The sequence below is a fragment of the Myotis myotis genome, unplaced genomic scaffold, assembly GCF_014108235.1.
Source record: "Myotis myotis isolate mMyoMyo1 unplaced genomic scaffold, mMyoMyo1.p scaffold_m19_p_20, whole genome shotgun sequence".
Classification (NCBI taxonomy): Eukaryota; Metazoa; Chordata; class Mammalia; order Chiroptera; family Vespertilionidae; genus Myotis; species Myotis myotis.
In genome coordinates, this window is record NW_023416325.1 from 12,358,588 (window position 1) to 12,496,272 (window position 137,685).

Consider the following 137,685-nt stretch of genomic DNA (forward strand, 5'->3'; position numbering starts at 1 on the left):
AGCTTGGAGCCCCAGCCTCCTCTACAGCCTGACGCAGGCCTGAGCCCCTCGCCTACCACTCTCCACTGGGTGCAGAGCTGCTGCAGTGAGAGTGACCCAGGTCCCTACAAGAGGCTGACCCTGAGTCGGTCAGACAGGGTCTGTGCCATCTTGAGAGACCCATGGCTTCCAGGCCACATCACTGAGCCCCCTGGACTCTGTTCAGGCTCCAGATGCTCGGGCCACCCTGGTGAGGGGGCGCCTTGCATGGCCTCAGTGCCCTGTACTCACATCACTCACTGGAAGCGCACACATTGGCGTCTGCCTCTTAAAGTACATCAGGGTCCAGGCCAGGGCACTCGGGTGGCCACCAGGAGCCACTCCTGCCTCCCCGAGTTATTCACAACTGACTGGGAGCCATTTCCCCTCCATTCCCATCCCAGGGGTCCCCACTAGGCAGGCAGGGCTGAGTGACTTTAGGAGTGATGCCCCAGGGAAGGGACAGGGTGGACGAGGGTTAGGGCCTATCTTACAGATGCTGCTTCCTGTTCCACATGCAGTTGATCACGGGATGGCAGGGCCCAACCTTCAGACCTGGAAGTAACGTCTGTGGGAGGACAGTCCAGGGCACTTCCCAGCAGAACTGCTCTGAGCAGGCCTGACCTGCTGCCTGCTCTGCCCTGTGCCCACTCCTCCCCCATCTGCCACCCCAGCTTCCAGTAGTCTCTTGGATTTCTTGTACTGCCACTGTGGACCCCAGGAGCCCTGCACATGCTGGTCCTTGGCCAAGCACCTGTGCCTGCAAGGCCAGCAAAGAGGCCACTGCGTGGGCCCCATGGGGCCCAGCAAAGCATCTTAGAGCTGAGCTCACCTAATCCCAGCCCCAACATGCTATGGTGCTCGGGTTTCCCTAATCCCGAAACCCAAACCAGGGCCTGCAGCCTTCCCAGGGCCGTCTGAGTGGGCAGCAAGAAGACCCCCTCCCATGTGCCTGTTCTGTTTAGAGCTGACTCCCACCAGGACAGGACAGGGAGTTGGGCACCCACAGGGTGGAGATCCAACCTGATGAGCCCCGGTGAGCTCAGGAAACAGCTGAGCCCTCGGCTCCCAGCTGGTCCAGGCAGGAAATTCAAGGCCGGTGGCGACAGCAGAAATGCCGGGCAAGGCAGGCCCACCTCAAGCCTGCGAGGTCCTGGCCTCTAGGGTTTCATGGGACAGTGATCTGGCCATGAAATTAAGTTTTTTTCCCCTAATAAAACTGGGATCTTTTTGGCTTATAACCGATGATCAAATAACACCCAGTGCTTGGGAATAAAGTGGAACCATAACCAAGAGACCATGTGACCTTGTTACGTACCAGCTGGGGGTCAGGAGCCAGCTGGGCCCAGCTCCCTGTTCTGACCACTGACCACTGACCCAGCCAAGGCTCCCAGGGGACTGGGCACAAGGCACATGTATGTGAACACGCCAGCATGGGGCACTCACAGGCTCCCTTTTTATAGTCCCATTAGAGAGACACGCAGGCATGTTATGTGAGAACAGTTAATGGCACCTAGTGGTCTTAAGCATCTTTGAAGAATTTTCATACCCACAATTTCCCCAGAGCAGATGCAATTAGCTCCTGAACTACCAGGGTCGAGATAGGAGACAGAATGTGAGATCAAAGCAACATATGAATGTGGTGTGTGTGTTTTGTTTTGGGTTTTTTGGGGGGTTGGGGGACTCCCACTTGATGAGTGAGAAACCGATGCCCAGACTCCCCAGAAGTCCCCATGGGGCACAGTGTGCAGCCACGCCGCCTCCTTGCCCACCAAGGCCTCAGTGCCTGGCCTCTGCCTGTGGGAGAGGGTGATGGGAGACAAGACCTCCAAAGGGCTTTAGTGACTCCTTGTTCAGCCCATGGTGGCTGGAATTGGGCGGGTGATTATAATAATAAAGTCCTAACAATGAGCAGAGGTTGGGTTTCCATGGCTGGGGGACTGTTTGATTTTCAAAGTCTTTGGGAGAAGGTGTCTAAATGGAGTATGTGGTGCACATCAGCCCACTCCTTGCAAGTCAAGAGTCCCATCCAGTACCTTACATCTCTCAAAAGGTGTGTTACCCGTCAGCTCCCTGGTAGGCAGAAGTCAGCTAACACGGCTGCCAGGGCAGCAGGAGGGGCCCTTCTAGGCAAGGCCCCTTGAGCCGGATCGGTCTCTGCCTCGGGGCAAATGAGGAACCTGAAATGGCCTTGTTGCTTTTTGTGATGATGGACATGATGCTGCCTGAGTGGGAGCCCTCGTGCACACGGGGCACCTCTCTGGGGTGAGGGTCAGGATTGCCCATCACTGAGCACATCAGGCGGGAGGCTGCACCAGGAGGCCCAGGCACAGCGTGAATGAGTATTGCCTTCGCCAGCTCAGACAAGCTCTGACCCCCACCCACCCACCAAGGGCTGCTGTGAGGACCTGCTGCCTGAAGAACTTCCTCTAGCAGTTCTTACAGTGAGAGTCCTTCGATGAGGAATCACCACAGCTGTCATTTATCTGAAAATGTCTTCATTTCTCCCTCATTTAAAAACATTTTTACTGTACATAGATTTCTTAGTTGGCTTTTCTTTTAAAAAAAATTTGTAGTGATTTCAGAGAGGGAAGGAGAGGGAGAGAGAGAGAAACATCAGTGATGAGAGAGAATCATTGATTGAAACCATTGATTGGATGCCCCGCGCTGGGGATGGAGCCTGCAACCCCAGCATGTGCCCTGACCGGGAATCACTGTGACCTCCTGGCTCATAGTTGATGCTCAACCACTGAGCAATGCTGGCTAGGCACTTTTCTTTTCTGCACCTAAATTTTGTTTCATTGCTTCTTATCTGTTTTTTTTTTCTAATGTGAAGTCAGACATATGCAGTGTGTCCTTATTTCTCTGACTGCTTTCAAGGTTTTCTCTTTACCTTTGGTTTTCAAGAGTTTGACTGTGACCTGCCTATGTGTGTTCTCTTCATGCTTAATACTGCTTGGGATTTGCTGAGATTCTTGGATCTGTAAGTTGATCCCAAATTCAAGAACTTTTAGGTCATTATTCAAATATTTTTTATTCTGCCCCATTCTCTCTCTTTTCTTCGCAGGCACCATTATATTAGACTTTCTAATATCGTTTCTCAGGTTCACGTCACCTGTAGCTTTACTCTCATATTCTTTTGATTGGATAATTCTTTTTAAATGCGTCTTCGAGTTAATAGACTCTTTCTTCTGCCATCTCCAATTTGCTCTTAAGATCAGTTAAAGTCCACCCAAGTTACCTTTACATTTGTTGTTGTATTTTTTGGCTCTAGAATTTTCATTTGGTTGTCTTTTACAGTTTCCATTTCTCTGCTTAAATTCCCTCTGTTTATTCATTATGACCACTTTTTCCTTTGAGTACTTAAACATATTTATAGCTGTTACAGAGCCTACAAGCATTAAAAAGATAATACAGTGTGGCCTTGACTTAGGAGTTTAATTCGTTCCGTGACGGAGCTCATAACTCAAATTACTCGTATATCAAATCACTGTGACGTTTGCTACGCCAACTAGCGGTGGGGGTATCTGAAGCTGGCTAGTAACCCGAATTTTTTGAGCTTGCAACTCAAAGCAAAAAATCGGCTGAGAGACAGCTCGTATCTCAAAAAATCTCGTAGTCGGGACACTCATAAGTCAAGGCCCCACTGTAAAGCAATATTATGAACAAATTTAATTCAATACATTTGGCAGATTCCTTTACTTTTACAAGAAGAAGTAGAAAATATGAACAGCTTTACATCTCTTAAAGGAATTAAGTTCTTTATTAAAAGTATCCCATAAAGAAGACTCCAAGCCTAGTTGTTTTCACTGATGAATTTTAGCAAACACTTAAGGAATAAATAATGTCATCCCTACACCAGTTATATCAGACAGTAGAGGAAAAAAACACTTCCAAATCAGTTTATCAGGCCAGTATTACCTTGATATCAAAACAAGACAAAGATATTACAGGAAAAGAAAATAACAAACCAATATCCCTTAAGTAGGTAGACCAAGGTCCTTAACAAAATGTGAGTGCTCGAACCTAGCCATACATGCAAAGAATTCATTATGGCCAAGTGGGGTTTATCCCAGGAATGCAAGTGATTTTACGTTCAACATTCAATCCTTGTAATTTGTCACATTAACAGAATGAACAAAAATATTGTGATCATGGCAGAGATGGAGTAAAAGCATTTGACCAAATTCAACACCCATTTATAAAAAAACAAAACTGTGCAAACTAGGACTCAAAGGAAACTCCCTTAACCGAATAAAAGGCATCTATGAAAACCATTGACAGCTAACACCAAACTTCATAGTGAAAGATCAAACACTCCCCTTCTAACATTTGGAATAGGTCAAGGATGCCTACTCCTACCACTTTTCTGAAAGTTTTGGCCACTGCAACAGGCCAAAAAAAAGAGACATACTAGTTATGTGTGTGTGTGTATATATATTTATAATAATAAAAGCATGCTAATTAGACCAGACGTCCTTCTGGACAAAGCTAGGGCTGTGAGGGAAGCCCAGGTCCCAGGTGCCAGAAGGAAGCCGGTGTTGGCAGCCGAGGGAAGGAAGGCCTACTCTTGCACGAATTTTGTGCATTGGGCCTCTAGTATATACATATATATGTATGTATACATATTCTATATAGATATACAAATGTTATATATATAAAAGGAAGGACAATTGTCTTTATTTGTAGATGGTTGTATATATAGAAAAGCTTAAGGAATCTATAAAACAACTACTAGAAATATTAAGTGAACTTAGCAAGAGCATAAGATAAAATGTCAATTCTATTTTTATATACAAGCAAAGAACAACTGGAAAGTAAACATATTTTAAATACTATTTACAATAGTATCTAAACCAGCCGTGGGCAAACTACGGCCCGCGGGCCGGATCCAGCCCGTTTGAAATGAATAAAACTAAAAAAAAAAAAAAAAAAAAAGACCATACCCTTTTATGTAATGATGTTTACTTCGAATTTATATTAGTTCACACAAACACTCCATCCATGCTTTTGTTCCGGCCCTCCGGTCCAGTTTAAGAACCCATTGTGGCCCTCGAGTCAAAAAGTTTGCCCACCCCTGGTCTAAACCCTTAAAATGTTTAGAGATAAATTTAACAAAGTTAATTTTTAAAAATCTTAATAAAAAAAGCAGAAGAGAACAAATGATTGTGAGGGTTTGGAGAAATTAGAAACTGCATTGCTGGTGGGGTGCAGCTGCTATGGAAAGTTTGGTAGTTCCTCAAAAAGTTAAATGTAGGGTTACCCTATGATTCAGCAGTTCCACTTCTGCGTATATACCTAAGAAAAGTGAAAGCAGGTACTCAGATATTTGTACATCCATGTTCATAACATCATTAGTCACAGTAGCCAAAAGATGGAAGCAAGTCCTCGATGGAACCAAGTGTCCATTAACAGATAAGTGGATAAACAAAATGTATCTATATATATAAAAGCCCAAGCGACCAATTGACTGGTCAGCCGGTCACTATGACACGCACTGAGCACAGGGGGCAGACACTCAATGCAAGAGCTGCCCCCTGGTAGTCAGCACGCTCCCATAGCCAACCTCCTATGGCTGGCCAACCTCCCATGGTCCCTCCCTCAGCTGGCCGTCCACCCCCCCCCCCCCGTCCCCATCAGCCCCGATCTGAAGCCTGGCTGAGGGACCTCACCTGTGCATGAATTTGTGCACCGAGCCTCTAGTGTACACATAATGGAATATTATTCAGCCTTAAAAAGACACAAAATTCTGATAGATGCTACAACATGGATGAACCTTTAAAACTATTCTAGCCCTGGCCAGAGTGGTTCAGTTGGTTGAAGCATCGTCCCATACACTGAAAGATCGTGGGTTCAATTCCCCATCAGAGCACATACCTAGGTTGCAGGTTCAATCCCTGGTTGGGGAGTGTACCAGTATGTGAGGCAACCAATCTCTCTCGCAAGTCAATAAACAAATTCTCTCGGGTGAGGATTAAAAGCAACACTATTCTAAGTGAAATAATAATGTGTGATTCCACATATTCAAGGTACCTAGAATAGGCAAGTTAATATAGACAAGTAGAATAGCGGTTACTAGGGGCTGTGGAAAGAGGTGATGTTATGTTGAGTTATGTGTTTAATGGGGGCAGATTTTCTGTTTGGGGTGTTGAAGTTCTAGAGCTGGATAGTGGTGAAGGGCTGCACAACAATGTGAATGTAATTCGTGCCACTGAGCCTACAAATGGTTACAATGTTAAATACCATGTGTTATATATTTTGCCACAATTAAAAAATATATATATTTAGATGGCGTAAGTGAAGAAAAACGCAATTTGGACCTAAACAGTTGTTTTCTGATGGCCTGGCCCGGCTGAATTAGTCTTTTACACAAGCCTGCGGATGGGCCGAGTTGGCCTTAGCTGCCTGGTGTCAGAGGTAAGCCACATTGTCGGAACCTCCCCCTCTCCTTGGAGGCAGGAAGTTTAAATTATCAGGTCAATTAGGAAAGATACAACCGAAAAATACAAGTTTCATTCACGCTTCAAGGAGGCGTTTCCTGGCCGGGTGCCACTTTTATTATTTTTGGCGGAGGCTGCTGAAAGCCCCACAGACCGGGTGAAGGTACAATGTGATCTTTGATTTGCGTTTCAAAGATCAAAGAGAGTGAGTTTGGGTGTCGATGCAGATAACGTTTCAGAGATCCTTTCATGAAAGGAGTCACTAGACCAGGGCAGAAAGGGAGCTGATGTGTTGCGTGTGTTCGCCTTGAGAAAAATCATTTTCCAGTGCATTCGGCGGCCCGTGGCCCCAGGAACCCCTGGCCTGCATCCAGGTCCTTGGCCCACGGGACCTTAGGTCCTTGCGCTGGGGGCGGGCACCTTCTCCCACCTCTGGTCTAGGCACCCTGGGGGGGGGGGGCGAGGCATGGGCTGCGCCCGCGAGGAGCCCCCAAGCCCGTCCTCCACCGGCTTTTCCCATGTCCCTGGGTGCTGACGGGCACGCCACTCCGGGGCTGCCTTGGCAGCCTGCCCTCATTGTCCTCTGTGGGGCCGGCCTCGGCTGGGGAAGAGCAGCATAAACCCACTAACCACGAGAAACCCACAGGCCCCGCCTGCCAGCCCGCAGGTGGAGGGTCCTTGGGGCCGAGCTGCCCGCCCTCTCGCTCTGCGGCCGGAGGTTTGCAGGACCAGGCCCTTTAAACTCGGGGCACTGGATGGCGAGAGGGGCTTTGCAGAGGAGCGCTGCGGCCCCTCTTCGCCCAAATCCGCCCAGATGCCCGCAGCCCCCAGCTGACTCGAGGCGGTAAACCCGGGCTCCGGCGGCACCTACAACGGCGTCTCTGCGGGAGCCAGGGGGGCGCCGCGGCCCCACCCGCTGGCTACTCCGTCCTCATCGCCGGTGTTCCCCGCCCGCCTGGGCGGCACCACCCGCGTAGCCCCGCCCACTCCGGCCACTCCGCGCCTGCGCACGCGGCCCCGTGTGCTCTCGTGGCACTTGGCGCGGCGCAGGGCTGAGCGCGATCCCATCAGCCCTCGCGCCGCGCTGCCGCGCTGCTGCGCTGGCGGGTCCTGGGAGCGTCCGCGCGGCCGCGACCCCAGGGCGCACGGCGCAGGCGCGGCCCGGTGGGGCGGCCGGCGTAGGGTGGGCCGAGCGCCGGTGCGGCGACGTACGGGAGGCCGTGCGCACGCAGGGGGTGTGGCTGCACCGCGCGGTGGGGCCCTGAGGCGCTCACTGCTCCGAGTTGGAGTCGCTATCTTCGGCTCTAGGGTCAGTGGGGCGGCGAGAACCCTGGCGCCCGGCAGTGGGATTGCGCCCTCCGTCCCTCCCCCAGTCCCCGTCCTCGGAGACGCGCTCGGAGTCCCCGCACTGGGTGCCGGCGAGCCTCAGTTTGTCAATCCGCGCCGGGGCCGAGGGGGCGTCTGCAATGGTTTTCGGGTGGTTCCCGCCGTCTGCGTCCCTAGAGGTAGTCCCGCGCCTCGCCTCACGGCGGCCGATCTTGTTCTCCACTTTCTAGGTGACACTGGGACTCTCGCCCTCGGAGGGAGACGCGTTCGCAAGGTCCCTGGCTGCAGATTCGTGGACCCTTTCCGTGGGCGCCTGGCGTAGCCGTAGGTGGGTCGGATTCCTATTGTGGGGGAGCTTGTGAGCTCAGGTCCCCGCGCTTTCCGGCATGGCGGTTGCAGGAGGGGTGGGGCAGTGGTCTGCCCTAAAGCAGAGGCACTTGCTATGGGGCTTTGGGCATGTTATTCTACTCTTGGGGGCCCGGGGTCTCCCGGGGGTAGAGAACGTTCCAGCGTCCCAGGTGCTGGCTCTGACTTTGTGGGAGGCGAGTGCACGTGAGCCGCGGCACCTGCTCCTGGACAGATCGCTGTCTGGCCCAGGAGAAGGGCCCAGATGCCTCAGTGCCAGGCACGGTGAGGACAGAAACGAGAGAGACCAACCGATTGGTAGGTGTGGGAGAGCCAGGGTTCCTGCACCAGTCAGGCCCAGGCGTAGGAAGGCTCAGGCCCATGCAGGGCTGGCTGCTTGGCGCAGAGGTGCTTTCCTCCTGAGGTTGCAGAGGGCACACAGGAATAATGATGAGTTGGGAGGGGTGACAGCTAGGGCTCCAAGTGGGGATGGGAGGTCCGAACTGGGAGAAAGAGAGCGCATTGGCTCCTGGGCATGGGATGTGGTCTCCGTGGGCTACCTGGCACCTGACCTCAGGTGGGTGATAGGAGCTGCGATGTGGTTATTGCGTTTCAGAGCTCGGTGAGGGCCCGGACTCGATGAGTGTGCTGCTCCTTGGGCCACTGCAGACCCTCGAATATTCTTTCCTTGTTTTAGGATGGGAAGGACTTTTAGGTGGAAGACCACCACCAGGGGGTAGGGAATATACCTAAGAGGTTCTGTAATGCTTGGCTGGCAGAGGTAGGTGCTGGTCGCCCTGGCAGCTTCGAGGGCTGCAGGCCACCCTGGAGGTTCTGGGCAGAAAGACCAATAGAGCTGTGCCTTCCTGGAGGAACTCGCTCTGACGGGGGCCAGGTAAACACACAGGAAACTGCACACGAAGGGGTGTGCAGGCCGCGGTGCCCTGGGTGCGGAGCACTGGGTTGTGAGTGGAGGGGTTGTTGGGAAAACCGCACAAGGAGGGGTGAAGCAGAGAGTGCTGCAGAGGCCATGAGCGGACCTCCCTTTGCAGAGACTGGGGAGGTGACTATCTTAGGCGAGGCAGTGTGAGAGCCTGCGGGAGGGCTCCTTGCCCTGGAAAAGAACTGTGCTTGCGGATGGTTACAGCCTCCTTCCCCTGAATACTCAGGGTCGATGCTCACTGCTCTCCAGGCCCTTCGCAGGAGTCACTTTAGGGAGGTGAGAGAAGGTGCAGCAAGTGGGATTCAACTTGAACATCAGATGCTGGGTTTTCTACAGGGAAAGGAGTGCAGGGAGGTGGCCTTCAGGGTCAGGGTGGCATTGCCCGTCGGCTGTACTCTGAGTGGTGAAGTGAGTCTGGAAAGCCTAGGGCCTAGAGACAGAATAGCAAGGCCCGCGGCTTCTGTCACACACGCAGGTACCATGCTCCTGATGCTGTGACGTAAGACCACCGTATGGCCGTCTGTGCCACAAGTTAGTGTCAGTGCTTGGGGCAGCCAGAAGACTCCTAAGCAGATTGTAAAGTGTAGTTCGTAATTGGTGTGGTGAAGTTGATGTTAAGTGTTCAGCTGCCTCTGCCACTTACTGCTTGGTGTGTGGTTGCAGACAAGTGACTTCACTCACTACTCTGCCTCGGGGACCGTAATAGCACCAAGCTTACGAGAGGGTCAGGGTGTGGGGTGGTGGATGGAGCACTTAGTAAAAGGTTGCTACTGTCATTCTCCGGAAATTCCCTGATAGCCAGACTGTACAAGGAAGCCCAGGGGGTTCTGATCTGGCCCCTTTTCCTTCTGGTACTGACAGCATCTGCCATCACATCTTGCCCTTGAAATGTCACAGGTGGCCTTGGCCAGCCTTCTTGGACATCCCAGGCCCTCCTTCCATTCCAAACTCCTGGTGAGTTGCCTAGGGTTGGCCTGCTTGTTGCCTCCTCCTGCAGCCCCTTGGTGATGGTTGGGCCTAGTTTTTGCTCTTCCCCGCCTTGTTTTTGGACAGAATGCCTTGGATGGTGACCTGTGTTTGACAGTCCTATGAGCTCTTCTCAGCTTCCCTGACCCTCAGCACTTGCCCAGAACACCTGGGTTTACCACACCCTTCTCTAGCCCATCTCTGTCCTGTTGTATCCTGTGTGTCTCTTCTGACCACAACCCCCCCCCCCCCTTCCTGTGCCATCTCTTCCTCTCCTTTCCCCTTCTTTCTAGTAGTTGGTGCAGCAGCCTCCCTCCACTCACAGCATTCCTTGTGGCTGGCGCTGGTGGCAGGGTCCTTGCAGTCACATCTGAGCTACAGCCAATTATCCAACGTATACCCCTTGGCAAGAGATTGACTGGGCCTCTCCTGGGGGCTGCGTATGCTCCCCTAGTGGATCCCTGGATTGAGCAGCCCTGCTGTGGGCACCCTGTGTGTGTGTGCACGGCCATGGAGCAGAAGAGCACAGTGAGTTGTGAAGCCACAGAAAAGGGTTCCCTCATTGTGCACATGCCCAACCCACAGCCCCTCAGGGTGGACTTCCATTGGGTGCCAGGCTCAGACCCAGGCACCTTTGATGGCTCCCCATGGCTCCTGCACCGCTTTTTGGCTCAGCTGGGCGATTGCATGTCTTTCCACTTTGAGCACTGCCAGGACAACCTCAGCCGAGTCTGCGAGGTCCTCGGGGCGCCTGACAGACCCAGCTTGGGCGTGGGCAGCCCCTACCTTGACGGGTATCCCTGCCTGATGATGATGAGCTCTTTTGCCAGGATCCTGAAGAGATTATTCAAAACCTGAACAGCTTTGCTGAGGACCATGCTGCAGTGCCCTGCCCCTTGTCCCCACCTCAAACCAGCCACCAGTGGCCCCACAGCTGCCTGTGGTGAGGCCGTACTTAGCTAGGTTCTCGGAGGCCCTGGCACTCAACATGGGTGCTACCCTCAGGCCTGTCCCAAACAGTCTAGTTCTGCTACTTCTAGTTCTGCCTCTGAATTAAAAATGCTCTGCCTGAGCAGCAGCTGCCCCAGGAGAGCAGCCCTGGGCCCACTGAGCCGCCTGCCTTGCCCACTTCTGCGTGCAGCACCAGTCCTGGTCTGGTGGGGCCAACAGAGATGGCCCCCAAACCTGTCCTTGTGTTTACAGAATCTGCCTAAGCCCCCTGCCCAGCAACCAGATCCAGCTCACCCAGGGGGGCCGGAACCCCAGAAGACAGGGGATGTAGGTGGCCCACAAGGGGCGGTGGAGACCCCAGCAAGAGCCACCTTTTTCTCCTGCTCTCCATCCTGCAGCCCTGGATTCAGAGCAGGTCCCAGGCAGGTGCAGCAGTGCTCCTTGTGATGAAGTGGCCTATGTAGCCAGGAATCCCGCAGCCCCCCCCGCCTCTTTCCCCCAGGACCAAGTGGCATTGCCAGATGACTCTAGATGTAGTGCTGCCAGGTGTGGCGCTGTCCACTTGCCCCATTGCTGGGCAGGAGGGGTACTTGTTTGGACTCTGCCTTCATCCTCCCCATCCCCCACCACAGCAGACCGCTGGCCTCTGCCCTTGCTCCTCATTCTCTGACTTCCCTGATGGCACAGAGGCTGCTTCCTGCATCCCCATACCTGCCCTTGGCGTGCCATCTCACCTGGGTTTGTTCTCACTAGTTGGACAGAGCTCTATAGATCAGTCCTCATCATATGTTTGCACTGTCTTTGTAACCCGCCCCCCCCCCCCCCCCCCACAGAACCCCTTCATTGCTGGCCGCAACTGGGTTTGCCATGCCAGCCTTTTCGGGATTTGGCCCCTGTATGGTCTTTGCTTTGCCCCCCCACCCCATCTCTGTTTCCCGTGACCTGTCCTCTGGGCTGGAATTTAAGGAGGAGGCGGCCACTTTCATTGTTGAGTGTGAGTCAGATGGTGTCTTGGTAGAGAAAGATGCTTTTCTGTGTGTTTAGCAGCAGCCTCCCTGCTCAGCTGGGAAGGCTCCAATACAGGAAGGTAGAATGCAAGCTGCCTTTCAGTCTCAACTCTGTTCCAGGCATTTCCTTCTGTGTTAACGTTCTAGTCACCTGTTTTCTTCCATCTTCCTATCTCAGTGCCTTTGCCCTGATGCCCTTCCACTTTCTGCTCTTCCGCAGTCATTGCCTTTTGCCCGCTCTTGCACATGGCCGATGCAGCACCGAGCCCAGCACTGGTGACGTGTGTCTGCGCAGACTGAGCCTCTAGGCAGGAGCTCCATCTTAGCTCGTGCCCCTGACACACAGCCAGTGCTCGTTAAATGTGCAACGGATCCATGGCTGGGCCTGGGGCGTGGTGGCTGCCCACAAGCAGAGTCTGTTCCGTTGGCAGGAGCACTGTGCCCATTCTGTCAGAACAGAGAGGCCAGGCCCCAGCCCCAAGCACCCACCCCAGGTCAGTGTTGCATGTATGGTTGGGAGCTCTGAGGATTGGAAGGGTCTGGTTGAGGAGTTAGAAGGGCTGAATGGGTGGGAGTGGGAGGCCTGACAGGTGAAGTGTGGCCTTGAAAAGGGACTTTTCTGCGAGTAGAGGTGAAGTGAGGAGCAGGCAGCAGACCTGAGTTGGGAGGCCCCAGGGGGCCAGAGGATTGGAATGAAGAAAGACCTGTTCTGCACAAGGATGGGTTTTCTAATAATGAGCTGAGCTGGGAAGCTCCCTCAAGCTAAATTGAACATAGGATTGGTACAGTGCACCAATCAGAGCAGTGGTTAGGCAAGAATTTCAAGCCCCTTTCAGTTTTACAATTGTGTAAACAAAAGAACACCTTCCTGGAAAGAAGAAATAAGTAGAAAGAAGAAATAAGTGGAAATGGGAACTGCAACTAAAACTAGTTATTTTAGGAAAAATTGTAATAAGCAAAACATCTGATAAAAATTTTTAAGCACATTGTTGGGATTATTTTATTTAATAACTTCAAAAGGCTCTGGGTTCAGATGGTTTTATGTGTGAGTTATTTTAAGGCACAGAGAACGTGCAGGTAAAACAGTTGCAAATTTTGGAAATAGGTGGGAAGCTAATATAACCCTAAAAGCAAAGCAAGCAAGCTGACAAAAGAAATCATACGCAGCCTTTCTGATCGGATGTGGGAAGTCCCAGAATGTTCTAGGCAGCCCCAGTCTCTCTGTGTGGGATAACACTACTGCCCCTCCCTGCTGTTGCTCAGGTCCGGGCCCTCCTTCTGCAGGCACAGTCTGACTGCTCCCACCCACTCCAGCCAGCCTGTCCCTTACACCTCCACAAGCCCGCCAGACCATGCAGCTTTCAGGAGCACCTACTTTGGGGTGGCCCGCCTGTGTGTGGAGAGCTGGGAGTGGTGAATGCTCAAAGGGCCCTCCTCCCACCATGCATGATAAGCCTCCTCTCCTGACGCTGTGTTCCTGTTCCCCACAGAGCGGGAAAGCAGCTAGGTCCCTGCATCTGCCCAAAAGCAGGGACAGCGCCAGAGGAAGCCATCACTTTGCAGCACTGTACACGGCCTGTGTGGCAGGCCAGGCCAGAGCCCTCCCATCCTTTCCTGATGCCACCCAGGAACAGGCACCTTGCCATCACCAATGAGATCCTTCCTCTACTTTCTCCAAATTAAACAGGTCATCTGGCCTCTCCCCCAATCCTCTGGAGCCTGCCTTGGCAGAGCTGGCCCTCAGGAGAGGGATGTGAGATGGTAACCCAAGCCCTGGACAGGAGCTGCCTGGAGCCTGAGGGAGTAAAAAACCCAGGGGGTCGGAAGGGGAAATGCCAATCTCGAGCTGAAGGAATTCACTCCAGGTCCTCTACATGGAGACAGGAAAGGCAGCTGGCGCAGAGGCCAGCAACATAGTAGGGCGTCAACTGGGCCATCCCCCCAGAAAGCAGCTTTGATTCTATTGCCGGAGCTGTCTTGCCAGCTCAAATGGGGGCCCTTCTAGATCATCACACCTGTCCCTCACGTCCTTGGAAATACCTGCAGACTTAATTTCTTAAAGATAGGACACAGCGGGCACTATGGTTTTTTAACGTATCTATCTACAAGAAAATTCTAACACCGGAAGTATTGAGGGAAAGGTCTTATGAGATAGTGAACATTTTATAAAGCTGCAATAATGAAGGTGCTTGGAAATTGGTGTGGACAGATGAACAGAGGAGAATAGAGAACTTTGGAGTAAAGCCAGATGGGAATTTAGTTCATACTAGAGGTGTTTCAAATTAATGGGAGTAAAATGTATTATTCAGTAAAAGGAGTTGGAACAGCTGATTAGCCATCTGGAAAATAGTAAAACTGCATACTTTCCTCTTCCTACTAGCCTATACTCCAGATGAATTAAAGATTTCAACATTTTAAAAATCATTAAAGTAGTATTAATCCAGTCTGTGATTCTAGAACTTATTTTAAAAGTCTTAGATACCCAGAATTGCTGAAGGCATGAAGAAACAGACTTTTTTAATGCTATTGGTTGAAGTGTCAAATACTATGATTTGCCCACGTGACATTACTAGGTGCGTAGACGCTGACCACTCGCCTGCGTATATTTGGTCATTGCTCATTCCTTGGTGTGGGGCTTCAAGCATGGACTTGAGCTTGGTCATACCTTTCCGATTACACTTGGAAGCTGACAGTCCTTGGTGTCATCTTGACCTCTGTGAACTGTAGTTTATCCACACAGAGTGGGGAAGGGTAGAATGAAATAAACCCCCGTGCAGTGGCCTGAGCCCTAGTGACTGCCAAATGAGCCTCACTGCAGCAAAACGAAACAGCCCAAAGGCCCAGCAGTAAGGAGGGAGGTAGAGCTGTTATCCATTGTACCAGTCAGGATGTGCCAGATTGTGCTGCAGTAACAAACTTTGCATCTCAGTCACAGATCAACTGGGACAGCTTCTGCCCTTTATAGTGCCCTAGGGACCCATGCCAACAGGAGCCCCACTGGATATGTTTTTCTGTGAACACAGAAAGAGTGGAAAGACCCCTGTGAACCACAAGTGATACATGTCTCTCCCCTTCTGTTACCGATTCCCTGGCCAGAGAAGCCACACCTGAGTTTGCATGGATGAGAGCATCTAATCCTCCTGTGGGGTAGGGTGGGCACTCAGCCTTGAGAAGAACAAGCATCCACTCAGTGCAACTCAAGAGTGCAGCCGTCGAGGCCGTGATTGGCGAGCTGCATCGTTACCCTGGAAAGATGCCTGCGTGCGTTTGCTAGGACTGCATGGCTTAAACCAAAAATGTGTGTGTGTGTGTGTGTGTGTGTGTGTGTGTGTGTGTGTGTGTGTGTTTTCCACAGTTCTGGAGGCTAGAAGTCTAATATCGAGGTCTCTACAGGGGTGGTTCCTCCTGAGGCCCCTTTCCCTAGCTTGTGATGGCTGTCTTCCTGTTACATGGTGGTCCCTCTGTGCCTGTGTCCTGATCTCTTAGAGGACACCAGTCATATTATTAGGGCCCACCCATATGACTTAATTTAATCTTAATTACCTCTTTAAAGGTCATGTCTCCAAATAATCACATTCTGAGGTGCTGGGGGTTAGAACTCTGAACTTGGGGGGGACACATTTATACTGCCCAAGATGGATTTCTTTTTTAAATTAATTTATTTGCAATTTTGGGCAGTACTGTCATGAGAACCCTTCTGAGTGTCCCTGAGTGCCCTGTGTAGAGCCCCTCTAGGCCCCTGGAGCAGGAAGTAAGTGCCCAGTTGTTTTGTATGCAGAACTCTCACTTCCTTTTTTTAATTAATATTTTTAATATAAATGTTTTTATTGATTTCAGAGAGAGGAAGGGAGAGGGAGAGAGAGAAGCATCAATGATGAGAATCATCAATCTGCTGCCTCCTGCATGCCCCCCACTGGGGATTGAGCCCACAACCCAGGCATGTGCCCTGACTGGGAATCAAACCGTGATCTGGTTCATGGTTTGATGCTCAACCACTGAGCCACACAGGCTAGGCCTTCTTTGTTTTTTCTTAACTCCTCACCTGAGTATATGTTTTTATTGATTTTAGAGAGAGAGGAAGGGAGAGAAAAACATCCATGTGAGAGATAAACAACAATCGGTTGCCTCCTGTACATGCCCTGATCAAGGATCGAACCTGCAACCTTTTTTTGGTGCATGGGGCAGCACTGCAGCCAACTGAGCCACCCAGCTGGGGCAGGACTCTTCTTAAGAAATATCTCCCTACCCGAGGGTCAAGGACATTACACTGTATTCCCAAGTTTTAATGCTTTGCCTTTTGCATTGACTGTGGACTCTGTAATGGTGTGGTGTGCGGAGGCGTCTGCTGCCAGCATCAGAGGGCCTGAGGAGAGTGGTTTCTCCACCCACCGGCGCGGAGCATGTAATAGGCATGAAAATAAACATTGAATGTGTGAAGCTACTGAGTCTGGGGACTTGTGTTTTCCACAGCATGACCTATTCTATCCTAACCGATAGAGGACCCCGTTCCACCTTTCCCACAGGGAGGTGACTGTCAGCCTCCCGTGCTGGATGCCATGCTGCCCACACCTGTCCATGATGCCATCTCATACACTCCTGTTCTATCCCTCACTAATGATCTAGCTTTATGGGACGTCTTCTTTATCTGGTAGAGAAACATACTCCCCTCCCTTGTTCTCAGATTGTCGTGGCTAGTTTTTAAAACACATTTCATCACAACACAGAAGTGGAGAGGATGGCACAGTGGACCGCATTGTGCCCATCTGGCTCCAGCAGTGATCAGTCCTCACCCTGGGGTTCTGTGTTGGGGGACTGCTGGGCTGGGCGTGCTCTCTGGGCAGCAGGAGTCCTGAGCTCACTTTATGTGTCTTTGGGCAGTGGTGTCCTCATTTGCAGATGGGTGACATGACCTCTGTTAGGGGTGTCGATGGGCCTGGGAGGAGCCCCTGGACTGCAGGATGCCCTTGGCAGCCTGCTCCTTCTCTCCTGGCCTCAGGAGTACATAGCCAGGGCGGGGACCTGTGGGTCATGAGTGTTCATCCACTTGCCGGGTGCTTCTGTCTCCCCACTGGCAAGACCATCAGACGGTAGAGGGCTGTCCCTGGGCTGCTTTCCACCTGTGGTCAGCATAGGGACACCTGCTGGCTGCTGGGAATGCCGCATCTTGTGCTCCCCATAGTTCAAGTGCATAGCGTTGTCATTCACCTTGACTTCCACCATAGCCAGGCTTTCTAAAGACTGTAGGTGGGCCTGGGAGGGCCTGCAGGATGGAGGATCCAGGAGGCGTTTGGTCAGGCACCTGATCCAATGCACTGTCCCCTGGGGCACCACAGCCTCCCACCACTGAGACCCTGTGTTCCTGAAAATCGGTACAAATTGGAGCCTTGGGGTGATGGCAGCCAGGAGGTGATCCAGGGCCGGTGCAGTTCTGTCCCTGTCCACCTGTCCACTCCAGGTGCACACTTCATAATGCCCACTGCAGCCTCCTGGCCCTTGTTATTGTCCCCACTCCCAGCAAGTTGTTGAACTCCTTGACCTGTAAATTAGAACTTCTGCCTCCCGTGTGGCTGGAAAGTAGCAGGCCCCTCAGGGCTGCAATCACTGTCCCTGACCCTTCCCCCCCTGAGACGTCCACCAAGCACTGCTGGCAGCCATTCATGTGAGTGCCCACGTGTGGGTGTGTGCCCCTAGACCTGCAGCCCATGGTGAACATGCAGTGCATTTGTACACGTGTTATTTGTGGGTCTGGTAGGCAGATCGCTGGAGGGAGCCCCCCATTCGCTGCCATAGGAGCAACCACATGGATCCCTGTCAGGAAGTGCATCACCATGGTTAGGGTCCCTCTTCAGGTGGGATTGGGTTTCTAGGAGCTTCCCGGGCACGAGCCCGCGGGGATCAGCCCCCTTTCCATGCCGTAGGTGAGTGTTGTCTGGGCGCCACCATCAGCACTGGGCAGCTGGCTCCTGTGGACCTCCTGGCAGAAGTGCGCCCCAGAGGCTGGCACTGGCACAAGGGGATGGTCACACTTGTAAAACAAGCTTTTCCATGTGTTCACCGGTGACAAAAGGACTGGTGGCCTGCCGCTGGCCCGGTTCCCACCCCTGCCCGTAAGTGCTTGGGGGCAGGTTGGCTGAAAACGCCCCTCAGTCGGGCTTCCTTCCTGCCATCTCAGGACTCCTTGGACCCGCTCCTGGGGGTAACGGATGTCCTCAGCTGCAGCTTGAGACGCCTGTTCACGGAGAGGCCCTGCCCACCCATCCTGCCTGCCCCTGCAGCCCAGCCGCCCCTCACCCTGGCATTTCCTTTCTTTCAGCCCAGTCCCGAGGAGAAGTCTGTGAGACTCTCGGCCTCAGCACCCACAGCTGTGGGAGGCCCTTGCTGCCTGTGAGCAGACTGGTCATTCACACCACATACCTCCAGCCTCCAGGCTGTAAGACATCACATCACATGCCTTTATCTCCCGAAGGCTCCCTCCTGCTGCCCCTGCCCAGCCTGGCTGTGCCAGTGCACTGGCTGTGATGTGGCAGGGGAGAACAGGCCGAGGTGGGCTGGGGGGCTCACCGCTGCCTGGGCACCGACCACACCAGGCGGGCCTTGACTCCAGCAGAGGATCCGGTCCTGGGAGGCTCGGCTATGACTGGTGCGTCCTGTTACCCTCTTCCCCAAGCACAGTGGGGCTCATCTGGAAAGGGGTGCTTTTAGACCTGTTGGGGTGAGTGTCCAGGCACTGAGGCAAAGCCTAAGTCACTGCAGGCCAGGAGCCCCCGTAGGCCTTCACAGGAATCAAGGGGCCTGGGATATGCCCCCAGGGAGGTGAGGTCAGTGTCTGCTCCTGCCGGAGGCTGCTGAGCTTTGCCAGAGCAGAAGGTCTAAGTTATGGAGCACGGGACTCTTCTTGGATGGAAGGAGAGGCTTCAAGCCAAAGACGGAGGTGGGGGGCTTTTCTAACCAGGTCCCTCAGGAGCGTGACACTTGGCTCCACCACAAAAACCTGTGTCTGCGGCTGTCCCCTGAGTTCTGCTTTGGGGACTCACTGGCTCATGGGGAGGTGCCCTACCTGCAAGGGTGCCCAGGCTGTACAGGAAGCTCAGAGGGGGCTCCTGGCAGCAGGGCTTGGCTGTTTTCCCTGTGCACGCACAGGACAGGGCCTTGCCCAGTCTTAGGTCCAGCTCATCAGTCAAGGCCAAGGCCACTGCCTGCTGCTCCTGGGAGACAGATGTGCCAGAGGCAGGCAGGCCTGGGACCAGTTTCAGATCCTCTAGGGAAAGGGCTGTTGGGGGTGTGCCTGTCACCTACCTACACACACACACACACACACACACACACACACACTCCCACTCAGTTATATCAGTCCCCTGGGGAGTTGGGAATGGCTGTGGTTGGATAGTGTGAACTTGCTGCCGTGAGGGAGGCGGATGCAGGGGTGGTGCTGGACTCCCACCTCCCCACTGGGCTGTGAGGCCCGAGGTGTGCAGGGCTGGGCTGCTTGTGGCACCAACCTCCCTCCTCCCTCCTCTCCCCCTCCCTCCCTGGCTCCCTCCCTCCCTCTGGGGCAGGGTTGGCCAGGCTGCATCCCGGAACCCTCCCCAGGATCTGCATCTTTGAAGCCATGGATACTGACAGAGGATTCAATGAATCCAAGGTCGCCAGCCGGGTGTTGACAGATGCCCGGCCATGATACTATTTCTGATTTAATAACCGAATGGGAGGCTGGCCCTTGGTAATAATTAGGGCTAATTACTGAGGAGGTGTTGACAGAAGGGCTGAGAGGAAACAAACTACCTTTATCCCGGGGCTTAGAGTCAGATTACCGGGCCCGTACTATCTGCCCCTCAGAAAGTAGACGCTTCAATCACTCACCACGGCTTCAAAGGGGCAAGGGCCCTGACAATGCACGGGGTTTGGAAAGGAGCTATGAAGTGCGCCTTTGACTTCAACTCACCAGCGGAGCCCCATTCCAGAAATGGTTTCTTTGTGAAGTCTGAGTTACCCTGGGCCAACCTGCCTCCCAGCTCAGGCGGGCTGGGGCCGTGGCTGGCCCGCCCACCTGCCCAGGTCCTTCTGTGTGGTGTTTCCTTGGTTTGGGAGTGGGTCCAGTTCTTTGTATGGCTGTGAGCTGCAGGTAAGGGGGTCGGATCTCATTATCCCAGCAGGCTGTTCCTTTCCCTTGCCTTTAGCTGGACACAGATTTCCGTAGCCTTCAAGGGCAGGTCTGGCCTCATTGCAAGAGGGCCTGCTTTATGGTAGGACCACCCCTTGGGGCCCAGGTGTCACTCATGGGGCTGCCCCACCCCCATCTTGAGCAAGGAGCCAATGTTGTGGACAGGACACTGACCCCCAGGGGTCTCAATGACTGAGAGGTAAAGGGCTGTCCTAAGTCACAGACGTATTGTATGTGAACCTGTTAACTGCCATGGATCCCCCTGGATCTCAAAGACGGTGTGGGGGCTGTGGTCAGACCTCCACTTCCTGCTGGGAAGCAGCAGCCCTGGGAAGTTTCCCACTATCTTGGCCTGGACCGCAGGCCATTGCATCTGTGGTGCAGCTTTGAGGGGCCAGCGGGGAGGGTGAGGTGGCCATTGTGGCTGAATGCAGGGGTCCATTCTGGGATTCTGGGCTTTGCTATGGTCTGTCCTGATCAGGAAGGTGGGAGGGCGGCGAGGCCTCACTCGGGACCAGCCTGTACAGAGAATGTTTTTTAGGTTCCACTTGTGGCCTGGGAGGTGCAGAGGGAGTGGGCCGCTGTTCTGCCGGCCTAGGGACCAGCCAATTCAGAATTTTCCCACTAGGCTCGTTGTGCTACTTCAAAGAGAGAAGGAGTAGGTCGCGCTGGTGGAGAGCCCTATGGTTAGAGGAGTTCTTCCTTTCCCGGGCGTGCTGCTCTGTTTCTAGAAGTAACGATGATGACGACGACGGTAAAGGTCACCCACTAATTTGCTTAACTGAATACTGACTACCTTGTATTGGGGACATTATTGATGAATTTAAATCTATTGATATTAGGGCAGAAAACAGAATGGTATTTTAAATGGGAGAAGCACTTAAAAACTGGCATGAAATCTGCTTAAAGTCACCTTGAGTAGAATTAGAAATTGGCTCTAAATCTGAAAGAATCTAAACAGGAAACTGGGTTTTTATAATATGTTAGTGGTAAACTAAATGCCATTACTTACTAGTATAGCATGAGAAAAAGTTGCACAAAAATATTGTACAATGTATTTTATTTGAAAAAAAGCCCGCCCCCCCAGAAAATGACCAAGGGTGTGTTACCTTGGACACAGAAGCGTGCCTGAGCCCTGTTCCCTTTTATTAACATCTTCTGTTAGCATGGTACCGTTGTCATGGTGATGAAACAACACAGATGCATTGCTATTGACTCGCGTCTATACTTTATTCAGATCTCCTGAGTTTTTACCTAATGTCCTCTTCCTATTCCAGGATCCCATCCAGGATCCCAGGTTGTATTTAGTCGTCCTGTTTCCTTGGTTTCTTCTGGACTGTCCTTGTTTTCGTGGCCTTCACAGTTTTGAGGAGTACTGGTCAGGTGTTTTGTAGACTGCCTCTCAGCTGGGTTTTGCTGTGTGTTTTTCTCATGATCAGACAGGAGTTGTGGGTTTTTCAGGAGCCAGACCTCGAAGATAAGTGCCACCTCATTACATCATGTCACTGGCACATGCTGTCACCGTGACCTCACTATGGATGTTGACCTTGGTCCCCCGTAGCGGTTGTCAGACTTCTCCACTGTAAAGTTGCTGTTTTCCCCCATTTCCAGACTGTGCCCTGAGGAAGGATGTCACTTTGCCAAGCCACTCATCAGGGGTGGGTGTTCTGCTCATCTCCCTCAGGGCGGAGCAGCTGCATACATTACTCGGAATTCTGTGTGGGAAATTTGTCTACTTTCCTGTCTTTGCATAAGTATGAACTCATGAATATCTCTTATTAATGCTATGATTATTGTGAAATGTACTTACAGTGAGTCTTAACACCTGCCCACACCAGCATCCCACAATCCGGATACAGAAACTGTCTCATTAACTCAGAACCCTCCCCCTGCTGCCCCTGCCCCTCCCCCTGACCCCTGACAATGGGCCATTTGTGCTGTCTGCCTAGTTTTGCCTTTTCCAAAATGCCATATAATTAGGCTCACATAGTCTATAGCCTTTAACTTGTCATAATTCTCTGGAGATTCATCAACGATGTTGCATTTATTAGTAATTTGTTCCTTTTTATTGCTCAAGACTGTGCCATTCACCCATGGATATCATTTGGGTTATCTCCCATTTTGGACAATATTAATACAGTAGAACTGCTATTGATACAGTAGACTTTTGTCTGCTCATAAGTTTTCACTTCTCCAGAATAAATATATAGGGTAGGATTGTTGAGCAATATGATACACGTATAGTTCATTTAATAAGAAACTACCCCACTGTTTTCCAGAATGCTTGTACCATTTTGCATTCTCACCAACAATGTACGAGAAGTCTAGTTGCTCCACATTCCAGCCAGCATTTGGTTTTGTCAGTTCCTTTTCCCTTTTTCTTTTAGCCATTCTAATAGTCTGTGGTCTTCAATTCCATTTCATCTAAGTTGTTGAGTGTGTGTGCATTGAATTGTTTATAGTATTTCCTTATCATCCTTTTAGTGTTTGTGGTGTCTCGTGATAACCCTTCTTTCATTATTATACTTTGTTTCTTCTCTCTTTCTTTGGTTGTCAGTCTAGCTACATTTATCCATTTTATTGATCTTTTAAAAGAACCAATCTCTGGTTTTGTTGATTTTCTCTATTGTATTGCCGTTCTCTCTTTCATTTCTACTCTAACCTTATTTCCTTTCTTTGGCTTGTGTTGGGCTTATTTTGCTCTTCTTCTTCTAGTTTCTTAAGGTGGAAACTAGGTCATAGTTTTCTTCTAATGTAGGCACTAATGATATAAATTTTTCTCTAAATCCTACAAGTTTTGGCTTTTTATTTTTTATTCAAGTAACATATTTTCTAATTTCTCTTAGGACTTCTTGGACTCATTGGTTATTTGAAGTGTGTCACTTATTTTCCAAATATTTGGATATTTTCCAGTTATCTTTCTGTTATTAATTTCCAGGTTAATTCCGTAACCTAGAGAACATATTTTGTATGCTTCTTTGGGTTCTTCTTCATTTTTAAAGGTTTGTCTTATGGCCCAGAATATGGCCTATCTTGATGAATGTTCCACGTGCATTGAGAAGAATGTTTTTCTTTTGGGTGGAGTGTTTTCTTAATGTCACCTAGGTCAAGTGCGTAGATAGTATTAGTCAAGGCTCCTGTGTGACTTTCTGGCCACTTGCTCAATGGATTACTAAGGAGTGGTTTAAGTGTCCAGCTATAATTATGTATTTGTTTATTTCTGCTTTCAGTTCCACCACCTTTTCCTTCATGCATTTTAGAGTTTTGTTGTTAAATGAATACATATTTAAGACTTGTATGTTTTCTTGATGAATTGATGCCTTATGTTTTTATATCTCCTTCTTACCCCTGATGATACTCCTTGCTCTGAGATCTGTTTTTTCTGATTTTAATATATCCACTCCAACTTTCTTTTATTGTTTGTATATCTCTTTCATCTTTTTACTTTTATCTATGTTTTTAAACTAAAATGGGTTTCTCGTAGATAAGTTATAGTTGTTTTTTTACAATAGCTTATAATTGTGGGGTCTTATAATTTACATGTTGAGAGCATTTACATTTTTGATAATCATTGATATAGTCCTATTCTGGTTTACCATTTTGTTTTCTCTATTTCCTCTGATTTTTTGTTCTTCTCTCCCCTCTTTTCTTTTTTCAATCCTTACCCGAGGAGTGAGGATTTTTTTTCCATTGATTTTTTTTTTTTTTTTTTTATTGCTTAAAGTATTACAAAGGGTATTACATATGTGTCCATTTTATCCCCCCGCCCTAGACAGTCCCCTAGCCTCCCCTATCCCCCAATGTCTTATGTCCACTGGTTATGCTTCTATGCATGCATACAAGTCCTTTAGTTGATCTCTTACCCCCCTCCATTGATTTTTGTTTGTTTGTTTGTTTGAGGATATTTTTCACTTGAGGAGAATGTAAGAGAGAGGGAAAGACAAAGAGAAATATCGATGTGAGAGAAATACATCGATTGGTTGCTTCCTGCACACTCCCTGACAAGACCCGGGCCAGGGAGGAGCCTGCAACCATGTGCCCTTGACCGGAATCAAACCGGGGACCCTTTGGTCTGCAGGTTGATGCTCTATCCACTGAGCCAAACTGGCTAGGGCTTTTTTTTTTTTTTTAAGAATATGAACAAGAGACAGCTGTTCAAAGATTTGGCTTTCTTTCTTTCTTTCTTTCTTTCTTTCTTTCTTTCTTTCTTTCTTTCTTTCTTTCTTTCTTTCTTTCTTCCAAGGGGAGAATGATGATTTTTTTATTTTTATTTTTTAAACATATATTTTATTGATTTTTTACAGAGAGGAAGGGAGAGGAGTAGAGTTAGAAACATCAATCAGCTGCCTCCTGCACACTCCCCACTGGGGATGTGCCCGCAACCAAGGCACATGCCCTTGACTGGAATTGAACCTGGGACCCTTGAATCCGCAGGCTGACGCTCTATCCACTGAGCCAAACCGGTTAGGGCTGGCTAGGGCTTTTTTGATTGATTTTTAGAGAGAGTAGAAGGGAGGGGGAAGGGAAAGAGAGAAATATCGATGTGAGAGAGAGACACATCGATTGATTGTCTCTCACATGCACCCTGACTGGGGCCCGGGGTATAACCTGCAAACCAGGTATGTGACCTTGACTGGGAATAGAACCTGAGACCCTTTGGTGCTCAGGCGGACACTCTAACGGTTACCACTGAGCCATGCCAACCAGCGCTATCCCCTCTTCTGCCTTTTGGATTACTTGGATATTTTCAAATAGTCTGTTTAAATTTTTCTATTGGTCTTGTGGATATGCCTTTTGCTGTTACATAATATGTTTTTAATGTTTGCTGTAGGGATTACAGTGTACATACTTAACCATTGACAGTCTTCCTAGGGTTAATTTTTTTATTTATTTCAAGTAAAATATAGTAGCCTTACAACCATATGCGTCCCTTACTCTTCCATCTTCATGTTATAGCTGTTATATTGAAAAACCCACCAGTGTTATAATTTTAACAATATACATGTTCACTTAAGAGGTGAAAACTTGTATTTTATGTTTGCCCAGATATTTACCATTTCTTTTACTCTACTGTTTTGAAATTCCACATTTCTTTCTGATTATCATTTCTTTTGAGCTGTAGAACTTCCTTTAGTATATCTTTTGGAGCACATCTGGCAAATTCTAGTCGGTTTTTCTCATCTGAGAATATTTTTATTTTGCCTTCATTCACAAAGGACCATATGCTGGATATAAAGTTCTTTTCTTTCATTACTTTAAAGGTGTTCTGCTGTCTTCTGGCTTCCACATTTTCTGATGAGAAATCCACACTCATTTAAATTATTATTTCCTTATGTATAATTTGTTGTTACTGTCAAGATATTTTTTTATCATTTGTGTTTGAGTGTGGCTTTATCTTGCTTCTTATTCATTTGAGTTCTTGAATCTGTACATTTTTCTTTTCCCAATTTTGTGAAATTTCAGGCACTATTAAAGTAATTTTTGTACTTCAATCTCTTTCTCTTCTTTTCACACTCCAATAACAGGAACGTCAGACCTTTTACTATTATTTCCACAAATCCTGGATGCTATATTTATTGTAATCTTTTTGACCTTATATTAGATAATTTCTATTGATCAGTCTTCATGTTCATTGACTTTTTCCTTTGTCATCTCCCATTCAATTATTAATTTTTTTGGTTTCAGATATTTTATTATTCAGTTCTGAAATTTCCTTTAAAAAATAATTCTTATATCTCTGCTAAAAACTTTTCTTCCATTAAGTTCAAGTGTATTTACTTTGCTTCGTAGAGCATGATTATGAAAGCTGTTTTAAAATCCTTATCTGATATTTCCAGCATCTGAATCATCAAGGCTGGCATCTGTAAGTTGTTTTTTTTCCCTTGAGAATTGGCGTCATTTTCTGGTTCTTGGAATGTTGAATAATTTTGTATTGTATCCTAGACATATCCTGGATTGAGTATTATGTTGGGCCCTTCGGAGAATGTTGGGTTTTGGGTTAGCAGGTAGTCAACCCAGTTAGCTTTGTATCACAAGTTCTGTCTTGCCCTCCATGGACTATGGTGTTCATCTCATTTCCATTTTCAAAGCTTTTGAGATGCTGCTTTGGGTCTGTCCCACACATCAGCCACCTGGGGGTCTGCCTGAGATTTGGGTGGTGGTTTAAATCTTAGTCCACATCTTAAAGCTGGTCCTGCTTTGGGCCTGTTCCAGGCATGTGCAACTCAGGAATGAGCCTGGGACTTTTGTGGCTTCCTTCACAAAATTAAGGGACCTTTTCTTTATCTCTGCCCTCTCTTCAGTTCCCCTCCCCCTGCACCCCCCCCAACCCCCGACACACACACCTTCCACCCACAGTTCATCCTGGGTCCCCTTGATTACTCAGGCCAGAAAGACAGGAGTTTCTCACAGAGTCACCTCCTCCATGCAGCTCCCTGTCTAGGGCCCATCGCTGCAACAACACCAAGAGGGAGGAGAAAAACAAACCATCAGGGATTTCCTCTCACATCCTTTAGGCTTTTTCTTTGTACAGAAATTAGGTGTTTTGCATTGTTTTTAAAATTTGTGGTATAATTTTTCCCCTTTCACCTAAAATTCATTTAATAAATATGGTTTGAAATTTTTAGTTGCAAGGATCTTTTGGGTTTTATTTTGTTAATCTCTGGTTTAATTGCACTATAGTTATAGGATATTGTTTATTATAGTTCATATTTATGGAGCTTACCAATGTTTCTTTTTGTTTTTTAATCCTCACCCGAGGATGTTTTTCCATTGATTTTAGAGAGAGTGGAAGAGAGAGAGAAAGACAGAAGTATCGATGTGAGAGAAACACATCGTTTGGTTGCCTCCTGCATGGACCCCTGACCAGGGCCTGGGCCGGGGAGGAGCCTGCAACCAAGGTACATGCCCTTGACCGGAATCAAACCTGGAACCCTTCAACCCACAGGCCGACACTTTATTTACTGAGCCAATGTTTGCTTTGTGACACCCAATATACAATCAGTGGTTTTTAAAAAATATGTATTTTTATTGATTTCAGAGAGGAAGAAAGAGGGCGAGAGATAGAAACATCATTGATGAGAGAGACAAATTGATTGGTTGCCTCCTGCTTGCACCCCGACCAGGGCCAGAGATCGAGCTTGCCACCTAGGTGTGTGCCCTTGACCGGAATTGAACCTGGGACCCTTCAGTCTGCAGGCCGATGCTCTATTTGAGCCAAATCGGCTAGGGATACAGTCAGTTTTTACACATGTCCATGTGCATTTGAGAAGAAGCTTTAGTCGCTCATCTGTGTAAAGTTCCATATAGATCCACAATATCTTTCCTGTTGAGTCTTCTCTCTCCTTACTATTATCTACTGGACCTGGCTTGTCCTAAGAGACATTAGTGAGTTTTTCTGACTCCTTGCACCTCCTGTAGTTTTGCTTTATATAGGTGGTACCTCTGTTTAGTGCATAGACATTTATAAGTGTCATACATCCATTGTGAATTTCAGCTTCTAGTATTGGAAAGTGTCTGGCTTTGTCAAATTTAATGCTTTTTGGCTAGAATGCAACTTTGTTGATATCAGTATTTCAATCTCTGCTTTCTTACTGTTTTCATTTGCCTGATATAACTGTCTATCTACTAGTAATTTTAGCCTTTTGGAATAACTTTAACATTTTGTTTCTTATTGGCTTTTACTTTCTGAGTATGAGTTCTTTATCAAATATATTTTTGTGAATATTTTCTCCCTGCCTGAAGCCTGATTTTTGTTATTGGCATTTTGTAGCCTAGTGTTTACTTCTTTACTGTCTCTTGATGAGAATTGTGATATTGAGCTTCATCTGTGTGATATTGGAGTTTATCCATTTTCAGTTTTGTGGCGTATTCTATTGTATGAATGTACCACACTTATCGCATTCTGCAGATGATGGCCATTTGGATTGTTTCTAGGTTTTTTTTTTGGTTTTTTTTACTATACACAATACTGCTATAAACACTCTTGTACAAATCTCTTTGTGTACATGTGTGAGAATTTCTTTAGGATGTTTATCTAAGAGTGGGGTTGCTGAGTCATATAGTATGCAAAATAGTCCCAGATTGTTTTTGAAACAGATTGTATCAGTTTATGCTCCCTCTAGCTTGGTAGGGGGTTCCAGTTGTCCCACATCTTGGTCAACATTTGACAGACTGTTTAATTTTTTACTAATTTGCTGGAAGTGTTGTTATGTCACATGGCAGTTTTGACAGGCATTTCTGAGATTATTAATTAGGTTAAACATCTTTTCATATGTGTATCAGCCACTTATGTTTCTTGTGAAATATCTGTTCAAGTTGTTTGATCATTTTTCTTTTTGGTGTTTTCTTTTTTCATGGTATTTAAAAGTTTTTATTTTTCCCCTATTGGTTTTTTTAGAGAGTGGAAGGGAAGAAGGGTGGGACGTAGGCGGGGAGAAAGAGACATAGAAGAGGGGGGCGGGAGAGAAACATTGAAGTGAGAGAGACACATTGATTGGTTGCCTCCTGCATGAGCCCCAACCAGGGCCAGGGATTGAATCTGCAACCCAGGTATGTGCCCTTGATTGGGAATCGAGCCCATGACCCTGTGGTGTGCAGGCTGGTGCTCTAACTACTGGGAAACACTACCCAGGGTTTTTTTTATGGTATTGATGTGTGTGATGTTTATCCCTCCCCCTCCACTCGTGTGCTTTTATATTGTTAAACCTGCAGAAATGTTACAAGTATAGTATATAATGAATACCTATGTATCCTTCACCTGTGATCACCAATTGTTAGCATTTTCCCATATTTGCTTTACCGCTCTGCCCATGTACTTATATGTACATAGAAATAAAGAAATTTTTTTCTGAAACATTTGCAACCGATTGCAGACATCATGACATCTCACCTCAAAAATACTGTAGCATAGGAATAAGGACATTCTTCTACATAAAACACCATTATCCTTCCCAAGAAAATTAACAAAATTCCATATTATCTGCAGTCCATAGTCAGATTTCCTCAATTGTCCCAAGCAGTTTCTCTGTGGGTTCCCCCCCTATTTAATTTTTTTTTTTTTGAGAGAGAGAGAGGAAGGGAGTGGGTTAGAGAGATAGAAACCTCCGTGAGAGAGGAACACCATCAATTGTCTGCCTGCTACACGCCCCCTACTGGGGATCGAGCCTGCAACCTGGGCATGTGCCCTGACCGGGAATCGAACCGGCGTATAGTCCCCCCTTTTTGATCCAGGATCTAATCATGATGCCCATGCTGCCTCTGATTCTGATGGCTCCGAAGTCTCTTAACTTAGAAGAGTTGCGCGGCTTTTTGCTATTGTTGTTTCTCTTGACCGTGACCTTTTGATAAGTCCAAGCTAGTTGTCTAGTCCCATAATCTGGATGTGTCTGCTTGTTTCCTGCATGTTGTTGGCATGGACGTGCAAGGATGGCGCCATGTCTTCTTGCATCACCTCAGGCGATCAGTGATGTCAGTTTGTTTACTGTTGGCGGTGCCAGTTTTGATCAGATGGTGAAGGTGGTGAGAGCCAGATGTCTCCATTGTAAAGGAATCTTTTCCTTTTGTGATTAGTTAATAACCAGAAGAGTAATACCTTGGCACTATGCAAATCACCTGTTCCCCAACTACCTTTTTACCCAGTTGGGTCCTTCTTCAAATCTGATTAGTGGTTCTTATAGTCTCTTGCTCTCTACTTGTAGCTTTAGCTCCTTCTTTTTCTTTTAAACCATTAAGCAGTCTTATTTTATTTTTTATTTTTTTAAAATATATTTTATTGATTTTTTACAGAGAGGAAGGGAGAGGGAGAGTTAGAAACATCGATGAGAGAGAAACATCGATCAGGCTGCCTCCTGCACATCTCCCACTGGGGATGTGCCCGCAACCCAGGTACATGCCCTTGACCGGAATCGAACCTGGGACCCTTCAGTCTGCAGGCCGACGCTCTATCCACTGAGCCAAACCGGTTTCGGCAGCAGTCTTATTTTAAATATACCTGAATGCTTTGCTCTGGGGGGTCTGGTTCTGCTTCCTGTTGTTTCTGTTGGCTCTCACTCATGGTGCCATGTTTCCTTATTTATTTTTTATTAGTTTTTTTTTTTAAATATACATTTATTAATTTCAGAGAGGAAGGGACAGGGAGAGAGAGATTAGAAACATCAGTGATGAGAGAGAATCATTGATTGGCTGCCTCCTGCACGCCCCCTACTGGGGATCAAGCCACAACCCGGGCATGTGTTCTTGACTGGAATCGAACCCGGGACAATTCAGTCCCCATTGCTGATGCTCTATCCACTGAGCCAAACGGGCTAGGGCTATTTTTATGAGTTTTGACTATAAGCCTCCATTTTGTAGGGCTGTGTGTATGAGTTCATTGAGGTCTGAGTTGAAGGTGGGCTCCTTCTGAAAAACTTTGCAGACTGAAGTTTTGAGGACCTCCCAAGGTGGTGTGAATTAGGGTTGAACCCTAAGGGCTGGCTTTGTCCTGGCACCTCTGGGTGCAGCTTTAGTTCTGTTTCAGTCTAACACTGAGAATATTGCCCTGTGGGGTCTCATCTTTATGCGGATACTCCTTTGACATTACTAACCTTGGGAGTTTTGTCTTTCGTGGGCCCGGAGGCCTTGAGAGCTCAAACTCTAGGTCACTGGTACAGCAAATGCCCTCAGGGCAGGAGCCAGCTGCAGGCTCCACAGACCTCATTAGATTTGACTTTAACTTAGTGTTTGGCCTCTGAAGGTTCCAGACTTTTTGGAAAACAACTTAGTGATGTATTGACGATTTTGTTTTTTAATGTTATCAGCATTTTAATTTGCTTTATTGCAGAGAGGGCCAGTCGGGACCTTCATACTGCTAGAAAGCGGTGCCTCCCTAGTCCGAGCTGGCTATGGAACGCTCAGGGTCTTAGGGCCTGCTAAAGGTTCTGTGCCCTTGTCTGCCACTCATGCGGGCGTGGGGTTCCTGTTTGAGCTACTTCCAGATCCCATTCTGCCTGCCCTTGCCCTCGCCCTCTCACGCACACACAGGCAGTGAGGCAGGACCCAGTGGGCTGGGGCAGTGCCCAGCACCTCTGGGTGGTGGCTCCTCCACGTTGGCTCACTTCTGCTGTTCTTTCTTGATTTCCAGGCTTCTTCACGGAACAGTGGTTCTATTGCAATAAAAGGAAAGGGCCCCATGACTGAGTGTGGGGCAGGTGCCCAAGGAAGTCCTGCAGTCTGTTGGTGGGTCAGACCACGGGGCACACAGAGTTATGAACCTCCAGTAGCCCAAGAACGTCAGGTGGGACCTGTGGTCTCTGGGCACCAGCCCCTCCTCTAGCCCCTCTTCCTCTTCCTCTTGAGTTGCATGGGTCCTGCCTGCTGATGCAGCCCCCGGGGCTGGGGCAGCTTTTCAGCAGCACCCAGTTGGTGGGGTACATGCTCCTGCCTCCACCATGAGGGGCGTCCGTGAACCCCTGTGGCTGCTGGGCCTGCCCAAGGCATGTGACCTCAGTGGGAGGGTGAGTGCTGGGTTCCGCTCAACCACCCACTGCTCCCCACGCCTGGGGACAGGCTCCCTTCCCCTCTCCTGGAGATAAGCCTGCCAGGCTGTTGCCACTGAGGGGACACAAGGGGACGCTGTCATTGTTCGTCTGTGGGCTGAGGGCCTGCAGGGCTTTGGGGCGCATTTGTAGCATCAGTTGGAAAGGCTGTCAGAGTTGTGCAAATTGTGTCAGATTGTCTTTCTTTTTAATTTTTAAAAGAATGTGTGTCTCGCTTTGACATCTTGAAGAGCAGGCAGAATCCGACGTTGTGCTCGGTGGATTAAGTTTCATGTTCCTTTGCCCTCCGGGAGGGAGAGACAACTGATAGAACAGGGCACGGAGGCAGCGGCGGTGGCCATATCGCACATCAACCTTGCGCAAGGGCTGCGGCCTCCGCTCCAGGCCGCTGGTGCCAGGGGAGATAGGATAATGCGATTATTCTCAATTAGATTAATAAAGAATAATTAGATGTCATAAATCAAGTAATCATAGGATATTGTCATGGGAAAAATATGTAGCTAGAATTAATTAGTTTTCAAATAAAGCATTTATTTTAATTGCTTGAAATGATGGAGCCCTTAATTGCCGATGCATCATTTTGGCCTGAGCATTTGGTTGTTGTAACAACGTGACGGGTTTGTTCCCTGAACTTCTGGGGAAACAATAGAGGAGAACTTGATTTCATCACCTCAGAGCGAGCCTTGTGCTGGTGAGGTTCTGGAAACTCCTTTCTGGCCCCAGGCAGGTGGCAAGTGTGGGCTGGGCTTCAGCTGGCACAGCATGTGTATGCGTGTGTGCATGCATGTAAGCACATGCCTGTGTGTGTCCATAAGCATGTGCATGTATATGTGTAGGTGTGCGTGTGTGAGCACCTGTGCGTGTATATGTGAGCATGAACAAGGTGGGAGTGTACATGTCAGGACTGCACAGTGGGAGCCTGCAAAGGTGGGACTCTGTGGCTTGGACTAAGTGGTGGGGTGCCTCCCCAACCTGAACTGGGGCTTTTCTGCTGGGTTGAGGTGCTTGAGCAGGCTCTGCGTTCTTGGGTTTCTCCAAACCTGGGGCCCAGCAACCCTGTGCCGGCGGCTGACCAGCTGTTCTTACGGGGTAGGCACAGCCCGGACAAGCAGTGCTTTCTGAGGGCCCAACAGCTTTCCTCGGAACCTGTCCACCCAGTCAGCCAGCCCAGATCGCCCTGCAGGGTTGGCAGCCCTGGCCTGGCAGCTTCTCTAGGTGGCTTACCTGTCCCGTCCAGAGCAGAGGCCATGGGTTGTGAGCAGATGGGGCTGTGGGATTGGGTCTCTTTGCTCCCGGCTGGAGGCTGTTCTTGTGTTTGGGAAGAGTCGGTTGGCCTTTAGCCAAAGGGGGGGGAAATTTAGAGGGAGAGAAACAGATACACACTTGGCCATTTGTAAAGCATGTTCCCAGGGAACCCCTCCCTCTCTTTGAAACCCCGTGATCTAGTGGTAGAGTGGCCAGTCAGGGTGACTATCTGCCCTGGGGCCAGAGGCTGGGGCCACCCCTTCCTGGGCCTGGCTCTGTAGTATCGCTCTGGTCTTTAAGGATCTAGGACCCAACCCTACTTGCACTTGCTTCATGGTAGCCAGACCTCAGGGGGCCTGGGCGCCGGCAGTGGCCCACCACCGGTCTCTGTGTCCTGGTGCTCCCCGCTCTCCTGCACAGTCCCTGTGGTCTCCAGGCTCTGGTTGCTGCTCACCCTCTGCTCTCGGGTGACCTAGAGTCCCCTGGGGTCCCCAGCTGCTTCAACAGTGGCATTTCCTAGGTGTTTTCGAGTCACACTGCTCCTGCTCTCTTCTGAAGCTAGACCAGAAGGAGAGGGCCTGGGATGCTTTTAAGGAGAGGAGGTGCAGGGCTTGGTGGTTGAGGGCACGGCTGAAGTGGCCCACGCCTCTCCTGCCTCTGCTGCCCATGCATGTGCCCAGCTTCAGCCTGCAGCCCCTCCTAGGCCTCTGTCCAGGCCTGGAACCCCTCCAAGCCCTGGCATCAACCTCCTGGCCAAGGCTTCTTCCCGGAGGGAGCCTTCCAGTTCGGTTCCTCGGGTGACCGTGGCTGCCATAGTGGTTGGGCACGTGGCCGCTTCCTGCCCTGTGTGCAGGCTGGAGGTGGGTGGGCTGGGAACTGTCCCAGAGCCTCGCATCCTCAGCCCAGCCAGGCCTGTGGGCAGACAGATGTGTCCCCTGACGGTTGGAGCACGTCACTTCTGGTTCTGTTCCCCCCACGCACACACCTACTGAGAGCAGCCACCCCTGCACTGTTGAGTCGCTTGCTGCCTGTGGGACTGAGCTGGCGTGAGAGGACACAGGCTCCCAGGGCCTCTGCAGGACTGAGTGACTGGGGGGGGCTCAGTGGGGACACTGGGCGGATTCTCCTTGGGGTGAGTGGGCCCCACAGACCTTAAACTCAGGACCAGTGACATGAGGAAGGGCCTCTCATCTGTGATAGCAGCCTCCTGGGTAGGGGCTAGGCAGTTCACACACCGCCCGCCCGCACGCTGCTGCGCCGGCCCCTCTGCGCCTTCTGGCTGGGGCAGGCCTGGGCCTCCGGCTCCCAGGGCCGCTCACGAAGCTGATCCTCCCCCGGCAGTAAAGGGTGCTGCCTGCTTGAAGGATGGCGGCGGCAATGAGCAGCTGTGGGTGTTCAGGCCCGGGACCCAGCGGGCAGCATTTGCAGCGCAGACACAGAGGGGGACGTGGTTCCTCCCCATCTTCTGGTCCTGCTCGCTGTTTGGCACCCAGGGCCCTCGCGCTCGCTGAATTCTCTGGGAGGGCCGGTTGCGGGGGGCTCCCTGAGGGAGAAACTGGAGTGAGGCCTGGTCAGAAGCAGGACTCAGCCAGGCCTGGAGTCCGGGCGGCCCCTGCGCAGCCTGGGCGAGGAGGACCTGCCTGGGCGAGGAGGACCTGCCTGGCCCGAGTGGGACGGCGCTAAAGTGGCCAGTGGGGGCCAGGCAGCCAGGTGTAGCTGGTGTGGACTGGAGTTCCTGGAGACCAACGGAGGGCCCTGTGCCAGGCAAGTGTGGCTGAAGGAGGCTGTGGCCACTGCTGTGCCCATGTTGGGACTAGGGTGGTTCCACTTGGGTGCAGAGGCCATAGCAGATGGAAGACGGATGGGCAGCATCCAGGGAGGCCTCCCACTGCCTTTCTGAGGGGGGACAGGTGGGCCACTCACTTGCCCCCCCTTGGTCCCCAGGTGGCTGCAGCCCCGCCCAGCATGGTGGCCCCACCAGACCCCCAGTTTGTCCTCCGGGGCACCCAGTCGGCGGTGCATGCGCTGCATTTCTGGGGAGGAGCCCAGGAGCAGGGGCACCAGCTTCTCCTCTCAGGGTGAGTTGCTGCTACTGGGCCGCCCCCGGGGGCGAGCCCAGGGTGAAGTTTGCGGGGCCAGCAATGAGCCTGGCGCTTGTTTGGGGGTCCTGCTGAGCCGCTCAGGCTGCCTGTCACCCGGGCACTTTTAGAGGCACTCTACATACTGTCCCCTTGGGCCTCACCCCCTTGGGGGAGGCAGGGCCACACGCCCATCCTGTTACAGGTGCCATCCAGTTTGCACTGTCAACGGCAGCCCTCCCTCCCTCTGCTGAGAGGCAGGCTCTGCCTAAGGGGCCCTCGAGGCCCCCTTGGAAGAAGAGCATGTGCCCCTTTTACCCTTAGTTCCTGTTCAGAGCGGTCACCTAAACTGAAGGCTCAGGCAGCTGGAACCCTGGCCCACCAGACGGGCCCTGGGGAGCGTGCTGGGCATGGCCACCTCCTCCGCCACCTCCTCCCGACCCTGCCCTGCACTCGTCTGAACAGGTCCCTGAGTGGGCTGGTGCACATCTGGAGCCTGCAGACACGGAGGGCGATCGCCACCCTGGACGGGCACGGGGGTCAGTGTGTGATCTGGCTGCAGACACTGCCCCAGGGACAGCAGCTCCTCAGGTATGTATGTCTCAGTGGCAGTCCCAAAGGAGCCAGGTGTGCAGCCTCCCCTAGCCATTCAGGCTGCCCCACCCCCAACAGCAGAATAGGGTGTGACCCCTGCTCTCAGCCCATACTGAGGCAGTGCGTCTGGGGTGTGCTGGGTGCTGTCCCGGCTGGTGCTCACTAAGAAGGGCCTCATGACCGTATAGAACGGTTCTGTCCATAGCCCCAGCCGCCAGTGGCTGAGCAGAGCCTGCCGGGCCTGCTGCAGCTCCCCAGTGGTGGGAGCTGGGGTCCCGAGGCTGAGCTCGAGGCCCCTCATTGGAGGAGCTTCGCTTCCCTCCTGTAGGCCCTGGGTGGCCGTATCCCTGGCCATGCAGCCACCTTCCCGCAAGGTGGCGAAGACGGGTCGCCAGGGCAGCCCTCAGAGCCTGAGCCTAAGCTCACCAGGCTGGGAGCACCACACACGTGCCCATGTCCGGGCACTCAGGGCTGGCTAGTGAGAGCTCAGCAGGAAGTGGCAGGAGTGAGGGCAGCCTGGCGCTCCCAATGGAGGAGAGTGGGTTTGCTGAGGCTGTGGCAGGCCCAGCTGGGAGTGTCACGGGGGCCATGAGGGGCTGGAGGCTGGGCAGCGGAGTGGGGAGTGGTTCTGTTCTGGCACTGCCACCGTGGCCATGTGGAGGTGACAGACTGGGGACTGCAGGTGAGGGCTGGGCCAGGAGGCAACAGGAAGGGGCAGGTGGGTGAGACAGCAAGTTGAAAGGGGCTTCTCTGCTTCCCATGGGGAGCGGGAGGGGCAGGGCACAGACCAGGAGATGTGCAGGGAGCTGGGTACCTACTTGGCTGCCAGAGCTGGCCACTGTCTTGGGCTGCACTGACATCTGCCCCTGCTCAGGTGTTGCTGCCCCAGCCCAGGAATTTACCAAATCAAAGTGCCAGCCTCCTGGACGCTCTGCCCCTATGCTCCAGGACTGGTCTGTTCTCCTGCTCTGGGCTTCAGCCTGGACATCTCTCTGTGCGCTGTGGAGCCGGTCCCCAGAGGATGAGGCCTGCTGGCCTCCACTGGTCTGCAGAGCACTGTTATGCCAGACTCCTGTGGCTCCCACCACCCTGAAGGTGACCCAGAGGTGTCCTGGAGGCTGTGGCCCTGGACGTGTGTGCTTGTAGAGCCCTCACAGGGCCTTGTCTCCCTGGCCAGGCTGGCCCAGATGCCACCGCCCCCACTTGGTACACAGGGCCCTCAGTCTCCGTCTTTCCCTGACAATAGAGTAGGTGTCATGTCTGAATACCCCACTAAGTCACTTGTACCAGGAGCTGCCATTTACAAATGTTTCTGCAGAATTTCCAGCCGCGGTGTAGGCCCTCTGGGCCTCCTGCTCTCTAGGGCCCAGGCACCTCTAGGGCTGTCTTCTGGGAACCCCTGGCCGTGAGTGCTCGGGCACCTGACATCTTGCTCTGAGGCTTCAGGCCACGGAGATCTGGGCCAACGCGGTGCGGGGTGGACAGCTGCTGGTGTAACCTGTAAGGATGGCACCTCTTCTTCCGGTTGTGATGGCCCTGCGGCAGCCCCGCTCCAGGCAGGGGCCTGCGGGTGAGGAGGTCTACAGCGCAGGCCGTGCAGGTGCTCGGAATGCGCAGGTGCGTTTATGTTGCACTACAGGCTGTGCACCCAGCTGTGTTTGGAAGTCAAGTCTCTCCAAAGTGGCTCTTGAGGGAGGAAAGTGAGCTTTCATGTCGAGGAGAGTCTGGAGGACAGAAAGTGAGGAACCAGAGGCCCCGGCCCTCGCCAGGCTGTGCAAGGGGCTCCGGAGAGCCCAGGGGCAGTTCCACAGACACCCCCAGCCCCATCTACAGGCTCGAGGACACACCTGTGCGGGTATGTTTCCTGCCTCTTTCATTGTGAGCTGTAGCGTACTCACAGATGAGTGCAGAGAGCGAGTTTGCAGACTGTTGTGCTATCACAGAGTGGACACCTGTGTAAGTGCCCCAGCAGGACGTGGAGCTCTGCAGCCCTGCTCCCTGCCTGTCCCCGGGAGGCAGCCCTCATGCCTCACTTGCGTTTACCACCGGGAAGTGCATCTCCAAAAGGCGAAGACTCATTTTGTTTTTTTGTTTTTTTAAATATATTTTATTGATTTTTTTTTTTTTTTTTTTTTTTTTTTACAGAGAGGAAGGGAGAGGGATAGAGAGTTAGAAACATCGATGAGAGAGAAACATCGATCAGCCGCCTCCTGCATGCCCCCTCCTAGGGATGTGCCCGCAACCAAGGTACATGCCCTTGACCGGAATCGAACCCGGGACCCTTCAGTCCGCAGGCCGGCGCTCTATCCACTGAGCCAAACCGGTTAGGGCCATTTTGTCTGTTTTTGTTGTTGTTCTTAACTTTAAAAAGTGGAGTCACCCAGAGCAGCTTCCTGTGCATCTGACCTTTTTCACTGAGCTCTGTCTTTGTGGGATCCCCCAAGGTGCGCGTGGCTGCAGTGCACTGGGCAGCTTCTCCGGTGGTGCTGCCTGGATGTGTGCTCCCAGGTGACTTCTGTCCTACTGTGGATGGAGGTCTGAGTTGTCCACCGGGGCCTGCCGCAGATAAAATGGACGAAGGCTCTCGGCCAGGCCTCCTGGGGATCCCGCACCTACAGATGGAACGTTCGAGCACATTGGGCTGCTTGGGAGCACAGGCTGCACTCGTCCCAGTGCAGCGAGTGCCCCACCCCCACTGCCACCTGGGCCAAGGAGCTCGGGGTGTGGCTGTCCCTGTGTGAGGATTATCTGGGGTGATGGGCGTCAGGCCAGGACAGAATGTGTGCAGCGTTAGCAATTAGGTGGCGGGTGAAGGAGGTGTGGGAGGTCTTCCTGCTGTTCACACAACTGATCTGTGAGTTCGAAACAAATTCAGAATAAAAAGCTACTTAAAAACAGGCCGGTCCTTGCTTACGGCATGGCTGCCATCTTGACCGTGAGTCAGATGCCCTCCGTGTGTGAGCATGTCTGTCTTGCATTAGGCTCTGGCTCGTCCTTGTGTTAAGGACACTGCCACGTCTGTCTCCCTCAGTGTCAGCCCGTCCTTAAGAGTGCCGCGTGATTCTTAGTCCTCCAGATGCCCAGGCGTTTGAATATCAGTCTGGACACAGACTCCTGTGAACGCCAGGGCTCCCCAGCCGATGATCTGGCGGTAGCCAAGGTCCCCTCTGGCAAGGCCCCTGCCTTCCTTCGGCCTCAGGGTGGCCACAGCACGCCGGCATTTGTCCAGGTGGGATGTGCAGACCGCTCACCTGGGAGGCTCACGGCCTGTCTCTCCTTGGTTTTGGCAGTCAGGGCCGAGACCTGAAGCTGCGCCTGTGGGACCTGGCGGAGGGCAGAAACGCCGTCGTGGACTCCGTGGGCCTGGAGAGCGTGGGCTTCTGCAGGGGCTCCATCCTGGCCCGGGGTCAGCAGCGCTGGATGCTGGCTGTGCCCGGGGGAGGCAGCGACGAGGTGAGCACCAGCCTGCCCAGCCCCTTGTCCACGAGTCACTGGAGACTCAGTTTCCCTACGCGGGCATGGGCATGGGCATCCTTAGCATTGGGTTGCAGGAACACTGCTCTCCACAGGACCTGGGGAGCTGTGGGAAGTCTGGATCTGTCTGTGAGTGCAGCTCCAGGGGCCTCGGGATGGGCCTTCGTCTGGTCACCTGTGAGATGTTCCTGGTGGTGAAAGTCAGGAAGGAGGCCCACAGGGGTGACTGGTGTCTCTGGGAGGACCAGGCACCCAGCACGCTGCAGATGGACGAGTGGCAACGCCTGAGGCCATCAGGAGTTCTGGGGAGACACCCAGACAGGTCCTCAGCGGACTTAGGAGCAGGCACGTGTGCAGGGAAGTCCCCAGCAGACCAGCAGGAGGTGGTGGAAGGCAGACCAAGGCCCTGGTGAAGTTGCAGTGGGCCTGGGAGCCAGGGCAGCAGGGGAGGGGCAGCCTTTTGGGGAGCAGAACCAGGCCCTGGCGTGAGAGGCCTCGGGTGGGGTTGGGTCTGGGGGTAAGGGCTGGCACTGGGTGGTGATTGCAGTGGGGAGGGGCACAGGTGATTAGGGGAGCGTCAGAGGCTGGGGCTGGAGGGTGGGGTGGGTGTGACAGAGCCTCAGAGGTCACTGTCAGATGGTGCTCATGCCAGAGCGGCCAGCAGTGGTTGGTGGTGGCAAGGACTGCTCTGGCTGCACAGTGGTGTCAACAGCCCGGGGACAGAAGAGGCAGAATCCCCCTCGGGAAGCAGTGCCTGGGAGAGGAGGAGGGTGTGGCTGTGAGGGAGCTGAAGGGAAATGGGGAAGAAACCACGAGTGGTGATTGGATGGGGGAGAGGTGGGGTCCCGCCTGGGGTGGAGGAGGTGGTGGGGAGGGAGTGGGAGCCTCTGCCTGCCGCCCACTCCCGTGTTCTCCCAGGGAGTCTGCTCAGCTGGCAGCGCTGGGCCGGGACCTGCGGCCTGTGCACACGGGAGGCTTGGCCCCCGCCCAAGAAGAGCCGTTTGTCTTCAAGCAGGTTCAGTTCATAAATAATGAGATAGGAACAGGCATTTATTTGTTCATGATGGCATTTAAATCACCAATTAGAGCTACATACACTTTTCTTGCCAATTTGCCAAAAACCTGTTAAAAGTTTTATTAATGTGAAAAGAGAGAGGTGTGTTTCCTTCGGGAGGGCAGGAGCCCAGGCAGCCAGCCTTCCCCCTGCACGCAGAGACGGCGCAGGGCCGAGCCAGCTCCCGCCGGAGCCAGGGTGCTGTGTGCCGGCTTCCACCTCGGACACCCCGGGACTTCTGGCTGCTCTCGTCCCTCCTCCTGCCCTCACCCTCCACCCCCACCCTCCTCTCTTGGGCCTGATCCTTAAGACCACTCGTGCCTTCTGCTTGAGGCTGTTTGAACCCACCTCCTGGCTCCCAGCTCTGGCAGCATCTGTGTTTTTCAGGAGCAGCCCGTCCAGGGACCTGGCACATCCTGGGAAAATAGTTATTTTCCATGTTCCCACCTGGAATCTGCCTGGACGAGGCCCTGGAAAAGCATCGCTGGCCTGTGCCCAGACAATGCCGGGGGAGGCCGTGCTCCTGCCCCACTTGGCCGTCTGGGTGGCCACACTTGCTCAAACCAACATTTTTCCTTCTGGAAATAAAAGGTGCGGTTGAGTGCCAGATGGAAAGCACTCCAGTGTCTGCAGGAGGCTCTGGGCACAGGCTACGGGGCTGCCCTGGTCCTTGAGCCATGGCTCCTTGCTCTCCCTTCCCCGCGCTCCCTCCCACGGTGCCCAGCTCAGGCCTCGGGGCTGCCATGTTTCCCCCTGAGCCCCTCCCCTCCTGACCAGAGCAGACTTGCTGGGTGACTCCCGAGCCCAAAGACCAGGATGGGCCATCCCTCACTGAGCGTGGACCTGTGCAGACCATGTCCAGCGACATCTGCTCCCTCTGACATCCCTCTCCCTGTGGCTGCTCCTCCCCCTCCAGCCACTCAGCATCTTGAAACCAGCCTGTCCTCCTGATATGGTAACAAGAGGAACAAATCTCATTTTAATAAATCTGAATAATTCAGGAAATAGAACAGTGCACAGAGTAGGAAATCACGCGCCCTGCCCCCAGCAGCGTGGTCAGTGTTTCTCCAGGCCACGCCTCACCGCGCAGTGTGGGCCGGCTCACCGGGATGCTGAAGCAGCCAAGGGGGCCCTGCCATTCGGCCACGGCCTGCGGCTTTGCACTGTGCGGTGTTGGGTGCGCAAGGCGTGGGGACGGAGCAGAGCATCTCTCGCCGCCCTGGGTGAGCCATCCTGGCCGGGTGCTCTGTTGCCGGGGATGAGCCTGTCCCTGAGTTGGTATCACTGCAAGAGCCCTCTCTCCTTTCTCCGGGTTTTCTTTTTCCTTCGGGCTCACACACTGGGTCTTGGTTGTCACACATCATCTTTCTTATATTTCTTTTCATTTTGCTAGAGCTCCTCCTCGGGCATCTTGGCTGCACCAGGGTCCTCTTTCTGGCCACCCTTTATTTCATGACCGTAACACAGTTCATGTCACTTCTGTTCTTTTCTGTCTCCTTCGTGGGCAGTGAGGGCCGATCCACCTGGTGTAGAGCCTGTGTGTCTGCGTGTGTGAGTGTGTGTGTGTGTATGTGTGTGTGCACGCGCACGCGTGCTCACACCCGGCAGGGGCCCCAGGACTCACCCTTCCTACCAGTGCTGGGGCGAGGACGCTTTGCAGGCTTCCGTTGAGAGCCCTGCCCAGAGCACACCCACAGCCCCAGCTTGTGGACGTGCCGCCCGAGCATAGAGGCAGGCATGGGGCGCATTGCAGGGCCTCGAAGCTGAGAGGACCAGGCCACGACCCCCTCGGGCATGGCACCAGCACACATGTGGCAGAACTGGAACTCAGACTCGGGACTTAACTCTGGGGCCTGGGCCCTTCTCCTGTGCGTGTTAGCGAGAGCTCAGCCATGCTTGCACAACTCGAGTTCACCCTGGTTCTCCCCGCTAGCGGTTCTGTGTTCTGGGCATCAGACAGTAGGCCAGCTGTCCCCTCAGCGTCCTCAACTCCTCGGAACTCACACTCCTGTCTGCAAACCAGAGCATGCCTCCATGTGGGCGAGGCGTGATGTGCGGCTCCACATGGCTGCCCATTGTTGCTGTGGTGTTGGTGAAGCTGCTCTCACCAGTGCATGGGGAGCTAAGGGCTGGCTGAACCCCCCAAACATGGAGCAGTGGACCTGCAGGAGTGGCACCCTAATCCCTGCTTGGCAGATGAGGGAGCTGAGGCATGAGGGGTGCAGATGTCTGGGAGCCCAGTTCCAGTCTACGGGGCTCCAGCTCCTGAGCCTGCTCCTTTGGCTTTGGCTGTCCCCTGCCGACAATGCGGGACAGAGCCTGGCCCAACTCAGTGGACAAGCCCGAGCCTGAGCTGTCTAGGTGACACAAAATACAGCCACGACACCCAGGGTCAAGACACGGGCACTGAGCCAGGCTCTACACAGAGCTTCCCCTGGTGCACATCGTGGCTCTTTCCTAGGCTGGGCGGCGGGTCCCCAAGTGGTCCCTGCGTAAGTCTGTACCATTTGATATGCTGAGAGTGCAGAGTCATTCCCGTAAAACCCACAGCAGGAAAGGGAAGCAGGCAGAGGCCAGGAGAGTGGCCGCCCCGAGCGGTGCTTGGTGAGCCAGGCATCCTGCTCGGCAAGGAGGTAAAACTGGGGAGAGGCCGGAGGCTGCCCTGGGTAGAATGCTACTCGAGGGATGTGCCCACGGTTGCTCAGGAATGATGCCACGCACGTTGTTTCACCAGGCTCGTACATAGCACTCAAGCCCACGGGCCTGTGCGGCCTAATTAGGCCGGGCTCCCAGGTTCCTAGTGGGAGCAGACAGAAACTCGCAGCAGTCTTAGCTAATCGCCTTAAAAGTCTCTTGTTTGTATAGAACAGACTCGACTTGGCGCCGGCCCAAATCAACTTGTTTTCTTACTGTCAGATTCAGATTCTGGAGATGCCATCCAAGACGTCAGTGTGCACCCTGAAGCCAGAGGCAGATGCCAAGCCAGGCATGCCCATGTGCCTGGAGCTGTGGCAGGTAAGGCCCAGTGCACGCCAGCCACGCCCTGTCAGCCACGCCCGCCGGGCCGTGAATCATGCCCCATTCAGGATTCGGTTTGTCGTCAAACCAACAGGGCAATTAGCCCCTCGGGAAAACCTGTGCACGCGGCTTCCACCACAGCCTCCGTCCCCGACAGCCCCTGTCGCCCTCCTGCTGCTTCGAGGGATGCCCCTGCAAACTGCCACAGGGCTCTGCTCTCCTCTGCAGGCTGGGCTGCGGGTAGGGGCACCCCCTGCCAGTGTAGTGAGGGGGGACAGGTGGGTCAGCTGAGCTGGCTCCCTCCCAGGTGGGTCTCCTTTTCTCTCCCCACCCTCTCCTCCCCTCCCCTCCCCGGGGCCTGCCCACCTTCACCAGAGGCCCTGGCTTTCCTTGAGGCCCAGTCCCCCAAAGGTCAGAGGTCAACACTGGCTCCTAGTAGGCATACTCATGCCTTGGGTCACCCGTGTTTGGCCCAGCAAAGCAAATGGTTGGTGTGTTCGCTTAGGAGGAATCCCGGGCAGCATCTTGGTCGTTGCAGAGACTGTGGGAAGCAGGTCACTGAGCAGGTCCATCTCAGGGGTGCTGCTCAGGCCATTTTCTCAGCTGTTTTCAGTTCACCAGCACCTCCTGAGGGCCACCCGTGCGCCTCAGTGCCTGTTTGGACTCTTCCTGAGGGTTAGACCGATGGGCTCAGGCAGCTTGGAGATGATTGCGTGGCCAATAGGATTCATGGGACAAGCATCCCCAGAGACCTTGCCCCACGCCGTTTGCCCCTCTCAGGACCAGAAAGATTCCCTGGCCTTTCTAGCAGTTGGTTTCCTCCTGTAGTTTCTTAACCAATGACTTTCCAGTTGGAATTCCGGATCCCGGCTGAGGAGGTGAGGCTCCAAGGCCCGCTCGTCTGGGTGACAAAGCTCCTGGCGCCAGCAGGTTCGAGGCAGACGCTTGGTGGGAAATACCCCGAGGCCATGATGCTGCGGGGCGTGGTGTGGCGCTCGCAGGCCCCGGGCAGGGCGTCAGGGACTACATCCGCTCACACTCCACTCCCTGGAAATGCTGTCATTGCGTAATCATGTAAAAATTCCAGCAGAAAAATGTGTAGAAATGGGATGTACAAACTTGTTAAGGTAATTAATATAGTTGACAGAAGGACAAATCACGTTTTTGTTAGTTGATATGGATCCAACACAAAAGAAAACTCTATGTTCATCCTAAACGTCCCTTTTTCTCTCCAAGCCTGAAGGCCCAGGCTCCGGTTTATTGTCTGAGTGTGGCAGATGGCCTGAAGTGGCATTTTTCTCGGAAGTTTTCAGACGTAGTCTCGATTTGTTCCTCAAGGAGGCTGACCTGCGTTGCTATGGTGATTATCACGTAAAATGTCAGAATCAGAATCAAGCCTCATGCAGAGTTATTCACACCAGCCCTCAGAGCAATGGGCCCCTCCCGAGCTGGGGGCTCCCCACAGGACCTCGAGGTGCCGTGGACAGGGCCTGCCTGCTGGGGTCCCTCCGGGCCAGGGGTCACGGAGCAGATCCTCACAGTAACTTCAGGTCCTCAGCCCGGGGAGGCCAGCTTGGCACTGTGGGTGTGTCCTCCCGGCAGCCGGTCACTGGGGGGCCCACAGGAGCCCTGCATGCTGGGAAAGAAGCTGGCGAGGCCTGCAGGGCAGGTGGGGAGTAGAGGCTGGAGCTCAGCATTTGGCCCCCTTGGCAACTGCTGGGTGCACCCCTGCAGGCCAGTCTGCCTGCTCTGGCTGCCCTGTCAGTGGTCTGTAGCCCCTCAACTAGTTGAGGTGCTCAGAACCCAGAGGCACAGGTGACCCAGGAGGCAGCGTCGCTGACCAGCCTGCTTTCTCACCGTTGACCATCAGGGCTGAAGGCCAGGCCGGGTCAGAGCTGGAGGGGATGTGCTCAGTGACTTCTCACACTCAAGTGGGGCCAAGCCCAGGCCATTCGGGGGGGGGGGGGGGGCCCTGAGACGAGTGAAGAGACAAGGCATCGGCCAGAGTGTCCTCTGTCCCGGAAGCCACCTGGGCACCTGTCCTGGAGGCGTTTCCTGTTGGTAGTGTCTGGGGACTGGGCACTAAGCCTGGTGTGCCACTCGCGGTGCCAGGGTGACTTGGAGTTCTGCAGTGCTCTCTGGAGCCGATGCAGAGGCGAGATAAACGAGGCGTCTGCCCAGGGCGCGGGCCCTCTGACCTGTGCCCTCATTTATCACAATAGCTCAGCGCCGCCGCGGCTCACCCAGCCTCGGGACTGGGGGGGCTTCCGCAGCGACGTTGACAAAGCACAGAAAGTTCATTTTTCATTGACAAAGAGCTCACAATTTTCTTTGGTTGGTGGTTGTAGACAGGTGACTGGCTCCGCCAAGGGGCTGTTGGGAGTCTCAGGCCTGCGGAAAGGACCCTGTGATCCTAGCAGGACCTGGCTGGCAAACAGCGGCACGACAGTGTTAGGTGGGGGCGTGCCAAGCTCTGTGCCCTCCAGTCCTGGTGCCTGGGGTGCCCCAACACCAGCCTGCACAGGTCCTGTACCGGTGGTATCAGCCATCAGGGTGTGTGGAACCTCCACACTGTCACTGCGTGTGAAGACCACGGAAACAGCTCCTGGCTGGGCCACCCCCAGGCCAGCGGGAGAGACAGCCCATTTCTAGAGTCCCTTGTCCCCAAAGACGCACCAGGACCCCTCAGGAGCTGACTGCTGTTCTGTTCCCCGCAGACTGACTCCAGCCCCCGCCCGTGCCTCCTGGCTGGCTATGAGGATGGATCGGTGGCCCTGTGGGATGTCTCCGAGCGGAAGGTGTGCAGCCGAATCGCCTGCCACACAGAGCCCGTCATGGGCCTTGACTTTGACTCCCAGAAGGCCAGGGGCGTCTCGGGCTCCGCGGAGAAGGCGCTGGCTGTCTGGAGCCTGGATGAGCAGCAGGCCCTGCAGGTCAGTGCGCCAGACCCGAGGTGTCATTTATCCTGCTCTGCACTAACAGTCTGATAGGCTGAAACAATATTTAGGCATGAAGAGGAGTTGTTGCAGATCGCTGGCTAATTAATCACTCCGAGGCGGGGTGCAGGCGGGCCTGTCTGTGGGGCCAGCGCAGGAAGAAGGGGGCGTGGGCGTTTGTGAACCGTTCACATGGTTTGGGTTTCTCTCAGACCCTGGGTTAATAGCAGTCACGTCTTGTCCATCTAGAGAAAAGGCATGTAGAGTCCAGGAGTAAGTACGCCAGCCCATTTGCAAAAACTCAGAGGAATTTGGTCAGTAAGGAACTGATTAATCAAAAAACAAAAATAGCCCAATGTGGATAAATCCACGGACTCACGCCCGGTGGCGGCCTGCAAGCCGGCCCCAGGGAGGCCGTTCCTCACGGGCAGCGGGAGGGGATGTGAGGCCTCAGGGTGGAGTGGGGCGTTGCTGAAAGCCTCCCCCTAACAACCCAGTGACCCTCACAACGTCCCAGTGGACTTTTCCATCCAGCCGGCCTCGCGGAGCACCTGGGGGCCCCGTCTGGGCTGTGCCTGGTGCTCCGCATGGGTTGGCCTAGCCCACTTCTCAGCCCTGTTTGGGATGGGAGGGATGGAGTTTGGGGGTGGGAGTCCTCCTACCCAGGCCTCACTCTGGTGCAGGTCCCGGGAGCTACAGGCCATGGGGGAGGAGATGCTGCTGGGTGTGTCCTATACCTCCTGGCCCCCAGAGGGTCACCTAGGTGCACACTGGCTTCTGGGGGTGGGCGAGGAGCCCCCATTAGCCAGGGAGTCTGAATCCAGGTCTCGGGGGAGCAGGACTCCAGGTGGTGCCAGTAGCAGCAGCAGCCCAGCTCCTGACCTCACTGGCTTTCATCATGGTTGCTGCAGGGCAGGTCCTGGGCTGTCTCGGCAAGGCTGTGGTCCAGCTTCCCACCAGAGATGGGAGGGCAGAGTAGAGGTGTCTCTCGGAGCTCCTCTCCAGGTGGGGAGCCTTGCCCAGCAGCCTACCAAGCCTGCCTTATAGTTGCCCAGACTGGACCCCACAGCAAGGGGAAGAGGCACCCTTGGGCCCCTCAGACACATGGGTGGGGTGGGGGAGGGATGGGCCCCAGGTGAAAATCAGAACACACTGTGGTACCCAGCAGGCATCACCACGCTCTAACTGTAACCTGGGGGTGTGACATTGTCACCAGGCCACCCCAAGAGGACAGAGCGAGGACAGCCAGGACAGGAGGGGGTGTCCAAGAGAGCAGTGATGCAAAAGTCTGAGGATAGACACTGAGGTCAGGTAGAGAGACTGGGAGGTGCCCTCCCATGCTACAGCTGAAGGGGCCACTGGCATCCCAGAAAGAATAGTCCTGCTGGAGAACCAAGGTTAGAACCAGAACAGGTGGTGGGTGGCGGCAGGAGTAGGACCATGCCAACTTCCCAGGTGTGAGGCTGCCCCGTGACTCTGCAGGTGGGGTCTGAGGGTCTGTCTCGAGCCCTGTGAGTCATGAGGAGCAGCGGTCGGAGCCCAGCAAGACAGGAGAAGGAGGGGTCACATGTCCTGTTTGGGGACAGGGCACACATTCACACTTCCTTGGCATCACCCTTCCCAATGTCCAACCATGCCTCCATCCTTCTGTCATCCCAGGGAGCCACAGGCCCTGAAGGAAGGGGGTCAGACAGGCCTGCCAGTGGGGCCAGGCCAGGCAGTGGGGGCTGAGCTTCGAGTGCCTTCATCCTGGAGACGGGCCCCTGTGGACCTGCCGGGGTGGGAGTGACGGTCATAACAATGGCGGCCGTCTTCGGAAGGAAGCAGAACCACTCTGGGGCTCCATCTCCACGTGCTGGGTCCTCAGCAGTTGAGTCAGCCTTGCTGAGGACTGAGCCCTCCCCCCTCCATGGGCAGCAGGGTTCTCCCTCACACCCTCCCCTCCGGCTCCTCAAGCCTGTAGAGACCCCCTCACTGTGGAGTCCAGTGTTCGCCCCACTGCGCCTTGAACTTCACCAGCCTGACTTCTCCCAGAGCTGACCACTCAGGCAGCTTCCCTGAGGACCCTGCCCAGGCTGCAGCGCTCCCGGGTCCCGGGTCCCGGGTCCGGGAATGGGCCCTCCTGGCTCAGATCTGCCTGGTCTCTCCTGGCTCCCTCGAGAAACAGCTGCTGGAACTTAAGACTTAAATTTATGGGGCACGTTGCAGTCCAGAGATGAACTTTTACTGTACTGATGAATTGAAAAGTTAAAGCAGAGGGCATTATTAATGAATTGGAAAGTTCTAGCAGACGGTGAGCAGGCTCTGCAGGATGGCTGTCGTTGGCGTGATGGCGGTGCCTGGGCCGGGGCCTCGCCCAGCCGGAGAGGGCTCCTCCCGCTGAGCATGCCACCTCACCCAAGGACAGCTGGGCATCACCTTCAAAGTTGGTTCGGCCCAGAGGCCCTGGAGAATTTGGGGCTGGGCAGCGCAGGCCTCTGAGGAGGAAGCATCTGGCGGCCCCCAGGCCCTCGTCATCCACAGGCGTCCTTGCCCCAGGGCCCTTGGTGCGCTGTGCCCGGCCCTGCCACGTGGGCACAGATGCGCCTCACCTTTCGGCCTGCTGCTGAAGTCTCTAATGAGCCCAAATCAATCTCTCCCAGGCGGGCGCTGGGCGCGGAGACGCAGATGAGGTTTCCCGCAGCAGAGCGTGGGTAATGGGAACCAGATGGCGGCCGCGCCGCGTGCACATTCCTGGCACCTGAGGTCATGCGCTGCGAGAGCCACTGGTGGCCAGGGATCCTCCCCGGAGGGGCCTGGTCCAGGACAGGTTTGGCCAGGGCTGGGGTAGTGGCCAGGAGTCCTCAGTCACCTGCATCAGGATGCTGCAGCCTTGAGGACGCGCTGTGACGCCAGGCTGCTCACCTGCCTTCCCAAGGTGGCTTTCCAGGGCGCCACCAGGAGCTCGGGCCTCTGTCGTCAGACACAGGTGGTGCACAGACCTGCTCCTTCTTCCCACACTTGGGGCAGGGCCCACGGCCTTGAAGCAGGGGCTGATTTACGGCCAGCAATATTTTTAGGCCTTTAAATAATAATGAGGCCCCCCCACCCCAGCCAGCCAGGACTGGGAAGCAGACTAAGCGCGCTCCCCCTCACTGTGCCTGAGGCTGGCCAGGTGTCCCTGCTGCGTGGCCACTGCCCTCCCTCTCCGCGGCCCTGCGGGGGCTTCCCTCCAAAGGGTTGGCAGCAGGGCATGTGGGGCAGGTTCGGGGCGCCCACAGGACCCTGACGGAGCACGTTCCTCCTGACTTTATAACGGAGAAAAGAGCCGTGGCACCACCGGCCGGTTGTACGCGTCTCAGGAGCACGGTGGGAGGGGGCTCTGGCCATGTTCACCGTGAACGCCCGACAGGACTCCTCTTCCTGAGAACACACGCAGCCCGGGGACAGCCTCTCCCCGTGTAGGTCCCCATGAAACTTCATTGCCTCTTCTCACGCCACGGAGAGCTGTGAGCCGCCAGCCTTGGCCTCGCTGCTGCTGCTGCTGCTGCTGCTGCTGCACTTGCTGGAGGAGCTGCGAGGGCGGCAGGTGGGGAGTCTCATAGCTGACCCCTGGGCAGCACTGGGTACCTCAGCCCCTGCCAGGTGGCGATGCTGCCGTGGGGGTGTGAGAGCGCTGGTGGCTCCGGGGCAAAGTTCACAGGAGAAGGGTGGGGGACAGTGGCGGTCAGCCCCTCGAGCCTGTTCCAGCTGCCAGCTCTCTGTCCAGGCGACTCAGGAGGGGCTCGGGCAGATACGCCTCCACACGCGGGCGCACACGTGGAATTGTCTTCTCACCCGCGCAGTGGCACCCACCTCCATGGCCCTGCTCCAGCGCGTGCCCATCTTGGCAGCCTGTGTGTGGAGCCGGGAGTGCAGGACATGCTGAGTGGAAGCAGGAACCACCGAAGGCGTCCTGGCCGAGCCGCTGGTGGGACGGGAGAGCCGCATTGGCTGCGTGGGTTGCAACTTTTCATTATCGGGTTAGGTCCTCTTCCACTCCTGCTGGGGAGGGGATCTGACCATGAAGCCTTGTTGGGCCATCAGACTCATGGCTTTTCTTCTCAAATCTGATGATTTAGTGAATTCTGTTGTTCGGTTTCTGGTAACATTGCAACAATTGCACAGTGCTAAATAACCCGCTACTTAGCATGTCCTCTGAGGGGCTCGGTTGGAGCTGTGCCCCCTCTTCTGTCTCCTCACACTGCTTATTGTATCCGGGTGTCAGGAGCCCAGAACCGGGGGGCAGGCATCCCCTCCTCTACTGATCTCTGGACACGTCGACAGGGGGCCTGTTTCGGAGTGGCTGTGGGTCAGTCCTTGCCTGTTCCGGGGGCAGGCGTGTTCTCTGTAGGGAAGGTCTGATTTTCTTCTTGGACTAACTTAGGTGTCTTGATTTTGGGGGTTAGTTTTCTTTTCCTATAGGCATAACAATCCTCAAGGTGTTTTTGTATTGACTTTTTCTTAGGCGTTGGTAAGGACCGTGTACATTTCTGCTGTATTTGCAGGAATGTCCCTTTATTATTCCTGATCAGCCTTGTCTTTGTTGTCTTTCTTATTTCTGCTCGGCTCTTCCCCTGCCTCCCTCCCGTGCTCTCGGGGCTCGCGCTGTGGCTGACTTGAGCTGGGTGCATGACGCATTCGTTCCCGGCCTTTTCTCAAAGCAGCTGAAGTCTGCGTCCCACATTGTACGATGTCGCCGTCTTCATCACCACTCACTCTGGGCGGACCTGATTTTTATTTGTTCTCTGACTGCTGAGCTGATTAGAGTGTTTTTATGTTTCCAAATGTTTGATTTTTTTCCCCCCACTTATTTTTTATTTTTCATTTTCTAGTTTAATTCCATTGTGGTCGGAGAAGAAGGTCTGAATGATATCAGCTCTTTGAAATGTGGAGGCCAGTCTAGTCTCACGAGTGCTCCACATGTGCTGGGAAGGGAAGTGCTTCTCCCTGCGAGATGCACGGCTGTACCTGTGCGCACTGGGTCAGCGCGGCATCCCCTGTGCCTGTGACCCGCGGACCTGGAAGGGTCAGGTGGAGCCTCCAGCTGCTGCACATCTTGCTAACCTTTCCTGTGTCCTCTTTCTGCATTTCGAAGCTGGCGTATGGACATACAAGTTCAGAAGGCTAACCTTCATGGGAAATTGAACCTTTTCTTTTTTTAAATGTTTTTATTAATTTCAGAGAGAGGGAGGGGGCAGAGAGAGATAGAAACATCAATGATGAGAGAGAATCATGGATCGGCTGCCTCCTGCACGCCCCACACTGGGGATCGAGCCCTCAACCCGTGCATGTGCCCCGACCGGGAATCGAACCGTCACCTCCTGGTTCATAGGTTGACCCTCAATCACTGAGCCACACCGGCCAGGCTGAACCTTCTCTTTAGTCACCCTGTTATCTCTGGAAAGGATTTTTACCTAAAGGCCAATTTTGCCAACTGTTAACATGGCTCAGGCCAAGTTTCTTCTGATTATACATCCTTTTACAGCTTTTACCTTTTTAATCCTTTCGCCTTCCCCCTTCCTCCAGATGTCCTGTCTCACACAGATCGCATCTCCTCGTTACCATGTTGAGCCATGAGCGTTGCCCACATTGTTGCATCTCAAGCCCTCCTCTCTAGAAATGGAGGGGCCTGTCCTCAGGAGTCCTTCAGTGGGGACCTCTGCGTGCGAGCCGCATGTTGGCGGTGCCCACGGTTGTAGGTGCTCCTCCGGGTTCGCTTTGCCTCTCCTCCGGGCCGTGGAGGACTCGCTTCCAGTCCAGTCACCAGCCTTTGTGGGTCTGTCCCACGCATTTTGATTTATTGTGTCTTCATTTTTATATTCAGTTGAAAATTCTTTCTATTTTCCCTTGTGATTTCTGCTTTGATCCAGTGGTTCCTTAGAAGTATATTATTTAATTTCCAAATATTTGTTGAATTTGTGGCTATCTTTAATCTCGGTTAATTCTGCTGTCAGTGAAGGTGCCCTGTGCAATGTCAGGATGCAGATATTTATTGAGGCTTGTGTTTTGGCCCAGCACATGGTGTATCTTGGTGAAAGCGCATGTGTTCTGCAGTTGTTGGGCGGAGTGTTCTGTCAGCCCGACGTAGGTCGGGGTGCTCGGTAGGCTGTTCAGGTCTTCAGGGTCCTTACCCATCTTTTTGTCTAGTTTTCTACCAGGTCCCGAGTGAGGTCTCACCGTGTCTGGGTGAGGTTGTGCACGCGCCTGTCTCTCCCTTCAGTTCTGTCAGGTTTGCTTCATGAATTTAAAGCTCTGTCGTTAGGACTGTAAGCATTTCAGATGGTTACTGCGCTGCTGGATGGTCAGTTTATGAAATGTCCTCCGTGTCTCTTGTAACATCCTTTGTCCTGAAGTCGGCTTTGTTTGATTCTAGAACTGTGGCATGAGCTTTCTTCTGTTTCCCCTTTGCACGATATATCTCTTACATGAAAAAAAAAAAATCTTTATTGCTGAAAGTATTACATAGCGCCCCCTTTCGCCCCCCCCCCCCCCCCGATTGACCTCTTCTGGCCCGCCTCCACCCCCAACCCGAGGCCTTCACCAACACCCTCTTACTTTTAACCTGTCTTAATCTCTTTGTATTTAAAAGCATCTTTTGTAGTCTTGCTTTTGGACCCTTTGTGACAATCTCCGTCTTTTAATTGGAGCATTTAGTCTGTTTGCACTTATTATAATTAGTGATGTGTCTGGCCGTCAGTCTACCATCTTGGTATGTTTTCCACTTGCCACCTCTCTTTTTGACCTGCTTTTATTCCTTTCCCCCTTCTTGTGTATTAATCAAATATTTGTTTTTCAGTATTCCATTTCATTTCCTCTCCTGGCTTCTTCACTGTGCAGCTCTTGTCTGCTTGGTGTTGTCACCCTGCCTGTCATGTGTCATAGCCCTGCACAAGCAGGATTGCAGCGCCCACCCTCCCGTGCTTTCTGCTGTGCTGTTGTATATTTTACTTTCACACTCTCTGTAAACCCCACCTTACAATGTTACTGGTTTTGTGTTAAAACATCGGTTGTGTCCTAGCTGGTTTGGCTCAGTGGATAGAACGTCGGCCTGCGGACTGAGGGGTCCAGGGTTCAACTCTAATCAAGGGCACATGCCCAGGTTGAGGACTCGATCCCCAGCAGCGGGTGTGCAGGAGGCGGCCAATCCATGATTCTCTCTCATCATTTATGTTTCTTTTTTTTTTTTTTTTTTTTTTTTATTGCTTAAAGTATTACAAAGGGTATTACATATGTGTCCATTTTATCCCCCCGCCCTAGACAATCCCCTAGCCTCCCCTATCCCCCAATGTCTTATGTCCACTGGTTATGCTTCTATGCATGCATACAAGTCCTTTAGTTGATCTCTTACCCCCCTACCTCCTGCCCCGCAACCCTCCCCGGCCTTCCTGCTGCAGTTTGACAATCTGTTTGAGGCAGCTCTGCCTCTGTATCTATTATTGTTCAAAAGTTTATAATGGTCTCTATTATCCATGAATGAGTGAGATCTTGTGGTATTTTTCCTTCATTGACTGGCTTATTTCACTTAGCATAATGCTCTCCAGTTCCATCCATGACGTTGCAAATGGTAAGAGTTCCTTCCTTTTTAGAGCAGCATAGTATTCCATCGTGTAGATGTACCACAGTTTTCTAATCCATTCATCTACTGATGGGCACTTAGGCTGTTTCCAGATCTTAGCTATGGTGAATTGTGCTGCTATGAACATAGGGGTGCATATATCCTTTCTGATTGGTGTTTCTGGTTTCTTGGGATATATTCCTAGAAGTGGGATCACAGGGTCAAATGGGAGTTCCATTTTCAGTTTTTTAAGGAAACTCCATACTGTCTTCCATAGTGGCTGCACCAGTCTGCATTCCCACCAGCAGTGCACAAGTGTTCCTTTTTCTCCACATCCTCTCCAGCACTTGTCGTTTGCTGATTTGTTGATGATAGCCAGTCTGACAGGTGTGAGATGGTACCTCATTGTTGTTTTGATTTGCATCTCTCGGATGATTAGTGACTTTGAGCATGTTTTCATATGTCTCTTGGCTTTCTGAATGTCCTCTTTTGAAAGGTGTCTATTTAGGTCCTTTGCCCATTTTTTGATTGGATTGTTTATCTTCCTTTTGTTAAGTTGTATGAGTTCCCTATAAATTTTGGAGATTAGGCCCTTATCGGATATGACATTGGCAAATATGTTTTCCCACACAGTGGGTTTTCTCGTTGTTTTGTTGATGGTTTCTTTTGCTGTGCAGAAGCTTTTTATTTTGATGTAGTCCCATTTGTTCATTTTCTCTTTCGTTTCAAGTGCCCTAGGAGCTGTATCAGTGAAGAAATTGCTTCGGCATATGTCTGAGATTTTGTTGCCTTTGGATTCTTCTAGAATTTTTATAGTTTCCTGTCGTACATTTAAGTCCTTTATCCATTTTGAGTTTATTTTTGTGTATGGTGTAAGTTGGTGGTCTAGTTTCATTTTCTTGCATATATCTGTCCAATTTTCCCAGCACCATTTATTGAAGAGACTATCTTGGCTCCATTGTATGTTCTTGCCTCCTTTGTCAAATATTAATTGAGCATATTGGTTCGGGCCGCATTTATGTTTCTATCTCTCTCCTCCCCCTTCCTCTCTGAAAGCAATAAAAAAAAATATTTTTTTAAAAAAAATCAGTTGTTATTTCTTAAAAATCACAGGAAATAAAAATATATTATTACAAAAATTTCATTTTTTAACATTGTAGGTTTCAGATGTTATAATCTCTTGAATGCTGGCGCCTCACCCAGCCCTGGTGCTAATGAACTGCGCCCGGAAGCCCAGAGAGCCCCTTGGCTCCTGGGTGAACCCCATTTAGGGCCATCCAAATGTGGTTGTCTGCAACTGATTTTAATAGAAAAATAAATCAGATCCTTGTCCCCTGGGGACAAATGTGATGGGTGTGTTAATTTCATTAACAAGAATGCAACCAACCAGAAAAATGAATAAAATCAGCTTTATGCAGCTTAAACACTGACATTTGAAACAAATCATTATTGCATTAGCTGTCACACTGGTAACTCTAGAATCTAAGGAAAAAATATATTATGGATGTTTTTATAAACCTTTGCAAATGCACTGATAAAATAATTTATGATCATTTGAAAACATGGTTGGGTCCTGGTGAATATTTGCTCTCTAAATAAGCTACCCTATTACCCCGGCACATTTTACACCACTGTGCCATTCCCAGCCCTAACCCCCATCTTTCACAACGGAGACAGCGGAGGCTCTCTGTATTTATTTATTCATTTTTAATTTCTTAAATACATTTTGATTGATTTCAGAAAGGAAGGAAGAGGGAGAGAGAGAAACATCAATGATGAGAAAGAATCATCAATTGGCTGCCTCCTGCATGCCCCGCCCCCTCTTGGGGATCGAGCCCACAACTCGGGCATGTGCCCTTGACCAGAATCGAACCCAGGACCCCTCAGTCAGCAGAACGACGCTCCATCCACTGAGCCAAACCAGCTAGGGCTGGAGGCTCTCTTTAAACAAACCTAATGAGCAAGGGGGCACTTCTTCATTCTGGCCTGACCCTGCCCTTGAGGTGGAAGACTTGGTGCAGTGACAGACTCGTCTGAAATGTGCGTCCGGTCAGAGGCTGGTGCTGCCGAGCCCTGAGAGTCAGGTAGCATCAGTTTTCCAACTTTATTTTCTCCTTTAATACTGTGTTGGCTATTCTGGGTTGGTGTTTTTTTTAATATAACTTTCATTTCTCTGGTAATAGTTCCTATCTGTTCACTCACCAAGGCAGTTTTTTTTTTTTTCTTGGTAATTATTTAGTGCATTTCCTTTCATGTTTTCTTTAAAAACATATTTAAATAGTTGCTTTAAAATCTCTGTCTGATATGTTCAACATCTGTGCCATTCTGGGTCAGTTCCTATTAACTGCTTTCCCCCCCTTGACTATGCCTCATAATACATTTCTGCTTCTTGGCGTGTCTAATAATTTTTTGTTTGTTTGCTGGACGTTGTAAATAATATGGGATAGAGACTCTGAATTCTATTCTTTTGCTTTGAAGAGTGTTCACTTTTGTTCTCGCAGGCAGTGTAGTCACTGGCTGTTCACCTTGAACTTGTGTGGGTTTGGTTTTGTGCCCTGTTAGGGCAGGTCTGTGGGAAGCCCAGGGTCATTCCCAGGTTACTCTAATGTGGTGGGACCAACTTCCCAACTCGTAGGGCCTGGTTCCCGCTTTGTCACAGTAAGTCTGGAGTGGGCCCTGCCCGAAGGTGTAATCCTCATTCTTGAAGCCAGGCCATGTGGCATCTCAGTGAGTATTAGATTGTCAGGCTGTCTTTGCACTCGGGTCCCGGCTGGGCCCGAGATTGCTGTTGGTCTCTTGTATCTGTAATGTTTAACCCTGTAGCAGCCACTGTCTGGTGAACCTGGTGTGGTGCCCTGAGCATGCAGCCTCCCACAGAAGTCATGGGACCACACACGGCCTTCAGCCCCTCCACCAGCCCCCTCTATGCCGCTGCCATGCCCCAGATTTCAGCTGCTCTCGCTGCCCCACACTCTGACCCCTGCCTTTCTACTTCACATAGCTGCTGGGCTCCACCTGGACCCATGGCTGGGACGTTCCCCGGGCAGAGAGCTGCTGGGGCATTTGGGAGATTTATCTCATCAGCTGCCCTTGCCTCCTGTTGTCCGGTACCTGTTCATAGTTGTGTAGTATATTTTGTCCAGTTTGATGGTTGTTTACAGCAAGAGGACTGGCCTGGTACCAGTTACTCCGTCACAGCCACTTTCCGATTATTCCTGCTTCACGAACGATAAGATGTTTATTTGTTGATGGATATTCATAGCTCTTTATTATGACTTGTAGCCTTTATCACTGTTAAGTATGGTACATAGTCTGACACAATGCTTTGGGCTCTGAATTCAGCCTTTCTTCGTAGGATTGGACCTCTCTTTCTCTTGTCTGCAGTCTCCTAGTATATCTTTGCCAGTCATTCTGTTGGCATCTCCCTCATACGCAGCACAGATTTGGATTAACTTTGGATTCCAATCATAAATCTGTTGTTTAATCCTTGGTGGAGAAATACAAGGGAAAATGCTAGGAAACAAAGGTACCTAAAGTCTGGGGTGGTGGGGCAGAGGAAATAACGTTTTGTCATTATTGACAGAGCGTCGATAATCTCTCAAATAGGAGGTTGACTATTGTATCTTTTCCCCAAATGACAGAAGATGGGCAAATCCGTAACTTAGCATCCCATCCCTCTTGCTACCCTCCCATATTTCTGTTACTTACATAACCGGTTCTATAGCCATAATCCCCATATTGTTTTAGACCTAATCCTACAGGTAAGTCGATGCCGTGTTCTCTGCCAGGCCATTTGCTGCAGTTCTCCAGTTCTCTTAGGAGACTGGGGTTAATCTCCTAGTCCTTCAGGAAGAGCTTATGGGAGCCTATAACTTTAAGTTCTTACATGTTCAAAAATGCTTGTCTATTGTTTTTATACTTGAGCGGCAGTTTGGCTGGATATAAAATTCTTGGGGCCCTGCCTCCTCCACAGCCTCTGCAGGCATCACTCTGCCGTCTGCTGGCACAGATGTGGCCTGGAACATTCTGAGGACAGCCTAAACCTTACCCTCATAAACCGACTTGCTCCGTTTGCCTGACTACCAAAGGGGCTTTTTCGCTATTATGTCCGAACAGCAGGCTCCGTCTGCTGTTCCCGATTCCCCTTCGTGTCTCTGTTTTCCTTCCCCCTCGTCCTGTGCTCTGCCAGTGCGTTCCTCCTCTCTTGTGCTGCTTTGGGTTTTTGTTTTATAGAGGGAACTGCTTCATGAAGTTTTGTTTGTGAATTTAAGGCCGCAATGCTTGCTGACATTTGCCATTGGCTTCCAAGGAATGTGGCCATTTCTTTCCTTCCTTTCCCTTGAGTTATCTTTGAAGAAATGAGTGATTCTCATCTAGGGCACTGTGGCCCCATTGGGAGGTGAATCAGGAGAACAGGGGGTGCTGGTGAGGGGTGGCCAGGTGAGTTCTGGGCAGCGTGATCCCGTGATACACAGAGCCAGGCCAAACACAGGAGCAGTGGAAGGAGATGGCCAGTTGGAGTTGTCACAATGACGGCCAAGTGCCTCTGTCATTTAGTGTTGGGGGGACAGAGGTGCCAGGTGCCCTGCAGAGCAAGGCACAGTCCTGTGTAACCGAGAGCCGCGTGACCACAGGCAGCTCTGGTTGCAGGAGACACTGGCACTGAGGGGTCATCGCCTGGCACTGAGGAGTGTGGGGGTGTCAGCGCCTGAGATGCCAGCCCTGATGATTGCTCCACACCAATGATGTGCCTGTGCAGCTCCTTGTTTTGTGCCAGCATCGCTTCCTCCTGGGACCCAGGCTGGGGACGAAGGCTTTCGCGCGGCCTTAGCCGTGCCCTGCGGCCTGTGGTCAGTGTTGTCCTCCGCTCGTCTCGCCCACGTGCTGCTCGTTCCCACTCTTGGCCTTCAACCCCTCTCGCCTTTTGAGGTTTCACTTCATCTGTTTTGCTGAAGATGGGCTTTGCGTTGGCTGTACTCCGGGTGCTTTGGGCGGGTGTGAGGTTTCTCCGGAGAGAGGCATGCCAGCTTCGTGTTGCCATCGAGCTGGAAATGTTGCTGCTCATCTGGACACTGGGTGCAGTGTGAGGGGCCCCACGATCCCGCCCACTGACCTTTTTCCTGAGGGCCTGATGGGGGGGATCAGAGCCCCCAACTCCCAGCAGACCTCGTGCAGGAGCTTGTGCAGGGGGCAGCTCTGTGGGGCCTCGGGACTCTCTGAGGGAAGGTCCGAAGTCCTCCATCATAACCCCAGGGTTTGGCTAAGGGCAGGGGTCAGGCCGCTTCCCTCGGCCAGCCGCTCCCAGGAGGAAGGGGTGAGTTTGCGTAGCAGCCCACATTTCCGTCCTGTTCTGGCTGCTGGACGGGGTGGGCGGGATGTTGGAGATGGGAGCCTCTGTGACGGGTCTCAGAAGCCCCCTAATGACTCTCTGCCTCTCTCGATCCTGTAGGTGCGCGGGACTCATGAACTCACCAATCCTGGGATCTCTGACGTCAAGATCCGGCCTGACCGAAAGATCCTGGCCACTGCGGGCTGGGACCATCGGGTTCGCGTGTTTCACTGGCGGACGATGAAGCCACTGGCCGTGCTGGCCTTCCACAGCGCTGTGGTCCACTGCGTGGCCTTCGCCGCAGACGGCCTGCTGGCCGCGGGGTCCAGGGATCATCGCATCAGCATCTGGTCGCTCTACCCACGCTCGTGACTTGCCCACTCCCTGTTCTGGACACACGGAGGACAGAGAGGTGGCACCCACACTTAGGCCTGACCCAGGCATGTGGAAGCCATGCTCAGGGCCCCTGTGGACAGCAAGTCACCGCTTCTCCTCCTCCAGTCTCGAGAAGAGCTTGGTCCGTGGAGTCCTCGCTTTTTGCACGCGGCTTATTTCCTCCTGTGAAATAGGGCATCTGTGCAGCCGTGACTGCAGTTTACAGGGTAACTGGGCAGACACCTGGGCACATGTCACCTGGGTAAGAGGCCATGGGGTGCTTTACAGTAAACTTAAACTTGCAAACCTGCAGGCTCGAGGTATGAATTCTCCAAGGCAACCCCTCTTCCCCTCTCAGGGTCATAGCGAAGACCCTCCACCTGGCTGGCTGGTCAGCCTGTATCCAGCAGGGGACACTGAGTGTGGTCCCCAGGACCTGCCGACTCCACGGGGCGCCTCACCCCAAGGACAGCCGGGAGCTCTGACTCACAGTCCGAGGCCAGGGCAGTAGAAGGAAGTGACTGACTAAGGAGGCCAGGCAGAAAGAGGGCGCTGAGGGGGGCGGTGAAGGCAACTGGGCAGAGAGAGCCCAGCTGGGGCAGGCCAACGCAGGATTAGTGGGGGGAAGGGCCGCCCAAAGAGGGTGAGACCAAGGGTGGCTCAGGCCATGTCCGGGGCGGTTTTGGGGCGGGAAGCACAGGAGCTTATGTGACAGGCCAGGCCCCCAGCAGCCAAGGCACCGTCACAGCCTGCACCACACCCAGGGCAGCTGGGAGCTAGCAGCCCAGTCAGCATTGCACCCAGAGCCTCCTCACATCTGTGGCCGGGCCCCACGTCAGGGGGTCTTCTCTTAAAGCGGAATCACTGATAGGGAAGAAGTAGGATCCTTCAAAGGGGGTAGGAGCTACAGCAGATCCCGGGGAAGCCGGCGGTCTCAGGCCCCTTTGTTCTGCCGGCTTCTTTGCCAGAAGAGCCCCCTCTGGGCCCTCCCTGAGGAGGTCAGCCCTCCTTTACCTGAAGCACCTAGAATGGCCTCCCGTAGGCAGGGGCCTCGTGGGACACTCAGCATCCTCAGCCCCCCCCCCCCTTTGCTTATAACCAGACGCAGGCCCCGCAGGCCCCAAGGGTGAGGAGCCAAGTGTGACCCGTGCGGTGGCTCTGCTCCAGGAGAGCTGCATGGTCCTCCCGGCTCTGCAGGCGGAGGTCTGGAGCACACGTGTGGGCCCAGGTGGCAGGAAGATGAGATGCATCAGGCGAGTCCACTGAACAGGTCCACTGACAGAATCTGCGCTCGATGCCGCAGCGCCGGGAATCGGAAAGGCCTGAGGTCTCGTGGGTCATTTGAAACATGGACCACAGGCAGGCACATAAGTAGGACTGAAAGGCCAGACCGCCCTGTGGTACGCAGAGGGGGGATCTGAGGGCTTAGGGAGATGAGGGTGTTTAGGCGACTTGCCAACTCACCCACTGCCGGAGGGTCCAGAGGGCGCGCCTGTCCCGCGACCGTGGGGACCACAGCAGTGAGGGCCTGGCCCTTGAAGAACTGCATGCCCTTCTCCACGGGCCAGAAACTACAGTGGGAGCTGCTGCCACAGAGCAGGGATCTCTAAATGCGGGGGTTCCCGGGGTGGCAGGGCTATTGGTGGCGCTCAGGTGCTAAAGGCAGGGTGCCTGGTGGGGGCGCAGCCCCAGTCAGCAATCTGACGCGCTGAGGCAGAGGCACGGGCTGGTGATCGTGGTCCCTGGAAGTGAACAGAGGGTCAGCCTGCTAAAGTCCGACTTGGTCCGTGTGAGCAGAAGGGTTGTTTCTAGGAAATGACATTGGACCTGGGCTACCAAAACAGAGGCCGGGCCCCTCGATCACAGACCCAGGCCCCTTGAGGAAAGACCCCCCTGCACTGCCGACAGCAGGTACTGCCATCTCCGCCCAGCCTCCCCCAGGGCCTCTGGCCACCGCTCAGGAGCTGAGCACCGTCCCGGGGAGGCAGCCTGGTCCTGAGCTATGGATCGCCCAGTGCAGGGACTGGCCTCCCATGCTGGCCCTGTTGGCCAGTTGCTGCGGGAGACCTCTGGCACCGTAGGGAGGGACCACACAGGCCCCGAGTGTCCTGTAGCCAGGCCACTGGGATGTTGGGGACACTTCCAGAGGGATTTCCACAGCAGGAATGTCAGTGAGGAGTAGCTGTTTGGGCTGCAACATGAGCCTCATGAGACGAGAGGGAAGCTGCTGGATGAGCTGTGCTCTCGGGGCTCCTCCAGGGAGCTGCCAGGTCAGAGATGGAGGGTGACCTCACCAAGCCGCAGCCTGGCCACGGCTCCGCAGGAGGCCACACGCTGGGGCAGCAGCCGGAGCCTGTGAGCCACCTCAGAACTTCTGTCATTTGTCTCATCTCTGGAGGCACCGCCGGCCACGCGGCCGAAGGCAGCAGGGAGCCAGGTTGTGGGTTCATTTCAGCATGAACCTCTGCTGGTCCTGCCCATGGCCGGGCTCGCGAGTCTTGTACATCTCCCTGACCTCCAGCAAAGCTTCCACGCCATTTCCAGAGGCGCTGGCCGCCATGGGCGACTGCCAGATAGCACAGAACTGTCAGACGGGGCTCCAAACCCACCTGGCCTCGCGGAAGCAAAGCCGTGAACACAGGCAAAGGGCAAGTGGCAACGTCCCTCCTAGGGTGCTGGGGAGATACCGCCACAGGGAGGGGCACCTCGTCAGTATCCTGCGCCCCTCCACAGCCCTGCTCGAACCCACTGCTGTGCTGGGCACCCCTGTGGCCGTCCCGCCTCAGCTTGGACTCCGAGGCGCCGGGCACTGAGCTGGGCACTCAGGAGGCTGTGAGACTGGTCCCGGCGGAGGGACTGTGCCCGGCCCCAGTGGAAGTCCATGCCGCCAGCTCCTCAAGAATCTCGATGACGCTGTCCTTTGTCAGGATCACAGAGGTACCATGGGGGTGTGTCACGGACAAGGGACGGACTGCAGGTCAGCATGCGGTGCTTCCACAGACAGTGCTGGGGGAGCTGTGCGTGTCGACTGCCAGCACCCCACGCCCAGAGGTGGTGAAGGGTGGGTGTTGGTGACGCAGACCCCATGTCGGTACCTGGCCCTTGCCTTCGTGCTGAAGACATAAGCAGAGGCACAGAGCATCCCAGGCAGCTGGTGAGCAGCGTCCCGGGGACATCTTGTGGCCAAGCTCAGGGTATGGGGACCAAGCCAGGCTGTGACGGCCCCGGCGAGCTCCCTGCCTGATGCGGCCTCCGCCGTGCAGAGCGGGGCCTGTGCCGGGCCTGGGTGGATAAGAGAGCAGGTTCCTCAGCCTCCGAGGCTTAATGGATGGCTGAGAAGTTTGTTTACTCAGCTGAGCTGCCTGGAACAGCAGTGACACCAACTTACTAGAAACATGGGTGTCCGCAGCAGCGGGGCCCCCCGGTGGTCCTCGGGGTTCCTCCTCTGCACCCCCGATGGGACCCCGGCTCTGCGCAGCCCAGCCCCTGCATCAACAGGACCTGGGGCTTCAGCAAGTCGCCACGGAGCTCCCACGCCGTGAGGCACGGGCCCTGTTCCAGACACCCAGCCGCGGGAGGATGCTTCACGTTTGCAAAGCTTCAGATTATCCTGGTCGAGTCCCCAGGCCCGGGGCTTTCCTCAAACCTGACCTGGTGCCGGGAGCCAGCTGAGCTCCGGGGCCAGGGATTCAGGGGCCCTGCCATCTGCCCGCGGCTGTGTGGCCCCAGTGGAAGGGCTTTGGCCAGTTTCCCTGACCGTCCAGGGTGCGCTGCGGAGTGGGCACAGGCTGTCCCTGCGTCTCACGTGGGACAGGCAGGTGCTCTGCAGAGGAGCCCGCACAGTGCCGGGTGGCTCCTTGCGGGAGGCCCAGGGCTCTCAGTCAGTCCCTTCAGTGTTGACTTTGGGCCCTCTACGTCTGGAATGGCTTCTTTTTTTCCTTTACATGAATGTTCATAGCAGCTTTCTTTTTTTTTGTTTTTTTTTTGTTCCATATTTTATATCTTTTATTCTTTTTTTTTATTATTGCTTAAAGTATTACAAAGGGTATTACATATGTGTCCCTTTTTTTTCCCCCCCGCCCTTGACAATCCCCTGGCCTCCCCTACCCCCCAGTGTGTTATGTCCATTGGTTATGCTTATATGCATGCATACAAGTCCTTCAGTTGATCTCTTACCCCCCTCCCTTTTGCCCCCCAGCCCTCCCCGGCCTTCCCTCTGCAGTTTGACAATCTGTTTGAGGCAGCTCTGCCTCTGTATCTATTATTGTTCATAAGTTTATAATGGTCTTTATTATCCATGAATGAGTGAGATCATAGCAGCTTTCAAAACTAGAAACTGCGCACATGAATGGAGATGCAGACTGAGGCCTGTCCATACCATGGAGTCCCGCCAGCCATAGAGAGGCACCGGCTGGCCCCGTGGATCAGGGTGGAAGGTGCAGCAGTGGACAGTCCCAGGAGGCCATCGGGGGCCCAATCTCCCCAGGCTCTTCAGGGCGTCTGTCCAGGAGGGGTTACCTGAGGCGCCTCTGGGCACGCCCTCACAGAGGCTGTTCTGGGCCCTCCGGCCGCCACCCCAGGCCGTGTGGGAAGCCCACTCCTGATCACAGGCCTGGAGGCTGGCAGTGCCGGTGCATTTGCTCACAGGCGGTGTCTGCCTGACCCCAGGGGTGGCTGGGGGGCGGGGGGGGGCGGAGGGCCGGAGGGCAGTGGCATCCAGCCCCCTCTGGCCCGCAGCACCCACGTGCCTTAGTGTCAGGCGTTTCCAGCAGGACCCTCCCTGGGCCCAGCACACCCAGCCACGTCTGCCTGCGGCATCTCGGGGGCTTTGCAAAACCAGCCCCATGATTTTCTCCCTGGTTCCCAAGTGCTTTTTCTGGCTACTTTAGCTGTTAACTGAGCAACCTTCTTTGGGACTTAAATTTAAGCCCTGTTTCATTCAGGAGTCATTTTAATTTTACACCGTCCGCAGCGGCTAACCGTGACGATTCTGTGCCACAGACATGGACGCTGTTTTCCCCGAGGTCAGCCACTTCCTGTGAGCTGGCAGGACCTGGAAGAAGGCTGCCCAAAGGCACCAAGTGAAGAAAACAGCTGCGCAGAGGCCCAAGTTTCCCAGGACAAGCACAAGGGGACACGCTGGACAGGCATCGCTCATCGCATGTCCCTGGGTGCCCTTGCACCCTCAGCGAGACGTTTTCCAGTCCAACCAGCCCATCAGCTGAGAGATGCAGAGTTTGCTCACCTGCCCCCCAGTATTCTTCATTAACATCCTTTTAGGTTGTGTGAGGCTGCTCATAACCAGAGAAAACTTGCATTTGGGGATAGCGATAGATGCCTCTCTTGGTGCCTTTGGGCAGCCTTCTTCCAGGTCCTGCCAGCTCACAGGAAGTGGCTGACCTTGGGGAAAACAGCGTCGATGTCTGTGGCACAGAATCGTCATGGTTAGCCGCTGCGGACGGTGTAAAATTAAAATGACTCCTGAATGAAACAGGGCTTAAATTTAAGTCCCAAAGAAGGTTGCTCAGTTAACAGCTAAAGTAGCCAGAAAAAGCACTTGGGAACCAGGGAGAAAATCACAGCTTTGGTCAGCGTGTCCTGCTGTCCTGTCCTGTCCTGTCCTGTCCTGTCCTTACTGCAGCGTGGGCACAGTGCGGCCGGGTCTCTGCTCAGGGCCTCACAGGCTGCAGTCAGGCGTCAGCGGGGTAGGCACCTCTTTAGCCCTCATGGTCATCGGCAGAATCCAGAGCCCTGTGTTGTAGGACTGAGGCCTTGGCTCCTGGAGGCTGCCCAGCCTCTTCATGGCCATAGGAGTGACCTTTCATGGCCCAGTATGGGATCCAGTGTTCTACCCCGAAGTCAGGGCAAGGGGCCCTTCTGGTCACAGGACGCCAGGGCTGCAGCGGGTACCTGTCCAGCCCACCTCCTCTGGAAGGCAGGCAGCTGTGGAGGGAGATGAGAAGGCCCTGGCCAGCACAGGCAGGTGAGTGGCCAGCCTGGTGAGAGAGTGCATCAGAGGAACCTGCTGCCCAGCCTCTTCCGCCTCATGGCTGCCCTGCAAGGGGGCCCCACAGTCATCCTCCCCAGCAGGTGCACAGCACTCACCAGCATCCCACAGCCGGTTGGGTTCTTCTCAGACAAGCAGGAGGCTGACGGCGGAGCAGGCAGTGATCAGGGGCACAGCCTGAGGCCTTCAGCATTCACCACCTTTTCCTGCGCTTCCCGAGTTTCACAGATGGGATCATGTCAGAAAGCCGTGTGCTCTGGAGACATGCAGACCAGCCTGTGTGTGTGGTGGTGGGTGACCCGGGGAGCTGGGTGCTGAGGACGGCCCCGGGAAGGGCCTGCGGGGTGCAGCAGCCCGGGATCCCTCGCTGCACTGGCTCGGCAGCCTGGCTTTGTGCTGACGTGCGGTGCGTGTCTTTACACTCCTGAGTGAGTGATGTTCAATCAGGTGTTTCCCACCTGTGTCTCTGCCAAGAAGCCACAGAACACCCTCTGCACAAAAGGACTGTTTGCACAAAGAAAAAACATTCCTTCAGGGGGTTCTTCAGAAACGCTTGATACTCAACTAGCTATAACTTCATGGGAAAGCCTGGTGTTAAAGACAAGCTGGCACGGAAGAGACCTTGACGCGGAGCTTGCCGTGCACCTGTGCGCCGGTGCAGACAGGCCGCCTCCCCTCCTGCAGCCCCACATGCAGCCCGCACCCCCTCTCCTGCTCAGCTCTGCCTGTGCTCTGGTTTTCATGTGTCGGGGCCAGCTCAGCCCCGCCTAGACGCTGCCTCCCCAGCCCAGAGAGCGGCCCTCACACCAGCGTGTCCAGGAGGCCCATTAGGAGCCCGGGAGGAAGGAAGCACCTGGCCGGATGGAGCTGAGCAAATGCAGAGGGCGAGGCAACTGCAGCTGAACAGGGCAGACACACACCTGACCCGCCCAGACAGACGCCCGCCAAAGGAAGTTCCAAAACCTGCCAGGGATCCACGCGGAAAAGCATCTGAGTGGGAGATACCACCACATGCCATAGGCGGCGGGCATGCCCACACGGTGTGCTCAACTGAAAAAATGGAGTAAGCGCTCATGGCTTGCACCCAGCTGGGGCTCTGAGACCCTCGGGGCAGGTCAGGGAAGTACACGCTGCATGTCAGCCGTCATACTTGCTCCATGGCGTGTGGGACCTCGAACCCGCAGAGCCAGAAGTATTCACTGCCTGGCCCTTCACAGGAAAGCGGGTTGGCCCCTGCCTTAAAGGGCAGCTGCTTCCGGGGCACGGGCAGAGGCGGGGAATCGCTGCTGCTACAAAGCCAGGATGTGTTCAGAGGTGCCAGAAGCAGCACTGAGGGTCAAGGGGCCTCCCACACAGGCCTGGGACGCATGAGGCATCAAGATGACAGTCACCGTCGTCAGTTCCAACAGGCGAGACTCTCATAATCCAAGAATTCTCATTGACGCTCAAATAAGAAGTTACCAAAAAGCATACCAGGAAGGAAGGTATTGTGATAAGGCCCAATGTGCCTGGAGGCCGCTATGGTCTGAATGTTTGTGTTCCCCCAAATCCATAGGAAACCTGACCCCCTCATCCCCCCCAGGAAATGGTATTAAGAGGTAGGGCCATTGGGAGAAGCTTGGGTCATGAGGGTGGAGCCCTCATGAATGGATTAGTGCCCCTATAACAGGGATTCCAGAGGGATTCCTTACTCCTTCCACCATATGAGGACACGGAGAGAAGACAGCCATCTATGAGCCAGGAAGCAGGCCCTCACCCAACACCGAATCAGCCTTGAACCGGGACTCCCAGCCTCCAGAACCGTGAGAAGTGAATTTCTGTTGTTCATAAGCCACCGGCCTGGTATTTTGTTAGAGCAGCCTGAGCAGACTGAGACAAGATGCTTACGTTTTTATTGTTTAATTTATTTTTTAAATTTATTTTTTTATTGAGGTAACATTGATTTATAGGATTATATAACTTTCAGGTGTGCGCCATTATGATCGACATCTGAATGTACTCCATCATGCCCACCACGAAAGTCTAGTTTCCATCTGTCGCCTTAAAATTGAGCCCCTGTACCCATCTCACCCGCCTTGCTTTTTAAATATGTGGAATGGTGAGTAATCTAGTCATTTGCTCTCATCCTGTTGTAGCTTATCCATTGCCGCGTCAGTAACCAGCCCAAACTTAGCCTCTGTGCACGTAGAGCCCCTGGGTCAGCAATCTGGAGGGGCTCGCTGGACTGTGGGGCCCCGAGAGGGCGGGGCACAGGGAGTACGTCGATGGGAGCCCCTCGATCAAGAATGAGTGAGCACAGACATCTGAGACTCCAGAGCTGTGGGGAAGGGGCTGGGGCAGCGACCGTGCACCCGGTCCTCCTGCCATTAGCAGGTGGGAGTGTCCAGCCACCCCCTCCCTCCGGCCACATACATGCAGGCCCCACTCAGCCCTGCTGGCTGTGCTAAAATGCTCACTGGGAAGGTTGCTCATCTAACACACCAGGGTCTTATCTCCAAATAACAGGACATCGGGTCAGGACTTCGCACCTACAGGAAACTTAGTGAATCCCTCATCTCAGGGAGAGAAGCCAAGGGTCAGGAACTGAAAATACATATGGAAGACGGGGCTCTAGTAAAGAGTTCCTCGATCTGTAGGAAAGTTTTGTTATAAAGAGAGGCTTAACCTGAAGCCGGACGGGCCAGCCTCACTCACGGGCAGCACCAGGCCCTCCTGAGGTGCCTGGCCCAGGGCTGAGTTTCCAGCGACTGGTTGGCAGGTCGAGCCCTGTGGGTGCTGAGAACACACCTAAGAAAGAATGGGTGTCCGTGTTCCCCTTTTAGAACCGCTTCTCAGACTGTGTGTGTGTGTGTGTGTGTCTTTCCTAAGATGTTAAGAGATTTTTAGAAGTGATATGTTAGGCTTGTCGTTTTTGTTAAATATTTAGAAGTGTTTTTTGATAAATCTGCAACCAATGTTTAAACGTTGGGGTAATTTTACTTTGTTATAGCCATAAATTTTCATTTATCAACTGAGTTGGAGTGGGACTATACAGAGAATTATTTATTACACAACATCCAATTTGTTAATCTTGAGAATTCATTGAATACTTGGCTTCTTTCTTTCTTTCTTTTTTTTTCTTTTTTTTTGAAACTTCAACCACAGACCAAAGTGAAGGGGGCTGTTATCTATCCCGTGTAGCCAGCACCCAGCTTCAACATTAAACAGCCGGGGCCCGAAGTGTTAAACCGTCGGCCCTGGCGCCCTGGCCGGTGTGGCTCAGTTGGCTGAGTGTCATCTGTGCACCGACAAGCTGCCGGTTCGCTTCCTGTCAGACACATGGCCAGGTTGCGGGTTTATTTTCCAGGTTCCAGGTCTGTGCCCGAGCCTGCCCCTGACCTCGAAGGAGGGGAGGGGAGGGGAGGGGAGCCCCGCAATGAAGAGCCCGCCATGCCCTCAGGAGATGTACTACCTGATGGGGAGGGTCCCAGCTGTGGTCATGTGCAGCGGGCAGCCTCCCTGTCGCTGGTGCCATCCCCACCTTCAGGGTGATGCGGTTGTCCTGGGGAAGAATCTAGAAAACACCTTCTGGGATAAAGGTGTGTGTGGAGGTGGGCAACAAATCGAGATAGGATTTGAGGCTAAGGCGACACGGGGGAGTGGCGAGGAGGAGACAGGGAGGACGGTGTGTGTGAATCCAGCCTGGAGGGCAGGGCCAAGGTGGGGTGAAGTTCGGGGACTGGGCCTGAGGACCCGAGAACTGATTTGCAAGGTCTCCCAGGGTGAGAGGCCAGCACCCACGTCACCTGGGCTCCCGGGCTCAGCAGGCGCTCATAAATGCGTGACTGAGGAGACGACCACATCTGGGCCCCTCCACTATAAGGGGCACTGCACACTCCTGCTCGGGCCCCAAGGAAAAGGCCTCCGGTTACATGGTGAGCCCCTCTGATAGAGACGTGTCCCCACTTCAGAGATGCGGGGGGGGGGAAGGGGGGGGTGGGGGTCGGGGGGAGCGGGTGGCAGCCGCTGGAAGGGGGGATTAAGTGCTTACTTGGTGCAATTGAACACTGATAGATAAAGGACGTTGCAATGCCAGCCCTCTTTATAATTTAGAAGATAATTTAATTACTGCGATTAAAACCTAAGCTTCTCCCCCACGTGCGCTGCTTTTAACAAAATACCCCAGGTCCTGCCGTCTCCCACACGCAGACCTGGCGGCAGTTAAACAGACGCCGCGGCTCCGGAGCCCCAGCTCGTGAGCCATCTGGTTTGAAGCAGTGCGACAAGCAGGAAAGGGAACCGAATCAAAGGCACGGCTGGGCATTTTTTTTTAAATACAGAAAACGTGTGAGGTAGACCAGGAGACCAGCCCCTCCTCCCCTGTCAGGGCTGGGTGCCACCCCGGGCCACAGGGCCGTGTCCCCTTCCTGCTCCCTGGCTGGACACAGAGGTGGCTTCGAGGGGTGAGGGCGGCCAGGAGGAGGTATGTGGGGTCAGGATGGGCAGACGCATCAGATGCCCGCTCCCCTGCACAGGGTGGGTCAGCACCGCCGCATTAAGGAGGAAGCCGAGGCCCTGAGCCACAGAACCAGCGTGCGTGCTCTCCCTCACACCCAGGTCCTGGTTGGGCTGCACTCCTGCCACCCCTGGAATCATCCCTTTGGTCCTAGAAGAAGCCCCTCGCCCCCACCTCCCCTCCGTCTGCCTGCACACGGCCCTGCTGGCTCTGCCCTCAACAGCTGTGGCCCCGGAATTCTCCGGTGCGCGGGCGCTTTGATCTGCAGCACACCTGGCGATCAGGGCCTCACGTTCATCCAGCCACAGTCATATGGGTCCCACACACTCTGTGGGCTTCCCCAGCCAAAGGGAAGGGGGGCTGGAGCTCCCCGGGTGGAGACTGGAGCCCGACAACCACTAGCCCCCACCCCCCACCCCTCTGCAACTCCAGGCTTCCGGCTCCCCTCATTCCGTGGCCAAATGTCAGTTCATGGCCTCTGCACCCCAAATGCTTCCCAGCCCCTCCAAGAGACCTGTGCCCACGTCTGCAGTGCCATACGGTGCCCGGCACGCTGCCTTCTCTTTGTTCCTACAAAGGTGTGGGCGTCACCAGCTTTACTTAATGTCAGTACAAGGGAGGGTGCTGGCCCAGAGCCTCTTCAAACCACCCAGGAGAGTGTGGGCAAGGCCCTGCGTCCTGTAGGGCCATAGAGCGCCCACATCTTGGCTTTTGTGAGACTCAGGTGCGAGGAGGCAGCGGCTGTGAGCCCCAGGGCACCTGGAACTTGGTGAGTCCCCCCAAAACTCCAGGCGTTTGTGTCGGGATGTCCTCGCCAGCAGGCAGTTTCCCAAGCCCTACTGGAGCGGGAGTGGTTAAGTCACAGACGGAGGCTCCATGGCCGAAGGCAGGGGAGCAGTGGCTCCTGGCTGGTCTTCCTCCTCCATGAACAGGAGCTGGGCTGCTGGGGGGCCATCCCTCCACACCCCAGGGTCTTGGGTTCCCTAGTCCCTCATGTGGGACCCACAAGAGTGAAGGGGAATGGACAGGCCTACCTCTCCCCCCCTTATTTCACACGTGGGGATTCTAGTTTTCTTGAAGGGCCTCAAGTGGCCAGGAGCCTGGGGTCCCTGGGCCCGAAGATCTCAGAGGTCCTTTCTAGTCCAAACTCCTGTCCTCCCAAGTCCTGGCAGCTGGACACCTGGAGACAGGCCAGGGGCCTCTGGGCTGAGTGGGGGACCCAGAGGAAGGTGCTGTGGAGGCATCCAACAGCTTCGGGGTGAGCCCCTGAGGGGGCAGGTGGGACAGGACCCCAAGGCCTGCACAGCACAGTGGGTCACAGAAAGGGCAGGCCAGGTGTGCTTGCAGAGGAATCCAAAGTGAGGGGAATGGAAGCTAGGAGACGATGGTCACAGAAAGGAAGCTGCTGTGACACACGCTTCACAGGAAGTCAAGGACTGTCCAGGGGCAGAGGCCCCGTTAGGTCCGCCCCACCTCAGCGGCCAGACCAAACCTGCAGCTGGGGGCGGTCACCAAGCACTCCTCTCAGGAATGAATGACCGAGAGATGCCCTGGTGCCTTTGGAAAATTGGGAGAAGCTGGGTAACCCGAATTAGCCCTTCGTTCACCACCCTCATCCCAGGATGCAAGGCAGGGCGACACACAGTAACCTGGCAAGGTGATGCATGGCCTGCACACAGGCTGCCCGGAGGAGCCAGCCCCGCCCTCAGCGCCGAACATGGACGCATCCTCCTCAAACAACCAGGCGCCCTTCACAGGAGACGGGACGCTGGTCAGCACTGAGAACTGCCAAGTGAGCAGCAGCAGGGGACAGCCTGGCGACACCGTGAAGCAGGAGCTGCCAGCCCAGGCACCCCATTCATGAAAGGTTCTTTGTGGAGAGCGGCTACAGCGTTTGGACAGGTTCAAGCCTGGGACTAATGAGAGGGCACGATCCTCTCATGGCAAAGCCACGTGCAAGTCCCAGCACAATTAGAGCCAAAAGCTATGGTCGTAAGCTTGACCTTATGGTCCGAACCTGTGGTCCCACGTGGCTGAGTGACATGGGCGGCGGGAGGTGCAGCAAGTACACAAAGCTTGATCAGGTGCGTGTAATTGAGTAGATTCGAAACCCGGGAGAACATTGTAAACATCTTGACCACGCCCTTACTTTGCCTGGTGGAATCTGGCTATAAAATAAAGACTCGGCTTGCAGGCTGTGGCGCTGTCTCTCCATCAGAGAGGGCAGTATCCCACCTAGCGCCCAGCTTTCTTCTCTTATCTGTCTTTTAAATCCTTCACCGCCCCCTCTCAGGCTCTCCGAACCTGGCTGTGCGGGCGGGGCACAGCTCTTAGTTGGGCAGACTCACCCATGGGGTAGAGGAGAGAAAACCATGCCCTCAGGCGGTTTTCTTCAGTGCAGGGCAGGCCCTCATTTGTAGTGTCCAGCACTCGGAATGTAGCCCGTGAGGAACCCAATGTTTAATTTTATCCTTTTTTCCTTCATTAAAATAGAAGTGGCCCCTATGGCTAGTGGCCACCGTGTTGGACAGCAGTGTGGCTCTCCCCGTTGAGTGGTTATGATGTGGGAGGGGGTCACGTGCACAAGGAAGGCAAGCTGCACGTCGAAGATGCGTGCTGCTGCGTCCTCCCATCTGCAAACACCAGGCACCATCATTCGTCCTAAGGGGCACTTGAACTTTGACAAAAAGCAAAATGGAGATCTCTCCAGCTGAGGTTCTCCCTTCACCCCATGGCCTATGTGCAGAGAGGGAGGCCTGAGAATCACAGTGGGCCCTGGAGGAGTGCCCAGCACCTGCAGGGGACACTGGGTCTGCAGGGCCAACCACAGCCCATCACTCCTGCAGGCCTCCCAGGACAAGGAAGGGTGTGGGTGCATTTGTGGTGCAAATTCCAAACAGGCTGCCCTCAGAGGGACCTCTGCACTGGGGAGCGGGGTTGGACAGGTGTTCATAGGATGGTGTCCCGGGCTTTCCTTAGGAGTGCATCCCTGAAGCGGTGTCCACGGAGCCTGCTGGCCACTTGAGCAGAGGCTGCAAGAGTCTTCATACCCTTGGAGGCTTTGGGGGGCTCTGACTCCAGAGCTCACCACTCAGCAGCCTTGGTCACTTCCTAGACCACTTCATGGTACCAGTTTTGCAATCCAATTTCTAAACCCTCAGTCACTTCACCCTCCCCGACCCCCACCCCAGGGCAAACACATCTGGGCAGAAAGTGTCCAGTCCAGGGCAGACATGAGGAAATGCCTAACCATGCCCTGAGAGAGATGGGATCAGGCTGCCATTGCCTGTGGCAGCGATGGTCACAAACACCAGGACAAAACCCCAACCACTTGCATTTCCCGTTCACTGTGTGTCCAAGCGAGCAGCCTTGACATTGACTGGCTGTCAGCTTTTCCTGCCTGGACGCAGGAAGGGAGGGATCAAAGGGTTCCTCTGGCCCATCCCTGGTGTTGAGTTAATGGGGAGAGGTCCCTCACCACCTGGCCTGGGAAAAATGCTTCACAGACAGGTTTCAAGATGACTCATGACCACTGTCATTGTGCCCCCTGTCCAGGTCACTCCGTGGGGACACTCGCAGTGAGTAGAGTCAATAAACAGGGGAAACGCAGGCCGGGCCGGGCCAGCCAGGGGAAATGCGAGGAGAGCAGAACTGCCTGTTTTTTCTTTCCTTCATCAGAGTCAGGCTTCTCCCTTGCCAATCCCCAGTGACAGTGCTCTGTCATGACCATCATTCCCAGCTTCCCTGGAAAAGCACAGAGAACCGGCACCGGTCCTGACAACAGGACCTGGGCGTGGATCCAAGTCCTAGAAGAGGGACAACTGCCCGGGCGAGGAGTTTAAGTAAAAAAGCCGGATGCACACCTGGGGCTGGGCGGAGCCCTGGTACCCACAGCCTGGGGGTGAAGCTGCCAGGTCCAAGCGGGAAAGGGGCGCGCGGGCAGGGTCGGGGGAACGCCCGGAGGGGGCAGTAAGAGCCAACCCGACCCGGCCTGACGCCGAGGGGGCGGGGAGAGGACGGAGAGAGGCGTGGCCGGGAAGGGGCTCCACAAAGGGGCTCAAAGGGCACTGCAGGGACCCCCGGCTCCGCCCAAGGCCCGACCTGTGGCCGTCGGGAACTAGAGCTGGGCAGACCCTCAAGTCCCTGAGTCCAACGGATTCGCTGTCCCTGAGATCCCCCGCGCGACCTAGCTGTTCTCAAATAAATGGACACGCAGGCAGCTTCCAAAAGAGGCGAAACCGTTTATCAAGTCGCTGAAGGCGCGATATCTACAGTATCTACAAATATCTACACGTATCTACACCGCCTGCAGACGGGGCTCCCGGGTCGTCTACACGGCAGCTGCTGGCCGGGCCGGGGGCGACGCGGTCTCGCGGAGAACAATAAATATCACTTCCTTCCGCGCTGACCGGGCGCTTTGGCACTGGCGGCGCGGCCCGTGGCCCTCCGGGCTGGGGAGGAGGGGGGCCGCGGTGGCGCCCGGGCTGGAGAACCAGATCTTCCGACAGCGCTTGGGCGGAGGGCGGAGGACCCCGTGGCTGCGAGGCTGGAGAAGGGGGGACCCGCGGAGGCCCGGGGCTGGGGCGCGTTCCCTGCCGGCCTCAGGGCTGCCCGGGCCCGCGGGGGGGCGGCCGCGTTATCTGGGGCAGTAGTCGTAGGAGCCAGGCGGCGCGGCCCCTGCCGAGTACATGTTGGCGGCGGCGGCGGCGGCAGCAGCGGCGGCGGCGGCGGCGGCCGCCGGGCTCACCGGGTGGTGGTGCGAGTGTGCGTGCGCGTGGTAGCCGTGGCCGCGCAGGCCGGGCAGCGGGTAGGGCGCCGGCCGGCTCTTGGCCCCGAGGTAGTGGTCATAGGCGGCTGCCGGGTACTTGTAGGGGTGGTGGTGCAGCGGCTCCGACGCGCCGGGCGCCTCCAGGCGCAGCTCGGGGTGCGGGGGGCTGGGCCGGCCTCCGGGCGCGCCGGGCAGCGGGACGAGGCCACCGGCGCCGCCAGCCCCGGGCAACGCGGGGCTCAGCACGCGCGCCAGCAGCGGCGGCGGGGGCGCCGGGTCCCCGAGCACGGCCGGCCCGCCCGCATCGCGCTCGAATTCTCGCCGGGCGTCGGCCGCGTCTGCGAGAAGGGCCGACGGGTGAGCGTGGGGGCCGACCCGCGGAGGGGACCCGCGAGAGTCCCGCGATCAGGATGAGGCGCTAGGCCACCCCCCTTCTCTCCGAAGCAGCCCGAGACCCCGGCCCTCCCCAGGAGCCCGCGCCCCTCCGCGGGCGGCAGGGCGGGGCTCAGCCGTCGGGCCGGGCGGGCGAGTGCGCGCTTGCCCGCCGCCACGGCCGTTGTGCAAGCGGCGGGAAGGCCGCGAGCGCCCCTGAGGCGCAGGCAAGGCCGGGCACAGCCGCCTCCCGGGGGCGGAGCGCGCGCGGAGCCGCGGCCCGGATCCCACGACCCCGGCCCTACCTTTCTCCGCGCCGTTGGGCTGCCCGGGGGAGGCCACCGGGTTCCGCGAGCGCGCAAAGGCGGTCATGAGCGGCAGCGCGCCGGGCCGGTGGTTACGGGGCCTGTGGGAGGGAGGCGGGCGGTGGGTCGGGGGATGCCCTGTGCAGGCGCCCGGTGGCGCTCGCTGTCTCCTCGGGACACTCACCAGTCTTCGGGGTCGCAGTCTCGGAAGCCTTTGGCGAAAGGGTTGCTGGCGATCTTGAGCTGCGTGATCTGCGGGGAAGAGGGCGCGCACTGAGCCGGCGCCGGAGCCCTGCGCAGGGGGCTGTTGCACCTCCGCGGAGAATTGGGGCGTGTTGGGGAGCATTGAGAGGGGCTGCTCCCGGAGGGGCTCCCCTCCTCTCCGCGGACTGAACCGGCCCGCAGCCGCCCTTCCCCCACGGAGGTTGTGCCTCTCTCCTGCGGCAGGATGTCTGCGGAGCCTCCCTTCTTGGAAAGGAACCCCTTTGGGGACCCCAAGCGGTTGGGATGGAGACCCTACGCCCCTGGCTGAGATGGGAATGTGGTCACCTCCACCCCCACCGCGCAGTGGAGAAGAGCGAAGGGGCGCCCTAGGAATCTGGGTAAACCTCAGATCTGGCCCCTGATGGGGAGTTTCCGGAATGGTTTGGAAAACAAACTTTCAGGCCGCATTGACAGTTGCTGCTTGAAAGGTCAACCTGATAGGCGGCTGGGACGTCCTGCAGCCAGGGGAGGGGGCGCTTGAGGCCCTTGGGGGTGGGGCTGCATGCTGGTTTTGTCCCACTGTGGGCCTTCATCTGCAGGTCCAAACCTTCAGTTCCCAGGCAGGGGCTGAAAATGTCACCCTACCCCAGAAGTGCCGAAGGTGGGGGGTCCGCAGGCCTCGCTCACCCTGTGGTTCTGGTAGGCAGTGACGGCCGTGAAGCGCGTCTCCTCGAACACAAAGGTTTTGAAGTTCTCCTCGGCGTATTTCTCACTATCTTTGCGCGGGTCCACGTAGACCACATGGAAGCGGGGCTGGTATCTGTGCATGGAGTTGAGAATAATCTGGAAGACAAGGTGGCAAGGCAGGAGCTAGGAAATCGGCCAAGATCTTAACAGGCAGCGAACGTCCCAGGGAACTCGGGGCAAAACCCTTATCTCCCCAAATGAGGCCTGGCCAGGGGGACCCAAGTGGACACTGTGACCGACTGGGGGCCACCAGGAAAAAACGCTCCTCCGAGTGGCAAAAGATGGAGGCTTGGATTCTCTTTCCTTATGTCCTCAAGAACTACTGCGACTCCCATCGCCAGCCTGGATTCCAAAAAGCTTCCGGCACCTACCCCCACACCCGGCACCATCCTTTCCAGTTAAAAATCTCCAACAAAAGATGAGGAACCCTCTCCCAGGCCTGAGGTCCACCAGACCTTGTGAGCCCCTGACCAGAGGGCTGCTCCCTGCAGCCTGTCCCTCATCCACACCCCAAGCTGCCCAAGCTCTGCCTCTGGTGTGCAGGGACTGTGGAGGGCGTGCAGGGGTGGGGACCCCGTGGTAGCCTGGGGAGGGGGATCGCTCACGTGGCCGTTGTCGTCCAGCAGGTTGTTGGTCAGTTTGAGCTTGTCGAAGGACACGATTTGCTTCATCCACTGTGCGCCCTTGGCAGGCGAGTCAGGGTGGTAGTGCACGCGGCCTGGAGTGGCAGGGTCTGCCTTCCCGGCCACCAGCCAGGAGGAGCTGTGGAAGGCGTACCTGGGACGGCACCAGAGCATGGGTCACGTCATGTGGGGGCGAACTGAGAGGGCCTTGCTGACTGAACCCAGAAAGTGCCTCTGATGAGTCTCCCCATCGGTGAAGCTTTGGCTGCCACACAGGCTGGGAGCTTTTCCGAGAGGAATTGTAGAGAAAACAGAAAACTCCCTCCAGTCCCCAAACACAAGACAGCAGGAATCCGCACGGAGGAGGGAGGAGAGGAGGGGGGAGGGAGGCTGAGCTCCCAGTGCCACATTTCGCTGCACACGGGTCTGCCTGTTCTGGGCTTCCCTGCTGGCCTCCAGTGTCGCCTGCTCAGCGGGCGCCTGGATTTGGCCACGAAGGCTGCCTGGGGCACCGGGCAAACCACGTTCTCTTTATTAATTGCTGTTAATTGTCCGGGCAGCTAAGGCCCGCCCTGCATAATCTCTCCGGTCACCCCACCTTTCCTGCCCTGCTGGGGGGGGGGGCAGCATTCCCTGGGGGTGGGGGAAGGGGACAAGGTGTTCACCTCCTGGGAGGAGACAGGAAGAAGGGGGGCTGTGTGCTGGGGTCCCCCCCCCCATGGGCGCTGCCTTGGGCCTAAAGCTGGTGGGGAGGTAACCAGCCTGTGTGGCCTCCTAAAGGGGAGTTCTGGAGAGCCTCTGGGGGCAGGATGTTTGAGAGTCTGGGGTCCGACAGGGTGGGAAGGGAACAGGACACAAAAGCGGGTGGAGAAGCTGGCACAGATGCCTGCGGCTTCCGAGTTACCAATGTTGTGGGCTGTACCCAAGGCATCACCAGGCAGGGACCCGTGGCTTCCCAGGGCACCCTCCCGGGTCCTGCTGGGCGCTCACCGGTAGCGCTTGTCGTCCACGGGTACAAAGTCCATGAGGAGCATGTAGTCAGCCATGGGGTCCATGCCGAAGAGCTTCACTTGGAAGGTGGGGAACATGCGCCTGGGGACAGGACGGCAAGGAGGCAGGTCACCTTAGATGGAGAAGGGCAGGGTCGCCCCACCTTAACCAGCCGGGGGAGGACTGCCTCCGTGTGACTGCTGTGTGTGGTCTGGGGGCCGGCCCCTCCATCTCATCTCGCCTCACTCAGCTGCTCTAACCCGACCAGGCCCCTGCCCAGCGAGGGCAAGGGGAGCGGCAGGGCACCCCCCTGCCCCCGTTTTTAAAACACGAAAATGGCTAGCTCCACACTGGAGCTGAACCTCCACGCCCTAGCCTTGGCCAATCGCTTGTCACCCTTGCCTGTGTGGACCCAGCCTGCAATTGCTGAGCTAGCGTCCGCTGGCGACACCCCAGCCGCAGGATCCAGTCCCAGCCTTCAACAGCCACGCCAGCTCGATCTACGCTCCCGGCTCCAACAAAGTGAAACCGGGTTATTCTGTGAGATTCCCAGGAGTCCTGGTTGACCTTTCAACTGCGCCTAGGCTGTCCCCAATCCCTCAGTAAGGCCCAGTGCTGGAGTCTCCCTACCTTCCTTGGGGACACCTACAAGTTCCCACTCCTCCAACTGCCGCCATAACCCTAAGGCACAGCTACTCAGGGCAGACTTGGCTGGTGCCCTCATGGCCTCTAACTCTCCCTCCCCCGGGACTCCACCTTGATGACCAGATCAGGCTCTTGAGAGGGCATTATGCCACTCCAGGATGGGCCGCTGGCTGTGGGCCGGCCCTGCCCGCTGGGCCCTGGAGCACAGCACAAGGCCTGGCCCCCAGCCCTTCCTACGGCTTCCCCTCACTCCCTGCGGGCGGTGGGCAGAAAGCAGATGACACTGAGCTGGCCCTCCTGGACTGGCCTGCCACCACCACCACCCCACCTCTGCGGGCTGGAGGGTGAATGCTGATTCCTGGGGTGAAGCCTAGCTGGTGCCAAGACCCTTGCTGGGCTGGCCTGGACCAGGGGCTGGGGCACAGTCCTGGGGGAGAGGGGGTGCCCAGGACAGCAAGGAGAGCCTGGAGAAGACCCACTGAGCTGGAGCTGAGCTTGGGCCCCAGGCTTCCCAGGGCGGACGGCCTCAGCAAGGAAACAGAAACCACCAGAAGGCTCTGCAAACAGGCCCTGAGCTCCCTCTGGCCGGGCGGACTCAGAGCTGATGTCTCTGTGTGTACATTGGACACAGCCCGGCACTCGCCTTTGTCTGTTGGTCAAATCCGTTGCATCGAAAAACTTGTTCCCCTTCTTCTCTCTGGGCCCTTACAACAAATACAGGCCAATTGGAAGACGCCGGCCCCAGCGGCAGAGCCAGGCCCCACAATCACCCGGAATTTAGGCCTAAGACAACTGGGTAGCAATCTCCACGGAACAGAACACACTGCTTTAGAGTCTTAATTCTCCCCTAAAATGTTCCCGACAATTGCCCAGCTGCTCCCCTTTAGCCGGGACAGACTGAACTAAGGAACCAAAGACCGAGTTTCCTTTGAGGTGGGATCCACCGGGAGGCAGAGCCGGCTGGTGGCAAGGCCCCTCACAGGCGGCTGCCTTCCCCCCAAGCTCGGTGAGCTCTGAGCCGGTCCGTTTCTGGCGGTGCCAGGTCCGGGGGCTGCTGGTCGGGCGGCAGGTCCGCAGGGCTTCTCTCCGCCGCCTTCCTGGCCTCCCGAGCAGTACCCTCCGGCCCGGCGCGCCAGGCGGCTGTCGCTAGAGCCGGGACTCGGAGAGCGAAGGAGCTGGCCCGCGCAGAGGGGGACCCGCAGGTGGCCAGGCCGCGCCCCCACCCCGCTTCTCCGTCTCGCTCGCGTGGATCGGGCCAAAGCCCGCTGCCCGAGACCGGCGCCACGTGGGGAGGGTCGCAGCGGGGAGAGGGGCGCCCTGACCTGCCAGCCTTGGTGACGATCATCTCGGTGCCCAGCTGATTGAATTCGTCCCACAGAGCCTTCATCTCAAGCTGCACGCTCACGCTGGCCACCTTCGCGTTCTTCTTCACCGGCGCCTTGGCGGCGGCCGCGCAACTGGCCCCAGGGCCCTCGGGCTCGGCAGCGGCACTGGTGGCGGCCCCGGCGGCCGGCGCGAACGGGTAGGCGTGCGGCGGCGGCGGCGGCGGGCCAGGGGCGCCAGGGGCGGCGGCGGCGCACGGGTCGTAGCGCGGCGGCGGCGGCTCGCGCGGGCCGTATGGGTCCGCGCCCGGCGACGCGGCGCCCGGGAAGCCCCCGGCGGCCCCCAGGCTGCTCAGGCTGCTGGCCGTGAAGGCTGCAACGTCGCAGAAGTGCGAGAGCTGCGTGAGCCACGGGCTGGACACGGCGGAGATCATGACCCGCGGGCCGCCGCCGCCGCCCCGCCGCCGAGGTGAGCGCTCCCCCGCGCCCCGGGCCGAGTGGCGGGCGCCGCGCCGCGCCCGGGGCCGCGCCGCCCCACACCGCGGGCCGGCCCCGAAGAGGCGCCCCGCCCCGCCCCGCCCCGCGCTCCCCACCCCCCCGCCGAGACAATGCCTCCTTCCCCTCCCCTTCCCGCGCCCCTCCTCCGCCCCTTCCCCCTCCCCGGCCCCCAGCCCGCCCGCCCGCCGCGGCTGCTCGGCCCGGGCCCCCCGACCGCCCGGACCGGCTCCCCAGAGCGCCGGCCGCCCGCCGCCCCTCGCTCTGCCGCCCTCCCGTGTTGCACTTCTCCCTTCTCTGTCCAGGCTCTCTTTCCAGTTTATTTATTTTTTTACCTTTGTCTTGATCATTTAAAATTTCCCTCCTGTGCGTCTTTCCTTCCTCCACTATCTCTTTCGTTTCTCTTTATTTCTGTTTGCTTTCCTGCCTCTTCCTCTTTTTCCTGTTATGTCTTTTCTTTCCACTTTATTTTTCATCACTTTTTTTCTTTCCAGCCTGCCTTTTCCCTCTTGTTTCTGTATATCTTTCTTTGTTATTCATTATTTTTTCCTCTTTTTTTTTAAAAAAAAAATTAAAACTGAAGTTTTTCTCTAACTTTTTCTTTTTAAATGACTTTCTTAAAATGTCCTTCACTTTCGTCTTTCTGTTCTTGCCCTCTCTTTTTCTTCTTTCTCTTTTTCCCTACCCTCCTTTCAGGTTTCTGCGTTTTCTCTGCTTTTCTCAGTTTCCCCTCCTCCTGGCTGCCTCGCGTCTTTCTTTCTCCTTTCCCCTTGTTCCTTGTACTTTCATCCCACCTCTCCCAGCTCAGGGCTGCTACCTTCGCCGCCTTTCTCTGGCCCTCCGCTCCTGTCCTTCCCGCCTCCGCTGGCTCACCGCTTCTGGGCCTGGGTCTAGCTTTGTGCAGGTCTCTGTAGCTGGGTCCCCAGGCTGGAGGGTGCACAAGCTTCGGGCAGGATGCCTGCCCTTCCTTTGCCCCAGAGTTGAAGCTGGAAGCCTGGAGCCCACCATGCCAGAGGTCCCCTCCCACCTACTCCGTGCCCCAGCCCTGCCAACCCTCTCTGGGGCAGCAGTGGCAGAGGATCTGGAGGGCGGTCGGTGTAGACGCTGCGGGAAGGCTCACCTTCCATGTCCCTGGTGACGGTGCTGAAGTGCATCCCGGCCGGGGATTCCAGCAGCCGGTGAAGCTTCGCCCGGTTGGGGGACCCGGGGCCCAGGCGGGCGGCACACTCTGCGGCCTCTGCTGCAACCAGAGAGGCGATGCTGAACGCGCTGGCCCGGGGAGACAGCGGGCTCCGCGCGTCCATAGGCGCCCGGCGGCCTGGCCGGCGCCGCCTCCGACTGCGTGCACCCAGCCGCACCGAGGCCGGCCCAGCCCACGGGAACCGGGGGCGGGAGCCTGCGGTGCCACTCACAGCCGTTAGCCCGGACCCAGGGGATTATGGCGTCACGGCCCCCCACTCCCGACCAGTGGCAGCCGAGGGGCCCAGCCGGGTGGGGCGCCCTGAGAGCACAGGGCCCTTCTGCTTTTCAAGTTCCTGGCCCCTCGCCTCTGCTCCCAGGGACCTCCATGACCTGGGCCCCTCGGACATCCCACTGCTCCCACTGAGGCCAGGGTTCTCTCCGTCAGCTTCTACAGCCCAGAGGGAAGGTGATTATACCTGGAGCACTCAGCCCCAGCCCAAGGCAGTGGAGCACGGATGAAACACCAGGGGCCGCCTGGGCCCAGCCCAGCCCCTGCCCCTGCCCTCAGCCCCTCCTGCCTCCTCCTCCCTGGCTGCCCCTGCACCTGGGTAAGGAGAGGGCAGTTCGGGCTCCAACACGGCCTCTGCGAAGCAGGACAGTACCCAGGCCAGCAAATGCCCCTGGCCCCCTTCGATTGGCTCACTGTTGTGGCTGGGGACCCCAAGTAGAGGGACACGCCCAGGCTGCGCAGCCCGGGAGTCCCAGCGTCACGCGCAACCCGCGTACACCGCCCGCCTCTGGCCAGGACGCTTATACATCCGGAGGGTGGGCAGTGCCCGCTCCTCTGACCTCCCTGCGCACCGGCCAGGCGCAGGGAGGGCCGGGGGCGGAGCCTGGACTGGCCAAGGGAGCTGAGGACACGTAGGGAGTTCAGGCCTCCCAGTTCGGTGGTGCGCTGCCCCTCGCTGCAACCCACTCCACAGTCAGCCTGCCCGCCTGGGGCAGTTAGGCCCAACACAGTGAGGCAGGGCCTGCCTGAGGCCTCAAGGCCCTTAGGCCCAGGCATCTGGGATGAAAAGGCCTGGCTTAGCTTGTGCCTTCTCCTACCTACTGCTTCTGGGGCCTCCTCTGGCCATAACAGGCCTCCATGGCCTTCCAGTCCAGGGTCTCCCTCGCAAGCCTCCGTGCCTCCCAGGAGCCTCTTGGTCCTGCACTAAGGTTCCTGCAGTCAGGGCCTCCTTTCCAAGGCCTCTCCGCCTGCAACCACATCATTTGCCTGTGCTTGTCTGGATGGGGGTAGGGGGCTGGCAGTCTCTCCTCCGGTTTTTTACAATCCCAGGGCCTCAGACCCTAGGCTGCAGGGGGTGCTGGCTGGGAGGCAGGGAAGGCCCAGGAAACTGGGAACCAGGGATTAGGCTCCAATGGGAAGCGACTGACTTTGGGGCCTGAGGTCCAGGAAAGAGTGTGAGGCCAGTGGGTGAGCATGTGGGTAGTGCTGTGTGACCGAGGTGTGCTGTGTGAGCCCCTCGCGCCCCCCCCCCCAGGCTTTACGGGCTGTGGAAGTGAAGGGACGCTGATAGCAGGGCAGGTCCCCAGCCCTGAGGGGTCCCAGCCCTGAGGGGTCATTCAGGGCTGTGACAGGGACAGCGACCTGTGGGACCTAGGGCCAGGTCCCAGGAGGAGTGTGATAGGGGACTAGCCAGGCTCCCCTGTGCCTCCTTGATGAGCAGGGCCAGCACCCTGCCTCCAGAACAGGGTCGGGGGGAGGGGGGGAGACACTGGTGGCGACAGGTTGAGTAGTGTTGCAGGAGCTGTGCCCAGTGCTGTTGGTTCACACCCAGAGATGTGCAGGGCTGTGTCACCGTGTCACCAGGGGAACCTTTTGCTGGTAGCTATACCCGCCCACCGTTTATGTGTGGGTCCCCATGTGGGGGCTCCATGGGGTTGTGAGTTGTCTGGATGCACATTGTCCCAGCACCGGGGTCCCACTGGCGGTGTCCCCCGAGCCTGGGGGAGCCTTCCTCGTGTATCTGGGCGAACACCTGAAGGCGGAGGCCCAGTGAGTCCCAGGGTGACACCAACACTGAGAAGGGAGAAGTGAAAGTGAAAAACCCTGGGCCTTCCTGGAGACTGGTCAGCCCCCTGGGGCGCATCCTCAGGTCCCTGACCCTCCAGGGCAGAGGTGGTGGAGGGGAGAGGGGGTCCTCCCAGCCCTCGTTAACCCCTTCCTGCTCAAACTGGGACCTGCCAGGGGCCTGCTGTTTTGTCAAAAGCTTCAGAGCAGAGAAAGTTCTTCGTGGCCCACGACAGGGTGCTGGGTCGGTGTGAGGGGCCCCAGCCGGCTGCTCCGTTCGCTGAGCGACTCGCTCCACCCGCTGCCGATTCTGACCCCGCGCGACTGCATAACCCCGGACCCCGCTGCTCCATGCGCGGGCGCTCCCGCAGCCCTCGACTTGGAGGAGCCCAAAGAGGCCGGAGGCGCGAGGCCGCCCGAGCCTCCAGCCCGCGGCAGAGCCGCTGCCTCCACCGCCCAGCGGGGCTGCGCTCCGGCGATCTCCCCGAGGTCCCTCCTGGGCCGCACCGCCCTCCCGCTCCGCCACGCTCCCCCGCCCGGCAACCGCCCCGGCTCCCAGCCGTTCGCGCCGCCCACCCCTCCTCTGGTACAGGCCGCAGCCCAAAGGGAACGCGCCCGCGAGTGGCCCCGCGCCCCGCACACCCCGTCCCGCGCGCGCCGCGCCGCTGCCTGCGGGACGGCTCCATCCCTCACCTGGACGGGCCGCGGCTCCCTTCCGCCTCGCTCCCCCTGCCGGCCGCGCCTCCATGACCGCGAGGTCGGAGGTCCGGCTGCGCGGGCCAGGAGGGCAAATCGAGGCAGGGGGCCGGGAGCTGCTCGGGGTCAGCCTCCTGGGAGCGCGGCGCGCGGCTGCGGCCTGGACTTGGCGGCGCGTCCCTCCGCCTGGGACGAAGAGTGAAGACCAGACCCGCATGTCGCCGCGCCGGCCGGCTGGCTGCGAGGTAGGTGCTATGAGACCATTTTACAGACCGAAAAACCGAGGCCGGGGCTTGGCTGGCTGCCGGTGGCACAGAGTGGGAACCAGCAGTCCGGCGGAGGACGGGAGGCGGCAGGGGCGGGCGGGGGCCGAGGCCGTCCCCCCCCCCCCCAGGCCGGGACAGGACCGCAGCCCGGGCTTCTCCCGGCGCAGGGTCCCACGTGGGGCCCCGGCACTGCGCGGGGGGCCTTGCGCCTCGGCTCACTCGCTACCGCCTTCCCCCAGCATCGTCCCAGTTTCGACTAAAGCGAGCCCTGTTTCAAGTCCTATTTCGGACGTTTTCTCCCCAGCGCGCGGGAGGCGGCCCCTGGAGAGTCTTGCCCGCCCAGCTCCACCTCCTCAGAGCGCACCGGGTCGGGCACCCTCACATTCTTTCGGCGGGGACCCCTCTCCTCGCTCTCAGTCCATTGTAAGGGCACGTCCACGGCGCCGCGTTCACCGCTCAGAATTCACTCCGGCCTCTTTGTTCCCAGCCGTGGAGGGACCTGCGCGCCCTGACGCATGCATCTCTGGCAGGCACAGAGCCCCCTGCGCCTGGCTCTGAAGTCTCCAGACAAGGCGCTCACCACCCGGCCCCCAGCGGGTGCCGGGCCACCTGGGGCGAAAGCAGCGCAGATGGATGTGTGCAGGCAGCCCACAGGATGTGAGTCCGTGGTGCCCTGGGACCCCCCTCCCCTAGGAATCAGAGAACCGAGAGGAGTAGAACCCGGTTGCGTCACCCACGGCGCAGACAGAGGGGGGCTGGGCTTTACTTGACCCCATTAATTCGTTTCAGGATTGATTAGCCGGGGACTGCGTCCAGCGCCTGCCTGGACTCGGCCTCAGGGGTCTCCCAGGGAGGCCCCGCGCCAAGAGCAGCTTGTACCCTGTCAGTGGCTCCTTCCCTGCCCGCAGCCCTGGGCCTTTGGGGGGCCCCAGTCTCAGGGGCAGCGGCAGGGGCCAGGAGGGGAGCCGCCTTCGCTGGAGCCGGGCTCGGCAGCGGGCTCGGCAGCTTCGTCCTCCCTTCTCGGCTCTGTCCCCACCTCTCCGAGTAGGAACGCCTGGCCCCGCTGTCCCTCCATTCGATGGTGCTTGGCCCGCGATGCCCGCGATGAACGCGGCTTTCTGGGTTGCCCTCGTGGGCGTGATGGGCGGGTAGGGACCACCGTGCTCCCGATCCTGGGGCTGCAGTGCTGAGACCTCCCTCCCCTCCGTCCCCGGTCACAGAGCCTTCAGAAGACCCCTGGGGCTCTGCGCATGGGGCGGGGTGGGGGGTGGGGGGTGGGGAGGAGCAGGCGGCTAGCGCCAGGTCTGCAGCTAAGCCAGAATCGGAGTGGAAACTTCCTCCAGCGCCCAGCACGCACCTTTGAGGTAGGCGGCGCTTCCATGGTGGGTGCTTTGTCCGCAGTGGAGGCCCGGGGAGCTTGCCGAGTGGCCAGGACTGGGGCCACAGTGGGGGCTTGGGGCAGAAGCAGTTGTCCTGCTCACACACCCTCCCCTGACACAGAGGTGGAGGAGGCAACCCTCTCTCCCCGGCTTGGGGAGAGCGGTGGCTCCGCTGGCCCCTAACTGTCCCCCTACTGAAGCAGTATCCCTGCCAGCCCACCCCTTCCCCCCAGGCATCCTCCCTGGTGTTGGGCCCTTACACAGACCGTGGGTAGGGGAAGGGCCCAAGCTCTGTGGGGTGTGGCAGAGAGCAGGCAAAGCCCTGAAGGGAGTCCCAGGGGCACAGCGGTGTCCACACGAGTGGGGTCCGCACCAGGGGGACTCAGCTCCTAGTAGATTCCCAAGTGAGGCTGGGCAGACAAGCCCGGTGGAGTTAGAAACAGCCCGGTGTGAGCACTCTGGCGGCTTGGAGAGGGTGGGGTGGGAGTGAGCTGAGCGATGGCCAGGGCGGAGTTGGACATCCCCCCCCCCCACCTCGCCCAAGGCATCATCTCAGACTCTTCCTGGACCCCAGCGCCACCTGCATCCTGGTCCCGGGACAGGGACATCTCAGAGCGCTAGTGCCTGGCCCTTGGGGGACTAAGGACAGTAGGATGAACAAAGAGGAAAACTAAGCCATTGGGGCAGACACCCAAGGAAGTGACAGGCGTGGGATAAGGCAGGATGGGGAGGCACACACCCCAGGGACACCAGTCCCCTCAGAGCTGGGAGCGGATGGACCAGGGTCCGTACAGCCGTGCACAGCTGGGTGGAAGTCTCCTGTCTGCCACCTCCCTCCCTGTGGGTGCTGTCCCTGGGCCCCGTGCACCCCCATGTGGGTGCTGTCTCCTGGGCCCAGTGCCCAGGAAGACAGATGGGGGAGGGGGAGATGGTGAGAGGGATGGCCAGGCAGGATGGGGATGTCAGCTAGGCCTGGGTCATAGCACCCCTGCCTGCCCCCCCTGCTGGGCACCAGGGCCCCCTGCAGGCTGAAAGTTCCCACAACTCCAGAACAAACAAACAAACAGACAGACAGACTGGTGCACAGCCAGGCCCTGGGCCCCTCTCTGATCTCTGGGCCTGTTGATTTAGCTGCCCACCTCGCGGGAGGACCCAGCCACATGGGGAGCCGGCTGTCCATATGTCTGTCCATCTACTGGCCACACTAGTCCCTCCGCCCCAGCTGCTCTCAGGCAGAGGTGGGGCTCAGAGACCAGCTGACCTAGATTTAGGCTGCCTACTGGGGGGCTGAAGAAACCAGTCCCCTTGCTTCCCCTCTGTGGCCAAGGCAAGTGGAACCACACTTTCCAGGGAAAGGGACAGACCCCAAAGCCCCTGGGGAGTGTTAGATGAGAGTAGGTGGCCAGAAAATGGGCACCTGCAGACACTCTCTGCAGCGAGGGAACCTGGCTGGGTACCAACCCCCACCCATCACACACCCATATGGAACCCACAGCACTGCACACATGCCTGTGAGGGTGGGCATAATGTGTGCTGGGTATGCACACACCACACATACATGCACACATCCACAGCGGAGTGCTTATACACATGCATGTGAGCACACCATACACACATGTGATCATGAGCAGGCACACACACTGTTCACATACAGACACCAAGGTGGGCCAGAGCGCACATATTGCATGTGCAGAACATTTACATGGACATGCACGCGTGTGCAAGTGTATCCCTCCCCGTGGCCGCTGGGGTAGATCTTCAATGCCGGGGACACGCATTTCAGGAACTCAAGTGGCCTGATGTTTACTTGCCTTGGGTGAGGTCCATGTGGAGCCTATGGAGCCATACAAGGAAGGAAGAATAAAATGTTTCACTTCACTCGTGTAGGGTCACTTCCTGAAGGTGTCACACTCAGATGTTGCCCCAAGGGGGAAGGTCTGATGGCCAGGATGATGCCCTAGACATTGGGTACAGGAAGAGTCTCCCTCAACAGGGACCCTTCTGGGTGGAGTCACCTGGGAGGTCACTCCATGCTCAGGCCCAGCCCTGGACCGGGCTGGGTGGGTAAGATGAGCCCTGGGAAGCTCTGAGAAGTAAGAATCTGGGGTCAGGGCCAGAGGTGATGAAGAATGACTGCTAAGCCAGTGACATCAGCACCTTAGTTAACAGGTCCTAGAGAGCGTGTTCTCCTGGAATCATTGGATCTATTGGGTCTCCCCTTAAAGATACTTAGTACATTTAAGATAACAGAATATATCTGTGCTCGCTTCGGCTGCACATATAAGATAACGGAATACTGTATCTGTCTTGGAATTTTCGTTAAATGCTTGATGAGTTTAGCAAATAGACTGAAGTTGCCCACATATTCACTGTGACGGCCGAGTGTGACTATTTGGAGAAACTGGGTGGGAATCTGGCCCCAGGGCAGTAGAGGGTTGGCTCTGTGGCTGCGCCCTTCGCCATCCACTCTGTTTCCTGGCAGAGCCCCCAGGGCTGCAGGATGGTCACCCCAAGACCACACCCAGGTGATGTGGCCTGGTACCCAGAGTCTCTGTGCCCACGGCCCTCAGCAGACTCACCTTGAATGCCCCTCTGCCTGCTGATCTGGGCTGCAGGCAGGAGGCAGGAAAACTGTTCAGCCTGAGGAACATTGTCCAACATGGGACAGTCAGTGTGAAGGCAGGATGGCCTGATGAGCAAGGCTCCAGAATGGGGAGGGGGGAGCCCTCCACTGAGGGCCAGCACCCCAAGGACAGATGGGAGACAGGCCTGGGGAGACCAGTGGAGGGAGCAAGACCTCCCTGAGGGACTTCCATCCCCAACAGGCCTTCCAGCCCTGCCTGGCCTCCTGCTTTCCTGGGGAAGGGGCGGCTGGGAAGAAGGCGGGGACAACCTTTCAGAGGAGAATGTGACTCTTTCTGGCAGGTCTCCTTGTCCCGTTGGCCCTTCCAAGCAGGGCAGAACCCAAGCTGGTAGTGTGGCCCAGTCATCACGAGCCGGGGCCAGGCGCGAGCCTCACCCTGCAATGCTGTGCGTCCAAGGACACAGCTCGGCCTCTTCAAGACTCAGTGTTTTTGTCTCAGAAATGGGGAGGATGCTAGAGGCCCCACGGTGTGGGTCAAGTGAGCTCCTGTTGGCTTCTGAATATGGCTGCTTAGCTGATGTTACCATTGCTGTTGCCCATGCCTCCTTGGGCCACCCCCTCATCTAGCTGGTCCCCCAGGTCGATGGGTGGGCAGCTGTTGCCTCCATGCTCCTCTGTGGCCTCCAGGCCTGGCCTGGGGTTTAGGGAGGAGGGTTCCTGGCTGGGCCCCCAGAAAGCCCAGGCAGGCACGCATGCTCTGCCCGACTTCCCCACCCAGCCCAGGGCCCACGCTCAGCCTTGCTTCCCCATGTCCATGAGCACAGCCCCACCCCACTCCAGCCAGACAAATCCCTTCCCTTCTCTGAGGCTCTGCTGAACCAGGTTGGAATTTCTCAAAAGCAAACAAATAGGCGAGCTCAGAGTTGTGGTTTTCAGAGCTCAGATTCCTCGGTCTGTCTGAGCGGCAACAGGCCCTGCTGATTGCCCACTGGCAGGCTGGACAGGGCCTGCGACTGAGCCCTCAGGACACTGCCCCTGGAGCACCAGGCTGCCCCAGTTCCTTCTTCTGCCCAGACAACTGCTGGGCCTGGAGGGGAAGGGCGGGATGTGACCAGGGACCCACTGTGGGGACAGCGGCTGGTGACAGAGCTGCGGCAGGCAGGGCTGGGGGAGCAGGGCGGTGAGGACCAGGCGGCCATCTGAGCAGGTGGTGATGTTGTGTAGGTTCAGGGGCAGGGCCGTGGAGGCCGTGTGGGAACGTGGGGTGGAGAGGCACGAGGCAGGAGAGCACCTCTAGGGGCCCACGGGGCTTGGAGGGAGGGCTGGGGTGAGGGAGGGCCCAGAGGGGGCTCTCGCCAGGTGGTCTTAATCTCCTCAGTGAAATAGGAGTCCTGGGGGCGGGTGGGGGAGGTGGGAGCTTTGAGACAGCTGCCGGGAGGGGACGGCCTGACAGCCCTGAGGCCCCCGCAGAGCCCCTGCTGCTGGGCCCGCTCTCTGGTCAGCCCCTGGATGGGTCCTTGGGCCGAGACTTGGAGCCGGTTCTTCTACCCACCCCTCCCCCTGGGCCTCTTCTGCCTTCATGGCTGAGAGGGTCTGGCCTGCATCTGTGTGTGTAGGGGTGGCCTGGCCCTTCCTGCTGTCTAAGTAGCCATCAGTGACCGGGTGAGACAGGGGCTGGGTCAGTTTTCCTCTATTGCAAACGCCCTCTTGGGTTCTCACTCACCCACCAAGCTATCCCCAGCTCTGTGGTAATGCCAGTGGGGTGCCGGGAGGAGGAAGAGGGAGGGGTCCCTGGTCAGGTCTGGACCCCCAGCTTCCCACCAGAGCCGGACACTGAGACCAGAAGGACAGAGGGAAGGGTCCGGCTGAACCTTCCCACCCCCACCATGCCTTGGTCTTTTCCTCTACCCACCAAGGGGCCTCTCAGAGATGGGGAAACTGAGGCCAAGATCGGGTGGGTGAAGGTATCCTTGGCTGCCAGGCATCTGGGACAGGAGGAGGCATGGGCAGCATGGAGGCACCAGCTGCCCCATCCTGCTTAGTGGATACTTGGCATCAGCTGTGGGGGGCAGCCAGACAGATGGATTCGAGCTTTCCCTGGTGCCCCAGAGCCAACCCAGCCCCTCCCTCCAGGGTGCAGGCCAGGACGGAATGCACTCGGGGCTGTCCCATGCGAGGCAGGCTGTGGGCCAGTGCCTGGCTGTCTCGGGCCTCGCTGGGAATGGCCAGGACCAGAGGCCGATGTGAGTGCCGAGGTGCCCACTGGAGAAACTGAGGCAGCCCCCTGACAAAGCCAGTGTGGCTCTCCTTCCAACTCCATGCAGGCCCCTCTCTGAATCGCCTGCCAGCCTGGGTCCAGGCTCCCATCGGGGCCCCTGGCCATGTGTCCCCTCCTTCCTGGCTCTGTGCCATGGTTCTGCCCCCACCGATAACTAAATCCATCTCAGGACTGCACCCCGGGACCTGCCGGGCCCTCTGCTCTGCTTGGCTGTTTCTGCCTGTTCCTTGAGCCTGTGAGGGTAAGTGGTAAACAGGACCAAGCCATGTGGGTGAGTGGCCCCGAAGGTCCGCTAGGAGGTGGCACAGCAGTGGGGCTAAGCTGGCCCTCATGAGCTGGACCCAAGCTGGGACCCCGAGAGTCAGCCCTCCCAGAGCCCCTTCAACTTACACCCAGACAGTCCCCTCTCATGGCTTCAGATGTCACTGTTCCCCCGAGCGCGCCCCTCCCTCCTACAGACACTCGAGGCAGGATGGCCATTCGTAACTCTCACCTTAGAGGGAGTTTTGGCTGATCCGTTCCTAACGTCAGCTGAAACCAACCAGAGTCTTACTTCAGGGAGAGTACCTTACCTTTCTGTCTGAGAAGGCAGAGTGGGTCAGTATCTTTCAGATGTCTGCAGAGCTGTCCCGGGGCAGAGGAAGCAGCCTGGCTCTAAGAGCAAAAGGTTCTGGAAGGGCACTGTTGCTCCCAGAAGAAAAGCTGTGCCATAGCCAGGGCTGCCTGGGAGGTAAGCAAAGGGGGTGGCCACGGGACAGGGAGGGCGCTGGGGATGGCAGAGGCCAGAGGGGGCCCTGAGCCGCAGGCACTGATCTGAAGGGCATTTTCCTGACTCCAGCGTTGGCTCTGGCTTCCCTTCCTGGGGAGGAGGCCCTTCTGCACTCAGCATGAGTGTTCTCGGCGGCGTCTGCCCGGGAGCAGGGGCCTAAGGCCCCGCGGCCTGGAAGCTTTGGACTTCAGGGCTTACTTTCCTTGTCTGCAGGCCCAGGAGGGAGCCAGGGCCCCCTTGGTGGCTCAGGGCTGGGGGCAGCGAGGAGTGTGTTGTGGATCAGGGGTCAGGGCAGAGGTCCACGGCTGCAGCAGTGACAGACACGTCCCAGCTCAGCCCACGGGAGCCTCGGGCGTGTTGCTGTGAGAAGTGATCATGATCGCTGGGCCCTGGGCACCGTGTCAGTAAATTATACCTGTGAACGATGGGCTTCACGAAGTGGCAGTGGTCATTGTGTAGCTGCTGAGGACACTGCCCTGGGGTCTGGACACCGCTCTCTTGGTGTGGCATGTCACCTCCTCCATTCTACATGCGCTGTCTTTCTTAATGTGGCCCCAAGTGCCCCCGGTTCTGATTTTGAGGTTGGCTGTCTCCAAATAGATGCCCAGGTCCTTCTAGACCTCCTGACAGCCCTCTCCTCCTCAGCAGTTAGTTGGTTTATGGCCTGGACACACCCCCAGGGTAACTGCCCACAGCCGCTGTGGACAGCCAGCATCAAGCATCTTAGATTTCTGACAAGGGGACCTCCCACCTGGTGGCAGCTGATACCTGAGCCCACCCCACCCCGTGGCAAGGGCAGAGGTGAATGACCTGGCTGGAGACAGCTGCTGTGGGAAAATGCCAATGCGACTCACACTGATGCCAGAGAGGAGACTGGGGCACAGAGCAGGGCAAGGCCTCGGGCATCTCTGAGGGGCCTTGCCCAGCTGGGGTCCTATCACATCCCAGCCTGGCCCTGCCCTTGGTGCCCTGCACACCTCTGCTGTCCATCCGCCCACCCAGGCAAAAAATGGTCATTTCCTCCCGCCCCCGCCCCAGGGAGCGACACGGAGCTGGCAAAACAAACAGGCCATTCCTCCTGTGGCCACTGGCTGGTGATGGATGGCCAGAAGGGCTGGCTGTGCTGATGGACGACCGCCCATCATGTGTGGGCCAGGGGCGGGGGGCCCAGTGAGGCCTTGGACGCAGGCGCAGACACACACTCGTGAGCCATGGTGCTGGCCTTGTCCCAACCTGAGACCCTCCCCGGCCAGAGACCCAGGCAGACCAAGACCTGGGCAAGTCAGTGCTCCCAAGCCTCAGTTTTCCCATCTGTGTGTGGTCTAGGCCCCCATCATGGGTGGGGGATAAGCCAACATGACCATTTACCTGACATGGGATCCTCCATGTACCCTCTGAGATCCCTACCTGTCGCCAGATGGCAAGAATCCCCTCCTCGGCCTGTGTCTGGACCTGGTCAGGCGGGTCCTCTGATGCCATTCCTGGCACCTGAGTGTGTGCATGAGCCAAGGAGGGCCCCACAGCCCGGTGCCCCCAGCAGGGGCTGAGCAGAGGGCACCTGGTCAGGGAGAAAAGGCTCAGGGTGCAGGGGACAGGCATAGCAGGGGCCGAGCCTTGATGACAGGCCAGCTCGTGGGGCTGGACACTCCTGAGCCCCGCCACACCCATCTGATGGCAAACCCTGCCAGTCAGGGAGGGCTGTACCCACAGCCCCCAGGGAGGCCATGGCTGACATGCCCTCAGCCTGGGCAGGCTCCCAGACCTTCTGGCCTTTACTGCCGGCCACCTGTGGGCCCGAGGGACACCCTGCTACCCACCCAGCCTGAGGCCTGTGGTGGTATAGCCCACCCAGCTGGTGACCGGCTGGAGAGGAAGGGGCAGCTGCGACCAGGCCTCTGACCCTCCAGCCGCTCAGCCCCACGGAGCGCACGCACGTCTGGCTGGGAGGAAGCTTCCAAGACCCCCACTTCCTGAACCTCAGAGCAAGCTGGGCCGGGGCCCTGCACTTCCCCGCAGAGCCCCCAGCCCTGCCCTCGGCTTCTCCAACCCGGCCCCCAAGTCCCTCAGCTGCTTGTTTCCTGGGGCAGAGGGTGGAGGGGGATGGCCAGGCAACTCGGCCTGATCTGGGGTCAGCAGAGGCAGGAAACCCCACTGAATGGGGTGTGAAGACCTGATGGGTGAGGGGCCTGGCGGAAGGGAAGGGCTGGGCTAGGGAGGGATTTTCTCTGGAGACAAGGCTGCCTGGGACAGGGCTGTGACTTCTACCTAAGACCCTGCAGATGGGCCCCCTGGTGCAAGGTGGGCCTGCCTCCGCCTTCCCAGGGTGACGCTGTGATGCAGCCGTCAGCCTCCAGAGACAGACCCGGAATGCCTGGGGTCACCTTCCCCCGCTGAGATGGGCTCTGGGGCAGCAGGTGATGCCAGAGTGGGGGTGTCTGAAGGCGGGGTCTGTGGGCAGGGATCTGGGGTCCCAGGTCGAGGCTTTTGAGCTCCCCAGTCTGGCGAGTTTGGACTGTGCCTACGGGGCTGGGGGAGGCCGAGACATCCCTGCCGCTCCACGCTGCTGGGGCAGGAAGTCTGGGTCTGGCCGGGGCTGGCAGAATGGGGGCAGGACCGAGGCGCCCACGTGGGGGCAGGAAAAGGTCCTAGACTCCGGGAGGGATGGGTGGCCTCTGAGGGGCCACTTCCTCCCTGGGAATATCCTGCTGGGCAGCGGGAGGGAGAGGGCTCCGGTCCAGGAAGGCAGGAAGGGCCTGGGGCTCAAGTCCCTTGTCCCCTCATCCCCTCAGGCAGGGCCTGGGAAGTCCCGGGAGGGAAAGAGCTCATGGATGCCTGAGCCTCTGAGCACAAGGCCGCTGCTCCCCACCCACCACAACCTGGAGCGTGTCTCCCCTCAGCCCCCAGGCTGAGCTCCTGGAGTTGCCGGCACTGTCAGCCTTATCATCCTTCCACCATCAGGAGCTCAGACGCTGGTCCAGTTGCAGTCCCCGTGTGAGCCGTGGCCAGAGCCCGTGCTCCCCGCGGACCAGCAGCTATGGACAGAGGGGCAGGGGCCTAGGGAGAGGCCCACGGGCAGCAACCTGTGCCTCAGAGCTCCACCCAAGCCACCAGGCTGCGCTGGGCAGACAGCCCAGGCCCAGCTGCCCCTGCTCTGGGCCCCGGGAGGGGTCAGCCGCCCAGCACCCCCCTAATGGCCTAAATATAACCTGACCAGGCGCCTGGCCGGGAATAGAGACCTCTGTCAGCTCCCAGCAGGTGCTGGTGGGAGGAAGGTCAGGGTGATTGGCAGGGGTGCTGGCCAGGCAGGCAGCCAGACGTGGGTCATGTGAATGTTGGTGGCAAGGCCCAAGGGTGAGGCGGCGTGTCCTCGCAGGACAGCTGGGTGCCCAGCCTGCTCTGCTCGGAGCAGCCCTGAACCCTGCCCTCACCCTCAGCTCAAGCCCCTCGGAAAGACAGACCTGCCTGGAACTGACTGTGTGGCCGGGCCCTCAGCACAGTCCTACCTGCCACTCTGGTCCCACGGCCCCCGCCTGTCCCCTTCACCCTCAGGCCCACTCCTGCCCTGTATGTTCATCCTTGTACCACCCCGTGCCAGGCCCCTCTTCTTCAGGCTGCTCTGAGCTAACACCTAGCCCGGCAGAGGGAGCTTGACTCCAGCGTCCCCTGTTCCAGCCCCAAACTGCTCCTGACCTGATGGTCAAGCGAGGTCCTTTGAGCCCCACATCACTGGGGTCAGCTCCCCAACCTCTCAGCTGCCCTCCCCAGTCCCCTCAGCCAGCATCTGGGCCCCGGGTCCCACCGTGGCCTGTCTCCCAAGCCCAGTGCTGCATCCCCCCCTGCTGGGCGAGACCTGGACAACAAGCAGCCTGCGCTGAAGTGCGGCTCCCCAGCCAGCCCCTCGCTGTTTCCCTGAAGCCGCGCCTCCTCTCCCACTCCTTCTGTAGAAAGGAGACTGTCCAGCTAAGAATCTGCAACTCTCCGGAAAGGCCCAGCCGCCCTTGGGAGAGGACCCTCCCTAGTTTCCCAGGGTGGTGATTCCAGTGACTTGAATCCAAACCAATAGTTTCCACTCTCACATGATTCAAGTCACATGCAAAGCCCTGGGGGCAGGAGTGGCGGGCGGGCACTGCGGAGGGGAGTCCTGGCCAAGGCCCTGCAGGGTCCAGGGGTCTGGCTGACCTCAGAGGAAGGAGCCTGGGCGGGCAGGGCCAGGTGGTGGGGAGAGGGCAGGCTGATGAGTCCAAGGCACCTGCTGCCAGGGAAGCCCACCGGGGCGTGTGTCGGCTGAATACGCCCGTGTGTGCCCAGCACCTGTGGTGTGGCCAGCACTGTGCTCACCACGTGACACATGCCCGCCCAGAGGTCAGAGTCCTGGGAACTGGGACTCTTGGAGGGAGCCTTGGGTCTAGGGCAGCGGTCGCCAACCATTCGGACCTCACAGACCACCAGTGGGGGTCTAGGGACTCTTCGCCTGGAGGGGACCTCAGGAAAGCCAGCCGTGCCCTCCAGCCTGCACTGCCCTCCGAGCCCCCTGCGGTCTTCTGGCCCGACTCTCACGCTCCTAGTGATGGGAAGCTCACGGCCCAGAGGCAGCTCATGGCACCCGGTCAGCAGGCTGTGCAGTTCTTCTTTGCAAGGTGGCGGGTAGACAGCCCATGCCTGGAGAGACAGCAGGGCCTACACGGGGGCGGGGGCGATGCCTGGGGTGGCAGGACCTTGGGCTGGGGAGGCAGGAGGGGGCAGACCAGGGAGTGTGGACTCTGCACACCCCCTTCCCGGCTACCCCTCCCGCCCTGCCCCTCAGGACGCGGAGGGGCGGGAGCCAGCCCCACGGCCCTGCCTGTGCTGGGCATGGTGGAGGCCACAGCATAAGCTTGTTTGTTCTTCGTCTAGTTTTTCTGGTTTGGAGCGTGGGTGCCCAAGCAGGGCTAGGGGCCTGGGAACCAGCGGGGGTGGGGGATGGAAGAGGAGGGGGCCCTGGCAGGGGTGTGGCTGAGGAAAGGCATCGGGCCTGGGTGCAAGGCCACCCCTGGACCCTGCCTCACTGCCACCTTCCTGTCCGTATCTGTCCTCACCTGCTGACAGGTGGGTGAGCTCCATCCGGAGCCACTGGGGTCACCCTGGCTCTCACAGGCTCTGGGCATGGGGGTAGGGGTATGGCCCAACCCCACCCGCTGAGCCAGAGCGGGGACACAGTGCAGGTGCTTTGAAAGCTGGGGGCCCCGCTAACTGGGGTCATCAGGATGGCCCACCCTGGGAGAATCCGCGGAACATCTGCCTCCTCACTCCCCACATTCCCAGCTGGTCCTGGGCTGGCGCAGCCCCCAAAACATTTCTTAGAGATTAGGCCCTAATCCTGCCAGACCCAGCAGGTCCCCAGCCTCCCCGCCCTGTGCTGTCCCACCCACCCAACCCCTCTACCCAGCCCCTCAAGGCCCTGGGAGGCTCCCAGAGAGAAGATGGCTCCATTGAGTCCCCGTGTGGGACTTGGAGCCTAGGCCTCACCCAGGCCAGCTCTGGTCAGCCTGAACCGAGCTGCAGGCCCCTCTGTCACCCAGGTAACTGGGAGTCCCTCCTGATGTCAAGGTTGCTTTTTCGTGAAGCCAGTTCCAGCACACACATCCATTCTCCATCCCAATCCCCAGGCAGACAGCGCCAATAGATCCCAGATCTCCTGCTCCGTGGACCCACAGCCTTCAGGTTTCTCGGCCCCAGGCTCTTGGTGGCTTCTGCCAGTGGGTCAAACACAGCACGACACTTGCCCACCCTCCTGGCGGTGGGGAGGGTCCGTCTGGGAGCTTCGGGAAGGCCAGCCCGAGAGGCGTCCAGGGCTCCTGATGGGCTTCACATTGTGCTAGAGGCCAAGGGAGGGACCAGCAGAGTGGGGAGCCGACACCAGGCCCCCACCCTCGATGTTGAAGCCGCCCTCGGCTCTGACTCCTCAAAAAGGGTCCTGCCTCATTGTCCCTCCTGTCCCACTAGAAACTGCTGCCCAGGGAGGGGCAGGGTTGATTCTCGGCTGGGATGTGAGGGGCATGGGGTTCTTCTCTGGCTGGCCCTGCCCCCGGGAGGCCTGGGTGGGAGACGGCGCAGCTTGGGCTCCAGAAACATTTGTTTTAAGTCTTAAAATATCAGGTTCCTGCATCACGGAGCTTCCCTGGGGGCCTCCAGGCAGGCGGGAGGGATTGCAGGAGTAAGAAGATTCCCCCTCTCGCCCCCGCCCCAGCAGCCTCTCGGAGTGCCCCTTGGCCTCAGCTGAAGCCAGCCAAGTGTTTAGGGGGTGCCAGCTGGGCCCCTGCTCTCCTGTTCTTGGGGAAACCCCACTTCACCCACATCCAACCCAGCTCCTCAGAACTGGGGAGGCACAGATCCCAGAGGCCTCAGTCTCCCCCACCCCCACCCCCACCCCCCAGAGCTCAGACGTGCTCCAATAGGACCTGTGGATGCTTTCAGCCAAGGACAGCTCAGATGGGGAAACTGAGGCCTGGGGAGGATGAGGCCTCTCGCCTGTGGCGTGGAGCTGTGCACCGCACCCTGGTGCCCAGCTCCGTGGTGGATGCAGAGCCACTGGGAAGCAGTCTTGAAAAGATGACGACACCACAGTGATGCCGGGCCTACCATTTGGGGTGGCTTCTTGGGGACAGAGACATGGGGTCTTGAAGGTTGAGTAGGAGTTTTAGGATGGCTCTGGTTCTGGTTGGGAGGTTCCCTGGACAGAAGGACAAACCTGAGCAGGACCAGGCTGGAGGGTAACTAGGGCGTGGGGGACCCGAGGGGCTTGGAACACAGGCCCAGGCAGGGGGCTGGCCCTGGTGCCAGATGAGGGTGGGGTGGGGCTCAGAGCAAACTTTGGGACCTGCTGCTTGGGGGACAAGAGAGCCCTTCTGGACAGTGGTTCTGCACTAGCATGAAGGTGGCTCCCTCCTACGTCTGATGCCCCTGGGACCACGGCTCGGCTCCGGAGAAAAGGCCCAACTCCCGAGACCCGCCCATTCCCTCCCAGGCAGACCACCGGCCTCGGCCTGAGGGACCAGCCTGGCGCAGAGCGGGAATTGGAGCCAGGCAGCGACAGCTGGCCCCACTCGAGCGTCCTCCAGGGGCCACTGCCTTTGTTCCCAGGCCCATCCCAGCCGTTCCCAGGCTGTACCCCACCCCCCAAACACCCAGGTCGGAGGAGGCTGCGAGGGACCACCTGCTAGGAAACCTCACCTACCCAGGCGACCAGGCCCAGGCAGGGAGCGGCCCAGCATGGCCCCGACTCACTCCTCTGCCTGTGTTCGTGGGCTCAGTCTCCCTGCAGGAATACACGCACTCCAGACAGAAGCCCCAGGGAGACCCCTCCAGCCAGAGGGGACGGTGTGCAGGGAGGCGAACCCCCAACGGCTCTGGGGCGGTTGCACACAGGTCTGTGTCGGGGCAGAAATATATCAAGTTTGGCCCTGCCAGGAGGCTCAGTTGGTTGAGCATCATCCTGTGCAGAAAAAGGTTGCAGGTTCGATTCCTGGTCTGGGCACATACGTAGGTTTCGGGTTAGATGCCCAGTTGGGATGCATATGGGAGGCAACCAATCGATGTTTTTCTCTTACATTGATGTTTCTCTCTCTCTCCCCCCCCTTCCTCTCTCTCTAAAATCAATAAAAACATCCTCAAGTGAGGATTAAAAAAAAATATATATATATATATCGTTTGGTGGCTGCCATCCTTGTAGCACCAGTGGGCTCAGCGTCCCCTTTGCCTTCCCGGGCACTGGGCTTGGGCGACTTCCGGGCAGTGCCCACAGACCCCGTGCTCCTGTTCTCACGCTCTGCCCACCTGGGGCACGGCCTGGGTGCCAATGTCTGTCTGTGGCCGAGGCAGTGAACACCCGTGTGCCTGCATTGCCCTCAGAGAGACCCTCCCGTACCTGTCCCCCGCCCGCCAGAGGGTCACCGCCATGGCCACTCTCGGGGTGTCGGCCTCTCAGAAGGGGGGTCACTGTGCTCTTAGTTCGCTGCCTTTGAGTGTCCAAACACCTGGCTTTCCTGTCTGTTCTCAGGGCCTCCTGCACCCAGGCTGGGGCGAGACTCCACTTTGACAGCTGGGGACGCCAAGGCTGCGAGGCCGAGGCTGTGGCCAAGGCCTGAGGGTGAGGGGGTGCCCTGTGGATCATCGGAGGTGGCAGGGATCAGGGCAGAGTCTTGGCAGGGGAAGGACAAGGGGCAGACCCCTGAGATCCCTATTGTCATACTGTCCTTCTTCACGGCCAGGGCCCAAGAAGGCAGGGGCCTGAGCTGTGCCTTTCCCCCCACTCTCCCCCCTCCCCGCACCCCCCAGGAACCAGGCGCCCTGTCCCTGAGGGCTGAGAGTTACGGGGGAGGAGGATTAGGAGGTTGTTGGCGCCCTTGAAAGCTGAGCCTGCGGGCAGATCTGGGAATGGGTGTCTGACCCCGCTGCGGCCTCCGCAATCCGGAGAAAATCCTCGAGGCCAAGTTAATACCAAGACCAATTTTTATTTCAACAAAGTTAATTCTCAACAATGTGATACTGAGGGAGAGGGATTTTCCTGCGGGGGGGGGGGGGGGGCGGGGTAGGGGGGAGCTGCGGTCCTGACACGGCGCCACCCTCCCCCTCACCCCAGCTGTCCCCACCGCCAAGGTGGGGGACGGAGCAGTTCAGGCTGCTACTCTGGGGTGAGCCCACCCCCCAGCTTTGCTCCCTGGACCTGGTGCCCTTCCTCACAGCCCCCCGACAATGGACCTCAAACCCGCTGCCTCTCTTAGCTCCTCGCTGAGTGGGGTCCAGCCCAGTTGTGTCCTGGGCAACGGCTTCACTGAGGAACAAATGAGCTCGTGTCCCTTGGGTCATACAAACCTAGTGTCCCCCCCTCACCCCCTTCCCGCCCCCCCCCCCCCGCCACTTCCAAGGGTGTGGCTTGGCCTGGTCGTGGCCCAGGTGCTTGCTTGGGTGACAGAGGGCGCCCCCCCACCTCTGCCCACCTCCAGGAGCCCCGAGGGGAGAGGAAGAGAGAGGCTGGGGCCCAGAGCAGCCCAGGCGACCTCACCGCCCCCCAGCCGAGCTTGGGCCCCAATCCAGAAGCTGCTCTCTGGCTGAGTAATCAATGGGTCGGTGGTGGGAGGGTTGGGAGCCCTGAGCCCTGTCAGAAATTCCTCCTGACGAGGACCACGTGCCCCCACTGCGTGCCCTGCCTGCCCGGCTCCCGCCGCCTTCCAAGTGGGGCGCCCACCACTCCCTAGTCCACAGGGGAGCAGCCACTCAAGGCCTCGCCCCGACACAAACCGCAGCCCACACCCCGCGCCTGCCTGCGGCCGGTGCCCTGGAGCCTCCTGGTGGCACAGCCGAGGGAGACTCCCTGGAGGGCAGGGGGACCAGTGCATGCAAAGGTTAGAGGTCCATCCGGTTTGCTGGGGACTGCCCACACTGGCCCCCAGGCTTCGCTCTGAGGGTACTGCCCGAGGGCAGGGGTGGGGGCCCAAGGGCACCCCACGACAGGCCAAAGTCAAACCAGATGGGCTGGGGGCCTCGCGGGGCAGGCGGGCCATTCGTCACCGTTATCTGCCCCGCCGCCGAAATCACAAACACATTTTTAAGTGAAGGACTGGCTGCCACCGGCCTTCGAGCCCTGATGCCGCCCAGCTGTGGCCACACTGGGCGGGGAGTGGGGCTGGGGGAGGGTCCTGGGAGGGGGAGGGCGGGCTGGCAAGCGGTGGCCTGAGGGAGGAGCGCCTGCTGCCCCCAACATGCCCCCCAGGTCCCCCACTGATATCTATGGCCGCCTTCCAGAGCTGGCGCAGGAACCATGGAGCACCCCCCAGCTCTGTCTTGGGCGCCCCTGCCTCCACCTTCCTCCCAGAGCCTCGGCATCACACATGCACCCTCTGACCCACACTCTGATGTCAGGGTTCCTGGGGGGGACAGAGGTGGGGCTGGCGGCTCAGTGGTCATTTCCTGGGATGGGTCTGGGGACAGACCCAGAGAGACAAAGACAGAAATAGGGGCAGGTGATAAAGAGAGACAAGATAAAGGGAGAGTGAGCCTGGTGCCTGTCACCAGAGGGCCACGCTGGGTGTCATACAAAGCCAGCTGAGCCTCCGTGGCACGGGTGTCTCACTGGTGGTGGCGAGCTCCATGATGTCCTCTAGGGGGTGCAGGTGAGGGTGGGGCTGGGATCTGTCTGGCCATCACTCTGGGAGCCAAATGCAGGTCCTCCCTGGCACCCTGGACCCCCAGGCAGGCCCAGGGGGGTGGGAGGCGCCAGGAGAAATGGCCTGTGACGGGGTGGGCATCCCCGGCGGGAAAGCAAACAGTGTCAGCGGCTAATGAGCGGGAACCGGGCCTGGGGCCGGGGGCCTGGGGAGGGGCACAGCCATCGCTCATCCTGACAGGCGGGCGGTGAGGGGGGGCTGGGGACCAGAGATGGAGGGGAGCATGAGAGCCAACAGAGGGTCCCTTGGAGACACGACCCTGAACACAGACAGAGGGGAGGCAGCCAGGAACTCTCGGTCCCCCCCACCTCCCCTACCCCCCACCGCTGGCTCCCATCCCCAGTTGTGGCCTCAGGGGACCTGGTCCAGCATCTCCCTGTCAGACCTGGCTGGCTGCCCCTCCCCCACATGAAGACTTAGCAGGACAAAGGAGACTGTGCAGGATGGGGAGCTGAGCCCGGGACCCCCATATTGTTCGCTGGGGAGCAGGGATCTGGGGTCTTGAGGCCCTGCCCCTCTGGGTCTCAGTTTCCCCATCTTTACCAGGCAGAGGAGGGCAGGCATGCTCTGAGGGAACCTCCATGCCTTGACTTTCCATCACCACCACTCTTGAGGTCCCCACCCTTCCAGACAGTCCCCCCAAAACCTCGGTGCCTCCAAAAGGCCCAGGAACAGTGGGTGGGTTGACTCCACATCTGAGGAAAGGAGCCCCTCCCACCCTGCACATTAAAGCTGCTGTCCCATTTCATAGGTGGGAAGACTGAGGTACAGTGTAGGGAAGGTCGGTGGATGTTGGACATCCCTGCACCCCAGCCCTGGCCCAGGCGGAGCTGAGCCAGCCTTTTGGCCTCCCCTCTGCCCTGAGCACCCTGAAATGTCAGGGCCTCAGAGTCCTCCTGCCACCCTCCTGGCCCCGTGGCCCCATGACAACCTGACTAGCTGAGTGGCCTGTAGGTACCTGCCTGCAGGGTGTCCAGGCCCCTGTGCTGCCTCAGCCAGGAGGGAGGGGCAGCCATAAATTCACACTGCCAGTCGCCTGCGGGATAAATGTGTCATCGGCTGCACGATTTACAAGCGCACCCCTGGCCCGAAAGGCAGAGAAAACAAGCCTCTATGTACACATGGCGCGGCGGGCAGGGGCGGGCGGCTGCTGGGGGCAGGCGGGGCACGGCGGGCCAGCAGGCCACGCGCACGCAGGAGGTGTGAGGACATAGACACGCTCGTGGGGCTGTGGGGGCCCAGGCATGCTCATACAGGAAGGTGAGGCTGTGCATCTCTTATACAATCGCACGCTTATGTAATTGCAGTGTTGCCATTACACACGCTCACACTCCAGAAGGTGGCACAGCAGGCTGGGGACACTCAGTGGGCATGCCGCTCAGAAGCACAGTGGTTAGCCTCGTGTTAGACCCGGACCCTCGGAGGAACCAGACCCAGCAAAGGGAAGACAGGACGGCTCTCTGGATGCTTGTGCGTGCACGTGTAGGTGCAGGTGTGTTTATGTGTGTGTGGACATGTGTTTTTGTGTACATATACATGGGCTTATGCATGCAGGGGTGCATGTGTGTTTGCACATGTATGTGCATGTATGGTATGCAGTTATGCATTGTGTGTGAGTGCATGTTCGTGTGCGCATGTGTTGGCATGCACTTGTGCATGTGCATGTGTGTGTGTGCAGTCTCCCCATCCCCAGACATCCCTTGAGGGTCCGGATGGTGCCACCTCAGTCCTGTCTGGGTCCCGCCTGCTTGGAGGGCTGACTGTCTCGGAGGCCCCGCCAGTCCAGCCACGGAATACACCCGGACACCGATGCTGGAGTGAGGTCATGACAGCCTCGGCCCGTTACAGCGCTGCTGCTGAACCTGCACACCGGCTGCCTGCTGTCCACCTTGTCCACCTTGTCCATCAGGACTCTGCAGGGCATTTCCAGGCTCGAGGCCCCACTGGTGCCAACCTCAGCTACCTCCTGGGGCCCAAGCAGGCAGAGCCGCCCAAGCCTGAGAAGGTGGGGGATGGGATTGCAGGCAAGTTCCTAGAAGCCTCAGGGAGCACTCCAGGAGGACTGGGAGGACTCAGGAGGGATTCGGGGAGGAGTTAGTAGACTCACAACAGGTCCCCTGAAGTCTAGCAAGGACTTGGGAGCTTCGTGGAGTAGAGGCTATGGGTCAGCCTTAGCTTCAACACCTTTCCATGGACGGCCTGGGGCCACAGTTATGTTCCAGCCACTCCTGTTGGCTCAGGAGGCCACCTGGGAGGCTTCCAACCCAGAGAGAAGGGCCATGACACCCCAAGTAAGGAGAGGCAGCATCATGAACGCCCCACACCAAGGCCCCACAGAGCAGACACCGGGAGAGCTGAGTAGGAACATCTGAGACCAGAGACCCCCATACCAGGGACTCACTGAACAGGGACCTCAGACCAGGGACCCCTGCAGAGATCCCTGTAGCAGAAACCCACAGAGAAGAGCCGTGCAGAGCAGGGACCCCAGATGAGGGACCTGCAGCAGAGAGACCCACAGCATGGGAAACCCCCCCCCAACCCCCAGGATCCATCCCTCAGAGCCCAAGGGGCCCTGAGAGGCGCTGACTGCCAGGAGAGGGAGCAGGGCTCCCTCTACTCTGACCTCCTTTCCCGTAGAGAAAGCTGATGGTCTCCTGCACCCCCTCCGCATGGGCATCTAGGGGGGCACGTGTGGAGAGCGGCTACAGCGTTTGGACAGGTTCAAGCCTGGGACTAAGGAGAGGGCACGATCCTCTCGTGGCCACGTGCAAGTCCCAGCACAATTAGAGCCAAAGGCTATGGTCGTAAGCTTGACCGTATGGTCCGAACCTGTGGTCCCACGTGGCTGAGTGATGTGGGCGGCGGGAGGTGCAGCAAGTAAACAAAGCTTGATCAGGTGCGTGTCATTGAATAGGTTCGAAACCCACGAGAACGTTGTAAAGATCTTGACCACGCCCTTACTTTGCCTGGTGGGAACTGGCTATACAATAAAGACTCGGCTTGTCGGCCCTGGTGCTGTCGCTGTCTCTCTCCATCAGAGAGGGCAGCGTCCCACCCAGCCCCAGCTTTCTTCTCTTGTCTGTCTTTTCTCCATCCTTCACCGCCCCCTCTCAGGCTCACCGAACCTGGCCGTGCTGGCTCGGCACAGGCACGTGCATGGGCACCTTTCCCTGCTCTGGGTCCTGGTCACGGGGGCTCTTCCAGGCCGGCCCCCAGGCTTCCCCCCTGCAGGGAGGCAGGGCAGCCCCGCGCCGCAAGCACCGTTAGTGGGCACACGGGGGCATTGGCGGGCATGCTAGGACAGGCGGCTGTCGGGGGGCCCACCCCTCCCAGCCCTGCCTAGACAGAAGCTCTTTCCTTAGTCGGTGCAAAGACTGGCTGGAATTCTTCAAGAGCATCTTTAAATAAACAAAGCAAAGAGAAAAGCAAACTCGCAAATACAAATCACATCAAATAGGTTTCTCCACAGACACAGGGCAGAGCTAGGCCTTTGGTCCCCACACAGGCGCCTCCTCAAAACTCCTCCCAAGCCTGTGCACCCGCCCCTCCCCGCAAGAGCCCAACTGCCGGGGCTCTGCCCTGGGATCCTCACCGCCACCCCCCCCCACCACCACCACCCCTTCTCTGGATCTCCAGCCCCAGGCTGCAGCCTCCATCTTGGGGCTGGGCCATGCCAGGCCTGTCCACACACCTGGGCAAGAGAACTGGCTGCCCGGGGGACCCTCTATTTCTCTGGGGTTGCTGCCCATTAGGCAAAGCTTGAGGGATTCTTTTCCAGACCCTCACGCCTCTGAGGGTTCCTTTACCCAGCAGGGGAGCAGTGACCTTGTGAGGGTGGCCCCAGGACCCTGTGTGACTGGGGCAGAGGTAGAAAAAGCACACTTGGGCAGGAGGGGAGGGCGGGGCATGCTGGGGCGTCCTCTCCCCCACTCCTTGCCACATGAGGGTCTGTCTGACCCAGAGCCCCCCAATTTGTCTGACCTGCTTAATCAGGGTGAGATGAGCCCCTGAGGGACACTGGAAGGAGGGAGCTGGCCAGTCCCCTTGGGCTGACCCCACCAGGAGGGGTGGAGGGAAGAGTGGGGTGTCTGTTGGGTGGAGGTCTGGGACCAAGAAACCTGCAGGGCTGCACACTGGAAGAACAGCGATTGAGAAGAAATGAATGGTTGGGTGGTGGCTCCTGCACACACGGGCACCTCTGCCCTCTCCCTCTACAGGCTGAGCTCAGCACACCTCTCAGCTCCTCGCTCTCCCTTCCCTGGAGAGGTGTCCCCTGACAGCAGTGCTGCTCCTTCAGCCTGGACTCCCCCAGGAGGCCTGCCCAGTCCCCTGTGGACACACCAGTCAGTGCTCTAGACGTCTCAGGGTGAGAGGCAATTCAGGTTTGTCCTGAGGATCAAGGGGACTGTCCACGTGGCGAGGCCCAGGCCAGCCCCCGGGACACTCGATGCCTCTCTCAGGCACAGAATTCCAAGAGCTCCAAGTCTTTCAAGACGAGCAAGTCCCCATCTCCACCCCCACCACTCTTTGAGCCACGAAAGATGTCATGGTGGACATTACATTTCCTTGTATACACGTGGCCTTATCTCTGCCACAGAGCCCCGAGGGGTTGTCTGCAGGACAGACCATGGGGGCAGCCTGGCTGGGACTGGGGTTCTGGACCATGGGGGGCACTCCCATGGGCTCTCTAAAGCCTTGTCCACTAAGTACTGACCCCAGGGGCACACCCACCTGTGGAGGATCCCCACCTGGCTCATCTCTCAGCACCCTTCGTCCAGCTGGCCTCAGCACCCTGGGGATGTGTGTGTGGCAGGAAGGCAGGTCGGAAGGAGGGACAGATGGCATTCTCCCTGAGGCAAGGTGGACCCCTGGGAAGGCTTCACTGGGGAGGACCAGGCCCCCCAATTCCTGCAGGGCCAGCCCCCCAAGTCTCCCTGCAGACAGAGGAGGGCAGTGAGTGTGCATCCAGCAGACAGCACTGGGTGCAGACACTCCCAGGTGTGACTATGCCGGGGAGGGGGGGGGGGGCCGGGGGGGGAGGCAGGGGGAGAGGTCAGCCAGTGGAATCCCCAAGGGCTGTTTAAGGAGGAAAGGGACACAGCTAAGGCCAGGCCCAGTTACCAGGCCCAGTGACCCCAAAGACCCCCCTCCGCCAGGGGCAGTGCGGGGAGAGCCTTGCTGATTTATGGCCCTCCGGGGTAGACAGGAGTTGGGCTGCTAAGGCCTTGCTCCCTCCTCCTCCTCCTCCTCCCAGTTGGGGGTCAGCTGGGGTAGGGTGGCTCTCAGCTGGTTTCCAGATGGGTCTGGTGGCGGGGGCTCCTAGGGGTGGGAAGCCAGACATCCTGAGTATAGGGACCTGGCTGGTGTCAGCTGGCCCCCATGGCCGCTTGTCCCTCTGTGGTTGTCTTCCCATCTCTAGGCCTGTCTCTGTCCCATGCAGCCCCCCTTCCCATGGCCGCCTGGGTGGGTAGGGGTGGGAGCCGGTGATTTATCACCCACTGCCTGTCTTCCATCGGAAACGCCGGGGGTGGGCGCAGACTGTGCAGTGAGCTATGGGCCCCCAGGGCTCCACCACCCACCCCAATGTTGTTGCTCCGTCTGGTCGGCGGGGGCACCCCCACCACCACAACCTGGCAAGGGGTTCGGTCCCCCAGACCTTCCCAGGGCCGCCTCCGCCCCGAGAGTGGCCAGCCCCCTCCCCAGGCTCCCCCTCGCCTCCCCAGGCTGGAGGGGGGCCCTTGGAGAACCCCACATCCCTTCCCCCACCACCAGGTTAGTGGGGAAGTTCCACTCCTCTGGGGCGCCTGCTCCAGGCCTCCTACCGGGTGGAAGGCAGAGGAGACACAAGGGGCTGAGGCCAGCCCCTCACTGTCGCCTTCTTGCCCCCTGGCAGCCGCTTTGCCCCCGCATTCCCCCCACCCCCACCCCCACCCCCGCCGCTCGGTGCACACAGCAGGGGCTCAATAAGTGTTTTCGGAGCAAACAGGCGTCAGGGACAGAGGGGAGGGCGGAGGGCACACCTGGGCTGACCCCCTCCCCTCCGCCCGGCGGAAGAGGTCCCTTATCTCCGGGGTTGACAGGCTGTCAGCAAGCCCGCGGGGGGGGGGGGGGGGAGGGGGGGTAGAGGCGGGGAGAAGGAGGGGAAGGGAGCGGCGGAGGGGGCACACACGCCTCCCCATCTGTCAGCGTCCCAGGGCGCACCCCTCCCCGTCCCCATGGGGTGTGCCACCTGCCCGCCCCTCTCGGCTCCCCACCGCCCGCCAGCCTGGGCAAGTCTCCGTCTCTTGGCCTCTGTTTCTCCGCGGACCCTGGCCGTCTGCACCCAGCGCCCACTTCGCCCACCGCCCTCCTGCCTGCGTTTCCGCAGACCGCGAGCGCCCTCTGGTGCCTGGTCGGGGTGGCGGCGCGCGAGGGGAGGACTGGACGGGGGCGCCTGCAGCACCCACCGTTTCACAGACGAGGACACACCAAGGCTCCCAGGGGAAGGTCACGGCTGTTTCTGCTCGGGGAATGCCGTCTGGCCCGGCGGAGGCTCGCTCTCTCCAACCCTCTGACCGGTCACTCGCTCACTAGCTGGCTGCATGCAGGCCTGGGATGTGGCTTGAGCCCCTGGCGGACCTCAGGGGCCCAGGACACACTGTCCTGCGCATGTGCCAGGGAAGCTCCCTGCGGAGGACATGCTTGAGCAGGACCTTGAATAGTGTGGACATAGTCACAGCAGGAACTGGCCTGGGCGGGGAGGGCCTTGACGGAAAGGGGAGGGTCCTGGGAGCCCAGGGAGGCTGGGGGAGCAGAGGTGTGGGCCCAGACCCCTTGGGCTGCAGGGCAAGGGGCCCTCAATCAGCCAGCCTGAGAGCTGGAGATGTGGGGGTGGGGGGCTGTGCAGAGCCTTTGAATGGACCCCCACCTGGAAGGCGTCGGGGGCCACAGAAGGGACCAGCCTGTTAGTGGGGAAGGGGCCCTGGAATTGGGGTGTTCTCCGTGAGATGGAGGACAATGGTGGGGTGAGGGGCGCGGTAGGCCTCCTGGTGTGGGCTGAGCGGTCTGTGCTCTCCCTCCCTGAATAGGGCCATTCAGGGGCACTGAGCTGGGACCATCCACTTCCCCACACTCCTTGGGGGCTGAGGCCCTGGGGTCAGTGTGTAGAGGGTCAGCACAAGGTCAGGATTGGGACCGGGGGCTCCCGGGCAGCCTGGAGAAGGTCAGCCATCGCGGCCAGGCCAGTGTCCCCCCGTCAGTACCTTGGTAGGGGCAGGGCTAAATCCTGGAGAACAGGCAGGAGGGGTGGGGGAATCCCGGGAGGACCATGGGGTTCAGCCCCCCATCCTCCAAGTGAGAAGTGCTTGCTTAGGTCTGACCACACTGTACTGCCAGCCTCTTTCCTCCCTCATGCCCTCAGAGCCCTGATGCTCACTCTGTCACCTGGGTACTGGCCCAGGAGCCCTCAAGCCTGTGGGCAGTGAAGCTGGGCTCCTGCTGACCACTCCCCATAGCTCCTGCCGGGGTCTCGTCCCACAGCCCACGGAGCCTCCTTCTCCCAGGACCCCTGGAGCTACTTTCTCCTGGGCCCTGCATTTGCCCCCTCGAGGGCCTCAGTGAGGAGAAGTGAGGGAGTCCCAGGCGCCTGGTCTCAGCCACGAAGGAAGCTCTGAGCCCAGCAGGAGACTCATCTGTGGGGTCCGTTTTCTCCTCTGGAGCGTAGCGGGGTGCCCCCTCCCGGCACCATGTTTGGGACTAAGTTTAGGAAGTTGCCTGTGTTCCTTGCTGTGACAACGACCATCACCTCTGACCCTCACCAGGGCTCTGGGGGTGCTGGGCCACCCCTAGGGAGGACAGGGTAGCAGTTCATTTGCACAAAGGAGCCACCATCTCCGATGTGGTGATAAGAAGCCTGGAAGGACGGCCGGATGCCTCGCACCTGCCTACAAAGGCGGGGTGGCTCCTGCCTCACGTCCCACCAGTAGCCCCGAGATAGCATCAGCCCGACCGGAGAGCCATCCGTCTTGTCCTACAAAGGCCAGGACAAAGGCCATGTCAGCGGCAGCCTCCCCGACCCGGTCAGCAGGGGTCCGGGCCTTCCTGTGCCAGGCGGCTGAGGCCCAGGCCTGAGGCTCCACTGGGGTCCTGTTTGGGGTCCATGGAGAGCAGCCTCCATTGTTCACAGGGCCAGCCAGGTGGAGGCCACATCTGGGCGGGAGTGAGGACACATCAGCTCCTCACTGGGGCACCCCATGGTCCACTGTAAGCAGCCTGTGCTGCACTAGGGCAATCACAGTGGGGTCCCCAGCCCTGATTGACAGCCAGGGGTCAGGGGTGACTTAAGGCCCCGAGAAGCCCCTGGCTGGTCTGTGCAGTCCGAGGTGCCTTCCCGCAGTGAGCGTGGCACGCGGAGGACATGACTTCAGAGACCCTGCAGCCCCGGGTGCCCACGCACTCCTGCAGGGACGTCTATAGACCCCGCCTTGCATGGCTTGGGCCCTGCCCCACCTGCCGTCCAGAGCTTCTCACTAGATGCCCAGGGAGCTCCAGATGGGCCACCAGGCTGTCCTGACCATCCCCACTTCACCCTGACTGCTCCGAAGGCTGCCACTGGGGAACCTCACACACAGAACTGTCCTCAGAGCCACCCCATGGCCCCACACTGACCCCAGAAACTGCCACTTAGAGCATCCTCTCTCTCAAAACTGCCCTGCAGTGTCCTCTCTGTCCCCACACTGTCCCCAGTGTCCCGTCTTACTCCCCACTATGTCATTGCTGTCCCCAGTGTTGTTTACATGCTGTCCAACCTTGCCAGCATCCCCACTGCCCACAGTGTGCTACTGTCCCCACCGTATCATCGCTCTTCCCAGTGTCCTGGCTGTCTTCATAGTGTCCTCACAGACCCCCCACCAGGGTACTCACTCCCCAGGATCCTTCTCCCCACAGTGTCCTCACTGCCCCCCTTGTCCTCACTGCCCCACACTGTCTTTGATGTCCCCGCCGTGTCCTTGCTGTCTCCACAGCACTGCGGTGAGCCGGGTGGCTTCCTGGGCACCTGGGCGGGGTCCCTCAGCACCCAGAGCACCAGGCCTGACTCCAGCCTCGGAGACCCGCGACCCCCATTGTCCACAAGCCTCGCCACCCCAACCACCCCGACCACTCTGTGCACCAGCTGTACGTTTACTGGCTGTTCACACACGGTCCTCACTGTCCACAGTGTCTTCACTGTCCCCAAACTGTCCTCACTCTCCCCAGAGTCCTCATTGCCCAGTGTCCTCACTACCCGAGTGTGTCATCGTCCTTTGGGGTCCCCTCCCCACTTGAACTTCTGTGAGAGTCAGTGGCTGGGGAGAGTTTACTCACTGACCGCATGTTTGGAGGTTACTTGGGGTGTAGGAAGGTGAGTGTCCCCTTGAACTGCTTCTCAGAGCTTTTTGTGTGGTTTTGGGAAGAGGGTCCCCAGGCTGTGGGTGTAGAGACGGATCAGATCGGGAGAAGGGTTAGGGTTTATTCTGCACTGGAGTTTGGCGTGAGGGACTCCGCAGCGTCTGGGCTGCACTTGGTCCCCAGGGCTTAGCGGTGGGCTGGCAGCGACCTCCCGGTGGGCCAGGGCCTGCAGACGGGGCGGGGCCTGGAAGATGAAGCCTGGCTGGAGGAGAGTGGCTCCCGGTTAGGGCAAGGGCTCCTGGGGCAGGGTCCTGCCCAATTGGCAGGCCCACCTCGCTCAGCGCCGGTCCGTTTCTCCTAGGACTCGCTGTCACCGGCCGGCTCCGCCATCAGCAGGGCGTTCAGCGACAGGCGGTGGATGGCGCGGGCGCGCAGCCTTCGCAGGCGGCGCAGCAGCAGCGCCAGCAGCAGCGCGTGCAGCAGCCCGAGAACCAGCAGCACCAGCTGCGCCGCCAGCGCCCCCCAGCAGAGCGCGCCGGGCGAGCAGGCGGCGCGCAGCTCCTCCTCGGTCAGGTAGGGCAGCAGGCGGCCCCGCAGCGCCGGGGGCGCGGCGCAGCGCAGGTCCCGGTAGAGCGTGCGCTCGGGGCGGCCGGCCAGCCAGGCGCGCAGCGGCACCAGGCGGCAGTCGCAGCGCCAGGGATTGGCGCTCAGGTGCGCCGCGCGCAGCACGGGCAGCCTGTCCAGCAGCCCCAGCGGCAGCGCCGTCAGGTTGTTGCCCGTCAGCACCAGCTCGGTTGTGTCCGGTGGGAAGGCGGCCGGCAGCGAGGCCCACGTCAGCCCGCGGCGCCCGCAGTCCACGCGCGTCCCGGCGCAGCGACACGGCGGGGGGCAGCCCGCGGCCGGGCGGCTCAGCGGCGCGAGCAGCAGGAGCAATAGGCTCAGCGCCCCGCGCGGCCCTGGAAAGGAAGCGCCGCGGTGAGCCGGGCGGCTTGCTCAGCAACGGGGTGGGTCCCTTAGCACCCGAGCGCCGGCCCGACCTCCAGCCCCGGAGACCCGCGCTCCCCCAGCGCTCGCAAGCCTCGCCCCCGCGACCACCCCGCGCACTGGCCGCAAGTTTCCTCCAAGTCTGACCCCAATCTCCCCCCACAGCAGCCAGAACGAGTGGAGGGCCTCCCAACCCGACTCTGCTCAGGGTGTGGCCGGGCCCGGCCCGGCCACCAGACTCACCAGAGCCCATGGCGAGAGGATGGCGGCCCGGCTCGCTCTGGAGTGAAGGCGTTTGCCCAAGAACCGGGAGATAAGCCCGCCACGTCCCTTCCAGGTCCCGGCGCTCCCGGTACACCGACCACAGCACAGCTGCCCCCGCCAGAAATAACCCCCAGGCTGCCTCCGCAGGCGCAGCGGGCTGCTGATAGAGCGCTATCTCCGGGGCCAGCGCCGCCCGAACTTCCGCCCCCACTCGGCCTGGGGGCAAAAGGAGCACTCGGACACCCGCAGCGACGTTCACCAACATTGTTCTCCCGTCACCAGGACAGGAGGGCATTCACAACTTAACAAAACTGGAGAATGGGGTTTGGGGAAGGGGTTCATGCGGGTGGGGGGGTGATGGTGGACGGGGCCAAGGGCTGGGGAACCCAGGGCAACAATGATGCTGGGGAGCAGGACCCCCAGCCACAGGCAGGGAACAGCAGTCGAGGCATGGGGGTTGCCAGGGGACGGCCCACAGCCCACTGCTCCTGGAGCCCTCCCAAAACCACAGCTGTGGGGGAGGGGCACGGGCTATCACTGCATCCCAACCCCTCGCTCCATCCTGGCCTCCTTAGGCCTGGAGGGACCCTAAGTGCCTAGGGTGCTCCATCTGCCTGCTGAGCTCCTGGGTGAGGAGGGAAGAGAGGACCTGGCCCGCATCCACACCAAGTGAGGTCTCAGCATGTGCTGGGTGGCCCACGGGAGCAGGGGGACACAGCTCCCAAGTCTGTGCTGTGACACTGGGTGGGGGAATAGGTCCGAGACCCTGGGGATCTGCTCCCCTCTTCTGCCTGAGTAGGGCCTGGAGTCTGAGGGCTGTGACCTTCTGAGATGGCGGGGAGTGGGGGTGGGGGGGTCCTCAAAAGTCACAGCCCAACCAGCTCCTGCTCCTCCAAGGCCAGAGTGGGGGCCATTGCCCAGGCCCCATGGAAACAGATACAAGTGAGGGGAGGGGCTGTTGCTGAGAATAAATTAGGGATGGCTGGGGTTGTGACCCCACGTCTCTCGGTCAGGTCAGGAACAGTCTGGGTCTAGGCCACTCTGGGATTGGGGTTGCTTCCAGGCCTGTCAGAGATCCAGATGAATCCAGGGTCGAATCCAGGCCAGTCGGGGTCCAGAAGTGGAAAAGGCCAGTCCAGAAACTGGCAGTATATCCATGGCAACGTAGGGCTGGGGAGGGGTCACTGGTCCTGCATTTGCTGCTTCATCTTCTGCAGCATCTCCTGCATGCGCCTCAGCTGGGAAGTGGGGCAGGAACCACGGAAGGTGGGGTGAGAAATGAGATGGGAGGGTCCCGGCTCAATCCCCAGCCGCTAGCCTTTCCTTCCACCCCCGCCCCTGCTCCAGGCCTCACCAACCTCCTCATCCTTCATCCTGATAAGCTTCTCCGTCTCAGCATCGGGGGTGGGCAGTGGCAGGATGGGGATGGGGCTCTCCATGCGGCTGTCCTGGGTTAGTTTGCTGCAGGGTGGACAAGAGGAACAGTGCTGCTGGGAGGTTCAGCCAACCTCACCACTACCAAGGCTGCCCTCCTGAGCTCCCACACCTCTGGGCTGGGCTGGGGAGACAAGTTGCTGGGGAGCCCGATCTGGGGGCTGGGGCAGGGTTCAAGTCTGGGTGGGCAGCCAGGACAACTTGGTTATGGAGGTGCGTCTGAGGCCAGGAGGTGCACGCCCAGGTGCGGGGGAAGGTGCACCTGGTCATCTGCTGGATGCACTGTGCGCGGTAGTTCTCGTAGTGCACGTCGCACGTCACGTCCTTGAGGTCATGCATGTGTGTGCGGATGAGCATGTTTCTCAGCTTCACGAAGTCGCAGTGCGCCTGGTTCTCCACTGTGGGGCAGGAGCGTGCAGTGGGTGGGGCGCCAGCCAAGGGTCAGCCTTCCCACCCAGCATGCTGTGCCGGATGCCAGGACTCACCCTCCACAATCCCCCAGGGGTACAGTCGCCCCCGGACTCGCTGCCCCTTGGCCTCCACCACCGTGTTGCTGCCGATTACCGCGAAGGGTGCACTCTCCTGCAGAGGGGCAGGTGCAAGGGCTCACGCCCAGTTAGGATGGGTTAGTGGTTGGAGAGGGGCATGGGCACTCAGCGCCTGGTCAGTTCCGCCAGCATCACCATCAATGACCTCTCCCCCAAAGAGATCCTCGTGGAAACCCCTTTCACCCCCCAGCCCCCCTGCTGCTGGCTGAGGCCAGAGCTGGTGCAGCCTGCAGCCTACAGCCTAGGTGCAAGCATGTCAAACTCGCAGCCGGCATTTACTTAAATGAGGCATGCGGTCCGTCGGCCACAAGTTTGACATGCTTGTTCTAGGGCAGCGGTTCTCAACCTGTGGGTCGTGACCCCTTTGGGGGTCGAACGACCCTTTCACCGGGGTCGCCTAAGACCATCGGAAAACACATTTAATTACATATTGTTTTTGTGATTAATCACTATGCTTTAACTATGTTCAATTTGTAACAATGAAATTGGGGGTCACCACAACATGAGGAACTGTATTAAAGGGTCGCGGCATTAGGAAGGTTGAGAACCACTGTCCTATTGCCTATAACTGAGTTTATGCCTCCTAGTGATATCCTGCCCAACCCTGCTCCTGGCCTTGTGACCACGTGTCCCCAGTTTTGAGCTTGGTCATAACCACTCCAGGTGCAGGGGCACTCAAAGCCACCCCATCCTCTGTTGCACAGAATTCTGGGAGCCAGTGCCTACACAACCAGTGGCTGGGGATTCACGAGGCGACCAAGGAGCAGGGTTAGGGTGGGGGCCTGGCCAGAAGCTGTGCCTGTGGGCAGGCAGGAACATGGGTGCCCCTAGTCCTCTCGGGCTAGGCGAAGAGACTCTACTGCCCAGGCTACAGACCTCTGCTGCAACCCCCACGTGGGACCTGGACACCCGGCCTCCTCCAGGCACCATGTGAACTGGACTCTAGCTCCCTCCCCGCCCACTGGACGGCATACTCACTTTCAGTTCCCGGTCCTGCTGCTTGAAGTCCTCGTCCTCGTCTGAGTCACACTCGGGGAACTGATACACGTGGATCCCGAACTTGTCGATCTCCTCCCGGATCTGCAGTGGGGCAAGGCTGTCAGCTTCAGGGCTGGCAAGGTCCCCTGGGCCTGGTGTGTGGATACCCGGGATCGGCACACTTGGTGCTCTTGGAACCAAGTCCTGGGCCAGACCCACTGCCGCGGATGCTCACCCGCTCCTTCAGCTTCCGGATCTCACAGGGGACCAGACAGTCAGCTTTGGCAATGAGGGGCACGATGTTCACCTTCTCATGCAGAGCCTTCATGAAACCCACGTCCACCGGCCGCAGCCTGCAGGGAGCAGCCAGGGTGGTGAGGGGCTGCTGGGGTCATGGTGGGGCAGGGAGAGGCAGGGGCAGGGCTCAGGGAGGAATGGCCGTGGAGGCGGGTGGCCCCTGGCCTCAGGACAGTCACGCACCCGTGCCCAAACGGAGAGATGAAGTACAGGCAGCAGTGCACCCGGTTGTCTTGGATGTTCTTGCGGTTGAGGCCGCTCTCGTCGCGGAAATACTGCTCAAACTGCTGGTCCACGTAGTCGGTAATGGGCTTCCAGCTGCGGGCAGAGGGTGCGTGAGGCCGGGCTGTGAGGGCAGCATGCTGGCACCGGGGGAGGCTGGGTCAGCTGGGCGGGTCCTGCCCCCCCAGCCAGGCCTGCCTCACCACTCAGAGTTGTTTACAGCATCCCCAAAGCCCGGTGTGTCCACAATGGTGAGCTTCAGCTTGACGCCCTTCTCCTCAATGTCCACCGTATGCTTCAGGATCTCCACCGTCTGGCTGATGCGCTCTGCGGGGGAGGCAGACACAGCTGGGAGGTGCCTCACTGACAGGGCCTCCCCCTCCCCCTGGGCAGCCAGGATGCTGTTCTCATTCCTTCCTCGTGTTTTGGCCCCAGCCACGGGGCCCTGCTGTGGTTCAGGCCACTCCTGCAGGACCCTGAACAGAAGCCCCATGCTATGGGGAGGGAGGAGGGGGGATGGACCTGGAAGGGCACCCCTTGAGGAGGGGTCACACAGGAGGGGATGGTGACCAGTGCCCGGACAGCTTGGGGTTCACTCACCCTCAGCACTGAGAAGCTTCCGGTCCTTGTACAGGTCGGTCAGGAAGAGGCTGTGGACCAGTGTGGACTTCCCCAGGCCCGACTCACCTGCCCACAGATACAGGGAAGGAGTCGGATGAGGTCAGAGGGCCCCACAACAGAACCTGGCCAGCCGGTGGCCCCAGCCACCCCACCGGGGAGCCTGGACCACTCACCAGCCACCATGAGCGTGAAATCGAAGCCCTTCTTCACCGACTTCCGGTGCACCTGGTTAGGCAGTGTGGCGAAGCCCACGTACTGCTTGTCAATATCCTGGGGGCAGGGGCAGGGCAGGTCAGGGGTACCCTGGGGCTCCTGGGCAGCCCCATGCCGTCCCCCATCCCGGCTCCGGCAAGGAGGCAGCAGAGGACAGAGCCCCCAGAGTGGGGCATTTCAATGGCAGAAAGGGGTGAGGCCTGTGGGCAAAGGCCAGGAGGTGGGAAGACAGGTCAGGGGGGTGGCTGGCGAAGGCACCTTTGCCCCAGCCTCAAGGAGGGGTTTGCAGGGTCCTAAGACTGTGTGCATGTGTCTGCGTGTGTGTGTGTGTGTGTGTGTGTGTGTGTATAGGGAGCGAGGTCTGGCCACAGCGGACACAGGCAGTGTCCTCCCTTGAGTGGTGGACAGAGGGCACCGACACTGAGACCCGTGGGACATGCCCAGGCCCTTCAGGGGCAGGAGAAGCCCGGCCTCAATACTCACCCCTCGCGAGTGTACCCGGGGGTGGGAGGCCCCGTGGCCCGGATCCAGCCGCGGGGGTGGCGGCTGCAGCGGCGCTGGAGCGGGGCTATTTATAGATCCCAGCGCCCAGCCGCCCCGCCCCCGCGGGTCCGCGCCGCCACCTGTGGACCTGGCCCCGTGCGGCCCGTCGCGCCCCGGGGAGCCCTGGACACTGACCCACATTCCGCTCCCCGCCCCACACACCTTGAGCCGCCTCTGCGCCTGGGTCCGCGGCGATAGCAGCTGCTCCACCAGGCGGTCCTGGGGCGCCGCCAGGGAATCCATCACAGCGACCCCCGGGCCCAGCGGGCGCCTTCGGACCCCCAAACCGGGTCAGGCCGACACGGGCCCGAAATTCTCGGGGGACTCAAACGCGGTCGTGCCTCGAAGCCCTGCTCTCTCGGTCCCGTTTCAGGGACACAGGGACCGAGGCCGGGAAACCAGACGTGGCCCACCCGGGATGCCGCCGACCCCGGAGGCCGCGCGAGCCATCCCCCTGCCTCTGCGGACCCGCCCCGAGACGCGCGGCGTCGCCACCGCCGGCCCCGCTCCGCACGCGAACCGGAGGCGGGGCTGCGCGGAGTCGCCCCGCCCGCCGTCGCCGGGAAACGGTCGCCTGGAAATTGGGCCGCGGGCGGAGCCACCGACAGCTGCTGCGGGGGGCAGTGGGGCACGCGGCGCGGGCAGGGAGCCCCGCTGCCGGACTCGCGGGCTCAGGCCAGGCGCCGGGACAGCGGGGTAAAGGCGGGAGGGCGCGTGGCGGGAGGAAGGTGAGGCCGGGTCCCACCCGCGGGCCATTGGGGGCGGGAAGGGGGGACTGTGGCCGCTGCGTCCCGCCCCCCAGAGCTGCGCTGTAGCTTCTGTCCGCCAGAGGGCGCCAAAGGCCGCTCCCACGCGCACCCACACGCGACCGGCCCATGCACCCCACTTTCCCTCGCAGACTCCACCCAAAACCGCTGGCGATGACACGGCGTCCGGACTACCCCTGGGCACACCCCTCCCGTCACGGCCTCCTCCCCTCGACTGGAAGCTGGAGGCTGAACTGCCCTCCCGCCCCCCGCCCCCTCCCCCCCCCCCTCGTGTGTGCATATTTGTGTGTATGTTTGGGGCTACTTAACCAGCGTGGCCCCCAAGGCATGTGAGGGAAACGGACGAGGACAGAGCCCACCTTCCCCAGGAATCAGAGCCAACCTCCTGCGCCTGGACCTGTCCCCACCCTCCATCCTTCCACTGCTCTATCCACCCCCTCCCAGGCCCAAGGAGACTTGGAGCAGGAAGGAGCCAGTCAGATCTCTAACCACCTACCCCGTCCCACCTCTGGAAATTTGGATGCTGCGACCAGCATGTCGCTCCACTAACCTGAAGGCCACCCGTGCGCTGTCATGGCTGTCCCCAGAAAGCCCTGGCCAACAGAGGTGGTGTGTGGAGTGGGCCCCCCTTCCCGCGGCCATCCCCTCTGAGCCCCTCTGACCCACAGAACTGGGCACACATGTGGCCACCCAGGAACCACAGTGGGCTCCTGAGCACCAAACCCTCCCATCCCCTCCAGTTCCCACCTAGAATCTGAACAGAAGGGAGGTCTGGCAAGGAGCCCGGGTATGAAGAGGCTGCCCCCCTAGACTGTGTTCGTCAGTAGGGACAGGAGGTCCCCCTGCTTTCCCCTACCCACCCCTGGTCGAGGAGCCTCTGTCTTCTTGACCAGGCTGGTGGTGCTGGAGCCACCGGCACCTGATGGGGAGTCGGCCCACACTGGGCACAGGGGCGCGTTTCATCCGAGAGGAGAGGATGGAGAGTGGGGAAGCCACAGGGCCCCAAGCTCTTTTGGACAGGCCCCCAGTCCTGGTTCCAAGAAAGCCTCCTCACTGGCCATGCTGACCTGCAGGAGGCCTCTGGGCTGAGCCCACTTGAGACATGGCGCTCAGCCCAACACCCACCCAGAACTCTGGCATTTCAGGCCCAGGGCATCTCCAGGAAGACAGACAGACCTGGGTCTGGGCTCAGGCTGAGAGGGAGCCTGGTGTCTGGCAGAGCTTGTGGCTCCCAGATCGCCTCGTTGTCCCCGCTGGTAAGGCACAGCCTCTGGGAGGCGTAGGTCGGGAGGGTGAGAGTCTCACTCCCAGCTCCCACCTTGCCTGCCCCATCACCCGGCTGTGCCCAGACAGGGCCAGTGGCCTCCCTGGGAGAGCCCCGGAGAAGGGGCCCTGCCACCCCCTTTCTCTGGCCCTGAAGCACAACCAGTTCCTCTCAGGGCTTCCCGAGCCCCAGACACAGCTGCGCCCACCTCCTCCTGGAGCCCGAGACTCTCTAGGCATTTCCATTCTTAGAATCACCCGAGTCAGCTCTGGAAGCAGGCACCAGAGCCAACAGAGCCTCCATCACTGCCTGAGCCTGGACGGGGATCGGAGGGAGGGCGCCGACGGCCACCAGAGCCCTCCCTGCTTCCTGAGATGGGGTGGAAGCCCAGAGAGCCACCCCCTTTCAGTAGCGAGAGTGTGGACAGGCTGCGGCTCAGTAACACCAACAACGGTAACAGCGAAGCCACATGTGCTCCTGCCCCAAACACCTGGCTCCCTCGCCCTGCTCCCGGGTCTCCCCCTCTAGCTGCATGGTGCCCTCTCCCTCAGGTCCCAGGGGCGGGGGATGGGTTAGGCTGGCACCTAGCTGACTTCAAGGGGGTGCAGACACAGGCCTGAGGGGACTTACACCTCGGCAAGAAGGGCCCTCGCTGGTGCTGGGCAGCAACTGCCTGGCCAGTGACTGCAGGCCCAGGAGCCATGGGGGCTGATCTTCCAGGCCTTCCCTCTCTCCCTCAAACAATGGCCTGGCGGTGTGTGTCCCTGCATCTCAGGCATTGTCCAAGCCACCAACGATGGGGAGGCAGTTCCCGGCCTGGGCTCCCTGGGGAGCCCCTCACCGGCAGGGTGAGGCTGACACCGGGCCCCTCCCCATGAGCCTCAGGAGTCCCAGGGCAGGGTGTGTCCCTGCCAGGAGACTGGTATCAGGCAGCCAGTGACTCCCAGCTGGGCCGAACCTAGCTCACCTGCCTCACCCTGAGCCAGCACTTTGGGGCTCCACCCAGCATCTACCTGCTGTACGAGCCTCCATCCTCACCAGGGCTGCCAGGGGCCACCCTGGTGCGAGGTTGGGCCTGTCTTTTCTCCCACAAACAAGCCAGAGAGGCCCCAGCAGGGCTGCTCCAGAGCCCCAGCCCACCAGGTTACCCACCCCCATCTCACTCTCTGGGTTTTCAGCTCTGTTTCATTCACCCTGACTCCACCTGGGGTTCACAGTGGGTGCCCAGACCAGCCTCCTGCCGGGTCCTGGAGGGTGCAGACCAAGCCAACGGCTTTGGATGGCCACTAGGTGGGAAGACCCTCTGCTGGGTTTGGGGATGACTCAGACCAGGCCCTGGAGGCTCCCAGCCTGGAGAAGAGGCCTGGCCACAGACCAGCCACTCAAATTGGTGTGGAGAGAGAAAGGGGCCTAAGACGCAGAGGAGCGGGGTGGGGTGGGGGAAGGCTCCCCTGTGGGTCTGCTCAGGGCCTCTGTGCTGGCTGCTGAACACAGAGACCCCGCACCCGGGGGCTCTGGGTGGTGCAGGGGCTCCCAGCCAGTGGCCTGCCATCACCAGTGGCCTCACTCCGGACCCTCAGTACGCGGCCAGGTCAGCCTGAGGATGCAGGCGCTGGACCAGTGGGAGGGCGCCTGGCCGCTCCACCCATCCTGGGAGGAGTGCGCGCTCTGGCTGTGAGGGTCAGAGGCCAGGCCCCATGGCCTGGCGCCCACCCCTCCCATCCGCAGCCCCAGGCACTGCAGCACCGCCCGGCTGACAATCGGTTATCGCGACAGGGTGGGGTGAGGGCCGGCGGGGGCGGGGTCTCGCCTGGGCGCCCGCAGCGTCGGTGCCACAATAGGTGACAGCCAGCGGGGTGACCGGCGGAACGCACGTACCTGCTTGTCCTCTGCTGGGTCGAGGTCGGGGTTGGGTCGGTGTCCGGGTCCGGGCGGTTCCGGGCCGGCGGGCGGGGAAGAGACGGAGAGAGAGACGGTGAGAGACGGGCGGGCGGCGGGGACAAAGGCGCGCGCGGGCGCGCGGGCGGGCGCCAGGCTCACCTGGAGTCGCCAGCTTGCTCTTGTACCGCAGGCCTGTGCTCATGGTGGCCGCCGGTGGGAGACGTGCGGCGGCGGGCGCGCGGGCGGGGCGGGGCGCGGCGATGAGCGGCGAGGCCGAGGCCGGGCTGCGGGGTGACCGGCCCTCCGCGCGCCGCCGCCCGCCCCGCCCGCGCGCCCGGCAGCCAATCGGCGCCCGCCGCGCCCACGCGCGACCCGGCGCGGCCCGCGGGGGCGGGGACCCGGCGCCCCCCACCCATCCCCGCGCCGGCAGCCTGGCGGCCACGCCCTCCCCTCCATCCGTCAGGGGCAGGGTCCCCATCCCCACGGCCCCACCCCCCTTGTCCCTTTGCCGGCCGGGACTGCGACTCCTGTCCCCATGGCCCCCAGTCCCCAGCTGGGCCTCCGACCACCCTGCCCGGTGGCGCTTCCGTAAAACTTGCCCCGTGGGGTCTGGCTGCCTCATGCCAGCTCCGGCTCTGCAACCCCCTCTGCTTGGCAGACCCAGAGGGGTCCTGGCGTCCTGTGCTGGAGGGCAGCGAGGGGCACTGCGCCCCCTTTACATGGGAGGAAGCCGGCGCCCCGGACCTGCAGTGAATACACAGAACTCACAAACACGGGTGCCCCCATCCTCCTTGTCACAATCACATTCCTGCTACCCTCAGCCTGGAGTGCTCCCAGGTGGCGCATCGGGAGCCTTTAGTCCCCCAGGAAGGGACAGACCTGTGCGCACCACGTCTCCAGGTAAGGACCCCTTGGAGGGAGGTGACCTGCTGCACCCTCCACAGACAGGAAACCCTCCTCCTGCTCCAGCCCCTCGCATGCCCCTTGCTTCCTCCATCCGCCCAGGGGCAGGGCAAAGAGGGTCCCAGGGCTCTGACATCTCTGAACCACCAGCCCACAGTCTATCCGTGTGAAAGTCACAGCAGCAGCACGGTCACTCTGCCATTTCTGTGGCCAAAGTCCGCCCTTCCCAGGACGGGGAACCTCCTCCTGGTCCAGACCAGTGACAAGTGTGAGGACACCTCACTGCCCCAGCCTTTCCAAAGGCTCGGGACCCGGGGTTTGGAATTCAGAATTCTTTGTGTATATTATACGTTATACTCGACACCTGTCTGGAACCCGGGTACCCCGTAATGACACGTTAAGACTTTTGTCAGGGAGCACTGCTCCTCAAAGGAACTGGGGAGAAACCATAATAAATGGCTGCACATCAGTTCCAGTGCGGCTTTGCCATCAAGTCTGAAAAACCTTGACGTTTCAGAGCTTTGGAGAACTTGGAATTGTGGATAAAGGAACGGGGCCGGACGGGACACTGGAGGTGCCAGGGAAGACTTCAGGACCTTCATCAGCCCTGAGGGGCTCTGTGGGAACCCTGTCTCGGGGGCCTGTAGCTTGGCAAATGGTTCAGTTGGTCAGTGAACACTTGGACATTTAGCACGGACTGTCCCGTGCAAGCCTGTGCTTGTGGGGACAAAGGAGGAAAAACAGAAACCTGTCCCTGACTAGGCAGACATGCCCCTGCAGAGGGCCCCGGGGCTCAGGGGGAGGGGGCTCCAGGCAGCCCTGGTTCAGGGGGTTTGAAGCAGGCCTTGAGGAGAGTGGACTGCAGGTCAATAGCTCGGCCAGAGGATGCGAGGTGCACGAGAACAAGATTCTGAGGGGTTTTTTTTCTTTTGTTTTATTTTCATTGATTTCAGAGAGGAAGAGAGAGGGAGAGAAAGAGAAGCATCAATGATGAGAGAGAATCATTGATCGGCTGCCTCCTACACACCCCCTACTGGGGATCAAGCCCACAACCCAGGCATGTGCCCTGACTGGGCATCGAACCCGTGACCTCCTGCTTCTTAGGTAGACGCTCAACCACTGAGCCATGCCAGCCAGGCAAGATTCTGAGCAGTTCTGGAGATGTGAGACGGAAGAGACAAGGCGCACCACATACGCATGATTCTTATTAAGTGAGCTCCAAAAGATTACAAACAGAATGCAGTTGCATTAGAGAAAGGCAGCATTTTACGTCTGGAGAACCGTGCGGAGGGCCGGGAGCTGCTCCCCAGAAGGAGAAATCGGGGCAGACCAGGGTCAAAGCTGCTCCTTGCCCTGGGGCTGTGGTCTCCCCTGACTGTGAGTCCAGGGGACAGCCCCGAATCCCACCACAGACACACCAGAGCTGCCCCTGTCGGTTGAGAGACCCTAGGGTGGCAGCACCCATTGCTCAATATTGTTGGTATCTGTCTGGGATGTGGTTGGAGTCAGGAAATGGGTCAGGAGGGCATTGGCCAGCAGATTCATAGGATGCACCTCTGGTTCTGCCCAGTGGGACAGAAAGGTCTCTCTCGAGTTTCCCAGCCTGGACACTGCAATGGTCTAGGCCCGTGGTCGGCAAACTGCGGCTCTTTGAGTGTGGCCACGAAGTTTCAATCGCACTGTACGTGTGTGCCCACACGTGGTATTTTGTGGAAGAGCCACACTCAAGGGGCCGCAGTTTGCCGACCACTGGTCTAGACACTAGGCAAAGCCCTCACACAGCTCTTGTCCGTCAAACAGCACATGGAGAAGGGGCAGGAGCAGCAGGGTGGGGCCCGACACGCCACCTTTACCTACTTCTGAGCTGTGGCCCCCCGGGGGCGGGACTGCATCTGCTTCCCCAGCAGGCACAGTGCTGGCTGTGATGCAGAGAGAGCAGTAAACAGACTCCTGAGTGGGGAAAAAAAAGTGCTACTTTTTAATTCATAAGGAAAAGAAGTTAATGAGTACAAATATAAGCTACACCCAGGAAAATCTGTTCAACCAACTTGGGCTACAAATAGCTTGACGCTTTTCAGACAAAAAACACAAAACCCACTTTTAGTTAAATTCTCAAGAGGCCGCATTTAGCCCGGGGGTGTGTCTCTCCCCTCTGCTCAGACGTGGGTGTCTGTGTGGTCACATAAGACGGAAGGAGCCTGTGGGGAGATGGTGACAAACGGACAAGTGAGTGGCAGGCGACGCCGGTGCCAGGGCCCAAAGGTTTGCTGCGGGTGACACACATGTTCGGTGGAGCAGGGGCCACTGATGACAAAGCTCTAGAAAATTCAGTCCATCTGAGGACAAGGCAGCGGCCAAGCTGAGCGAAGCAGGTGAGATGCTGAGACCCCCCCCCCCCCTCCCGGGGATTGGAGGGAAGGGACCTGCTGGTCATGCTGGCCCACAGAGGGCAGATTGTGTCCTGGAGGAGAGGGGACAATGACAGGGGGCATGTCCCTTTATCTGGACAGAGGCACAGCATGGAAGGGCCTTACGTCAGTTCAAAATGCATTGAATCCGGCCCTAGCCAGTTTGGCTCAGTGGATAGAGCGTCAGCCTGCAGACTGAAGGGTCCCAGGTTGGATTCTGATCAAGGGCACATGCCTAGGTTGCGGACTCGAACCCCAGTAGGGGGTGTGCAAGAGGCAGCCAATCAATGATTCTCTCTCATCATTGATGTTTCTAATTCTCTCTCCCTCTCCCATTCTCTCTGAAATAAAAATATCAAAAATATTAGAAAAAAATGATTTTGATCCAATCAAGAGAAATCTTCATCACGTGAAATAAAAACCTGGCCTGCATTCCTACATCAGGGTGGTATACGGGGCCAAGGACCCTGCGAGTCTGGGGACAGTGCCAAGACCCTGGTCCACACACTCTGGGAGCTGGGGGCTGGGTGGGCAGCGTGGAAAGACAAGACCCACCCTTCTCTTTGGGACGTGAGGCATCCCAGAAGCCAGGAGCCCCAAGATACCCCTTCCTGCTCTGACTGCCCCCTGGAGAAGCCCTGGTGGTGGGGAGACACTCCCCATGCCTGGCAGTTTGTGGGACCCTCCCCGGGGGAATGTCTAGGAGGCTGGAGTCACCCTGCTCACCCCAACTGTAGGGTGTGGGGTCAGTGTGCAGAGCAGGCCCAAGCTCAGTGAGGGCCCGGAGAAGCACCTACTGCTCTGGCCGAAGGAGGGCGCTCTGCTCAGGGTCCCTGCATGGTGAGCACCCGGCCCTGATGCTGCCTTCTCCCCACCTGCTGTCAGCTGCCACACATAGTCCCGCTGTTCCCCTCCCTCCCGCCACACTGTCCGGGGCACTGCTGCGCTGCAGCCACCTGCTTCTGGCTTGGGGGACTGTACCCCAATGTCCAATATCCCCCTCCTTGGCCCCTGTTCCTCAGTGTGTGACGTAGGGCTGTGGAGGGCAGTGCAGGCTGGAGTCAAGTGTCAGCATCTCCTGCCAGCAGACGCTGCAACCTGGCTTCCCCAGGGGGCTCACAGGGTAGTTCCTAGTCCACTGCAGGCGAATTCAACCCCCCACCCCACCTCCACCAAGGATGATGGGAGCAGGGCCCAGGGCACTCTGCAGCCCTCCGCCTACATGGTCCTCTCTGGGAGAGCCCCGGCCCCGGCTGGGAATGGGCGTTGTGCCCATGCATAGCCCAGGAATCAGAGAGTGGCCTGTGCTGAGACCAAACAGCTGAACCCAGGCCTCCAGGCCCAGCCCGCTCTCCAGCAAATGGGTATGACGTGCTCCCAGCCCAGCCAGGGGCCTGTCCCTGTCAGGCAGCCCTGTCTGACCCTGAACTCTATCAACCGGATGGCCTCCTGACCCTGCTTTTGTCTGCTTGGGGGCACTGCTCCCACGCCCATGCTTGCTAGTCCTGTTGTCCTGGCTCAGCCATACTTGCGAGAAAACCTGAAACCATCCCAGCACCTGGGGCACCAGGCAGCAGGGCCGCCCTGCCTGCTGACTCACACTCTCTGCCTGCAGCTCCGGGCTTCCATGTGCCCTCGGCCTGAACTGCCTTCCCTGCCCCACAGGCCTCGGGGAGCCCAGGCTGAGGCGCCATGCCCGGCCCTTCCTGGCCTGACTGAGCGGGGTGTGGGGCCAGGAGCTCTGGGGAGGGGCGGGCGGCTGTCTCCGAGCACACAGGGCCATGTGTCTGCAGTGAGGGGCTACAGAGAAGGCTTTTCTGGATCTCCTCGTGAGTAAATGTGTGGGGTCAGGACGCACACGGGCTCCCCCTCACCAGTGGAGACAGGCCGATTAAAGATCAGAGTCCCAGCAGCTGCCCCTGCCAGGAGGGCCTGCCCGGCTGTGACAGCAGCCTGTGTGTTGCAGGGGACAGAACAGGGTTCCAAGTGGGGCAGAGCCTCGGGCGACACCACATCCCCCATTCACTGGGCAGCGGGAGGAGGGCTACAAAGGGCGCCTGTGCTCCGGGGCAGGGAGCCAGCCTGGGGCCTGGGACTGAGGACCCAGAGCAGTGGTGGGCGCCACCTGCAGTGCAGGGCGTGGGGCTCCGGGAGAGGACACACAGAACAGCCAGGGCTGCGGCCAGAATGACAGGGACCCTGAGTGCCTTGTGGCTCCGTAGGGAAGAGCTGCCTGATCATGTGCCTCCCAAGACCCTCCAACGGACACGCACTGGGGGCGACCAGGAGGCGGGACACGACCTCCCCTAAGGCGTCCTGACACCCCTGAGGCTCTCTGACCTCAGTGCAGTTCTGCGATTCTGATTCTGTGAAGAGCCAGAGGTGGAGATAGGAAATGGTGCCAATATGGAGATTCTCCCAGAGGCATTCATGCATTTAAAAAAAAATCCCACGGGAACACGTGCTTGCGAAAGGCAGAGTGTGGGGCTAGAGCACTGGTGACCTAGATCCCCAGGCAGCCAGCCAGGCACTGTGGGAAGCTCACACCCCTCCCTGTGACCTGTCTCTCTGCCAGGGGAAGGCCAAGGGTTGGGGTTCCAAACTACCCACTGCACCCCACTCCCAGGTCTGCCACTTGAGCATCATCCAGCCAGAGATGCATCCGAATACCCTGCAATAAGCCGGCTGCAGCAAGGGCTCCAGCCCCCACCATCCAGCCACACAGGCCCTGTCCCGCCGTGACCCTGGCACCCCACCCTATGCATGCTGGGCTGCAGGGCACCTCCACCCAGGGAGGGGAGGCAGGCGGGCGGCTGTGCAAGTGCAAATGTGCTGCTGGTCACACCCAGGTGAGAAGGCGCCGCCAGAGTCCTCAGAGCTGGAGTCTGTCAACTGGTTTCCTTGGTTTCTGGTGACTGGCCACACCTGGGTGAGGGCAGGTGCCGGAGGGCTCAGCTCCGTGTCTGTCCTTCCTTCCCTCCCCAATCCTCCTCCTGGCTGCAGGCCCTCAGGGCTTCCTCTGCTTCCCCAGGCACACATCAGAGGAGGGGGGCAAAGAGGGCAGGTATAGATGCGGGGGGCGCCATTCTGATGCCTGGGAGGGGGCTCTGGACTCCTCTCTGCTCCCAGTTGGCCTCAGTCCCCACAAGGCTTTCCCTGCACCAGGCCCACAACAGGCCAGAGCCACACGAAACCCTTGGGGAGGGCTCCCCGTTGGTGCTGAAGTCTGTGCTTCTCCCCTCCCTATTCCAAAGGCTGTCTTTATTTATTTATTTATTCATTCATTCATTCATTCATTCATTCATTCATTCGTTCATTTTTATTGATTTCAGAGAGGAAGGGAGAGAGATAGAAACATCAATGATGAGAGAGAATCATTGATTGGCTGCCTCCTGCATGCCCCCTATTGGGGATCAAGCCCATAATCAGGAATCCAACCGTGACCTCCTGGTTCATAGGTCAACCTCAACCACTGAGCCACACCCGCCAGGCCCAAAGGCTGTCTTTAAATTGGAGCCTGTGGGGGCTGCTGAGAGGCCGATGAGAGCCACCATCAGGGTCCCCCATAGACGAGAGAGTGGGAGGAGACGGAGCCCCCTAGCCAGGAAGCTACCTTCCAGGAAGGGCCCCTAAGCATCACCAGAGGCTCCAAATGGCATGCGGGAGGCACAGGCCTGGCCACCAAGCCTCAGCATGCCCGGCCAGCGTCCCATCGGGGGTGGCTGAGCGCGTTCAGACCAAAGAGGCCTCAGCAGGTTGCTTTTGGGAGCCGGACCTGGGGACACCCAAGTGGGACCAGGCAGAAAAAAGGAGTCACCGGGAGTCACTCCCCGCTCTCAAGCTTTTACCAAAGGCTTATTTTTGCAGCCACCACTCTTCTCAGCCACTCACAGGGGCCTATGTGTTCTGAGGGGTGTCCTGTCCCCCACTCTCCACTCTCACCTGATGAGCAGCTATGTTCAGCCTCCTCGGCAGGACCCACCGCCCATGTGCTAAACCGGTTCTCCCTCGGGACTTCCCAGTAGGTGTGCACCACAGGTCAGGCACAGTGTGGGCAGGACTGGTGCCTCCCACCTGCACAGCGGCCACCTGCCCTGCCCGACCACATCATACAGCAGCACAGGCAGGAGAAAGGGGAGGGTCAGCATGCCACAGGCCCCCATGAGACATTGACCACAGGCCTGAAGGGAGGGTCTGGGCCATGAGGGCTGATCGCAGAGGGGTCCTGGGCAGGCAATGGCAACGTCAGGGTCCAGGAGAGTGGACATGTCTGGAGTGTGCATCAGGAGAGCAGGAGGGCGTTGCTGGGCTGGTCTCCCACTTGTGCCGCAGGGAGCAGGGCCAGCATACTGGGCGTAGGCCTTGCTGCCAAGACAGCCACAAGGTTCTGCCTGCCCTCCTGCCCAGAGTCTGGGTCCAAGAGCCCCATGGCAGACACCAGTCTAACCAGGGGTCCAACCGGAGCACTCTGAGCCCTCAGATGCCCTGCCCGGGACTGGCGCCTCGCCGTCCTGAGGTCTGGAGCAGGCCTCCCGCAGTCTCCTCGTCTGTGCCCAGGGCGTCTGTTTGAGCTGCACCTGGTCTGTGTGGTTATTTTGAGGAAGAAAAGGGACGTCCCGTTTGTGACAACATGGATGGACCTTGAGCACATTATGCTACGTGAGAGAAGTCAGAGACAGGCAAATACCGACGTGTTCTGAGGTGTGTCCTGCCCCCTCCCCCCGCCCCTCGATGATCAGTGATGTCATTTTTATATTTTAAATTTAAGTCCATGATTCCTTTTTGAGTTAATTTTTGTATAAGGTGTGATATTTAGGTTGAAGTATCTTTTATTTGTTTGGCCTATCGATGTCCAATTGCTCCAGCAACATATATTGCATCCTTCCTTCACTGACTTACTTTTGAGCTTTTGTCAAAAATCAGTTGGGCATTTTTAAAAATATATATTTTATTGATTTTATATAATGAGGAAGGGAGAGGGATAGAGAGTTAGAAACATCAATGAGAGATAAACATCGATCAGCTGCCTCCTACACACTCCCTACTGGGGATGTGCCCGCAACCAAGGTACATGCCCTTGACCAGAATCGAACCTGGGACCCTTTAGTCCGCAGGCCGGCGCTCTATCCACTGAGCCAAACCGGTTAGGGCCAATTGGGCATTTTTATGCGGATCTATTTCCGGGTTCTCTATTCTGTTTCACTGATCTCTGTGTCTATCCCTCTGCTAATCGCCTCCAGTTTAATTACTGTAGCTGTGGAATGCAGCGTGAAATCAGGTCGATTTCTTCCCACTCCAGCAAGGTTGCAGAGTACAAGATCAACACAAAAAAAACCAATTGTGTATCTATATCCTAATTTCTGTGGGTCAGAAATTCAGGAGGGCTTTGCTGGGTAGTTCCTGTGATTTCAGGGAGAGAATGTAAAGAACTGGAGCCGCGGGTTAGACACACCCCTTTCCAGGAAGTCTCAAGGCTTCTTCGTGTTATCTCTGCTGGGGCGGCTGGGGGGGCGGGGGGGGGGGGGCAGAGGGCGGGGGGCTGGCCTGGCAGCCGACAGCGGTGGCATACGCTGTCACTGCATTGTCTCCTATGACCCGGCCTCAGAAGTTGTGGGGCATCACTTCTGCTGCTATAAAACAGTATGTGATCACCTACACTCAAAGGGGAGTGTCAAAGTTCTAGTAGAACATATGGGAGGGAAACATCGTTGTGACCATCTTTGACAAATACAGCATAGTCCGGCCGGTGTGGCTCAGTGGTTGAGCGTTGGCCTCTGAACCAGGAGGTTATGGTTTGATTGCCGATCAGGGCACATGCCCAGGTTGCAGGCTTAATCCCCAGTGTGGGGTGTGCAGGAGACAGCCGATCAATGATTCCCTCTCATCACTGATGTTTCTATCTCTCCCTCTCCCTTCCTCTCTGAAATCAATAAAAATATATATACTAAAAAAAGAAAAATACAGTCTATAAAATCTCATCTTTTTGTTGATCAATCTTTTTTCTCTCTGTTCCACAGACTGGATAATTTATATATATATATATATTTTTTTAAAATATGTTTTTATTGATTTCAGAGAGGAAGTGAGAGGGAGAGAGAGAGATAGAAACATCAATGATGAGATAGAATCATTGACCGGCTGCCACCTTCACACCCTCTAATGGGGATCGAGCCTACAACCTGGGCATATGTCCTTGACCGAAATCGAACCTGGGACCTTTCAGTCGGCAGGCCAATGCTCTATCCACTGAGCCACACCACCTAGGGCTGGATAATTTATATTGATCTGTCTCTGGCCAGCAGTGTGGGGGTGAACGAAGCGGGTGTTGTGGAGACTCCCCATCTATTGAGTTTCAATGGGCCTGAGGGACAAGGGTAGGACAGTGGAGAGGAGAGGGCCATTCGAGTGTGTGGTCAGGGGTGGCTCCACCAGGCGTGGGGGAGAAGGAGGGACGGGAGGAAAGTGTGTCCCTAGAGCCTGTTGCCCCTAACATGCCTCTGAGACATTTGGATGCGTCCATGAGCCTGGACTCCGCCGGGGGAGGTCCCAGGGGGCTCTGGGCTGTGTGGCGGGTGGTGGCAGGGCCCAGAGATGGAGGAGGGAAGGCGGTGGAGAGCAGCCTGGAGGGCCGGGGGCTGTGCTGAAACTCCAGAGTGGCCTGCAGTGCTCTGACTCAGGAAGCAGCCGCACATGAGCGTGTTTGAGTTGGCCGAGGTTCACATGCAGGGCGTCAGAGCAGAACGCAGCCGTCTCAGGCTCCAGGGGAGGTGCTGAGTGAGCGGGCGCATTCCGTGCTGGCGGCAGCCGCTCCTGCTGGGTGGGGAGGGGGCCCCAGACTGTGTCTAAGTCCCAGACACCCTCAGGGCCCACCGACCATCTCCGTGTTTTTCCTGCGTGGATGACGCCCCTTTCCCGCATCCGGGATCTAAGGCGATCATTAAGAAATCGCTGTTGACAGAAGGTCAAGCGGCTGTAACCTCTCCCCAAAGTGGCTGCGCCGCCTTCAGCAAACTCCTTATAATCCTGGGCCCGATCCCGGGGTGGGGGAGACAGTCTGGTGACCACTCCAGCCCCTCCCCTCAGTCAGCCTCCATGGCGCCCTCATCTCCCCCCTCTTTCCTCAGACTCCATCCCATCCCAGGGCCTTTGCTCGTCCCCGTCTCCTGGAAGCTGCTGCCCCTTGTCTCCACCTCAGCCCACCGGCCTTCCGGGACGGGCTTCGCTGCCCAGCACCCCGCTGCATCGCTCTCGGGAGCATCTTGCTTTTCACTTACCTGTTCATCACCCCGTCCCCTGAATCAGACCCCTGAGAGCAGGACCCCGGCCTGGCTTCCACGTGGCACCTGACAGGCACAGTGGCCAGAACTAATGGGGAAGGGAAGAGACCACTCCCCCCAGCCCCCCAAGACACCAGCCCAAGGGCACCTCTTGGTTTTTGTTTTCATTTGCTGCAGAGGAGGCTGGTGAAGGGACCTCGCTGTGGAGGGCTGCCCATAGCAAAGGAGCCTGTGTGGGAGGCTGCAGACAGGAGCTCAGGTGAGGGCCCAGGGCGCGTCTGGGTGCTTGTCCCAGAACTCCAGACCCCCCTGTCGGCCACCACCCACCCGACAGCAGTACCTGAAAGTCTCATAGACCTCGCACACTCCAGGGGCCCATGAGGAAAGTACCCGCTCCTGCCCCAGGCTTTCCCATCGGACACGTGGCATCGCCACTCACCAGCTGCTCTAATAGAAATCTCCAAAGCACACTGCTTGTCCCCGCCCCCCCACCCCCCCATCTAGTCCTTCAACACATCTTGCCGAGTCTTACCAAGTGTCTGCTCAAGATGTATTTAAAGTTGCTCACTTTGCTCTATCAGCCCGTATCAGTGTGCTGGGGCTGCTGTGACGAGCACCCCAGACTGGGCGCGTAAGCAGCAGAAATGTGTTTTCGCAAGTGCTGGAGGCTGAAGTCCAAGGTCGAGGTGCCGACAGGATTGCTTTGTCCCGTGGCCTCTCTGCCTTGGTTCCCTTGGTACATGGCCTCCTTGTCCCTGTGTCCTCATATGGTCATCCCTCTGTGAGTGTTTGTGTCCTAATCTCTTCTTATGAGGACAGCAGTCAGATTGGATTAGGACCCACCCATACGCTCTCCTCTAACTAGAATCACCTCGGTAAAGACCCTATCTCTAAACACAGTCATATTCGGAGGGACTCGGGGGTTAAAGCTTCAGCTAGGAATTGTGGGGGATACAATTCAGCCCATGATACCATCCAATGCCACCTTCACCTGCGGTGCCTCAGCTAGGGCCGTGGGCCCTGCATCCCACAGTGGGGACCCATCAGAGCTGTGCATTCAGGTCGCGGGCTCCACACCTCGCCGTGCACACAGGCCCACGGGAGAAGGCTTGAGTCCACTTCCCAAAGCCTGCCTCGCTTTCCGCCTTCACTCTTGGCTCAGGCCAACAGGCCTCCTCGCCTTCCCCCAACACACGAAGCTCGTTCCAGTCCCTTAGGGCCTCTGCTCTGCATGGTGGCCAATACGAGGGCTCCCTAGTCCTTCTCTCATGCCCTGGTCTTGCACTTATATATTTTTTAATAACAGCTTTATTGAGACAATTAACCAGACAACCCATTTAGAGTGTGCCATTCAAAGGCTTTTAGTACATTCATAGAGTTGTGCAACATTCACCACAATAAAATTTAGAACATTTTAATTGAGATATAATTTGCATGCCATAAAACTCACCCATACAGAGTGTATATTTCAGTAGATTTTTAGTACATTCACAAAATTGAGTACCAATCATCAATATCTAACTCTAGAACATTCCCGTCACCAAAAACAACAACCACTCCACATGCCCCTCCCTCCAGCCCCTAGTCTATGTTCTGTCTCTATAGATTCGCCTGTTCTGAACATTTCATATAAGTGGAATCAGACAATATGTCGCCTTTTGTGTCTGGCTTATTTAACTTAGCATCATGTTTTCAAGGTTTCACTTAGTATCAAGTAGGATGTTTCAGAACTTCATCCCTTTTTATAACTGAACTAGAGGCCCGATGCATGAAATTCGTGCAAGAGGCTCGGCCCTCGCAGCCCCAGTTTAGTCCAGAAGGTCATCCGGAAGGTTGTCCAGAAGCTCCTTCGGCCATCCAGTCTAATTAGCATATTACGGTTTTATTATTATAGTTAATATTCCACTATGTGGATGGACCACACGTTGTCAGCCATTCAGTCATCTGTGGATAGACACTGAGTTGTTCCCACTTGTTGTCTACCATGAATAGGTGGTATGAACTCTGCGGACAAGTCTTAGTGTAGACATGTATTCCTCTGTCTTGGGTAGCTAACCTGTGAAGGGGACTCACTGGATCCTAAGGCCACTCTTTTCCTGATCTGGATGGAGGCAATGAGGGCAGAGCCTGTGTCCACTGTGGGTGGAATGACCATCGTGCCCAGAGCTGCCAGGAGCAGGTTGGCACCCAGGGAAAGGAGGACGGAGGCCCACCCCTCTGTGCCATCCAAGATTATTTCCTCCAGCTCCTGCCAGCCTCAGGCTGCTCCCCGCCACAGGCTCCTTGTGGCTTCCTCTCTTCACCCCCCTCTCCCCAAACCCTCTGTAGTCCTGCCAAGAGCAGCGCGGTGAGTCCACATGGCACTAAACCATCCCAGAGAACAGAGGCATTGCTGTGTGGGCCCCAAGTCTGCTGCCACAGGTGTCCTCGGGACTGCTGCATGGGAGGGAGGCAGAGAGGAGAAGGTAGGGACGGCCCTGCCCGTTATGACCCAGTGTGCCCCCACCCACCTTCAGGGTCTTTGTGCTAAGAAGTTGCCACCTGTGTGCAGGACTCAGCTTTTTTAGAAAGTCTGAAAGAGCACCATCTGAAAGATGAGCACAGGGACTTGCCTTGTTGGTAACACCCACTGCCGACTCTGCCCACCAGAGAGCCATCAGCTGGGGCTTGAGTTGGGGCTGGGGCTGGGGCAGGGGACCGGGGACTGGGGCAGGAAATTCTGTCACATGCTACAACACGATGTACCTTGAGGACATTATGCTAAGTGAAAGAAGCCAGTCACAAAATGACAATTACAAAGTGACAACTACCACTTACATGAGGTACCTAGAGTCATCTAATTCATAGAGACAGAGAGCAGAATGGAGGTTACAAAGGCTGGCTGGGGAGGAAGAATGGGGAGTTGTTTGATGGAGACAGAGTTTCCATTTGGGCAGGTGAACAAGTTCTGGAGATGGACGGTGGTGTTGGTTGTATAACCATGTGAGTGTACTTAGCGCCACGGAACTGTATGCTTCAAAGTGGTTACTAGGGGAGCCCTGGCTGGTTTGGCTCAGTGAATAGAGCATCGGCCTGCAGACTGAAGGGTCCCGGGTTTGATTCCAGTCAAGGGCACATGCCTGGGTTGTGGGATCGATCCCCAGTAGGGGGCGTGCAGGAGGCAGCCGATCAATGATTCCCTCTCATCATTGATGTTTCTATCTCTCTCTCCCCTCTCCCTTCCTCTCTGAAATCAATAAAAAAAGTTTTTTAAAAAGTGGTTACAACGGGAAACTTTGTTACGTGTATTTTACTGCAAGTTAAAAGGAAATACATAATAAAAAAACAATTCAGCGGGTATGAAGTTTCGGTTTCGCAGGATGATTATGTGCTAGAGATCTGCTGTGCAACCCTGTGCCGACTGTGAGCAATCCTGTAAAAATGTGTTAAGAGGGGAGATCTCATGATAAACGTTCTTACCACACACATACACACACACACATACACACACATACACACACATACATACACACATGCATACATACATACACATACACACACATACATACACACATGCATACATACATACACATGCACACACATACACACACATACACACACATACACACACATACACACATACATACACATACATACATACACACATACACATACACACATACACACATACATATACACACATACACACATACACACATACACACATACACACACACATACACACACATACACACACATACACACACATACACACACACACACACACAAAGTTGCAGGCCTGTGTATGGAAAAGGTGACAGAAGAAAAAACATGTGTATACACGCATACATGTGCTTGTACATGCCCAGAACACCCTGGAAGAATACCAAGAAGCTGGCCCATCCTTTGGCGGGTGACGGGGCGGGCACTGCATGGGCAGGCGGGAGTGACAGGATTCTAGATGTGTGAGCCCTTGTATGCTGCTGGAACCTTGAATCTTGGGTCTCTGTTACCTACTGGAAAAAGTTAACAAATAGACTGCTGAAGGAGGCCAAGCGGAGGAAAAGAGCCACAGCCCCGGGGCCCGGCTGCCCCACCCGCGGCCGGAGGGCAGAGCAGCCTGCCTTGGGGGAAGCTGGCTCCGGGTGTGGGTGCAGAGCCCTATCCTGCGCATGATCTTGGATGAAAACTCGAAGCTCTCGTCCGTCAAGAGCTGACTAATAGTGACGAGTGTCTACATACCAAGCCGGGTCAGCGGGAAAGAGGCGACTTTGTTTCTTCCTTCCCCTTCTGACCTCGCACATCTTCCGAGTGGAAGTCCAGCGATGCGGTCGGCCTGGCCCCAGTGGCTAGACCAGAGAGACCAAACATATTTGCGTAGACTGTGGAATTCGGAGCAGAAGGCAGGGCAGGAAGAACTGGGGCGTTCCCAGCGACAACGCTCAACCCAGACAGACTCCCAGCTCTGCCGGGAAGAACCACATGGTGAGGGATTATCCACAGCGGAAACTGAGACGGAATAAACAGAAAAAGCCACGGTTTGGGCAAAGGCAAGGAAACCCACTTAGTGTAAAGTCAGGGGTTTTAGCACACACACGTCTTAAAAAGAAAAGCATAATGCACCCCACCCCTTTTTTTTTTCTTTTCAGAATGTATGCCTTAGCAGCCCAAGAAGTCAGGCACTTACCTAATGGAGGAGCCATAAGAAGGCATATTGATGGCTTCTGTTTTTATTTTCACATTTTGGGAATTTTCCAAATACGCGATTACCAAGTTGGTTTGAGGTTTGAGAATCAGAAGAAAATTCAGTATTTAAATTAAGCAGTCATTTCACAGTATCTGACAGATGAACAGAGCTTCATTAGCAAAATCTTCCTAGATCTAGTTTTAAAAAAGAATAGAAATGTCTTACGCTTTCTCAGCAAAATGCCAACTGCTCCTTGTGATGCAATAAGACAATTCCTGCTGGAGAATAAGAATATTCTCTGGGAGAGACGTGTCATCATTGAGCAACATCAGCCTCCCCGTGGAAAGGACCAGGGCCCTGCCAGACACCCAGACACCCCCTACACCCTTGTGAGTACCCCAGCGCAGGGCTGGCTCTGAACAGCCTGGCAGGAGATATGGGATGGCACAGGCCTGCGTGTCTGTGCGGCCCTGAGCCCCTGGGATGTGGCTGGTCCTGACCGGGTCCAGCTGCAGGGACAACATAAACAAACCTCGTGAGCAGAAGAATGCCGGCTACCACATTCATCATTTGCTCATATTGCCTGCATGTTGAAATGCTATTTTGGGAATAGGAAGTTAAAGAAATATTAAAATTACTCTCACGTTTTTCTTTTTCTTTTATTTATTTTTTAAATATTGTTTATTGATTTCAGAGAGGAAGGGAGAGGGAGAGAGAGAAACATTAATGATGAGAGAGAATCATTGATTGGCTGCCTCCTATATGCCCTCCCCTCTGCCCCCACTGGGGATTGAGCCCGCAACCAGGGCATATGCCTTTGACTGGAATCAAACCCGGGACCCTTCAGTCCGCAGGCCGATGCTCTATCCACTGAGCAAAACCAGCCAGGGCTCTTTATATTTTTTTAATGTGGCTCTTAAAAAATTTAAAATTATACATGTGGCCGGCATTCTATTTCTACTAAATGGCATTGGTATAGGGCAATGGTTCTCAACCTTCCTAATGCCGTGACCCTTTAATACAGTTCCTCATGTTGTGGTGACCCCCAACCATAAAATTATTTTCGTTGCTACTTCATAACTGTAATGTTGCTACTGTTATGAATCGTCATGTAAACATCTGATATGCAGGATGTACTTTCATTGTTATAAATTGAACATAATTAAAGCATAGTGATTCATCACAAAAACAATATGTAATTATATATGTGTTTTCCGATGGTCTTAGGCGACCCCTGTGAAAGGGTCGTTCGACCCCCAAAGGGGTCGCGACCCAC

The 137,685-nt window shown here is 57.4% G+C and overlaps 5 protein-coding genes across 8 annotated transcripts; 2 read left to right on the forward strand and 3 right to left on the reverse strand.

Moving 5' to 3' along the window:
* Positions 1–6,924: 6,924 nt before the first annotated feature.
* On the forward strand, positions 6,925–11,786 carry RTL10 (retrotransposon Gag like 10). Its single transcript, XM_036354402.1, is given in 10 exon segments — positions 6,925–6,952; positions 7,273–7,431; positions 7,832–7,963; positions 10,420–10,469; positions 10,471–10,782; positions 10,784–10,833; positions 10,835–10,938; positions 10,941–11,091; positions 11,093–11,249; positions 11,251–11,786. Coding segments are annotated over 10 exon segments (1,329 nt in total). The 3' UTR covers positions 11,437–11,786.
* On the forward strand, positions 7,736–59,680 carry GNB1L (G protein subunit beta 1 like). Its single transcript, XM_036353981.1, has 8 exons — positions 7,736–7,767; positions 8,015–8,112; positions 34,881–35,014; positions 35,480–35,605; positions 38,899–39,061; positions 43,053–43,151; positions 45,872–46,087; positions 59,116–59,680. Exons 3-8 carry the CDS (start codon positions 34,902–34,904, stop codon positions 59,365–59,367), a joined length of 969 nt encoding a protein of 322 aa, XP_036209874.1. The 5' UTR covers positions 7,736–7,767; positions 8,015–8,112; positions 34,881–34,901; the 3' UTR covers positions 59,368–59,680.
* A 14,413-nt stretch (positions 59,681–74,093) lies between these two features.
* TBX1 (T-box transcription factor 1) lies at positions 74,094–82,145 on the reverse strand. 2 transcript variants are annotated; one of them, XM_036354226.1, is made up of 9 exons: positions 82,130–82,145; positions 81,464–81,583; positions 79,849–80,221; positions 77,882–77,983; positions 76,874–77,045; positions 76,209–76,364; positions 75,502–75,569; positions 75,318–75,418; positions 74,094–74,978 (listed from the first exon to the last, which is right to left on the reverse strand). In XM_036354226.1, exons 2-9 carry the CDS (start codon positions 81,495–81,497, stop codon positions 74,509–74,511), a joined length of 1,476 nt encoding a protein of 491 aa, XP_036210119.1. In that variant the 5' UTR covers positions 81,498–81,583; positions 82,130–82,145; the 3' UTR covers positions 74,094–74,508. The 2 variants fall into 2 exon arrangements, with proteins under 2 accessions (XP_036210119.1, XP_036210118.1); XM_036354225.1 differs by lacking the exon at positions 82,130–82,145 and having other exon boundaries at positions 81,464–82,000.
* Positions 82,146–111,240: 29,095 nt separating this feature from the next.
* GP1BB (glycoprotein Ib platelet subunit beta) lies at positions 111,241–112,715 on the reverse strand. The gene is made up of 2 exons (XM_036353994.1): positions 112,367–112,715; positions 111,241–112,095 (listed from the first exon to the last, which is right to left on the reverse strand). The coding sequence occupies exons 1-2, from the start codon at positions 112,680–112,682 to the stop codon at positions 111,497–111,499; spliced, it is 915 nt and encodes a 304-aa protein (XP_036209887.1). The 5' UTR covers positions 112,683–112,715; the 3' UTR covers positions 111,241–111,496.
* A 2-nt stretch (positions 112,716–112,717) lies between these two features.
* On the reverse strand, positions 112,718–121,463 carry SEPTIN5 (septin 5). Of its 3 annotated transcripts, none has more exons than XM_036353993.1 (12): positions 121,315–121,463; positions 121,153–121,163; positions 116,661–116,757; positions 116,467–116,553; positions 116,070–116,193; positions 115,828–115,962; positions 115,583–115,700; positions 115,348–115,449; positions 114,307–114,403; positions 114,084–114,219; positions 113,746–113,848; positions 112,718–113,625 (listed from the first exon to the last, which is right to left on the reverse strand). In XM_036353993.1, the coding sequence occupies exons 1-12, from the start codon at positions 121,355–121,357 to the stop codon at positions 113,569–113,571; spliced, it is 1,110 nt and encodes a 369-aa protein (XP_036209886.1). In that variant the 5' UTR covers positions 121,358–121,463; the 3' UTR covers positions 112,718–113,568. The 3 variants fall into 3 exon arrangements, with proteins under 3 accessions (XP_036209886.1, XP_036209884.1, XP_036209883.1); XM_036353991.1 differs by having other exon boundaries at positions 121,153–121,166; positions 121,315–121,460; XM_036353990.1 differs by lacking the exons at positions 121,153–121,163; positions 121,315–121,463 and adding an exon at positions 117,406–117,776.
* Positions 121,464–137,685: the final 16,222 nt, after the last annotated feature.

What these genes read in the sequence shown, in the direction of transcription:
- GNB1L (XM_036353981.1), top strand. Translation starts at nt 34,902, where the DNA reads ATGGTGGCCCCACCAGACCCCCAGTTTGTCCTCCGGGGCACCCAGTCG. An exon ending in CACCAGCTTCTCCTCTCAGG is followed by an intron (nt 35,015 to 35,479) that starts GTGAGTTGCTGC and finishes TCGTCTGAACAG; the next exon opens with GTCCCTGAGTGGGCTGGTGC. An exon ending in ATGAGCAGCAGGCCCTGCAG is followed by an intron (nt 46,088 to 59,115) that starts GTCAGTGCGCCA and finishes TCGATCCTGTAG; the next exon opens with GTGCGCGGGACTCATGAACT.
- TBX1 (XM_036354225.1), bottom strand. Translation starts at nt 81,647, where the DNA reads ATGGACGCGCGGAGCCCGCTGTCTCCCCGGGCCAGCGCGTTCAGCATC. An exon ending in ATCGTCACCAAGGCTGGCAG is followed by an intron (nt 77,984 to 79,848) that starts GTCAGGGCGCCC and finishes TCCTGTCCCCAG; the next exon opens with GCGCATGTTCCCCACCTTCC. An exon ending in GCCCAACGGCGCGGAGAAAG is followed by an intron (nt 74,979 to 75,317) that starts GTAGGGCCGGGG and finishes CCCTTCTCGCAG; the next exon opens with ACGCGGCCGACGCCCGGCGA.
- GP1BB (XM_036353994.1), bottom strand. Translation starts at nt 112,682, where the DNA reads ATGCCCTCCTGTCCTGGTGACGGGAGAACAATGTTGGTGAACGTCGCT. An exon ending in TCCTCTCGCCATGGGCTCTG is followed by an intron (nt 112,096 to 112,366) that starts GTGAGTCTGGTG and finishes CTTCCTTTCCAG; the next exon opens with GGCCGCGCGGGGCGCTGAGC.
- SEPTIN5 (XM_036353990.1), bottom strand. Translation starts at nt 117,486, where the DNA reads ATGGATTCCCTGGCGGCGCCCCAGGACCGCCTGGTGGAGCAGCTGCTA. An exon ending in TCCGGAAGCTGAAGGAGCGG is followed by an intron (nt 115,450 to 115,582) that starts GTGAGCATCCGC and finishes GCCCCACTGCAG; the next exon opens with ATCCGGGAGGAGATCGACAA. An exon ending in TCAGGATGAAGGATGAGGAG is followed by an intron (nt 113,626 to 113,745) that starts GTTGGTGAGGCC and finishes CCCACTTCCCAG; the next exon opens with CTGAGGCGCATGCAGGAGAT.